The following is a 144179-nucleotide window of genomic DNA, read 5'->3' on the forward strand; positions in this document are numbered from 1 at the left end:
TCTTCCATAACTAATCCATTAATCCTGGACTATAAACTGTAGGCTCTTAATTACTAATGCTCAGACTTTATGCCACTGATGTGTTTGAATGCTATGAGTCTCTACTTTGTCACCCAGATTCATCCCATCTTGTCAAAATTTACACCCCATGTTCCCATTTCGCCTTCCTCCATTCTCTCCTGGGAATATTTTCCTTACTCTTCAGCAATTCCAAGTGTCAGTTACATGGCCCTCTCTGCCTCCCTCCCTCCTAGCATCCGCCTTGGAAGTTGAGTATAAATCATACTTATTCTTCAATACTTCTTTCAAAACATCACTGCAACATGAAATCTTAACAACTAAAGTAGAAAATATTTAAATGGCACAGATATTACTATGGTATCTTACTATGCTGTAGAAATGAATATTTTTGTCTCGGATTAACATTGCACAAAATTATTTGTGAAATAATCTGCATAATACCAAATGATAACATAATCTTAGGAAGCCGTCTTAAAATTAGAAAGAGATATTCAAAACTACAAAGATACTCTATAATATCAGTGATTGTCAAAAAGAAGGCCAAATGAGAAATTTTCGTTTCCTGCGTTTGGGTTCCTCAATGAATTTGTACCCAAAGTAAGCTTCAGGAGGGATAGTGGCTCCTTTTATTAGTAGTAAAAATGTTTCAATAATACTGATGTCCCAATCAAATACCAAGGAATTTAAGTCTAAAGAATAAATGGTTCCCAAATTAAGGATCAGTTTAAAATGTATGGTCTCTTGGAAGTCTAATAGGCAAATTTTGATAAAATGCAGAAGGTAAATTGGAAAAGTAGATAAGATTTATGTATCTGTAAAACTGATTATGGAAATAAGCTCACAGGATTCTATTAAGAAGCAACACCTGCTTTGTTTAAGTTCTGTTCTACAAGAAAATCAATTTAATCTACTAATCTTATAACATGAATTTGTATGAAATATAATTCTATAAATGTGTTGACTGTGAAATTCTCATTTTTTGTATTTCTTCTAGAAGTGAATGTATTCTTCGTATAATATTCAACAAAATAATTTTATAAAGTTTTATTAAAAATTAGAGTTACTATCTATCTTTGTTTTTATTTTGAAAAATAGTTTAAATTAAAACATGGAGTTATTTTTTAATGACAATTTACAAAATTGCATGCCACATAAATGGAAAAAGGACTCAGTGCAAAGGCTCATGGGCACCAGTTCATATTCCAGCTGCTCGCTTTCTATCAGTTCTCCTGTTTGTGGTGAAAAAGCAGTAGCAGATGGATCAAAGCTTCGGAACACTGTGGATCTTGTCTTTGGTTTGGCTCAGCTGTGGCCACTGTGGTCACTTGGGAAGCAAGCCATTGGACTGAAGATCTTTGTCTCTTCTTCTCTCTGTAAATCTGTTTTTCCAATAAAAATAAATGAACTGAAAAAACAGTAACAGTAAAAAGAAGGTGGGCATGCTGTGCAGCAGTTTTGCAATGCAGGAGGAGCATGTGTATCAGATGTCAGAATGTAGGGATTTGAGTCCCAGTGCAATCTCCAATTCCAGATTCCTGATAGTACACACCAAAGCAGCCCACGATGACTCACATAGTTGGTGCCCACCACCATTGTGGAAGATTGCCATCGGATTTTGTGCTCTCCAAATGTTGCAGGCAATTGCTGAATAAAGCCGAAGATGAAAGATCTTTCTCCTGTTCTGTGTGGGCTTTCAAACAAATAAAAATACATTTTTATGTATTATGAAAGAATAAAGCAAAAGCATCCAAAAATTTAGTTTATAAGTCTGATTTTTTAGCCATAAAAGGAACTGATTCTACCTAAATTAATATAAGCAGATTGGTATGATTTGAACAAGTCGCATTAGAAAGTCAAGTGTTGTAAACCAGATGGAAGTGAGAGGTGACCAGGAGAAGGGAGTTCCTGCTTTCTGAGCATGAGCTGGTTGGTGGTGTGATAAACCAGCTGAGGGCAAAGAACTTTGCCATTAGCCTTTTCACTCTCTGCACCTTCAGCACCACAGTGACTCAGCATTCTCAGCACTGGAGCTGTCCTTTGCCAAGCAGAGATTCCTCTAATCAGCATCTTCACCATGTGCTTTACAAACCTTGAAACTTTAGAAATACATTTCTGCATTTTATAAAATTGCTAGTCTATGGTATTTTCCTTATAAGAGCACATTTTGGACTACAACACTGATAGAGCTATGGGTAAAACCTATATACGCTAAGAAAAAAACTGTGATTCTGGGAAACAGAAAATTATGCTGCTTACAGAATTTTAAGAACTAAAGGAGAACTTGTTTTGGTGTGTGTTGGAATGTATTTACTACATAAAGGCATGCAAGTGTAGTACTGCCTTTTGATTTAGTAACTTTTACAAAGTAACACATTGTAATATTCTATAAAAATAGATGCCATTTTGGAAAGTAATTATCTTCATCACAAATGTGCTTTTAAAGGTAGAATAAAATATTAGGCTTAATCTTTAATCAAGTTCTTCTGATGACAATTTGTCATATTGCTTCATTTACAATATGACAAAGCACATTTTTATAAGATTTATTTAAATTGAAATGGCAGATTTACAGAGATGAGTGACAAAGAAAAGAAACTTCTATCATCTGGCCACTCCCCAAGTGCCTGCATCACCAACGCTGAACTGAGCCAAAGCTAGGAGCCAGGAGCTTCTTCTAGGTCTTCCAACTGGATACAGGGTCCCGTGGCTTTGAGCCATCCTCCTCTAGCTTCTCAGGCCACAATTGGAGAGCTGAATGAGAAGTGGAGCATTCAGGGGAATGAACCGGCACCCATAGGAGGTGCTGGAGCTCACAGGCAGAAGAATCGCCAAATGAGATACAGTATCAGCCTCACATACATATTCTTAATACCCAAACATATATGTTAAGGAACAATTACAGTGAATTTCCTGCAGTCACAACCCAATGCTGCTATTTGGCATGCGTTGCAATAGGTGATCCTTAAACCGCTCACCCATGTCAATGTAAGCTCTGGCTGTATTTGATGAGTTATTTATTGTGAATTATATTTAGGAGGTAAAATTTCTATTCCAGTTCTGAGGTAAAGTTTAGAACACAAAAAGATAAAACCTTTGGCGGGGGGGGAGGAGGAGAATCCCAAATAAAATAAAATTAAGAAAGAAAGACAAAGCATACACCTCGCTAGCTCCTACAGCATCTAAAGTGAAAATAGCCGAATCCCTTTTCTCACACCAGGTGGCCAAACACTTGACGAAAGAGCTCTGTTTGCATGTGTGCAGTACAACCATCCCTTAGTACCAGGGCCAGGGCCATGACATACTAGGCTAATCCTGCACCTGAGGTGCAGTGTTCCAGGTTTCCAGTTCATATCCTAGCTGCTCCACTTTCTGATTCAGCTCTGTGTTTATGGTCTAGGAAAGCAGCAGAGGATAGTGCATCTCCTTGGGCCATTAACCCATGTAGGAGCTCAAGAACAGGCTCCAAAACTCTGGCTTCGGAGGCTCTGGCAATCGAAGCCATTTCAGGAGTGAACCAGCAGACGGAAGATCTGTCTTATTTATATATTATCTTCTTTATATTTTGTTTTACATTTAACGACAATATAATCATTTTTCTATATTAAGTAAAATGTTTACTTAACATACATAATAAATGGGAATTTTCTCTTGCTTGAATTTGTGCCATTTTAATTTTGTTTTCCTAGCATCGTTTATTAAATCTGTTTTGTTGTCACTGTTTTACTTTCAAACAGGGATAGAAATTTGCATTGCAGTTGAAACATTGCTTAGGACTTGAACCCAAGCCAGAGGTCCCGTGCCTTGGTTCAGTCTCAGGCTGAGTACTAGCGTCCCGGCAAGGCTTGGAAAGCAGCCGATCACAGTTATGTAATGAGGCCCATCACGGATAAGGACTGGGATGTGTTCCCACCTGCTGCCTCGGGCTGGCTTTGTACAAGCTCTTCTAGTCATTTGGGGAGGTGAGCTTGTGATGAAAGATTCCATGCCTGTATCACCCCAAGTCCTCTCCCTGCATCTGTACCCCTCCTCTTGTTCTGACCCCCACTGTACCTCTTTTCCTCATTTCTCTCCCCTCTCCCTCCCTCTCTCTCTCTGTCACAGCCTCTCTCACTCTTTCAGTCTATATTATCATGTCTTTATCCTTTATTATGGCTCTCTGAATTTAAGTGGATAAAACAGATGAATGAGTACTTTTAAAGTACAAAAGTAACTTCAGGCCATCTCGGAGCAAGTTTAGATGTTCTAAATAAGCAGTGATTTCCCTTAAAATTTCAAAAGAAAATGCACAATAGGTGATCAATATTGTTCAATATTGCTATTTCTGATGGGTTTCATGATTAATAAAGCAAAATCATGAAGTGGTATGACTGAATATTCTGGATTTAGGCATATGGTGCTCCACGGAGCAATTAACTAAACTGAATTGAGTTGAGTAGCTTAATATGGGGTAACTCCTTGTAACTCCCTAAGTGTTTCTTCTGAGTGAGAAAATATTATTCAATAAGACAAACATGCATGTGAAAGAAAATGTTTTCTTATCTAGTGACACGATGTTTAATATTTACCCTTCAAATGTGTATAAGATGTATAGACAAAACTGTTGAAAGGGATAGAGTTAAATTAGATTTATTTGTCAAAGACACTAAAGTTTCAATATTTTGGTGTTATCAGAAGGTAAGGATGATTCCTGTTTTAGCCGGTGCTGAAGTGCCTATGATTGAGATCTGCAGTCATGATGATATATGGCTTAACTCAAGCAGAATAAAAGTGCTTGAATGGATTATTATAGCTTTAGCATTAAAAATACAGAAATAGTTAAATCAAAGGAAACAGAATTGTATTTCAGGACCTGGTAGGATAGCCTAATAGTTATATCTTCACTTTGCATCCATTGAGATCCCAAATGTGTGTTTGTGTCTTGGTTGCTCCACTTCCATCCAGCTTCCCCTTGTGGCCTGGGAAAGCAAGGGGAGCCTTAGGATCCTGCACCTACACGGGAAACCCCAGAGATACTCCTGGCTCCTGGCTCTCGATCCTCTCAGCCCCGGCTGTTTCAGCCATTTGGGAAAAGAAACAATGGACAGAAGATTATCATGTATTCTCTCTCTCTCTCTCTTACTCTCTCTCGCTCTATATATCTGCCTTTCCAATCAAACTAAATAAATACATCTTTAAAAAAGTATTTCAGCACTTGAGATTCAAAACAAAAGTTTTCATTCCTACAAGAAGTTATTATAACTGCTAAATAACTCTGTGTGTTTCACATGTTATTAAGTATTTACATGGATAGCTGTGCATTTAATAAAGTCTTATGAGGTGGTGATTATTAGTCCACGATATCAATGACAAATTTGGAGAATGAAGTGCATTAACTTGATCCAAAGTCACAAGGCTCAACTCTTCTCTTTCTGCAATCCAGGATTCTAACACTAAGGCAAAGCGCAGGAGAAACAAGCTTGCATTTGTGTGTGTTTTGTGTTGAATGATTTAGCAGATCTTGATGAGTTGTCAACATAGTTTTAGCAAATATTCTACTTGCAATATTTTTACCTTTGGCCAAGAGAAAAGGTACAAAACTCATTTAAAAAAAAAAAAGGAAATGAGGTTTTTCTTGATACCTACTTGAGCTGTCTTTGCTTAAAAATTTAAGATGTTATTTAACGAAAGGACAACACTTCAGTTTTATTTCTTATGTATTTAGATTTAATAAAGGAAACTTGATTTTTATTGTATACATTAGTCATGCGAACTTACAGTCATTATTTTTCCTTAACCTGATTACCCTTGTTCATAGGCTTTACAAGGAAATGATGTTAAATCAAAGCCTTAACAAGTTGGAACATTTTTGCCATTAAAGCCTTGACGTTGCACATTTATACTTGCTTGCAAAACTCAGGGGACAAGTATGATTTTCATATTTTTTTGCATTTAGCTTATAATACAATGCAAAATATATTTTGTAGGAAAAAAAACTACTATACAGTGAAATTGATGCTTTTATAATTTCTGTTAATGCTGTCTTCAAAATTTTCATGATGTGAAGAATACTAGCAAATAAGAAAAAGATGTAAGAACAACCCCAGGGAAAGGAAGAAATCAAAAACTAACTTCCATATTTATCTCTAAATGATGACTAAACTATTGTATTCTCTTGCTTGTGACAAAAGGAGAGGCCATTTTGTACACATCTTCTGACAGAATGAGGACAATCATGCTATCCCTGATTAGCTGAATAATGTCCCTTGGCATTTTCTGCACTGTTGCAACCCAGCGCCCACAGCCTTGTTCGCTGTTCATCCTGACCTTGCTTTCCTTTTCTTACTGGAACACTCTTCTCTCACAAACAGACTTAAAGTGATCACTGTAATTGAAGCTCTTAAAATGAAGCACAACTATTTCCTGATAAATCAGGGAAGGGTGACATAATGCCCATTGCATTTCTGCTTACATTTCATCTTTAACTGCCCCATTTCTGTGAGGAAGGGAATATGGAGAGAGAGAAAAGGAAGGGAGAAGAAAGATTCCCTAAAGCTACAAAACTCTAGCATGGAAAGTAATACTTTTAAAGATCTATATTTGAAAAGTTACTGCTTTTATAAAATTAATTATTGAAGAATGAGTTTCAACTGTGAAATTTAACTTGTCTGTTTTTGAAAGATGTGCTAATTTGTTTCAAGGGTAGCATTACAGAGAAAGAAAGGGAGGGACAGAGAGGGAGAGAGAGAGGATCTCCCATCTGCTGGGTCACTCACCTGATGGCTGTAAAAGTTGGAGTTCAGTTGATCTGAAGTCAAGAAAATTGTGGTTTTCTCAAGTTTCCCACATAGGTGCAAGCACCCAAGGAGTTAAGGTGTCCTCTGATACTTTGCCATTAGCAAGGAATTGGATTAGAAGTTGACCAGCAGGAAATCCAGCTGCTGCCCACATGGGATGCTGCCACCTCAAGAATAAGGCTATACCAACCAAGTCACAGCACTAGCTCCTTTGATCTAATTTTAATGTAATGTTTACAATATTGATATATTTTGGTTATACTGTCATCCACTTTTTTAAAAGAGAATTCTTCCATTTGTTCCTCCCAGATGCCTTGTCTTCAGCAGGAACTGGGTAGGTTCAACAAGCCAGGAACTGCTTCTGGGATTCCCATATGGGCACAGGGCCCAAGGACTTGTCTATCTTTTGCTTCTTTACAACATTCAAAATCTAGAGCTGGATCAGAAGTGTAGCAAAGGGGACTTGAACCTAAACCTTTATGGAAAACTGAAACTACATCTGGCTGCTTCCAAGCTTCACCACTCCAGTTATCTTTTATTTTTAATTTTTTATAAAGATTTATTTATTTTTATTACAAAGTCAGATATACAGAGAGGAGAGATAGACAGGAAGATCTTCCATCCGAAGATTCACTCCTGAAGTGAATGCAATGGCTGGTGCTATGCCAATCCGAAGCCAGGAGCCAGGAACCTCCTCCAGGTCTTCCACACGGATGCTGGATCACAAAGAATTGGGCTGTTCTCGACTGCTTTCCCAGGCCACAAGCAGGGAGCTGGACGGGAAGAGGAGCTTCCAAGATTGGAACCGGCACCCATATGGGATCCTGGTGCATTCAAGGTGAGGACTTTAGCCTCTAGGCCACAGCGCAGGCCCTCCAATTATCTTTCAATTTAACATTTTATTTTTCTTTGCTTTATCATTGTATTTAGACAAGAATTCTTGTTGCCCCCATATAACTGGATCTTCAATTATACCCAACTGATCATCTCTACTTTTAATTGGATTTTTCTTTTGCATCTAATATTAATATTGTTACGGTTGGTGTAAGTCTCCTGCCTTACTATTTTATGGTATATGCCATTTATAATTTGTTAAGTTGCTAAATAAAATATAGACAACTAAAATAGCACAATAAACAGAAGAATTTATGATCATTTAATCAGTTGAAGGCCAAATAATTTATAGTCAGTATAACAAGACTATCAGGAAACAATAGCTAGTTTTTATTAATGTTAGTTATCTGGTCTATGATAACCTCACAAAAGATGAGAAATAAGAAGTTGACTTTGCATTGTAATATTGATATTAGGAACAAAACCCAAATATTTAGACACTTACTATTAAGGAATATAAGCTAGATGTTTTCTATATTTATCATATGTAACATGCTACATGAAATATTTCACTTTGTCATTCATAAGAGCACTTGTGTTTTCGATTGCCCAGTAGAACATAGACTACAATTCGTACATTAAGCCTGGATTAGTTAGGGTAATATGATTTTATTAGCCTTTATTGAACTTTGAGGCCATTTCACATTGAATTCTCATTTTTATCTCAAAATTTAATTTTCTGTATTGTCTTTCTACTGTATATAAGATAAATTTTAGCTGAGACATTAAATTTCTTTAAAGTCCCAGTGTTATAGTTAGCATTTTACAAGCCTGGGTATTGACAGAAATATTTAAAAAGCTGTGCATACGAATTTGAAAGAACTTCACATTGTATCCTTCAGTTGTAAAAACCCTGGAGGCAATAATGGAAGTTACTGTTGCTGATATGTGCAAGCCACATAGTAAGATGTTTCCCCATGTGTGCCCATGACTGTACAACAGTGACATTGGGAAGAAGAATAGCTAACACTAAGCTGCAAATTAGGGACTGACAATGTGCTTTCTTAGTATTTTGATTGTTATTATCATTTTCCATTATATAGTTTTGTAGGTATAGATTCCACTGTCTACCATCTCTTTTTTCTCTCCTCATTATGCCAGCGTAACTATTTTCTCGCATATTATTACATACTATAGTCCTTCAGTAATGTAACAGTTCGTCACTCTGCTATTTAAAGATATCATGGCATTGTATGCATAAGCAATGGAAGAAAGTCCAGCACCTGTTGTCAACATGTATGTAACAATTTCATTGGGAGTCCTCCTTTCATTCAGATATCAGGATGAATACTAAAATGTATCTTCACTTCCCAGTATGTTCCTCTTCATGTTACAGTTTATATATCAAAAAATGATACATGTTTGCCCATGTGTTCATTTGTTTTCTATTTTGCATGGATTTTTGCCTTATATCAGAGAGAAAAAAAGATAGTTGTCCTTTTTATAAAAAAAAATTTTATTGGAAAGGCGAATATACAGAGAGGAGAGAGAGAGGAAGATCTTCTGTCTGATGATTCACTCCCCAAGTGAGCGCAACGGCTGGTGCTATGCCAATCCAAAGTCAGGAGCCTCTTCCAGGTCTCCCACATAGGTCCAGGGTCCCAAAGCTTTGGGCCGTCCTTGACTGCTTTCCCAGGGCACAAGCAGGGAGCTGGATGGAAAGCGGGACTGCCAGGATTAGAACTGGTGCCCATATGGGATCCCGGGCATGCAAGGCGAGGACCTTAACCACTGAGCCATCATGCCGGGCCCAAGATAGTTGTCCTTTTAAGATTGACTTATTTCTCTGACCATACTGGTCTCCAATTAAAACCAATTTTTGAAAGTGATAGAATCTCATCCTTTTTAATGGCTGGGTATTATTCCTTAGAAAAGACATACTGCTGCTTCTTTATCCATTCCTCTTTTGACAGGAATTCTTAGAATTCATTTTTTTTTAACTGTCAGTTGTATCCATGTTAATTGTTTGCTTCTAGGTCCACTATTTTAAATGATTTATTTTATTGAATGTAAATTTTACAGAGAGAAAGACAGAAGGAGAGATCTTCATTTGCTTGTTCACTCACCAAATGGCCACATGGAACAGAACTGTGTCAATCTGAAGCCAGGAGCCCAGAGATTTCTCCAGAACTTCCACGTGGGTATTGGGTCCCAAGGAGCTGAACAATTCTCCAATTCTTTCCCAGGCCACGAGGGAGAGATGACTAAGAATTGGAGCAGCTGGGACACGGACCAAAGTCCATACAGAATGCTGGCACTTACAAGTAGAAGAGTAGCTAGTTAAAACACTTTGCTGGCCCTTGGTACCTTGGTATCTAAAGTCCTAACCTTGCATATGCCAGGATGCCATATGGGCACCTGTTCATTTCCTGGCTATTACATTTCCCATCCACTTCTTTGCTTTTGGTCTGGGAAAAAGAAACAGCCCAAAGCCATGGGATGCTGTACCTTCATGGGAGACCTGGAAGAAGCTCCCGCCTCCTGGCTTCAGATCTGCTCAGCACTAGCTGTTGTGGATACTTGGAGAGTGAATCAGCGGACTGAAGATCTTTCTCTTTCTCCTTCTCTCTGTGAATCTGTCTTTACAAAAATAAATAAATAAATAAATCTTTAAAAACATGTATGCCAATTATAATTTTTATAATATATATGCATGGGCGCTATCTAAATATAATATAGGTATGTGAATATCATTTTGATGTGTGAAACTATAATCTATTAATGAAAGAATGAAATTTCACAGTGGGATGAAACAAGGAAACAAATTTGCTGTCGTTCCTGTCATATGAAACAGTTTTTAGTTGCAAAAATGTATTTACACATTTTTTATCACAATGAAGCTTTATTTGCTCTGTAGTACAGCAAGTTGGCCTGGATTGTTCTTCATGTGACAGTTGGATAAGTTTATATAAAAGAAATTAATCTCCCACGTGGGATGGAAGAAGCCCACACCTTGCCTTGCAGGATCCAAGGTCATTGGAACAACCAGGAGCACTGAGAGGTCCATAGAAACAGAACAGTAAACTTCCTTCGGGACTAGGGGCAGGAGCTTTCTCTAGTTCTTGCCTGGTTCCAACTTTGGGTCCCCACTCTCTCTTTCGTAATGACCATCAGGATCGCTCCAGAAACCCCTCAAAACAAACTAACAAATAAACAAGCAAAAATACCTAGAATAGAATAGATAGAGAACAGCAAGGAAAGCTTAGAAACAGGAAACGGGCAATGGGGAGGCACATATAACTCACTGGGTGGGACACAAAGATTACTTACTCCTCACTAGGGTATTGAAGATTTCTCTGCACACCCCTCCTAAAACTGTTCACCTAAACTGTTGACATATGTCTTGTTAGAGTTATAGAATTAGACTACCCAAAAAACAGCCAGGTTCTGCAAAATTATGCTTCAATGCTATAAACTGCTAAATATTAAAATGAAACTAGACATGAGACAGCTGAATAGTAATCTATAGACATTTTAAGGAGTATACAACCCAGTTGTATATAAACTAATAATTGAAATGTCAATGTAGACGTCATAGGATGTGGTTCAGAACTTGCACTCTTTACTTTTTTTTTCCTCTCTCTTTGAAATGCTGGTTACACATTACCATGTCAACTAATTCCATTACATTATAAATTGTTACTGATGTAATGTCAAGGCTTTTAATTGATTGGGATGATACTCTGTCGGCTCTACCTTCAGACCAGAGATGGTCTCCCCAAGAAACCATTGAACTTATCTGGACAATAAGATGCTGGACTCTGTGCTTTGTAGATGCTTGCAAGGAAAGAATCTCAACTGAATTTGAACTGTGGTAATGCAACAATGTGGAGGAATCCAACATGGGGGGAGGTGGGTTTTGGGGAGGGGAGGGGGGAATCCCTGTGCCTATAAAACTTTGTCACATAATGCGATGTAATCAATTAAAAAAAAAGAAAAAACTGAAAATTATAAAAATAATAATAATAAAGAAATTCATGGACCTATATGTTTTCTTAAAATATATTTCTAGCTTTACTAGAATAATAACTGAGTGAAGACCCATGATATACTAAGAACCTACGTGTATGTGTTCTACTTTTTTTCAATGTATTTTTTTAATTTTATCTGCAAGGGAAACAGAATAAGTAATACAGAGATCTATATGGAGAAAAATCTTCCATCCACCACCTGCTGGTCAAATGCTCACTCCAGCCAGTGTCTGGCCAGGCTGAAGTCAGAAGGCTGAAACTGGGTCCAGTCTCTCCCCTGTGAGAGCAGACCCAGGTTTTCAGGCCTCCCCCACGGCATCCCAGTGCGTGTATCAGCAGGACAGTGGCAGGTGCACCAGCATTGCAACTCTGCTTGAAGACCTCTCCGGCAGCAGCGTAACTGATGCACCAAACACCCAACCCTGAATTCTCACTATTTGTTATTTTCATCTTGTGGATGTATGCGTACATGCATCTATTTTCAGATTTCATTTAAAATATGCAAGTAGAGGAAACTGAATCAAATAACATTCTTCATATCACCAACATGTTTTTGTGAGTAGCGTATCTGGAGAGAAATGTTGAGACTGTGGGCAAAGGCTGATTTGCTGTCTTATATGCTGAAAAAAGGTTAAAGCTTAAACAACAAAAAACACACAATAAAATTTTATAGTGTTTTTAGGTTTATTATATTTATTTAAGAGGTCAACTTACAGAGAGAATAGGTAAAGAAAAAATTTTCAGGCCCTGTGCAGTGGTTTAGCAGCTAAAATCCTCACCTTGCGTGTGCCGGGATCCCATATGGGCACCAGTTCAAATCCCAGCAGCCCAGCTTCCCATCCAGCTTCCGGCAGTTACTTGGGGAGTGAATCTATGCACAGAAAATCTTCCTCTCTGTCTTTCCTCCTATCTGTATATCTGAATTTCCAGTAAAAATAAAATAAATCTTTAAAAAAATATTTCATTCATTGGTTTATTCCTGAAATGGCCCCAACAGCTAGGGGTGGGGAAGGCCAAAGTGAGGAGCCATAAGTTTCTTCCAGGTTTCTTGTTAGTGTGCAGGAACCCAAGGACATAGCGGATAACAAGAAGCTGGAATACAAATGGTAATGAGGACACGGACTGACTGACATCCATATCGGATGCTAAAACCACGTACACTACAACACCAGCTCCAGTATAATGGAATGCTGTAGGTCTTAAGCTACATGTTTTTATAAAACAGTTACAAAATGAAAGCTTGTGCTGAGGCTTTCTGTAAGTGAAAGGTAACTAATTATGCACAACAGAAAGCTTTTTTAAAGCTATGTGTGCACTGTTAACAGTGGGGGACAGTAACAGCCTTAGCCTTCACACTGACCTCCCGGTGACTCACTTTCTCACTCAAAGCAGCTACCACAGCTGCTAGCTCCACCCAAGGCCCAGATAGCTGCATGTGTCTTTCCTTTGTTTTGTGTTTCTTTCATCATCTAGAAACACAGATGTTTTACTTGTATCTGCCTACAATATTTGTTACAGAAAGACTCTAAATGTGTGTGTATTATTATTATTAGTAGTAGTAGTATTACTATTATTATTGTCTAATAGCAACAAGCAATATCACACAGTCCAGGAGTGAAACAGGCTTTACCAGTAGATTTGCATAAATGTACCTCATGACACACACACAGGACAGTCACCTCATTAAGAAGCTTAACTTTACAAATTGCAAACTGGATCTGTAAAGAAGTTATGCACGTACAGAGAAGATATCAAAAGGCAGAGAGGATATAGGGCAAAGTCATGTTTGCGTTTGCTCTTTGGTCTTTCAGGTCTTTCAGGTCTTTGGTCTTTTCTGGGACAGAAAAAACAATTCTCATATCGTAATGTTTTCTGGCAAAAGAATAGAAGACAAAATTTGGGTAAACATAACCCATTGGTAACGAGTCCTCGGGTTCTGGAATGAAAAATCGAATATGTGAAGAATACAAAACAGCCTACATTTCCCTGAGTCAAGACGAATGGTGTTAGTGCTTTAATTGTAGTCCATTGATTGCACCATAGAAGCAAGTATTAATGAGGCCCACTGTCACACTTTGTTTTGTACAATTGATCACTCCTAACTTTTGTTTATTTACTTTAAAATGAATACATTAGTCATTATATAGGCTATTCTTTATTTTTGAAAAAATATTGATCTATCGGAACCCACATTTTTCATTTCTATTCATTTACAGTTCCTAGGCATATGCACCAGGGCCCAAATGTAACTGGTACGTATGTGTATTTCTTTACTAAGTCTAACCACAATGCACAACGCAGTGGGTCTAAAGCAACTAAGACGAAGATCTGAAGATAGCGCATTCTGTTATCCATGAGGCTGACAGCAGAGTGAAGATGGATGGAGGGTGTCACTCCTATTTCAGAAGGGTCCCCTTCTGAAACGCCTGCTGTATCCGAGAATGCACTGGCTCGAAGCTGGGAGCCGGAGGTTCAATCCAGGTATATCATTTCTGTCACAGACATTCCTGCAGGCTCTGCACCAGCAGGTAGCTACATTTGGAGCAGAGTTAAGAACTAAACTCAGTTACTCCAAGCTGAGTTGTAGTTATGTTAATCAATGCTTTTAATCACTTAGGCCCACCCGGATACATTCATTTTAAGCATAAGAAGTGTAGTGACAATGGAAGTTGAGTGTTACATGAATAAAATCCTGTAAATTCAAATGACTGCTATTAAAGTATACATTCTGATCACAACAGGTTTGGATATTAAAAATTAATAAGCACCGATCAAAGTGGGCATCCACTTCCAGATCTTACTGGAAAAGCTCTAAAAGTCTCAGTATGATTCTTGGATTGACATATCCCCAGGGCAAAGTGTTGAGAAATCAGTGGCACATAAAATAGAAGCTGAAGAAACCCTGTGGAAATGAAATTTAGTCTTTTTCATTTTTTACTTATGGAATAGGAACAAATTCCATGTTTTTCACATAGGCAGCTTTAGGAGGACATACCTGTCCTCCCTCCCTCCCTCCCTGTCTTTCGCACTTCCTGTCCCTTTTTCATTTTTGTCTTTACATTTGTATACTTTTGATTTTCTTTATAAATCAAAGATCACTCCTCCACTAAAGAAGAGTTCAACAAGTAGTGGGAAAAACAAACAAACAAAAACTAACACTCAAGAGAGTAGACCTGGGTTATAAACAATAACCAAATCTCAAAATGTCAATTTCATTTAGAGTGCATAAAACTTTTAAATACATTTTGCCCTTACTAATGTAACACATAGGAATTGAAAACATGAAGATAAATGAAACTAGTGCTCAAAGAGCTTCAATGATTTGTTACCATTTTTATCTTGGAGGTTTCACCTCTTTCAGGGAATGGACTCTCAAATGTATGTGGTTGCTCTGGGCAGAAAACAAATTTCTGTGACATTCCTGAAACGTTTGGAATTCTAACCACAGGCATGTTCCTTCATGAAGGCTTAGCATTCAGTGGCTGTTGCTGTCTGTTGCAGTAACTAATGCTGACAACCAGCTGTTCTTTTCTTATAGCAAACTGCTTAAGGTACCTTAGTTGGCTTAAAACCACACACTTTGTTTATGCCATTCAAACAAGTAAAATATTCAACTACACATAATCATAATGTAAGTTGCGAGTACTATGATGTGCTCCATTGAATGGAGAATTACATTTTTTTTACAAAATCCATTCTTTTTATTTGGAAGTGAAAATTGTATGGAAATTTTATATCACCATTAAACTTCATTTTTAACATTAAACTATGGTAAAAAGGATTAATTTTCTTTCCTCTTATGATAAATCATTATTTTCGGAACTTTTTCAGCTATAGTTATTGATTTCCCACATACACTGCACACGCATTTTAGATGTTAAAATGGAATCGGTCTTTTTCCTAATTGAATAATGGTATTATCCATTTTGAATTTGATGAAGGCAGCATCAAATTATATCTTCCACTGATGGCAGATTTCAACATTCTTAAATTCCCCAAAGGTGTGTGCATATTTGACATGGGTATCAGCAGATAACAAATGGAGCCATGAGCCAAAATAAAATTAGAACTACTGCTGTGACATTTAAAGCAAAACTACTAGGCTTTATTACATAATATAACAAAAACAACATCAATTTTGAATTTGTATTTTTGTGACTTTTATGCTAAAAAAAAATGTTTCTGGATTGAGTGTCTTTCAATCTTAGAGCAGCAAATCACTTGTATATGACTTGCAGAAATGGAGTTGACACTCTGGCCTGCAACTTCTTCCACACTTTCCAGGCTGTCAAGGCCTTTCAGGGAAAGAATAGGCAAATGGAACTCTCCATGATGATCTCTCATTCCCTGCCTTTTGGGTTTTAAAAAGTCAGCTTTCACAAAGAGTTTCAAATCAGCTATTTCAAATTCACAAATGCATTTCCTTTTTAATAAAGACACATCCTTCAGTGTTAGGTGTTAAGACCATTATAATATTTCCACATCTACCCTCCTACTTTATTTTATTTTTCGTTTAATTTTTACAATGTCATACTACAAAAACCTTATATACTAGAGATAGCTAAGATCTTCGACATGCTAGAAGATTCACATGAAAAGATAATTAATTAAAATAGATGCAAAATATTTGGTGCTGTAAATTTCTCAGAAAAGTAAGCTTGAAGTATAACAAAATTTCATTTTCAAAGATTTATTTATATAAGATAAGTCTAGATACATTGATTTACTAGGTTTATTTTCTACGTCTCTACCTTGGAGATGGATGAGATCCAACCGTTTTAAAAACCAATATATTGTCTTCTTCAACTATTTTGATTTAAATAGAATTTTGAATTTAATACAATAGTAATGAAATATTAAATCATAAGGAAAGACATGGCAACAAAGTACATTAAATGCACGTTATTGATCTTAAGTATCTCATTAATAAATAATTTATTGAGTAGAGAGAGGGAGAATTAGTCAAAAGAAGGATCAGTAACAACTACTGGACCTGAATGGGGAGAGTAAGAAAACGTAAAGATAATTAAACATTCAGGGCTCCATGGGACAATATCAAATGACTCACCAGTATTTTCGCTGCACTGTAGCGCTCCAGAGGTGCTTATTTCCAAGAAGGGAAAAGCTTTAGAGACAAATAAGTCTCCAAATATGGTAATGGACAATGCTTCCTTTCATTATTAAAATGTAAGGACTGGTAGACAGAAGTTTTGGATTTTACCTTACACTATTCTAGGTGTGTTTTGGAATATGAGACAAATGTTAGTTCATCACATGGATCCAGATACTTAGCTGCTGACAACTGAGGATGATGCTTGCGCCATGTTTTGTTACATCTATGGCTGGTCTTACACGTCATTATTCCTAGTTTGTTAGAAGTTTCTGTCAAACTTAATCCAGGGCTTTTCATTTATAGAAATGAATAGTTATGGAGTACTGGCGACTACCATATCTAGATGGGGAAGTACAATGCAACATGCATCCCAGCCTCCAAACAAAAGATGGATTCCCAATGAAACTCTTGGAAGTGTGAAGACAACTGGATGCTGGACTGTCTGACATTGTCTGTACCAGCAATGTCAGGGCACACTTAAATAAGAGACTGATGGAATTATGACTCCTTATAAAGGATTATACTATTTTAGCAACATGGGGAAAATCTGTTGGGAGTGGGTGTTTGTATTACCATGAAGTATAGGGTTAAATAATCTCAAACAATGTACAATGCAAATTTTATCACTAGCAATTGAATTTTTGGAACATAGATTTAGTATGTTTTTAAAGACTTATGTATTTTTATTTTTTAGAACTGACTTACAGAAAAGGAGAGTGCACTGTAAGAAAGCGAGAATAAGAGAGTCTTCCATCCTCTGGTTCATTCCTCAAAAGGCCATAACGACTGCAACTGAGATTGTCTGAATCCCTGGAGGAGTCTGGAGCTTTCTCTGGGTCTGGTATGTGGGTGCAGAAGTAGCCCAAGGATTGGAGCCATCTTCCCCTGTTTTCTCATGTGCATTGCTGGGAGCTGAATAGGAAGTGGAACAGCAAGGACTCAAACTAGCACCCATACGGGATTCCAGCACTGGAGGCAGCATCTTAAACTACTACTCCACAGTGCTGGCCCCAATTTAGTATTTTAATTTTCACATGACTGTTTTCTGGATGTAACTGTTGACCTATCAGTTTTACTGGTGTACAATTTTACTTAAACAATGCATTACTTTCTTATTTCAGTGCCACAAATATTTATTAGCATGTGGCAAACATTATCAAACTGGTGAGTAGATCCATAGCCCATTAGTTTACTGAATTCATCAACAGCCCCACAAGTGACTGGTTTCCTCGATCCATTTACATTTCTTCCTTACCCGTGATTGCTTTCTCTTTAGTACCAGCAGATTGTACATTTTATAGGCCAACTAGATATTTGACAGCTCTGAGAAAAAGAATAGCATTTTCATTTGCAAAGTATTTCTGACAGAAAATAATGTTCTGCATGCTCCTCGGGGGCCAGCTTGTCATCAGATTTTATCATGCATTATTCACAAAAAAATAGTGTAGAAGCTGTGTGATCATCCATTTTACTCACTCTAACAATGTCAAAAACTTAAGACATTTTTTCACATGATATACATTTACAGTTCTTAGAACATAAAATGTCTTGCTTTTCTCAGCATTTCCCAGTCGGCTGTTGCACATGCCTGGATTTACTGTCCTTACCTGAACTGACTTCATGCAGATGGAAATGATTGCTTCTCCCATCACCAATCAGATGACAGCCCAACTGTCAGAGGTGCAAAATTGTGCCTTTCCTCTTCTACCATTTGCCAATAAAAATAGCTCATCTGGTTTATACTATGATAGAATAAAAACTCATTGTACATTGGCAACCTGCCATGCAAACTTCACAAAGAAATGGAAAACAGAAAGAAGCACTCCGAGTGAAATCATTCAAATATGTTGTCTGTATGTTGATGCTTTGTATCCTTTGGACATACGGTGCATCACCATAGAAACAAGAGTATAGACTAACTCTTGACTTCACAGAATTCATGAGACCCACTCTGGTTAAGGCACATCCTACAAATTATATTTAATATGCTATCTGTTATTTGAACTGTCATGGAAAGTATATTAAAAATAATTATAATAAATACACATAACCTGGGAGAAACTAAGAGGAAAAGAAACAGATCAGGATAAGGGGCCCTTAAGAAAGAAGTAGGCAATTTACGATCTGTAAAGATTGCTTAATAACTTGATGATTTTTTGTCTCATTGGGAATAAGCACACACAGAGCTCACTTTGGTAACATCTGGTGAACTTGGATTAAACAATTCTTTTATGGGACATTTCAAATATAAAATTTGGTCCTTCAGGCTACTGTTTAGTTGTTTGAGATTTGTTACTATCTGAGCCATAATCTTTACTGCAATTTAGATTTATCATAAATTCATATGTTAATTGAGTTGGAGCTACTTAATAAAAAGAATGAAAAGTAATCACAATCAATGTCTTAAAATCTAAGAAATACACATGTATACACTATATATACATATACTGTAATAACACATTTTATTATAATCAGAGGTTTAGGGAATCGACTGCTTGGAAGGAATAATAATTAAATAGCAAAATATATAGTATGCATACCAGGAAGTTTACTTGATTTCATTTTTTACATTTCATTTCATTTTTCGTGAGGAAAAATGGACAACAATGATTTTACAAGCTTCATAAAGAATATGTGCATTCAAATGCTATCAATGCACAAAAGGATTAAGTAGCAAAATATTATCTGGGCCAAGAGAAAGCACAGTAAAGGGTAGTGAGAAAATATGGAAATATTCTGATTGATACAACTGCCCAAAGTGTGCAGGATAAAACCTAACCAAGATCAGCTGTCGTCAGAGTTCTCCAGTGTACACTAAGTTCTCGATTTCCTGCACAGATTTTTCAAACCAGTGTGGTAGAATATTCCAAGTAATCTGGGAAGTAGCTAGAGTCAATGTATTTGAAGTACCATCTACCCATGGAAGTAAATGGGAAAATATAGTTTTGCTATGCCACAAATTACAAGGTCTTTATCACTGAACAGTGAACATTAGCTATCAATGGTACTAAAGAAAATTCGGGAAAGTTTATAAAAGCATGAATTCATGGGAACCGATACATGCTCACTAATGCAAGGCCAAAAGGAAAGCCAGTCTGCGCCGGGCACTGGCCTAAAACCCAACGGCATGTATGAGAATTAGGTCTGGGAGGGGATAAAAGGGAGAAACTTGGGACACTCCCCTGGTGAGTCATAGCTCCCATGGTGAACAAGAGGTCCAGACCTGGGGGTCGGAAAAGCTGGGCAAAGTAGCTCCAACTGCTCGTCAGTGTATGGAAAAGTGATGGATCGGGAGCACCGGGCAGTACTGAGCAAACCTAAGCCACAAGTTAAATCAGAAACCACAAGACATGCCCAGCGAGGTTCTTACACCAAGTGGTCTGTGTGAGCCAAGGACGATGAGCCACAGTGTCTCAGGCAGGGGTAGCGACAGGCGACGGTCTGTGCCGAGCTGAGCCAGAGCAACCTCTGGCACGCTTAACACTATCTGGGAACAGGCCCAGTTGGGGAGCTGGGGGGAGACCATGGCTAGATGGAGGTTACCACTAAGAGGAGCACGGACTGGGATGAGGCTGCATTCTGGTCGGGATACAGTTGTAGCCTCCCTTAGCACAAGCGTTGCCTGGGATTTGACACACTGGGCCAGGTCAAACTGCAACACCTTCTGGTATTCTGAAGGACCAGGGTAGATGTGGGACGAACTAGGCTGGATTTCAACCCCAACTGAGCAATGTTTGACGTATATGTGGGTATGGACGAGCCATGGCTGGGCTGAAACTTCCAACAGCAAGAACCAGAATGCATTGAAGACCAGTTAAGAAAAGCCACTACTCCTGCTAGGACAGAAGGTGAACTGAGTAGTACTGGCCCGTGGACCCACTGGTATGCACAAAACCTGGCACCAGGAGGGGTTCTGATGGAGGAGCTTGAGCAACTCCTCTGACAGGACACAGACCCTACAAATAAGCGCAAGAAGCATGGAAGGAAACAGCCCAGAAGAAGTTATGGAAAATATCCCACTGGCATACATGTGGCATGAGTTGGGGGCAGACCAGGCTGAATCAGTTCACGTCATCCAGTGGCAAATCCAAATGCTGGAGCAGAGTGTGGATCAAGCCAGGTTTGGTCGCGACAAAAGCAGTACACAACACAGAATGCGAAGGTGAGGCTGCCTGTGCCAAATGCAACCACTGTACCCAACCAGCACACATGAGAATCAGGAAGAGAGGGGCAGAGCCAGCAGGGGAATAAAATGTGGTTCCCTTGCTGGATAGCTACTCCCACTGGAGTAGCTAGAGCAGGGATGGGGATAGACCAGACTAGGCAGGGCTACAGCACCTGTGTGCCTCATGTGGACCAGATTAGGGAAGTGCCAGGATGGATGGACTATTCCTACTGGTGCAAACAAAATTAAAGTGGGTAGAGTTTTAGGGGCTTACCAATAGCAGAATCTGGCACTAGGGCCATTACTGTCAAGTCTAATCATAGAACCACCTGGAGCATACATAACCCAGGAATGAGAGAGACATGGGAGGGAAATAGTGGGCTCCTCCCTCTTGGGGTACCACTCCCATGGGAGGGCACAAATTAACTAGCACAGGGGCTGAGGTGGCTAGACAGAGAGGCACTCAATAACATCCATGAGGGTTGGATAGCTGAGTTGGTTAGATGGAACTAAGCTTCAATATCCTTCGACATTTATGAGAGCCAGATGGGATATGAGGCAGACTGGACTAGTCTGTTACACATACTGGCAAACCAGAGTAGGTGCAGGTCTGGTGGGGGTTATTGTGGGTCGCTCTGACTGGGCTGCAGCTTCCACTGGTTTATGTGAGGGCCGAGTATGTGATGGGCAGAACCAGGATGGACTGCAATACTCATTGGTTCCAGTGGAGGTCGGGGTTGAGAACAGAACCAACCTAGCAGTTGCAACCACCAGTTGATTGGGGTGATGGACTGTGGCGGGCCCTGTGCTTGCTAGTATATATAGGAATCTGGTCTGGGAACACCTCAAAGTTTCTTTCGGGATTCCCTCAATCGAAATGGTGGACTCAGAACCTTAACCAAGAAAAGACGGAAGATAGAACAGGTCAATCAACCACCTCAGCTATATGTTGGCAGCAAAATACTGGACAAAGGGAGACTCTATGGTAGACTATGTCAATCAATGGATTCTTCAACAGCCTCATCGTGCCTGGAGTGGCGAGACTGGCAGTGATTCATAACTGATGAACTATCAGAGCCACTTGAGCAAGGATCTCAGAGCATGCCCCACATCCTGGACCTGGGGTGGGTGGGAGACTGGGTGGGCCTTATCCCTCAGTACTCCCTTTACTTCAGATATTTGAAGGAAAAAATAGGGAAATAGTGGTCTTACCCACTTTCTTATAGTCCTTGTACCTTTTTACCTTAATTAATAATGTAAAGATTGCCAAAATATAATAATAATAATAAACGAATTCATTGGAACCAGTATGTTATCACACAAAAAAATGCCAATATATTTTGGGCATAGTTTACATTATTTAAAAAAAATCATGAATATTTTTAACCAAAAAATATTACATTCTTTTCTAGGAACCAATTCACTTCATTAAAATTTCCAAATCATGTAGTATTTAAAGTCTAAATTCATAAGGGTGATATTTAGTAAATTGCTAATCAAGTTAATAAGTATTGACTTAAATACTTACTCAAAAAGTATTAATTTCATATCCCCACAATATTTAATGCTTTATTGCTTTATAACAGATGTAAAGGAAAAACTGAAATCTTATCAAGTTTAGCTATAAGATAAATTTATTTGAGCTAATTACAGTGTCTGTTTCTTACAATAGGAAAACCTCAGTTTTATGCAGGCAAACTAACCGGCATTTAGGGATAGAGAATGAGAACATATAAGCTATTATTTTAAGTCTAGATACTCTTTATATCATTGACTCATGTTCTCTGTTTAGTTCTGATATTGACTATATTTAAGCATATTTTATGTGAAACTGATTATTTTGTAGTTATTTATCTCTTCCTTCATGGTAATTACCTCTGATATTCAGGCAGAAGAAATGAAACCCTACAATTGGTTTTAGGCATTCAGTGGTGAGAATAATCTCCACAATGCATATTGAAATGTTTTCCAGGTTTATTTGTGCATGTATCTATTTTTATCCACAGAAATTCATAGACTAACTGCCACAGTGTAATAAAGGATACAGCCATTTTAAAATGAGACAAGTTAATAATGTCATCAAAGATGAATAGCAGTGATGACCAAATGTCATGCTTTACACCCTGAGTTAAAGAGTGATTCATAATGACAACCTTTTGGCAAACAATCTGAAATAGATACCACAGTCATACACAATAAGCATATCACAAAAGTCAGAAATGTATATTATTTATCAAATTAGCCTAGTTGGTTAGACATTATTATTCCTTATTGATATCTATGAAGCATATTTATATAACTTTTGTTTCCATATTTAAAAGGCAGAAAGAAACAGAACTAAAGGGATTTTTCATTTGCTTACTACTAAGTGATCACAGAACACAGAGTTGGTCTGGCTGAAGAGAGGAAGTTGGAACTTGATGTGGGGTCCCTTGGAGGAGCCAGTGCCTCAGACATGTGACTTCTCACTTGCTGTCTGTGAGGTTGTGAATTAGCAAGATGCTGGGCTTCAAGTGGAGGAGATGGAACTCAAGTTAGAAACTTTACCTCGGCACTGCAATATGGAAAGTGAAGCATCCCAAAGTTATCTTAACAGCTGTACCATAATCACAAACCTTATCAAACCAAATGTTGTCCTTAAACATTGGATGCTTTTGTCACTTTCTTTTCAAGTCTCGCAAATGACTCATTTCTAGTAGAATTACTTAGGAACTCAATGTTTGTTAAAATGCAAGTAACAAATGCATTTTCCTTAGATCACACCTAAAATTTGCAGAAAAAAACAACAGTCAAAAGTCAAACACAAAACACTAATCTGGAGAAAACTTAAAACTTAGAATATTTCTTTAGTAAGAGTTTCATACATTGTGTCATGCTTTTTATGACACCGGAATTTTTTGACTGTCTTTTCCAAGAGAAGCAACATGAGATAAGTCTTTTATACTCTTCAGAAAAGAAATGATATGATTACAAATTAGTTTTGTAAGTCCTTATGTGTATCTTTTTTTAAAATCATATGTATCAGGCACCATTAGTAAACCATAGCTTATAAAAATCCCATTTTAGCAGGTGCTATTGTCTCTGGAATTGCTTTTGTTCATTTATGCTACCAAAGTTTCTTAGAAGGCAGATTAATTACAGGCTTTAATATGCACCTGTGTGAGAGCTAACTTGTAAGCAGCCTTTAAATTAAATTACAATTATTATCACTATGCAAAAACTGCATAAATGACTTTAAATGAAATTCTAATGCAACATTTGCTAAAACCACATCTGATATCCTGCATTAACTATAGTATTTTCTAATTTTAAAAATAATAATGTAGAAAATCTCCCATTATTGATTCATAGATCTCTTTTATAAGTTTTGATGTTCAAGATAATTGGGCTGACAGGTTTCAAATATTAACAAATATTGACAGAATATTTGCTACTTAAATTTGAACTTAAATATTTTGAAATATGATTTATTACTGGGAGTTTAATACTATTAATACAGGCATGGCACTGTAGCCTTGCAGCTAAAGTCCTTGTCTTACACATGCCAGGATCCCATATGGGTGCCGGTTTGTATCCCAGTGGCCCCACTTTCCATCCCAGATCCCTGCTTTGTGGCCTGGGACAGGAGTTTGGGATGCCCCAAAGCCTTGGGATCCTGCACCCAAATGGGAGACCCGGAAGAGGCTCCAGGCTCCTGGTTTCAGATTGCCTCAGCTTCATGGCAGCTTGGGGATTAAATCAATGTACGGAAGATCTTCCTCTCTGTTTCTCCCCCTCTGTGTATATTTGACTTTGCAATAAAAACACATAAATGTTTTAAAAATAACATTAATAGAAGATATGCAAATAAAGGCTAATACAATTTTATAAGTTGTGAATCTATCTAATAGTACTTTCACAGAAAAATAAGAATGCAATGTACTTTTTAAAAATAAAAAAATTATTTTATGTTCCTGTGTTAAGAAGTGATATTTCTTAAACTGAATTCTGTGCATGTAGCCTCTCCATGGGAGAACATGAGTCAGAGAACGGAGGCTGTTTAACACAGAAACTCTATTGAAAAGTGAGACACAGGTGATGAGCCTGATACACAAGTGATTCAGTTACAAGGAAGAGACTCCGTGCTATGCAAGGAAACAGGTCACAGTGCAGCCTGGCATTCGGTTCTTCCTTTTGTTTGGTTTCTTTTTCTCCCTGTCCACATGCTTTTGGTAAAAAAACAGTGAGATAAAATTTACTATTTTTGAAAAAAAATTATTCATGTATTTATCTATTTGAGCAGAATACAGAGAGAAGGAGAGACAAGGAGAGAATCTTTGAGCAGTTATTTCACTCTACGAACTGTTACAGTGGCCAAAGGTCGGCTTTGCCAGAATGAAGAGCCATGAGCAGCACCCTAGTCTCCCACAAAGGCCAAAGCCCAAATATGTCAGTATGAGCCTTTTCAATGACATTAGCAGCAAGTTGGATCTGAAACTGCTGGATCCCATGCCAGCACTCCAGTATAGGAAGCTGGTGGACAAGCAGGAATGACTCGCTGCGTCATGACACAAGATCCAGGATGAAGCATTTCAAACCAGCGTATATGTACTTTCACTATCAGAGCAAGACCCATTCCCCACCCTAGGGAAGTCTCCCTTCCGTAGTTTTATCCACTCGGAAGTTCTCTGAGCTGGTTTATCCACAAGTGAACAGCTTATAGCAAACACACCAACGCAGAACATCGTTTGTGATTATGTCATTGAACATGAGTCTGAGTCTATGCGTTTCTCTGAAGAAGTATAACCACACATGGTGTATTTTTCATTGTTAGATCTGTATTTTATTTTGCTTAATTTTGGTGAATGGTAATGTTAAAAATATGATAGACAGGGAAACCAAAGAAATTACAAAACAAAAATGATCGTAGGGAAGAGTAATTATGCGAATCAGACTCAAGATTCCACAATTTTTAAACAAGTAAGTGCAAGTTGAGATAACACCATTAACCTTGTATATCTCTCATGGTTTAAGGATTAAAGGAATGAAATACATATAAAACTCATAAATGCATATATTTGAATTGACTCAGGTCTTATAAAGTTTTATTTTAAATTTTAATATTTAACATTGCCCTCCTTTCTAATTAAAGTATTTGGAATATTCCAATAGGCTTTAATTGCTGTTTAGAAATGAAATGATTTGTATATTGCAATACAACTTTTCATTTAATCTTAGTTCAAAGTTTGCAGTCTCCTACAGAGAAAGGAAAGGGTTGGAATTTTTGAGTGCTCAGTGTGTTGGCAAGTTTGATTTTAATTGTGTGTCGTTAGGCACAGTTATTAATCAATACCTTTAAAGAACCTTTGATCATTTTCCAATTATGAAATCAGCAACAGTAAAAATAAAACAAAAATCCCAGAAAGCACCAGAAAATAATTGGAGGCCAATGTATATTTCTAAACAGCAACAACAACAAAGTGGGGGTGATTTCATCAGAAGCATGTGCTTGCATGTGCCTGTGATATCAGTAAGTGTAAGGCAGCTTTCAGGCATGTAGAAGAGTAGTCACTGCTCTAAATGGCCCGTTTTAAAGTAGACATGTTCAAAGGGCTCTCTAACTTAAAGTTTAGTTCAGTAACTAAATGAGAAAACAGGTGGAATTTTCATTATGACTAAAGTTGTTTTCACTCCCTCCTAAATGTGCAAACTCCTCAAAAGTAAGTGATTCAATAATTGCCCTTTTCTGTCTCATCACATGTGTGTTGCTATTCCATTTACATACCCAACAATGCACTGGGCATGAAATCTAGAAAGTGTAATAAATCTGCATAGCAATGCTATCTGGTTTCTATGTGTGACGACAGGATTAAACTCCTTTCCCAAACCATGTGACTTCTTGCCTCTCTCTATGCAGCTCTTGTCAGAGATTCATATATTTCTCATGGAATTTGATACGAACTGAATCTGACAACAGAACTGAATTATGGTTTTTATAACTCACTGGTGTCTCTAACCCTTACTCGAGATAAATGTCACTTTCTTAAATGTCACATACAAAATAAGTTTATAACTTAAGAATGTAAGTATTCTATTTGCAGGGGAGAAATATGAACCTTTGATCGATTCTCATGCCATATGTGATTTTAGGCCACAGTGTCTTTACCACAGCACTTTTACAACTAATAGTATGTACATACATATGTTTACTACATCTAAGTTTTTCATTAATAGTTGTTTTGTTTTCTATGTTATCTACTTATGGCATCCTAATCAAATGATGACATCTGAAACTCACAATGTTTGTTTTAACTTAATATTTTAATGTTCAGTGTTCTAAATTGACTCTAACAATTTCCTTCCGCTACTGCACCAGACACACACACACACAGTATATGTGTGTGTATATATATATATATATTACATATATATATATAATCGGTGTTGTGTTCAATGCAGTTTCAAAAAAAAAAAAAGAGCAACACCCCATAAGCTGAAATTCATTTGCCTGGATATGTGCCAAAGGAACACATAATTGAATGTGTGAGATTATTTGATCTGTTAATTTGCCAGCCTCTGCTTCCAACATCTACCCCTGGGCCCTGAAGCCAGGAGCTTAGAACTCAGTTTGATCTCCCAAGGCTGGCCAAGACCCGAAGACTTAAGCCGTTCCCTGATACCGCCAGAATGTACATTAGACTAAAGCTAAAAAGTAACAAGAAGGAGCATTTGAACATGAGTAACCTGATACAGGATAGAACGTTCTGTTGACCACCAGGCTAAACACTGGCATTCTAAAATGTAAAAATTACCTAAAAAATGTTTGCATTATAAATGTTCAGAATTCAAATATGCATTCTTTTTTACCCATTCTATATAATCCACTTGAATATATATATATTTCAAGATAGGAGCATTTTATATATAATAAGTATACATTTGAAATAGACAAAACATATTTTATCCAAAAAGTTAAAAAATGTTACTGAAATATTTGTTTATAATTTCATAATGGTAGTTGTGAATATTATTTGTGATAAATACGACAAATGAGTTATTAAAAATATTTTGTTTTAAGTTGGTAAAATTTTCACAAGAAATTGAACTAACAACAAGGCAAAACATTTCCAAATAGAATATTGAGCAATAAAGAAGAAGATATTATCAAAAGAATGAGTGAAATTCAAGTGCTTTAAATGTCACAACTTATATTGAGTTCTAATATATTGTCTTAAGAAAATGTAGTTATGAAATATAAAATTTGAAAATGTTATTCAAGAATCTACCTATTATAAATACATTCAAATGCTGTTTCCATTAATGATACTGTTAATTTCTATTTTTCATTACTTCATGTGAATTTCTGCAAGTTCTAATGTTCTGTATCTTTACTCAGCAAAATAATTGTTAATTATAAATTACTGGAACAATTATAATTGTTAATTATAAATTATAAATTACAATTAGCTAATTTTAACAATCTTTGATTTGATTAATTATAGGTTGTCTTTTTCTGATTTAATATCATTGATTTTCTTACAATATGAATGGAATTATTGCCGATTTCCTATGAAATGAACTGAATTTCTTCAGATAAAGTTGATGTTTCTTCTTTGCCCACAGAGACATCTGGATGCTCATCAGAAGTGTGAAAACTCCCACTAAAAACAGCAAACAAACAAAAAGAAACCAGAAAGTGTTTTTATTTTATCTTTCTTACTTATTTATGGTGCACATTTAAGTTAAAAATAACCAGCAACCATATAGTTCAACTAGTATTTCACACATTGTTAAATATGAAATAATATATGGTTAGTTTAAATGAAATGTATGTTTCTATATCATACTGTCACTATATATTTCAAAAGAATGTTTCAGTCTTTGAACTTTTTCACATGTCTCTCGCACTCCTCACACAGTAGGTCAGCTATTTAAATTACCGTTTACAGTTTTTCTTTCAAGAATAAGGAACGGATGGAATGACTTATATCTCTTTTGCTACACATGACTGTACCAGTCAAATTTCTGGAAGGTGATAAAATGTCAGTATTGCAGCTGAACTTTGCCATCTGCCAGCCCTTGGCAGGCCCTCCTGCACTGTGGGCTGCAGGCAAAGCAAGGTTCAGGGGCTGTGTGTCGTTGCTACATTACTGTCTTAGCCAAACGCTGCTGCTCACTACAGATGGTGGAACTCATGGTTAACTTGGTTAAGAAGCAGTGACATAAAGAAAAATATACATGGGAGTTTAATAAATGTTAATATTAAAAGATCAACCCGATTCTTAAAATGAAAGAATATATTTTTATCAGCACGTAAATGATGGTGTTGAGGTAACTTATTCTGATACACTATTTCACCTACAGGAATACTTACTGTAATTATCAAGAAAACTAGGTCTTACCTGGCAATGTTTGTGTCATGACTGTGAAACTAATCCATGATCCAATCTGTTATATTAAAACATAAGTGAACAGACAAGGTTGATCTACTGAAGAGATAGGCATGCATCAATTGCCAAGAAATAATTCTGTGTTTGTATTTGACTCTAAAATAAGCAACCTCAAGGTAACATCATATTGATAATGAAATGGAGGATATTGTTCTAATAACTCTGATATAATTAAAATTTTGAAATATTTCAAAATATTTTCTCTGAAGACTTCAAACCATTTTAAAATTCAGATTGGTTATACATAAATATTCCATTTTCATAACATTTGGTCGGAATGACCCATTTTCCTATGCCATAAGCCTTGATTAAATATGTGTATGTGCATATATATGAGCATATACACAAAATATAAGTCATTTTGTGTTTGTAGTTTAATTTTTCAGTGTTTTAATTTTTCATGATGCAGTCCCTTAGGCTGAGGGATTTCCCTTCCCACCCACCTCACCCATTATTTGACTCCACACTATCAGAGCAGTATAGTGCCTCAGCAACAGCCACAAGTGCAGCATTCTGCTCTTTACGTGTGACATTGGCATTGTAGGCAAAAACAATGGTAGAAAGTCCAGCATTCAATTGTCAATATATATTTAACAGCTTCACTGGGAGTCCCTCTTTTATTCAGAGGTAGAGATCAATAGGCACATAGATAAACATGTGCATACATATATTTATCTGGAAGAACTATTGAATGGAAATAAGTATACAGTGCAGAGGAACTATATCACAATATATGTTTATTGTTTATGCCTAACACTTAGGTGTATTATCATACCTACCAATTTGTTTTGCGTGTATACATATTTTGTAGGTGATCTAATAACTTTTCAATAAGTTGCAACAAAGTAGTGTACCTCATAAGTGTAGTTAGGACATGAAACCAGGAAAAACATCCATGTCAAGGGGTTATAATTCGGACTTGGGAAAGCAGCGTTATTTCCTTTAAGAAAGGAGAAGAAAATGTCAATGATGCTACACATTGCAAATTTGATCCAATGCTTATTATCTAATACTAAATTCCTAAGAACATTATATACCACATGAAATGTCATAGAACATTTATAGCAACCTATTTCACAAATTACTAGGAGGAAACCCAATTTCAAATGCTATGACCTTTGGACTCAATAGAGTAGCTGTCATTTTCTTACGGCATCTATAGTTATGCTGCCATAAAATTGAAAAATACAGAAATAAAATCAATTTGTAAGATCTTAAATAAAGCTATATACACATATTATAGTGTATCATAATAATTGCAGAAGTAATGAAATTATAAAATGCATTGTAACAATATCATACTTCTTGATATTTTCCCTTAATATCGAAAACTTACGCACTTGATGCAGGTTATTAAGTATCTCAAATCTCCTTTTGTATTACTTTAGTGCAAGTCTTAAGGGAATTTTACAAGGATATCATTTACATAAGAAAAGTGTTAAAGTATCTCATAAGAGGATTACACTGAACATGCATGAATTAATTCTGCCTCACAATCAGGTTTGTTATTTACAGCTTTCAAAATTCTTGGCATATTGTCATATGAATTTTGTTCATTATTTTTACCTTCCAAATTTTTTTCATTAGCCATTTTGGAAAATAAATGTTTAACAATCTCAAGCTGAACTTTGTGCTATGACATTTGGAAAAGTACACATGAACTGTTTCATTCTCCATAGCAAGATTTAATCAGATAACAAATCAACTAATTTCTTTCCATTATAACTCTAAAGTTATAACAAAATGTCAACTTTCTGTTTTTCACAGTTCTCTTGTTGAAATACCAAAATAAAAAGTATGTGAAGTATCATGCCAATTGTACGTCCTATTTTTTTTTCAAATGGGGATAGAAACATACGTTGTCAATATTACTGATCATATCAGTACACATATGTGAGTGCATGCATGCAGTGTCCACCTTACTGCAATCACTACTATGCAGATGTGGAAGATGCACGCAAGTGTTCTGTGCTAACTGAATCTTGTGAATGTTCAAGCCCTATAATGGTAGAAAGCAAAGACTCACAAATCCACATCTCTTCCAGATGCAAGCTCTAGACTAAACAACACAAATATCTTGTGTTGCCAAATTGTATAGAGGTACTGAATTAAATATATGTAGTTGCTACTAGCGGTAATGAGATAGACCCTGAGATGTTAGCAACTTGCTAGTTGTATTGCCCATGGTACATTTTCTCAACCTATTCTCAGGCTGAGACAATCCTGTTTAAGATCTTTCCCAACAATTCTCCTGGTATCTATGTAAACATTTGCATTACAACATAATTTATTTGAGGTTGCCTGTACCTGATAAAGGAAGTCAGATACTATATCCCAAAGGGGTATCACAAAACAGAACAACAAAACAATAAAGTATAGGAAAATTCACATCTGATTGGATTCTTAGTGTTCTTGGTAAGAATGGCAAAATGCCTTGTCCATGTTGTGGGGACAGTTTTGTTAGATAGCACACTAACAAATCCACTAACTAATCCAGTCAGATGTGAATTCTCCCATCATTTGTTGCTTCATGCTCTCAAGGACCTATGACACTTTTTGGGTGTAATCCTTGACTTCCTTTATCAGGTAAAGGAAGTTCCAGAAAGTGTAAAAAGCAAGAATTGTGGTGAGCTAGGCAGCTAGTTTAGGCTCACAAGCTTGGAAGTCACTCCCCTATCACCTGGGTGTTCCATCCTGCCCACTGTGACTCTCAACTATCACCTGTGAGGGGGCAATATTGCATTGTTGTGTAACCACTCTGCTTCACAAGCCCCTATAAAAGCTTATGTAAGAAAGGGGTCGTTCTCTTGGTGGTGTGCTTCTGTTGCTCTGGCACTCCAACTCTCGCCTCCCCATTACCCCTGAGAACAGGTATACCCTGAGCATGGCCCTTGTGTGTCTGTATTCCTCATCCTCGGTTCACTGCTTGGGTGGGGCATTGATGACAGCAATGCTAAGAAGCTTTGTATTTCTGGTTTGTGTGCTATCAGGAGTTCCAGGTGAGGTGAGGCCTAGCAGTGATGGAATGTGGGCAGAGAAGCCAGGGAAAGAAGAACGCCTGCAGCTTTGTAAGTGTGTCCAGGTTATTTGTTGCATGTCTCTTAGGATAACATATTGTTGGGGAAACTGGGACATAGGTCTTCAGCTTAACAGATGGACTTCAGGGTAATGACCATTTGTTCCTTTTGGGGTTACAGTTGATTGGATTGCCATATGGATTTGTGATTTCTAGTGAGGTCTGTTCTTAAGCTTGGTTAATAAAGTCTCCTTCATAAACCTTAGACATGCCTAGTGTGATCTCACTCATACCCCACAAAAGGATCATTTTTTTAAGTAAAAGATAATCTTTTGGAAAGATTTACAATGCCAGAACCTGAGAAAGAACACGGGGATACAGAACAAGGAGAGGAAGTCAGTGAAAGAGGCACTGTCTTCACCAGATTGCTTTTTTCTGTCCAGTGGAGCAGGTAGACAGTGAGTGGTGTCCCCTCAGGGGGAGGTGACTAGTAGCAATTGGAATCCATGGTTTCCTTTTCTTCATCAGGCTGAAGACAGTAGCAGGTACAGCATTTTATTGTCTTAAGCTGTAATCAGTGGCAAATTTGGAGGAAATTGAATGCAAGTCATGCAACAGTTAAATCTTAAGAGATCCAATCATTATCAAATCTTCCTCCAAAACAACTGCAACAAAATGTGTTGCAATTTGACTTGGATTAGAGGTAAACATAATGTCTGGTAGGGCTGCTGTTGTCAGAGAAGCATCTTATCATGCAGTTTGGAAATTTGCTTTAGGCCTTATAATTATGAATAAAAAGCCCAAACATTCAGAGCTCAAGGTACAAATTTCCAGTGGACTCAAATCTTAGTAGAAAATTTGGACCTTATAATCAAGTGGATTATAAATACTATAACTGTCATGGGGTAAAAAAGAAAAAAAAAAAGAAAGAAAAGAAAAAATGGTAGCATTATAGCAAGTCCCAAAGAACAGTCGCAGTATTGAATGCTGCATGGTTCATGCCATTTCTGGTGGAGAATTATTTCTCTTTTGAAAAAGTATATTCACAATGGCTCAGCTGGGTAATCTTTATCCTGCAAGTGCTGGGAACCTATATGGGTGCCATTTGTGTCCTGGCTACTCCACAACCCATCCAGCTCCTTGCTTGTGGCCTGGAAAAGCAATGGAGGAAAGCACCCAAGTGGGAGACTTGGATGAAGCTCTTAGCTCCTCACTTCATATCACTTCAACTCTATTTGTTGTGGCGATTTGGAAAGAGACCCAGTGGATGGACGATATTTCTCCCTGTATCTTCTCTTTGCTAACCTTGCTTTCCAATAAAAAAAAATAAATAAATAAATCTTTTAAAAAATGAAGTGAAAGTATCAAATTCTATTGAAGAACAGAAACCAGCTCTGGGGCTATCAACTGACCACGTTGATGCTGTATATTCAGTTGAGTTAAATTGGTTGTAGCAAACCTAAAACTTTAGGTGAAGAATTCACATTGTGGTATAGTGAGTAGAGCCATTGTCCTTGTCTTTGGCATCCCATGTGGGTTCACCTCATGTACCAGTTGCTCTGCCTTCACTCCAGTTCACATACCATAACTTGGGAAGACAATGGCCAATGTAATAGGGTCCCTGCCATCTGTGTGGGAGACCTGGATACGCTTTGTGGCTCCTGGAGCAACCTATTGGGTGAACCAATGAATGATCCATTGTGAAATGAAAGTGCTATATTGGGAGTCAAATATAAATTTGACAATAATCTTTAAGCAAACTGTATTAGCACTAATCCCATACACTCACGCCATGCACCAGCATGAAACCAGTGTGTTTCCTTTTGCTCAACATATCTGATCAACTTTTTTGAAGGCCAACTGACAAGGAAGGAAAAGCCATAGCTTGATTAAAGTGTGAGTTGTATACTGTGTAGATCCAGCTAAATGTGCTTGATGGCTGTATTGTGATGACATTAGAGATTTACACTCCTGAGTAATTATAATAAGTAGGGTAATATCTTAATGGCTAGTTTCTAGAGCTAAAAACCATTGTGTCTGAAGTCAAAATGTACGTAAAATAAAAGACATGGGTAAATGAACCAAAACAAACAAGGTGACTTTCTTGGTTTTAAGTGTGGCCATGAATATATGAGTAAATATAATGAATGAATATATTCCTGTTCCACATTGATGCTCAAAATCAAGCATGTGTAACAGAAACAGCAATAAACGTAATTTGATTTCATCAGCTTTACTTCTTATTCATTAGTTTATTCTTTCATCTTTTAAAGGAGTGCTTGGGATTTGTGTGGAGAGTGTGCACATGTATGCTTGCATTATTACAGAGAACTGATTATCCAGGAATATAATTTAGTTTAAGCATTTTTTACTTTACATGGAAAAATGTATGGTATACAACCTTACATGTTCTTGAATATTGAATAATCCCTATAAAAACTGTTGATGTTAGGTTTTTTAAACTGTATGTTTGCATTATTCATTTTAGAGAAGAAAAAGAGGCAAAGGAACCAACCTGTGTGATTTGGATGAGCCAACATTACATTGATGAAATGATTTCCAGCTTCACAAATCTGCAAAATATTTTGACATTTTTTATTATATCTGCATCCCTCAAAATATGTTCTTGAAAAATATAAAATGCAAATAATATGTTGATTATGAAGACCCAATGTACATTTTTACTCTAGTTATGAGGAGACAAAATTAGCAATGATGTATTTAGGATATACAGTAAATCAAATAATTAGTCTCATAATAATTTTACTCCATTTCATAATGAGATTCAATTTACCTGGTTAGGTAGTATTCATCATCTGAATTGCATTTGTTCCCATGGGCAACTTTTCTGGTCATAGAGAAAAACTTAAGGCTTTTCAGGGCAGACTTGCTTTTCAGAGTGTTAGATATAGAAAACACTAATTGCACTGAAACATATTTGGAGCTTCAGAAACTAGGCCATTATGACTTTTACAGAAAAATAATTATACTCAGAAATTATGAAACATGTTTCCAGTACAGAGATGCAAAATTTACTATCAATTTAATAGTCTCCTAATGAATTTTGAAATGTGGGTAAGACTAGTTATAACTCCCATCCGAAACACTGGTTTAGAACTCTGAGTGGATTCAATAAAGGTCTCCATACAACTGACTTAGGTAACTTCTCTGAATCAAGGCCGAAATTAGAAAATATCAGTTCATAAAGTTCAACATATGATTCTGCCACTGGTTCAACCTTAGAATTACACTTCTTGTTATGCACTGAAGTGTTTCTCCGCATAAAATGAACCTTTTTCCTAGATTGATTCTTGTGAAAATTGAATGCTTTTATTTGGCTTCTCAAAAGTTAGTAACACCACTTAATAAAATTAAGTTTAAGATAGTGGTTAGCACTCGGCTTAGTTTTATACTGCAGCTTTCATGTGACCCATTAGTAAAAAAAATGACCGGAACACCATACACAAGTGTACAGAAGGAACACAGCAAAAATCTTAAAAAAGAAACCATAGTTTCAATGTATTAAGAAAGAAATCATATCTAAAGCTGCAAAGAAGTGGTGGCACCATTTTTGTCATTACAATATTGCAACAAATAAATTTTAAAATGTCTGTCTAATACTCAAAAAAAAAACTTCAGCAATTCTAATTTTTCATGCAGCTTAACTGAAAAACACCCATCTTTCTAAACACACACAGACACACACACACACACACACACACACACATTAAGTAACCCACAGTCATTGTCTAAACTGCTTTTGTTTCTAGAACCAGAAAGCCTTAGGCCGGTTCTAACTCAGTGGGTGAAGCCAGCATTTCCATCTTGTTTGCAGTCAAGATAGTTGGGAAAGAAGCACACTATGTCTCTTGTCTTATGATGCTCCCAGCTGTGCTTGTTGTGGCTTTTTGGGGACTGAACCAGTGGATGCAAGACCTCTCTCACTTTTTCCTGTTTATTCCTTTCTTTCTGTAACTGTGACTTTCAAACAAAATAGATGTTAAAACAACAACAAAAAGAACAAGATGGCCTAGATTTTAAAAATAACATGTAGTAATTGAAAAACAATATAAATGTATTTAACATAGTAAATTGAACATTTAAAAATTCAACATGTGCACCATGGGATGGCAGAATTGACTAGTCCTCCCCTTGCAAGCACAGGGCTCCCATCAGGGTGTCAGTTCATGTCCTGGCTGCTCCACATTCTAACCAGCCCCTTGCTTGTGGCGGAGGAGAATGATCCAAAGTTTGTGACCCTGTACTTACATGGGAAATCTGGAAAAAGCTCCTGGCTCCTGGTTTCTAATCAGCTCTAGCCTTTGCAACCAATAGATGGATAATCTGTCTCTCCTCTCTCTAAATCTGAACTTCCAATAAAAATTTAAAAATTTTTAATAAGAAATTCAGCATATAAAAATAATGTTTTGTGTTTAATCACCACAATTAGAAGAATCGTTAGGTACAATCCTTTTGAATAAATATGAATAGGGGATAATGGGCTTTCAATTTATTCATTTGTATTTGGAGATTTTTATGTGGCATCAGGTAAATTAAAATATTCATTTGTGTTTATTTCATGGCATCAGGTACAAGCTTTATTACTCATTGTTACTAACATCCATTTGAATAATAACACAATTTTAATGATTCAATCGTTTATTCAGTTATTATGTGGACAAATGTGAAGTATTTAATTGCCTAGCAAAATAGTTCAAAAAAGAAAATTGCTCTTATATTTGTAATCAGCATTGTTACACATTTAACAATACACTGTGGGTGTGTGTGTCATGTTAATAAACCACAAGAACACTGACTAATCTATTTAACAGTCACACCAGGAACAGCATTCGCTGTTACACCTTTTATCAAATGTTACACATTTTTATCAAAGTTTCTTCCTTAAGTCTCAGGGTACCCAAACTGAAAGACATGACTGGATTAAGTAGGATTGGTTTTAGTCCTTAAAGACACTCGGTGTTCACAGCTAGGAGTTTTACACCAGGCAGTGTACAGTTATCCTGGGCATATACCAAAATTCAGTGATGAACAATTAAGTATCAGCCGGTGATGCACAACCACACACTCTCATTATTTGAACATTGCTCTTCTTCACAAAATATGTCATGTCAACCATCTCCTCCATAAATAATGAAATTAATGAGATTAACAAAACATGTGAGATTTGTAGGTATAGTCAGGCTATATCAATTTCTTTTAGAAACAGTTTAGATTTCCATAGTAGCAGCCATTTAATCCTTATTGTATGGTCTGAAATTTGTACAGGAATGAAAACTATCTCTACATATAACTGTTCTCACAGTTCCATGTACATGTTTGTTACAATCATCATTACGAACTTTTTGCAGATGCAATATCTTCTGAGAAATGAGCAAGAAATGAGGAATCGTGATTGAATTAAATATAAAATCTAATAAAATAATTCTGAGCCTCATACTTTGTTTTGAGTTTCAGCTAGTTTTATTTCTCTGTTTATTTTAATAATAGCAAATAACAAGATCAGTGATAGAAACATTGGTATAGCATCCAATGTGAGCCACAAATAATAAATTTACCAATTATGTGTTTTACATACATAAACACATACACGTATATGCATGTGCATACACAACCAATTTTATACGATAGTACTTCAAATGTCATAAGATACTTTGAAAAAAATAGACATTTTGTTGTGAAAAACATTTTTTGGAAACTATGTGTACCTATTCTGTAATTGAACCAGTTTCCTGTAGCTAACATCCCAATGTTTATCTTGGAAAGTGTAATGTATCTTGTTAATATTGACCATTATTAAGAAGTAAATACAAAATTTATGCCAAAGTAGTCTTTGGACATTTTTCCCTTAGAGGTTTTCATGATGGTATTGGTGTGGATAATAGGGAAGATTCGCTGAGAATAAATTTTCAAGTATTTACCATACTTCAATAAATTCTAGTCAGCCTTTATATATGACTATAGTATTTTGCTTGCTTAGAAGCAAAAAGATAATAACTTGATTATATGAAGCTAGTTTTTTCCATTTATAGCACAATGTGCTTTTATACCAAAATAGATATGTATTCAAATTCAATCAGATTTATATTCTTAAAAAAAAAGAAAAAAAGATTTATATTCTTATGTTCAAAACTGGAGAACAAATAATGTGCTTACTATGATACATACCAGAAAGTTGATAGCAGAAACTGCTATTTGCCTGTTTCCAAATGCTAGAGAATAAAGTAAGATGTTAAACCAAACCCCACACACAGGATTATCACACGACATATAAAACAAAGAATAGTTTCTGACAGTTGAATGGAATTTAGTAGTTTCTGAGAATTCATATAGTTCAAAGTAATGTATAAACGTATAGCTGTTAGAACCTTCTTCATAGAGCAACACTTTATGGTAAATGGTGAACAATGTCACTGGAATATATCTTTGTATGCATCTTTCAATAAAATTTTACTTTAGGGGGCAAGGCACAGTATTCTAGTGACTAAAGTCCTCGCCTTGAACGCTCTGAGATCTCATATGGGCACTGGTTCTAATCCCAGCAACCGTACTTCCCATCCAGCTTCCTGCTTGTGGCCTGGAAAACACTGGAGGATGGCCCAAAACCTTGGGACTCTGCACCCACGTGGGACACCCTAAAGAAATTCCGGGCTCCTGGCTTCAGATTGGAGCAGTACCAGAGGTTGCAGTCACTTGGGGAGTGAATCAGTGCAGAGAAGATCTTCCTTCCTGTGTCTCCTTTCTGTTTATCGGACTTTGCAATAAAAAATTCTAAAAAATACATCTTAAAAAAGAAATAAAGTACAACAAATGAAATCTTATGATATATGCGTTAGGCACACTTATCTGAGGCCTTTTTTTCTTTCTAAATTTGAGGGTAAAAAATACAGTTTGTAACATTCCTGATTTGTGGATAAGGTGCCACTTATGACCCATTTTTGCACAATGAAGTAACAAATGTGTGGGGTTCTAGACAGGAGCCATAAAGCACAGAAAGATGCTCTGTACATGATTTAGAAATTATTACAACACGGGATGACGTGCCTTCTAACAAGGCATTTTAAAAGAATGACATTCTTTTGTAATGTAAAGCCTAATAATCGGTTTAAACTATCATAATTCAAAGAGAGCTTTTTTTTGTTAATCCTGCTACTAAACAAGATGCCTACATTACGATCTAAACAAAAGCTAACTCATAAGGGATCAAGTAACTCAACCCAAGAACTGAAATTATGAAATAACTAGATGACAACATAGGGTAAATGCTGCAAGACATTGATTCTGGCAAAGAATTCTTGGGTTATACAGCACATATTCATGGGGTACATGTACGCATGTGTTAACGTCCAACCAGGTTAATTGCAATTATCGTTCCTTGCAGGTAGCACTGCCTTGAAGTGAAAGCTTACAACAAGCAAACTTTCAGGATTTTTTAAAATAAGGAATATACAGTATATTAACATTATTTATAGTAAGAACCCCATAAATTGTTACTCAGATCCACCTGTAACTTGGTACTCGTCAATCATTTATTATTTGTTTTGTGATTTGGCCCCATACCGTCTGGTAACTACCTTGAAAATTTCGATTTTGATTAAATCGTCTATTTGTTCGATTCCACACACAAGTGAGATAATGTGTAGCTTTTTTCATACTGCTTAATGGCCTCCAATTGCACCTGTAGTATTTCAAATCACAAGATTATTTGGTTTTTGTTGCTGAATATTATTTTGTTTAGTACATGATGGTTGCAACGGTGACCAGAGGAGAGAGAAGTCGGCTTCGAGCCGGATGTGTCACTCTGACCACAGGCTACAACCCGGAAGGGACAGCGGAATTCTGGGGCAAGCCTCAGACAACGGGGTCACTGCTATACCAACGACGGACACGTCCATTTTCCTCAACAAGTAAGGGCTGAAGCAACCCTCACTTCAGCTTCCGTGTCAAGGGGTTTAGAATTCCTTTGCATGTCTCGTCCTGGCTCTTCTTCCTCTGAAGCTCCCCGCATCCTGTCTTTCTGCTGCCCAGGGAAGGGAAGCCCATGACCACAATTCCCTGGAATAAAGGCCATCTAAATTATTTTCCATATGTGGCTGATATGTTCCTTCCCTGATGGCCAGCAAATCTTATTGTACATATACAAATTATTTTCTTAATGCTGTTACCATTTCTGGATGGCTGTGAGTACGCTTGCAATATCTTGGGGAGGATGGGATGGCTATCTGTCATTTATTTTCCAACCTACAAGGATCCAGTTGCTTCTTTCTCCATATCTAAGCCAGCAGTTGTGATTTTCTGCTTCTGGCAACAGTCAAGTTTAACTGAATAGGGAATATCACAGAGTGTTTTTGACTTGCATTTACCTAATCATTATGAATGTCAAGATTTTTTTTTCATGAATTGCTGGCCTTTTGTATCTTTCAAAAATAATACCTGTTAAGACATACCCCTCAGTGCTGATTGGATTAGTTGTGGTGACGTCATTTGAATTTCCAGCATATTTTGGGTATTTACACCTCTTTAAAAGCGGAGTTTCTCCATTTGTTGCTGCGTTGTGTAGACTGTCTGTTCAGACTCTTTATTGACTGGGTACGTGAATGTTGTTTAATTTGATGCAATCTTACCACATCCTGATTTCCTGTGATTTGGGGTTTTGAATCAGAAAATGTTTGCTGTTCCCAATACCCGGAAGCATTGTTCTTATGTAATCACCTAGTAAGTTCAAAGGTTCAGATACCTACAACATTAGGATAGTCAATGTGCTTGAAATTATATTCCATACATTGAGAAATATGTTAGTTTATTTCATCTGTATTTACATATGTAGTTTTTATTTCTAACATCATTATGCATATGCAGCGATTTTTTAGAAAAAAAAAGACTAAAATCACTATTCTTTACCCAAGTATACATTTAGCACCTTTGGTACCACTAATTTGCTGCAGATGTACATCGTTATTTCAAGGGCTTCTGTTCCCTTCTGTTGGTTTCTGCACTTGCTTTAGTGTTAACAGCACATTGTTTTAATTACTGTAATACTGCAATCTATTTTTAAAGTCATGTAGTGTAATATCTCTTGATTCACACTTTATGCTCAATCTACTTGAGTTTAGGCTATCTTGTGATTCATCACAAATTATAGCAGTTTTTGTTTTGTGCTATTTTTTTTAATTCTGTGAAAAATATGCTTAGCATTATAAACTTATGAACTTATAAACATTTTTGGGAGCTATGTACATTTTAATGATATTGATTTTTCCAACCCATGATCAGGGGATGTACTTCTATTTAATTTTTGTTATCCTTAATTTCTTCCATCAATAATTTACAATTCTTATTGCAAAGATAATGCATTTCTTTGGTGAGATGTATTCAAGGTTTTATTTTTGTTGCTACTGGGAGTTGTGTTCTTAATCTAGCATTCAGATGATTTACTGCTGGTGAATAGCGTTATTACTGATTTGTATATATTTACGCTGTAAATTACAACCCACTGAATTTATTACTTATAATAGCTTTTTCTTAGAGTCTTTGGGGTTTTCTGTTTAAATGTATGCTACCTTCAAACAATGATAACTTGATTTCCTTCTTTCCAGATGAGATGCCGTTTACTGCTTTCTCTCGCTGGGTATTTCCCAGTGGGCTTCCCGGTGTTTTATCGAATGAAAATGCTGATAGTTGTCATTCTTGTTTCATGCCAGAAAACACTTAAAATTTCTCTCACATCATATGAGACAAGCTATTGGTTTGCTCTATGGAGTCTTTGCTGTATTAAAATATATTCTTTCCACACAATAATTTCTTCTGAGTTTTTAATCATGCAAGAATATTTAATTTCATCAAATATTTTCAGCTACAATGTTAAATAATTATATAATCATTTTCAACATCATTCTATTGATGATGTGTGTTTGAGTCATCGAGTTGCATGTAAGTTGCACATTAAGTCATTCTTAAATTCCAACTGATTATGTGGGTTGATATTTTTAAAGTGTTGTTTAATCTAAATTGCTCATATTTTGTTAGGGTTTGTCTTCTTGTAAGTTCCTCGAAGACAACGGTCTGTAATTTTCTCCATTGTTGCTGGGTTATGGTCTTGTTTTGGTATCAAAACAATGCTGGTCTCAATTAATTAAATTGTATGCATCCCTTCTCATTCTATACTCTGGAAAAAAAAATGGATGTTCAGTCTGTAGTTTTGCTTACATGTTTGGAAAATTTAGCGGTTAAGCTACCTGTTTCTAGGCATCTTTAGCCACTATGTGCTTCACAAACAGAGATGAAGAGCTCATTGTAATTTTAGACTTGCTGCAACTACAATTAACATAGCCTAGCAACCAAAATTTCAACCATGGTATCCAGAGCTGGTATTTTTATATTCAATTAAAATAACTAAAATCTTTATGCATCAATCATGCAAATCAATGTTGTCTATGCAAAAAAAAAATCAAAGTTAACATTATATGCTCCGTACACTTTCAAGGAAATTTTTTTTTGTTTGAAAAATCTATTTTTATTGGAACAAATGACTTGCAGAGAGAAAAAGAGGCAGGGTTGAAGGAGAGATCACCCATCTGCTCTCTTCTCAAATGTCCACAAGGGCCTGTCAGGGCTGAGCAGATCTGAAGCCAGGAGCCAGGAGTTTTGCTCTGAGTGTCTTATGTGGGGGTATTGTCCCAAGGCTTTGGACCATTCTCTGTTGCTTTCCCAAGCCCTAAGTAGGGAACTGCATTGGAAGTCGAGTACCTGCACTTCATGGTATGTCAGTGTTCTGAGAGGAATTTGCAGTTGAGCCCACCTAACTGACCCAGGAATTTTGTTTCTACTTCAACCATTTTCGTTTTAAAGGTCTTGATCACATTGCCATTTTTAGAGTCTGATTTTTTTAAAATCCAATTTTCAAACGTCTGATCAATTGACAATGTTATTTCTCATAAAAGAAAGCATGGGTTTTCAGTTTGATAATTGCTATGCTTAGAGTAAGTGTTGCTTATATACTAACAAAATCACGCCCCAATTTTATTATGCACACAAATGTCAGTATAGCTTTTTCCATAAACTTCTCTTCCCGAGAAGAGAAAATGTATGCCACTTAATGTTGTAAAGTTGGTAAAAACATTTTACAGTACAATATTTTTCTGAAACAGAGAAATTTCTGTTCAAGCAGTTAGTTGTCACTACTGAGTAAACATTCTGGACTCTTTAAGTTTGGAAGAAGCATTGTTTTGAAAATTAATTCCTTAGTTCATTGACCAAATGAAATCCTTGACTTACCTCAATCCAGAGCTGCAAAATTGTAGTTCTATCATGGCAAATTAAACAAATTTATTCCTAAAGACTTGACCAAAAGCTTGAATGAACTTTTCAATCCCATCAATCTTAAATTTTAAAGAGCCAGAAATCACCATGAAAACAGTTTTAACTGATTTGAAAGAGAAAAAAGCACCTTCATTATCTTGTGCAATGTCTGATTTGTGGGCTGCAGTAAAACTGAGAATGAGAGCAGCCACGTGAAATGAAGCAGTACCCCAGACTGATTAGGCTTTCTGACTCAAGGTTAGAGTCTGGATAGTTATTATTTCCACGCAACTGCTCATTTGAGTGAAGCAGGACTAAGACATTTAGTAAATCAATTTACAATTGAAACGGATACATCATGGAAGCAAAGGAGTTTCTATTTTTCATTGAATAGTACCTGACAGTATTACTGTTTATTATCTGTTTGCTAACTCTACGGTCCTTGTTTGTAATGATTATATAGCTATACCGCCTAGAACTTATCCTTTCTAATCTTACCATGTGACCATTTTAAAGTTTTCATCAGGTAATATTTTTCCTGGAATTTCTGTTCAGAAAAAATGAATCAAAATTTCTAAATCACAGTTAGTCTTTTAAGTATGCACAACAATTTCTTAGAGAAAACTACAAAAAAAGTTTAAAGTTATTTTTATATATTTATTAATTTAAATATGGTGTCTATCATTCCTGTATGGTTGACAACACATCTGATGTTCTTAATTAGATCTGAGTTAGAAAGGAAAAATTCCTACTTACATGGTGGTGTATATCGTGGGTGATTTATGTAGTATGCAATCCAAGATGTGAATCCCCAATAAAATGCACAGCCCTCCAGATAAAACAAAACACACAAAAAATGGGAAATGGCAATACAAATAACAATTTTATTTACTGTGGCGTTTTCTATGAAAACTTGTATAAGTTGTCTAAGATAGATAGGCAGAATCCTTCTAGAAAAGTGGCATTTTAAAGGGCTCTTTTCAGATCATTAGTGAGACGCATTTGATCTTTGCAATATAAGTCAAATATAATAACATATCTTAGAGAATTTTGTAAACGATGATTTTTTTTCTATGAAATAGAACTGAAATAGTAAAATAATAAACCCACTAATGTGCAAATACAGTATTAACACTTTTCTTGTCAGTAAAGAGAGTTATGGATTATTTCAGCACTATGAGTAGCAAAACCCAGCCTTGGATCTCAGCTCTGGTGGTGTAGCTAGTTAGGGTAGTAAACAAGTGGCTAAAAACTTTTCTGCCTTTATTCTCTTTGCAAAATCTACATTTCATACAAAAATAAATGAATCCTCCTTTTAAATCACATGTCCTGAGTTTTACTGTCTTAAACTACCATGCTGTGCTTGCTCCAGCAGTACATACACTAAACTATGATGACTCTGTACTAAGTAATACATTTTACTATTTCTTTCCAAAAAAAAGAATGTCTGAATGATCTTGTAACTTAGTATTCTAAAGTTTGCTGTTTTTTTAAATCAAACTTACAATAATAAAATAACTGTCATGTAGACATTTTTAGAAAATAGGTATTTCCCAAAACAAGGGAATGGTTTATAAGAACATAACTTCTTTTGACAATGAATCTTAAAAAGAAAACAAAATGAATTAAATTTAAAATTACATTTTTAAAAATGAAATGTGATGCTGCCATTTATAGATGTGCTTGATTGTTGTGTGATGTTGGATAATGTTTACATTCACCATTGCGAATAACCAACACAATGACTGAATAAACCAAGACTTGGTGCTTTGGGGTACAAGCGAGATCGTGCCAGAAATGTCTACGGTTTATTAAGGAGTCTTTATTAACCAAGCTTAGTGATAATAGAGCATACTAGAAATAGCAATTCACAAGTCCATATGGCAATCCAACCAATCATAATCCAACCAAACATAATCCAAAAAGGAACAAATGGTCATTATCCTTAAGTCCATCCATTAAGCTGAAGACCTATGTCCCAGCTTCCTCAACAATATGTTATCCTAAGAGACATGCAATGAATAACCTGGACACACTTACAAAGCTGCAGACATTCACCATTCCCTGGCTTCTCTGCCAACATTCCACTACTGCTAGGCCTCACCTCTCCTGGACCTCTTGATAGTACACAAACCAGATACAACATTACTATATCTATTGTCCAATCTGAGCAGAACATAGGGACCATGCTCAGGGGATTACCTGTCCTGGGTCATCAGAGAGTCAAGGTGCCAGAGTAACAGAAACACCTGACTAGAAAGAGAGAGAGCCCCTGCTTCACGGGCCTTTTAAAGGGGCTTGTGAGGGGAGTCGCTACACAATGATGCAATACCGTACTGTCTTATTTGATAGGTGAGTCACAGGTGGGCAGGAGCGAATACCTTGTGTTGTGGGCTAAGGAATTGATTAGTGCTCATCGGGATGGGCAGGAGCAGAAACTGGGCTTATAGCTAAAACCCCCTAGACTTATTGGACTCATCTGGTTAAATTAGGACGTGGGAGGTTTGGTTGAGGATGGAATTAACATTCCATTGCTGTTAGGACCCACCTTCAGGACAGAGGGTAGGGGACACAGCTAAATTTCATTTGCCAACTGTAAATAGGTGCTGACTGTCACTGACTGCACCCTATAACATTAGAAATCTTTTTATTATTTTTTTAATTTAATGAAAGATTTTAATCATACACAGATGATTGCACGTTGCAATGCCCATTTGTGAAATGCTTCCTTTTAATGTGGAAATTAGGAATATGGATTAAGAAGACCTATCCCTCAAATCAAGAATTTCCTAGAACTGGCAAGGTTGTCCTCATACCTTTGATTATCATAAAGAGTTCTGTTGGTTAAAGGCAGTTTCAGTGAGATAATTTACCAAGAAAAAAGAAATTCAGAAGCAAATTTTTATGATATACTGGTTCAGTGGAATTAAAAAGAAATCCAAGATTGAGGGGACACATATTGAATGTCTTCAAAATGTTGCAACATATGCAATGTTTCAAAAGGTGAAATACAACAATTCCTACCTTTATCAAGTTTTTCAAAGGTGTATGTCCTGCAGATACTTTGTGAACAAATAAAGTTTCCAAAAGATACCGGATATAGTGTATACAATGGCAGAAACAAGCCAGGCTGGAACAACAATAGCAAAAACACACATAAGAAACACTTTTTCAAATTTCAGCCTGGTTTCGGTACAAGACAGTGACGATACCTCCGGTATACTGTACTTCTATTAATTTGGAAGCGTTTCCAGGGCCCAAATACTCTCTACTAGATATTTTCTAAATTTACTTAATAATAAATGCGATTGTGATGACAGACTACGCAAATTTACTTTTGATGATTACTAGCGATGTTGCATACGGCCAGTCATAAACAGGTTCATATCACCCCAGAAGCAGCTAAAGATATAATCATTACAAATGTGCTCATATCCAATTGCTGCAACATTTCAGTAGACAATTTATGAGTTGAAGCATCACCGAAACCTGCCTGGAATGTGTTTGACATTTTGTGATAATCACAATAACTTTCTTAATTGTCTAGTTGTCCTTTAGCGAATAATAAAATTGAGAAAGTTTGCATTTCATTTTCTATGAGGTAATGCAGCTTTCAGTGGGTTGTTGTTGCTTTATTTGTTTAGTTTCCGCCTACGCGATAGATACTTTTTAATCTTGTTGGTGTGTTCTGACTTAGTATCCATTTTAATATGTTTGGATAACGAGGGCTCTGTGAACTTCATTATGCATAACACTTACTGTACAACAGGGTGGCGAGCTCGCCTAGAACTCTCCTTCATGTCGTATATGTAGGATAGCCTCAGATAAAAGAGGAGGTAGAGGAGTAGAGGGCCTGTGTATTCCACCAAAAACACCTGAAAAGAAGGAGGTGATTTAGAATAAAACAGAATGTGGCATTTTTTTTTTAAAGTTTTCTTCATGAGTGAGCCCACAGCAGGGATTAGTGAAATGAGCAGCGAATATCTGTAGGTGCTGAAACAAACCATACATCTTCCTGCAGCAGTCAGGGAGAAAAGCAAGTATATGCGCATTCATCAAGAAGAGAAAAAAAATACTGAATATAGTGACTGTAGTGTCACTGCAGGGTAACTCAGACTCTGTTGGATTAAACACATAAGACTGTTTTTATGTTTCCCACCACAATACATAGTTTGTATTTTATGCAAATTCTCCCTATCACTGAGTTAAATGAACCCGAGCACCTGCTTCTCCATTGTCTCATCCTGTTTCTTTTTTTTCCTTTCCTTGACTCTCTGATTTTGAACTCTCTTAACTTCTATGTGATTTAAACTGAAATAATTCAATCTTTTTTTTTTTTTACTAGAATCATGTCCTTTCCTTCTAATGAATCTCGCAGTGCCACTAGAAAAATTCACTTTTGAATACTAGACTCAGGCTCAACCATCCGAGAGGAGAGGGAGATCGGATCTGCAGAGTGAATGAAAAGATTGGAAAGATAATTGCTAACATGATCATATGATTACAGAAAGATAAATTATCTGACTGAATTCCTATTAGTTTTTATATAAGTGTCCCTATTTGCTTTATTTTCATGTGAATGCCAGAGGAAAGTTACATTGGAATATTCAGACAGAAAAGGATAAAACTTACTTCTGAAGGATCAAAAAGAAAACACAATGAGAAGACAGATTAATTTGACAGTCATTAACTATTTAGCTTTGTCTTAACCTGCTTTCATTATATTTTGAATCAGGAACCTTAACCCTTTATGTGTTCTCAAGTATGTATTACATATTATCAATATATATTGATTAGAAATCATGTTTGCATTTCTAGTAATAAGGTTGTATAACTAAAGGGCTAAAATATTTGACCCATATGCTTGATTTTGCACATATGTATGTAAATATATGTATTTATATACACAGAATATGATATATATGGGCTCTTTAGAAATTCTGCCTTTGAGTAATATATTTTCTCTCGTTAGCAAGGACATCCTTTCTATGGAAGTAAGAATCATACTGCATTTGATCATTTAAATATAAAAGCATGCTACTATGAAGGATATAGAATCTACTATATGCCTAAGTATTCAGAATAAAGCAGAGTGTTTTTCACTTTGGAATATTCAATGTTATAGCCTACTTGACACTCGGAGAAATGCAGTGAATAATTACTTCAGTAGAATAACAGTTTAAAAGAATTATTCTAGGCCATATGACCTCATGGAGTCATATTTGAGCAAATCATTTGGAAATATTTCCAGAGTGAAAAAATGTAGGGAATAGCTAGCTTAAACCTGTGTTACCATTTATTAATCTAATAAAAGTTTACCACCAATATGAAGGTACTTTGGGTCAGAGGCCATTAAGTTGCACTCATGTGTATCATCACTAATGATTGTGAACAGTCCACTAGCATGTAGACTGTATGTAGCGTGTATCTTATCACAACTCTTGTTCATGCTGAAACACAGAAGTGAAAACAGCGTTAAGACGTAAAGGATATATTTTTAAAGCCCTGGAGAATGACATACATTTGGACAACACGCCTATCAAAAGAAATGCACTTTCATGTGGATAGAAGAAATGGAGAAGGCATTTCATGAAACTTAAAGCCTGATTACAAAATAGTTCCAGAGTAAGACAAACAAGATTTGCATGGATGAGCATTAATAAGTCTAAATGAAGCAATGTTATGTTTAATATTTTAGGATACAATATTTTTGAGAAAACTGATAAAGTCTTACCTTTGATCTTGTTAAAGACTATAAAGTAGTCTTCAAAATACTCATAGTAGGTGTACATTTTAGTAATAATTTTTAAATTCTAAGAATATTATGCATGATGAGTATTAATTTAGTTGCAAAACTCCATTATAAAATGAGTTTAATTGCAATATAATGTGTATCTTTTTAGCATTTGTTAGGACCGACTCATTTTAACTATGGAATGGGTGAAACATACAGTTGATTTAAAAATACCCAGGCAATTTTCATCATGCTTTTTGTCACATACATGACTTTTCCTACCAAATAAGCTGTAATTTTCCAGTACAATTGTCATAGAATTCCAGCATAGCACTTTTTCCTCCTGGTTCTTATCCAAGTGATGCAGCTGGAATTTCTAATGAACTCACAGTTACTGCAATTCACTCTGAAATAATTTCTAGAAACAGAACACTCTTTTCATCAAAAATGCAGACTAGGACCTTTGAATACTTAACCTCTGAGGATCAAATAATCTGTATAAAATCTCTTTTAGAGAGATCTATACTTAGACCATATTACCAACATTAGGTAGGTTGATGTGTTAGATACATCAATACGTTGTTTTCTGAGAATCTTAATTTACTTTAGCAAATTCCAAGCTGAGTCAATGCTTATTACATCAAGCTAGACCAGGAAGCCTCATGATTTTTACAGACTATGTAAGGAAAGAAACACTAAAGCAGAATTAAGTATTTAAAAATATGAAGCATTATGTTTCAAAAGGAGAGCCTGTGTTGGGTTCCTGCCTGGAATGAAAGATGTCCACCTAGCGAGCAACAGCCCCCACTGGACCACCTGGCTCTGAGTCCCAATTCACTGCAGACTCAGGCCTCAAGTTCCTGTGCAGCCTGGGAAGCAGGTGGTGGTTCAGTAGCTGAGATCCTGGTATGTGCACAGTTTGTTCCCCGCTTTAGACTCAAGCACGATCATGGTGTGTATTTGCAGACTGAACCAACTGAAGGACACAATCTCAGAATCCCTCCGCTTTAGTAGAAAAAAAAGCATAAGTAGGAAAATATAGTTATAATGCTCTTAGACTAATTAATAATCCAAATACAATTTTTCTTTTGGAGAATAAAACAATGTATAAATTAGCTTTTATGTGTATTATTTTAATTCAGTAAGTATAAAATAAATACTTGAATCCCTGAGTGATAATATTTACTGCTACTCCATTCAAAGATAAAAAATGTTCTGAAAAGGAACTATCAGGTATAGGATAAATGTAATAAAGAAATAAAATGATATTTTCGTGGATTTAATAACACCTGTATTAATATAAGGAATTCAGGTCAATTGAAAAAGTAAAATGCACTTTTCTTTGTGTATTAATGTGTAAATCACTTACAGTTATAATTATTCAATTTATTTAGTATCTAATTCATGGTCAGTGTTAAGATTTGCAAGATAATGTAAGTATTTTTGCTTTTTTAATGTTGTATGTTTTTAAAGATGTATACCTTATTTTTCCAAACCCTTGAAACTCCTATGCATTTGTAAAGCAAAAAGCAAAACAAAAACAAAAGTTTAAAAATTCCACTAGCTGAAAGAATTCTTTAGTTTCAGCATTTTGGGTATATCCTTCTCCTCTCTCTCTGTCTGTGTCTGTCTCTGTTTTTTAAATCGATTATTCTATGCTCCCTCTTTTCAGGTTAAGAGTGTTATTAATCTATCTTTACAATGCCAGAAGGAAAGAATCTGAGAAGCAATAATGGAAAAATGCTGGAGTCCCAGTCACAGCCAGAACTCACATAAAACTGTGACCTGTGGATTTTGTAGCTCCCGTTCAGTTCTTGAATAGAACTCTTTCCATTGAGCATAGTAAGATAAAAATGAATATTTAAAGCACAATTCAGAACAATATTTTGTTTCACTGCTTTTTATTTCATGAACATAGAGTGTAGGAAGGCAAATTATTAAAAGAAAAAATGAGATATGCATATTGAATTTCAAATTGAGACTTACAGTTGTCCATCTGACTTGTTGACCTAGATCGGTAAAATACAATGTGACGATAGAGGAGGCTGCAACACTTTCAATGGTGACATAGTCCTTCAAGAATGGTCCACCTACCATAAGAGCAGTAAGAAAACACTCTTTTAATGCCATTAAGGCATGATGACAAAGAACTTCTTAACATTAAATCAGTGAAATCAAAGTTTTATGTTTTACCACATGTGCAATTGTCCATCAGTATAAAATAAGAAAAGTGAAAAATCTACTCAGTGACTATTTAATTAGACAATGATGCTCAGTGCTATGTACTTGAAGTTCTGGCTACTGTACATACTACTGTTCCTGGGACAAATGTACAGGTATTCACACCTTGAAATTTTGGGCTATTAAAATGTATGTACTATGATAGTAGTATTTACAACTATGACTAATGGAGCATGCAGAAGGTACCCACACTATATGTTTTTTATATATAATCTGACATAACACTAGAAATGATTTATTTTTGCTTGGTCTCCCTTTCCAGCGTAACACTATCGCTTATGGGGAGGAAATTAAAATCAAATTTAATTAAAATGACCACTTTTAATACCAAACTCTGTTTTCTCTCACTAAGGAAAATAAATTGGTTTTCAAACCCATCATCATCTTTATATCAAAGCTTACCCAAAACTCTACTGTACTCACAATACACCTAAGTTACATCAGTTAAGTAAGTATGAGGAACAAATGAGATTGCATCTTCACTAATAAACCTGAACCTATGGAGAGGACAGCCATTTCTCGCCCTCTTATGGTGACTTTCATCAAGAAGTTACACTTGACTTTAATGCCTGTAGCATTCTGAATCTTTGTATAAGAGTTGAGTTTACAAATAACGCCAATGTACTCTTGTGTCATGTAGGTCAGTCCTTGAGGGGAGAACATTTTGGTGCTTGACATGCACTAAGTCCCGTAGCAGTAAAATCATATGACAATGATTTTGCTTCTTGAAATTATAGTCAGATGGGAAATTTTCTTGAACACTTGATAAGTCGGAAATCATCAGAAAAGTATGTTGTCTAGGAGTGCCAAGGAATTCTATGAGACAAGCACAATATTTTCAAGAGCATTACAGAAATTATTCTGTCAAACGCTGTATGCTATATGTGAGAAAGGATAGTCTAGCAGCAGAAGCACTTCATTTTGGAGGAAATGCATTGATTGCAAACCCTTAACAGGTACGTCTTCAAGACTTGCTGCTTATGACTTTAATCTTGAAATTCTCACTCCATGCAAAATGTATATTCTACTATAGTGTGAATCAAAGGTCAGCATTGCTTTGATTAAGTGTATCAAATCAGAGTAACAATAATTTTTTGATAAAATTTATTTTCAAAATTATTTTTAATCAGCTTTGAAATTAAAAAATAAGCTTAATCATCAATATGATATTTCATGTACAGATTCACTAATATGTCTCCAAACACCCATTCTGCTTTACAGGAATAAAAAATGAAAGAAATAAAAAGGTATTACTTCAGATCATTTACTCAACACTCACATATATGACCCTTTTTGAACAAAATCCTCCTCTATAAAATTGCAGCAATAATTTGTTGGCAGGATCAATTTAGATAATTATCAATATTTACACATTTATGTATGAGCATATACTGAGTATACATTGATTGATAGCAGAGGAGGAATTTTATATTAAACACAGAGCTAACAAAATTGGTGCTTACCACATTCTAGCTGCAGGCCGACACGAGAAGGGCACCATTGTGGACCTATGCAAAGGAAATTAACATTTCATTGCCAGGAAAAATGTAAAATTAGTTCACAAATTTAATAATTCCAATTGTAGGACAGATTTGAATTATAGAGTAAGCAAAATGACAGCATAGTATCCAGCATAATAGCTAACTTAGGTTAGCTTTACCATTGAGCAGCTGTGGTGAAGAATAAAAGAAAATATGCTTTGACAATCACAATTTTATGCTTTTCTCAGGGTTTGATGTTGTGATAGAGTGGGTTAGTTTATCACCTGGTACTTGAATAAAAAAAAAATCGCAACTGAAAATCAGAAGGCCCTTGCCTTATCAAAAAAAACTTAATGATATCAACACTACAGTAAACTTGAAGTAAGGTCATAAAATCCTATAAAAGAAACATTTCATTTAAAAGAGAAAAACTCTAGCTCACAGAATCAACTCCATTTAATCAAAAATGACTTTCTAGAATGACCCCCAAATAACTTCATTGAAAAACAATTATGGGCATTATAGTAAGTACATTTTTAAGGTCAAATTATGAGCATGACAGTAAGTACATTTTAAGGCCATCCATGCACTAATTCAATGAACAAGACTGTAATGTGAGCAAATTAAGAGAACTACATGCATGAAATAAAATAAAGGAATTGATTTCCTGGAAAATAATGATAATAGAATCTTTGTCCTTAAAGAAACCAGATCAAAGTTTCATCAATACATTTAGTCTCAAAAATTTAAAGCAAAGATAACACACAAGAGGACAATCACAGAAAATGTCAAATATCATTTTTCTTAAAACCTTGTTTTTCATGTAATCACTCTGAAACATTGTAGCTTTAAAAAAAGAGATTTAAGAGATAATGAAAATGATTTCCAAAGACCTGAAAAAATGCTGAGAGGAATCTACACAGGATTATTCCAAAGTGTAGCCTCAGGGCTAATTGGTTGGAAGAAGATCTTTTGTACAGTGAAAATCCCATTAAAATTAAAAATAGAAAATAATTGGTTGCATCTAATGCATGTGTGTAAAGTGCATATTAAAAGGATAATGGAGCATAGATTCCCATATTGATGAAAGATGAACTCAAACTTTAAGGACACATGTCCTTTACAAAAAGTATCCTAGATTGTCTGATAAATATTACCTTTATTTCTCTAGTCTTAATAATATCTATTTAATCATTGACTAAAGTATCTTAAATTGAAAAAAATGGCTGATGGGATTAGCATGCGCAAACATGCTTTTATGTATAGAATATTTATATCTAAATAAAATATGTACAGGAGTATTCATATATTTTACCAAAGGAAAATAATCGTTTTGCAATTTTGCTTCGTACAAACTGCTAACTGTGCCTCCACATGCCTTCTCAGAATTCTCCAGCTGACCTCTTTGCACCATTGGTGTGTCATCTCCAAAAACTTCCTGAGCATAAAAGTGCATTTCAAAAAAGCCCTTTGATGTCTAACTTTAATATAAACTCGTTTATCTCAAAATATATTCTTGCAACTATCCTTTTACTCATTTCTTCAGATATTATGTGGAGAATGATGTCTTGTCAATTCAATACTCGTGTTTGAAAACTTCAAAGGACATTTCATTGAAAAGCTTTATAATTTCAGATAAACCAGTTTGTCGGGAGATATGCCTCAGCTACCACCTTTGTTCTTTCTTTGGTTTTTAATGCTTTTGTTCATATGAAGATAACAGATTTTATACATTCCATAGATGTGATTCCAAGGAGACAATCATGGATTCCTCACACTCCTGCTCCCTGTAATTCTCTTCCTGCTGTCTTCTCCTCCTTAGTTTTTGCAGACATAATGCTAATCCACTCTGTATTAAAAATAAATTTCTCTATTAGTCCCAATATTCAACAAGTGAAGACTAGAAAAATTACAGTTTCACAATAGTATGAATAAGGGCTACAGAAATATTCATATCCACAAATTAATATTTCATTCTATGCATCTTTCTTACTCTATTCTTACCACCATGTATCAGAAATAGCATATGGCATTTGTCCATTGAAGCTAGCCTATGTCTTGAAAGTTAATGGTTTCCAGTTGCATATATCTTGTTCCAAAGGTGTAGATTATTTTCTTGACTACATAGTATTCCACAGCAGATCCATACCACATTATCTTTACCCAGCCATCCACTGATAGACATCTGAGTTGATTTCTTATCTTGGGTGTAGGTAATAAAGACACAACAAGCCCAGATTCTTTCAGAGGCGAGTTCATCACTTCAAAACATGAGGAAAGCTTTCTCCCTCTTAAAAGTATCAGAAAAATCGACATATACATTTTAAAGGGTAAATTTAGTCTTAAAGGAAAACAATTTACAGAACTCTGAGAATATATATGTTACAAACAATGGGGGGCATTTCTTTTCCTCATTTGTCATAGACATATCCAAATTAGCATCTTAAAAGTGACTGTTTCAGATCACTTCAGTAGCTTCTCCTTTGGTCCTTCTCTTTGCTTCCTCAAAATCAGTGTTAAGTGTGGAACACACAGATGTTTAATGACTGTTCACTTTTCAACTAGGAAAGAGAGAGCTATCAGAAAACAAGATGTATCTTCATTGTATTTTTATAAATGAGGTGTAAAAAAACTATTTAGGCAACAAAATTGCAATAAAATATTTAGATTTTGAATGTGGAGAAAGTTACAATTTTAGCATTTATTTCTTTCAAACTGTATAGATTATCCAAAAGTATTTCATATTTATTTTAAAATAGAAAAGTGATCACAACTCTAATAGAGTAAGGTTACAAATTAACACAAGCAACAAAGTCAACCAGTAACAAAACACAAAATTATAGTTAAGCATAGCAATAAATTCTTAAAATTTTCCCTGTTATTTTCCTAGAACATTTCAAAGTTCTCCCAAGGTTAGAAGAGTGCTTTAGAAATTCTCCCCAGTTATTTTTAATAGAATCTTTCCCAAAACTGAGAAGCCTAAATTACTTAAATGGTGAATCATTCACACATGTCAGGATTCAGAAACAAGCCAGAAAAAATGTTGAGCATTACACATAATGCATAAATTACAATGAACTTTTTGCAAGAACCAGAAGATTTTTTGTGAAATGTATTTAGCTCTGTAAACAGAACTATCTTTTGAAGACAGAAAAAGAAAGAAAAAAAAAGAGAGAGAGAGAGACAGAGTGTATTTTAACACAAGTAGGATGTTACTGTAATTGATTTGATACATGCTTTGCCTATAAATAGGTAGCTAAGATACTTGCAAGTTTTTATCTTACTACACATACTACTCCTTTCAGTAGTATTTTATTATTACCACTAGGTGTAGACATTGCAAGTAGATGAGAAGTACCTTCTTATGGTCTGGCTACCTCTCATTTCATCAAGTATCCTGTTGATGAAGAAAATAGCAGCAAAAATAACCTGTATCTTATCTCTCCATTGATACAAACAACTCCATACCACAGATGTATTATGTATGATGTTTCCTTTCAGAATAGATGTTCAGATGCAGGTGGCAAATTAAAGATCTTTGTGTGTTTCACAATTCATTAAATTTCAAAATTTATATGTGTAATATTTTTACATGAGCACAAATTATCTAGCATATAAATATAAACAATGCATGACTGCTTATCTTAAGGAAATCGAAGTGTAACAGTAAGGAGAGCTCCTAAGATGCGATTGAAAAATAATAAGAAACAGAGAAAAAGAAAAAAAGAAAAATAATATGAAAGTGCTTAGATAGTACTAAGTCAAAATTAATCTGAATATAATTAATATAACAAGATCAACAAAATTTAGATAGGTCTATACTTCAGTTTGATACCTAAGATAGCAATGATTGGATAAGATGTAAGAATACATCAGTGGGAAAATACTTCAGTTTGTGAAAAATGAAACCTAAAGTAAGCTAATTATGATGCAAAAATTTGCAATGCATGCATCAATAAATATTTTAAAAGTTCATGTAGATGTTTGTTATAAGAAAGATATGGAGCATGGATATAGAAAAACCATAGTGCAGTAAGATGCTCCAGAGATCAATTCCTTGCAGAGGTGTCGATTTTTATAATAACTCACACCATACACAAACCATCTTTTCAAGGGCTAAGGAATCCAGGAGAAAAGGTGTAGTGTGTGACTTTAGTAGACTACAGGAAAATGCAGGGAGGAAATGTCTGTGTCATTCTCTCAGAATTTCGAAAATGTAGCTCTGTAATTGCCACGTAAAGAAGCAAGAGGGATTTAAACCTAAATTTTAGACTTGAAAAGCTGCTATTTTCATACAGTGCTCTCAGAAGATGCCTGTAGCCAATTCTTTCTGAAATATCAACTGCACATTTGGGAGACATACAGTATTTTTAATCTTTTATTTTTTATTATTTTTATTATCATTTTATGATACAGTTCCATAGGCTCCTGGCATTTCCTTTATCTCCTCCCCAATTTCCTCCCACCCCGAGTTCCCCTGTATCATTATTATAGTTCTTCATACACAGTCATATGTCCATCATTGCAGACATGGACAATGACAAGCAGTCCAGCATCCTATTCTCAAGATAGAGTGAACAGTTTCATTGTAAGTCCATCTTTGTCTGGAAGTAGAGAAGCATACTGCATTGCATCCTCACATCTGGAAATGTTTAATCTCCATTTCACAGTTATTGTACATTCCCTTAAACAAAAAGCCACAATATAAAATCAACAATAGGAGGAAAAATAGAAATTTACAATACCCTGAAGTTAAATAACGTGTTACTATATATGAGAGTGTCCATTACACAGCTACTGTACATCCCCTTAAATGAAAAGCCACAAAGCAAAATCAAAAACAGGAAGAGAAAAGAAATTAACACCATGAAGTTAAATAACATGCTACTGAATGACTAATATGTCACTGAAGAACTGCAGAAGAAAATCAAGAACCTGTGAGTTTAATTGGCATTCCTTTATATGTCAATTGATTTTTTTTTCACGTGCACATTTAAAGATCCTTTTCTTATGCTCGATTGAAGAGAGCTTGATGATAATGTGTCTTGGTGAAAATTGCTTTTGGTCAAGCCTGTTGGGAATTCTGTGCCCCTCCTGGGTATTGTTTCCCAATTCTTTCTCTAGACTAGGGAAATTTTCCATTATTATTTCATTAAATATATCTATTTAACCAGTTTCTCTTCTGCACCTTCTAGGACTCCCATAACTCTTATATTTGGCCTCTTAATAGTGTCTTTTAATTCTTGAATACTTTTTTTGGCCTGATCCAGCTCTGCTTCCAGCTTTTTGTTTGCTTCCCCCTGGTGACAGAAAATATCTTCTAATTGTCAGATTCTTTCTTCTGCTTGCTTCATTTCTACTTTGGAGACTCTCCACTGTACTTTTAACTTGCTCCACTGTATTCTTCATGTGTAATGTATCAGCTTTCATTTGATTCATTTTCAGTGTGACATATTCCTTAAGTTCCTTGAATGCCTGCTTTACGTGCTTCTCATTGTTGATAATAAGCTTTATAATAAGTGTTTTGAATTCTGTATCTCCCATTTGCTAGATGTCTTCTTCAGTTAACTCTGAAGTTGGCATAGGGTTTTGCTCCTTTGCAAGGGAGTCTTCAGTAATATTCATTTTGCCTTTTTCTCTTCTTTTGCTCTTGGTTATTGTACTTCTGGTTAGTAAAGTCTCTTTAGGGCAGGTTTCTAAGCTGTGTCACCCACAGGTCGACAGTTCGATTTTACTTACTACAATTAGTACATGGCTCTTTGTTTGCGGTCACTTGTGCCACTGCTTCCAACAAGTCCCTGGTCTGGGTCCTTATGTTAGGTTTACACCATGGTCTCCATAGCCCCAGCTCCTGGCTATCAAGTCTCCACCACCTGTGAAATCATGCTGAGGCTGCACTACTGTCTCTGAAACCTTTCTCCCACTTCTGGTTGGAGCAGATCCCAAGATCAGGGAAGCACCAGGTGTCCTATACAGCTAGGTTGTTAGTGGGGCTGATCTTGCCAGAAACTGTTGACCATTAGATCTGAGAGCTTCAAGGAACTATTTTGTCCCATACGATGCCATAGTCGGGATTATTTTCCTGTGGGACCAGTACAATCCACTGACATATATTATTAATATGGTCTCCTGGGCCAAAACAATACCACATTGAGTATACACATTGAGATGAGTTCCATCTATAGAGGAAATTTTGCCTATAAAGGACATAAGCAAAAGAAAACAGGCAAATTATGCTATACAGTTTCTGGAATGAAAGAAAGCTGGATTAAATCATTGAGAGTATTAAAAAAAAGTTTTATCCAATAAATATAATAAAGTTTCAAAAAGTGATCAGGCACCAGATGTAGGTATCAAACTAAGCATCATTAAAAATGTAAGGTAGATTTAAAAATCTAAAGTGGACCATAGCAGCCAATGGATTCTGTAGAGATTTCATCATGATTGGAGTGGCAGGATCAAGAGCATTTCAGGACTGTTAAACTATCAAAACCTCTTGAGAACTTCCTGGCCTTGTACATTTCTATTTTTTTTTCCTATTGTTGATTTTGTATTTTGTTTTTTTCCTTTACAGCGATGTATATATAATGACTGTGTATTTGAGACTATCATGTCCAGATGTGAGAATAGAAAGCAGTAGGCATCTCTATTTCCAGACCAAAGATAGACTCCCAAAGAAAGTGTTAACTATATCATGACAATAGGATGCTGGACTCTGTACCATTGTCCATGCCCACAATGATGGACATACGACTGTTTATAAAAAACTATACTTTAGTAATAATATAGGGGAACTCGGTGGGGAGAAGGGGTTTGGGGTATGGGTAAAGGAAAACCCAAGGCCTCTGGTACTGTATCATAAAATTATAATAATAAAAACTGTAAACAAAAATCTAAATCACTTTAGGAAAACAGTTACTGGAACTCCAGAGGGATTGGAGAAGGATAAATTGAGGGAAATCGTATCATATTCAATTAGAAATTTTTTCTAATCCTAGAAAAAGAAAGAACTACTTAGATGCTGTAAGACTGCATGTCATCATCAGATTCATCTAAAATGTCTTCAAGGAAAGATACATGGGGGAACAGGCAGGGGGAGGGGAAATCCCAAACACTACAGAATTGTGCCATAGAATAAAAATAGAGGAAAACTTTTAAAAAGAATAGACTTAAAGACATTATTTTCATAGCCCAATGATTAAAGAAACAAATAACTAATACGGGTGTCCCAAATCCCATGATTTCAAATTTCCCAGCTGAAAACTTAAAGGGCAGGAGATGAAAGAAGAATTTTACAGTATAGAAAACTTAAGTAAAATGACAATCAAAAATGCTATATTATTGTGTCCAGCAAAAAAAAAAAGCTTAATTACGTTTGAATAAGTGTTAAAGCCATTATCAAAAATAAGTTGACATGATTGAGAGGGTTTTTTTCTTTTTTTTTAAATAACTGTGGATCTTTATTTGAAGAGCAAAAGTACAGAGAGAAGGCAAGAGACAGTGAGAAAGAGAGAGAGGTCTTCCATCCACTGCTTTACTCCACAAATGGCCACTGCTGGGTCTGAAACCAAGGACCTGGACCTTTTTCCACGCTTCTCATACGGTCTCTCACACAGGCCCAAGATCCAAAGAACTTGAGCCAAGCTCCTCTGCATTCTCAGCCCTTACCAGCATATTCCCAGGTTAAACATATGTAATACAAATAACATGGTATTTATTGCTGAATAAAAATGCAGTGTATGCACACACAAGCCATATTTTTGCTCTCCAATAAGATAATCCATTCTGTTCTTAGTTATTCTGAATAGTGTCCAATAAATATGAAAATATAAGTAACTTGAGTCCACATGATCTATGAAATATATGAAAGTAATAAATAGTGTCAAGAATTTCTACCCAGGGCCCAGCGCGGTGGCGCAGTGGTTAAGGTCCTCGCCTTGCACGCCCGGGATCCCATATGGGCGCCGGTTCTAATGCCGGCGGACCCTCTTCCCAGCCAGCTCCCTGCCTGTGGCCTGGGAAAGCAGCAGAGGACGGCCCAAAGCTTTGGGACCCTGCACCCGCGTGGGAGACCCGGAAGAGGCTCCTGGCTTCGGATCAGCATAGTATCAGCGGTTGCACTCACTTGGGGAGTGAATCATGGGACGGAAGATCTTCCTCTCTGTCTCTCCTCTCTGTATATCCAACTTTCCAATAAAAAAAATAATAATAATACAAATAAATCTTTTTTTAAAAAAAGAATTTCTACCCATAGATATGATAATGGTTTGGAGACATAAAAATAATAGCCATTCTATTTATCACCACACATTTTGTGTGTGTGAATGTGTATAATATCAGCAGCAACCCGCAAATTTATTCAATTATTATGGCTAAATAAAAGCATTTCAACTGGTTGATAAAATTGAGCAAAGGAGGAATTTTAAAGAATATGTGTTATGCTGGATCCTAGAAACAGTGATACCAAAAACTGAAGCATTAAGCATGCGAGCTACTCAAACAGCTATGCGAACGTTTAAATATGTTTGCATTTGATTGTGTCTAATGCTAAGATTAACACTGTTGATAAGGAACTGATAATGTGAAGTGGACATTCCATTCTAGGAAAAAAAATTGTTTCTGTGTTAGTGTTTTTCATAAATTACTTTTTTAAATGTAGGAAACAATTTTTAACAAAGCTGGGGCTGATAATGAAGGAGAGAATGGTATAGTAGATTCCGGAAACTTAAAGAAAATTAAAAAGATTACAAAAGAAATAATAAAGAAGAATAAAAGGCATTATGCTAGAGTGACATAGACCTCACTGCAGGTGTAATTTTCGTATTATGGGAAATGAAAGATAAATGAAGACTGTCAGAATATATGAAGATTTCACTTGAAAAGCAATATGAACCTCAAGACATTTCTATAAAATTTACTATCTATAATATTTCCTCTCCATAAATTCCTTTGCTCTTTAGATCATTTTTACATCATTGACATTAGAAATAATCAACATATAACTTCGACTTATATTGTATGAGAATACTAAGTTTTATCCTTGGGGCTAACGTTCTTGGCGCAAACTTCTTTTGGTGCCAGCATTGCATGTTAAGGCACTGGATGGAGTCCTGGCTGCTGCACTAGTCATCCAGCTGTGGAGCAACAAAAGGCCCAGTTCTCCATGTGAGCACTGAACATGCGGTTCTTGTCTGATGACTTTTCGTGGACCCAGATCAGGTTGTCCAGGCATTTGGGGTGTGAAGAAGCCAATGGAAGGTCTCTCTCTTTCAGTTTTCTCTCTCCTCCCTTTCCTTTCTTTCACCCTCCGTCTTTCTAATAAATAATTTAAATAAATCATAAAATGGAAAGTTCTTTCATTAACATTACAAAATGTTAGTATCTATAAAATATTACGTGTTTCATGACTGTTTAAATTTGTTGCGTTAAAAAGAGTTTCTTTTTAAAGACAAAATTCATTGACTTTTTAAAGATTTATTCTATTTATTTGAAAGGCAGAAGTACAGGTGCGGTGATGAGAATCTGATCTTCTGTTCACTGACTCCCTCCAAAATGGCAATGGTCAGGAACAGCCCGGAAGCTTTAGGAGCCGAGATACTCAACAACAAGCTGGATTGAAAGTGGAGTATCCAGGCCTGGAACGGGGACTCCAGTGTGATACCACAGTGTCTTGTGTGGTAGAAATGAATTAACTTGATGCTCAAAGCACAACACATTACATTATTTTGTACAAGGTAATTAACTGATGCATCATCTTGCCAACTTATGGTAAGAATATAACAATCCGGCTTATTTATTTTAAAACATACAATACATTATTTTAATTATAGTGTGCTTAAGCGCAGTAGACATCTAAATTCATTCTTCCACTTAATTGAAACGTTTTACCCTTTATTCAGTATTTTCTCTTTTTTCATCTATCAGCCTCCACCAGTCACCATTCCACTCTATTTACTTGGTTTATTTCATTAAATGTAATTCCTCCAGTTTCAACCACATTGTCACAAACGACCATCTTAACGTATCAAGTTATTCCATTTTGTACACACACCACTTCTTGAGTTCTGTATCTCTATTCTGTTCCCTAGGTCTCAATAGCATTTATACAAATAACCAAATTTATGACAGACAATTTCCTGCAGTAGGGAAATACCATGAGCAATGCACTTACAACTATGTTCTCATTTTTCAAGTCAGTTTAGATAGCATTCTATAGTGTTGTATTTCATTAGTTTCCAATTCTTTTCTTAACAAGAAAATTCCTAAGGAGAAGAGAATACTACAGTACATCACTGCAAGTTTCCATAGCTCACTTTGTTTTCCATTGCCCCTCACACAATCCTTCCATAATCCTGACATCAATGTAGGTGCCAAATGAAAAGGGGTGGGCGTTTAACTGCAGCCTGTTATCTCTTACTTTGGCACCAATACTCCTGATGCTTTATCTTGAAAGTTGGATTCCTATCAGCAAGATCATCCTGTTATGAATATAATGAATGTGAAGTTACTTTTCATGTTCTGTTGACTACTTCTCAGGGAATTCTAGTTATCATCCTACTGCCCCATATTCAAATATAAATAGAAAATAAATGATTTTTAGTAAAAATAGATTGGCAGCTACCATTTCCTGCATCTATAATTTCAGCACTTATTTAAGCTCAAATATCATGAGTGCAACCATCTAGATTTTTAGTGATGACAAAATTTCTCCAAGGTGCATCAGCATTTCATGAAGTATGAATAAGAATAAACTTGACATTACACAACAAAGTTTTAATGTTCTGTCATAATGAGAAACAAAATTCTGCACAAAGAGAACCAACTTCACTCCTTGCCACAATTATTATTTATGACAGTCTTATTACATCAATTTTGACAGGAACAATGGTCACACCTTTAACTATTTGATATCCCATTCATTTGTAACCAATCCTTTGTTATACACATAAATAAATTTCTGAACTCGTGCCAATATCCAATGACATGAGCAGACACAGTGTGAAGAGGTTTACTCTAAGAACCTGGGAGAGTTATATGCATTATTTAATTTTATTTTTGTTTATATTGAATCTACAAGAAAATACAAGTTTAAGTGAGAATTACAATTGCAGTAAAGGCCTTTCATTGAGACATAAAAGAGAACACAGGACAAAATTTAATTACATATAATTTAACTGCATTTCAAATTAGGAAGCATTAAAGATACAGTATAAGAAATTTTTAGGGGGCAAGCATGCAGCATACCGTTGCCTATGAAGTCAACATATTTGGGCACTGGCTTTTACCCTGGCTGCTCCGCTTAAGATTCATCTTCTTGCTAAACCACAGAAAACAGCACAAAATAATCCATGTTTAGGCCCCTGTATCCAAAATGGTGATCCTCACAGAATTGTGGGCTCCTGGATTTGACCAGATTCAACCTTAGCCACCGGGGAATCAAGGAAAACATACAAAGTGTTCCCTCTCTGTTTTTCTCACTCTCTCATTCGTGTTCCCTCTGTGTCATTCCATACAGATAACACTGACTTTTCAGTAAGTTTTTAAGAGAAACAATATTTAATAAAATACTAATTTGAGATTAAATGTGTATAGTTCCCTGAGGGATGAGATAAGTTTGAAATGTTTTTTTCTCAAAATTTTACTTTTTATTTTCAGTTATTAGTTTTACTCTGGTAGTAATACACACTTCAGCTTTTTGTCTTTTTTTTTTTGTATTTACTTTGTAAAACCTACAAAATAAGCACAAAACACCTATATGAACTATACAACAGTACTGCAATAATATGTTATGCTTTGATTGAATGATATCATGTGAAAGAGATAATTTTGAAAAAGAAAAACCTAAGGGAGTCAGTTAAAATTAAAACAGTATATTACTGTTTAAGTAAATGATTACTGAAAATAAATCATTGAGTCTTCATACGGTTACTAAAACTAACAATATTACTGTCATATATTAAAGAATCAGTGAATCCCAGGAAAAATAGACATGACATCCTCTCAGATCTAGACAAAATGGGACTATAATTCTTGTATAAAAACAGGAGAGCCTAAATAACTAAAACAGTAAGTACATTAGCAGCAAAGCCAGGATAACATGGCACCAGACTTGAGGCTGTACTACAGAGCAGTTGTAATTAAAATAGCCAGGTCCTTGCAAGAATCAGACCTGAAGATCAATACAACAAGCCAGAAATCCACAAACTGAATTGACACACCTACAACCATACAATTTTTTGCCAACTCAACTTTAATCAATCCTGGGAGAAATGATAGTATCTTCAACAAATGGTGCTGGGAAAAGTGAATCTCCATGTGCAAAATTATGAAACAAGACCCTTACCTTACAACTGAGACAAAAATCAACTAACAATAGATGAATCAAGGATCTAAAGCTATGATGGGAAACCGTAAAATTACTGCAGGAAAATATCCCAAGGACACAAGTGATGAAACAAAAATGAACAAGTAGATTACAGTTATCAAAAGAACAAACTCAAATGACTAAGGAATATATGAAAAAAAAAAAAACCTGGACATTCCTAGACATAAGTGACATGAAGTTAAAAGCCATGATTTAGGTAACAGCTGGTCCATGTCAGAATGGCAATTGCCCAGAGGAGCAAAAGGAACAAATGCCGATTTGAGGAAGAGGAGAAAGGGGGATGTTATAGACGGTTGGCAGGGATACAAAGGAGCACAGCTGCTGTGGAAAACGGCATACAGATCCCTTCACAACTGGACGTAGACTCGAACTGTATCCCGTAAGACACGAGCACTCCGTGAGACACACCTGCTTCGGTGTGTTCCTAACAGTCAAAACACAGAGTCATTAGGGCGTCCATCATCAGATGAATGCGTAGAAAAAATAGAAAATGGTTTGTAGTATTTACACATAATAGAATTTTTTTCAGCTATGACAATAATGCACTTCTACAATTTACATCAAAATAGAGATGACTGGAAGCCAATAATCCAGACACAGAAAGACAAACACCACATGTAATGAAAGGAGGTAAGATTTAAATAAATACACGCATATTTATGCATGAGAACATTTAAAATCCTATCTTTTTCTTTTCCTTAAAGATAAAATACAATGTACCAGGCTCACTCGGTTTAGCCACACAATACTTAACATGATTCTCCCATATCGAACTCTAGTTGAGGTCTACGGGCCTTCTCCCTCACATACTGACAAGGGCCGTCTTTTTAATGTCAGTTCTTAACAATCAATATCCAATGATCATATTATAAAACATGGCTACTATAAACACAAATAAGTCCTGACATTCGCAGCAAAACAAACCTGGGATTTGTTAAATTAAGTAATGTGTACATAGAAAGACATACAGGCTCGTTCTCTCTTCTACAGGAAACTTAAAAAAAAAAAAAGTTGGTCTAAACTGGACAAAAGGAAATGGTTGATCTGGAGAAAAGGAAATGATGCATGGACTAATGGCTACCAAAATGTAGTGAGTTCGAATTGTCAAGTTCTGGGACTCACAATACAGTGTGTTGAGTAGCATTCACAAACATTTGTTACATACGCTGTAAAGACCTGGAAGCCGGGGCCAGTGGACTTCAAAGGCATTGACACACACAGGGAAGCAGATGCAGGGCCTCATTGCCTGCACTGCTCATTCACTTCTTTATTCATGTGCTGCAATGGTTGCATCACACCCACAAAAAGGCACAACTGCCACATGAAAGTCAAAACTTTGTTTACATAGTTTAAAAAATAGAAAAAGAAGTATTGACTTTAAGTATGCCATACAGTAATGCTGCTAAATAAATCATAAGATAATTATTGATGAGCTGAATTCAGCTTTTAATAAAATTAAATATTCTGAATATTCAATTTCTATGTGAGACAAATCTGACCAGTACAAACATTTGTAAGTTAATTTTTGCTTGATATTTTGCTTAAACATGTTCACAGACTTTATATCAGTTAATGTCTTTGATTCATAGCAAGTTTTAGTATGAAAGGAAGGAAGTCCAAATATGACTAGAAACAGATTCATCAAAATGTGTAAAACTATTTTAAATAAAGAATCAATTACAGTTACATGAAAATATGATTAATAGTGTTTCTGAGGTAATGAATAAAACATTGGTCTCATACAATTATTCCAACATATTAAACTCATTATTAGAGCAAAAGTCACTTTCAAGCTTCCCGTAAACAAAAAAATTGTAAATACAGGTAAAACTTACATGCTTTGTGAAATTTTTGCTTAACATCGTGAATAGTGGCTGCTTGCGTCACCTGAAATAGAAAGAAATCAGGAGAGTGTCAATTTGTTTTTCCATGCTTGCTTTACATGCTTTAATATATTTAAGGCACAGATTGTTAGAAAGTAATAATCCCTCTATCACTTCCCTTCTCTGATTTTCACAAACCTCAAGTTTATGGAAATCATCAGCATTGTAAAATTTGTTATTGCGTTTAGTGGTAGTTGTGTTACGGGGTGAGTTCATGCAAATTTCATATCTAATTTGTGGTTTTGACCTATATACAAATATCTTATTCTGTTTTCAAAATGCATGAGTCTTTCAATTAATATAACTAAGTGCACAAGAAATTAAGATAAACAAACATGCTAGGAATGTATAATGGATTGATATATGCAATAGTAAGAAACATTTACTACACAAAATATTAGACAAAAATTATATAAAATATCCAAAATAATGTCAAATATCAAATATTAAAATACACTAATATGTATGTGAGGTTTTGTTTTATATTATTTAATGTATAATGCTTTGACAAAATAATTGATCCGATTCAAAATTATGTTTCAAGAAAGAATTTAAGAAGCTTTTATGTATTTAAACAGGACAATTGTTTTTAAAGATTTATTTTATTTTTATTGCAAAGTCAGATATAAACAGAGAGGAGGAGAGACAGAGAGGAAGATCTTCCATCTTTTGATTCACTCCCCAAGTGGCCACAACGGCCAGAGCCAACATGATCCAAAGCCAGCAGCCAGGAACTTCTTCCAGGTCTCCCACGCGGGTGCAGGGTCCCAAGGCTTTGGGCCGTCCTCAACTGCTTTCCCAGGCCACAGGCAGGGAGCTGGAAGGGAAGCGGGGCTGCCGGGACTAGAAGCAGTGCCCATATGGGACCCCGGCGTGTTTAAGGTGAGGATTTTAGTCACTAGGCCATTGTACCAAGCCCTAATCAGGACAATTATTTAGTCTACTACTTCTATTTAGGCATATGAAGTCAAATTTTAAACTTTTTTGTTTGTCTGTTTTATGTCGCATTAAAGAGAAACAGTGACAGAGCGATATTATATACCCTGGTTCACTCCCCAAATGTCCTTATCAGCTGGGGCTAGGTCAACTTAAACCAGGACCCTAGAATTCCCACTCTATGGCAGAGCCCCAAATATTCCAGCCTCCTTCTGTTGCTTCCCAAGACACACTAGCAAAAGGAGCTGGGTTGTAAATGGAACAGCATGAGGTGAACCTGTCTTCTTATAGGAATGTTAGCTTCCTGTGGAACAAGTGCTGGCTTCCCATCGCAGCATATTTTGATATCTTACTCTGTTCCTATTAAATCAATATTACCACTGAAATCCAATGTATGGGCCCAGCGCTACAGCCTAGTTTCTAATCCTCTGCTTGCCTGTGCAAGGATCCCATATGTCCTGGGATCATATCCAGTTCCCTGCCTGGGGCTTGGGAAAGCAGTGGAGAACAACCTAAAGCACTGGGACCCTGTGGGAGACCCAGAGGAGTCTCCTGGCTGCTGGCTCTGCATTGCGACCACTTGGGGACTGAATCAGCACACAGAAGATCTCTCTGTTTCTCCTTCTCTCTGTAAATCTACCTTTCCAATAAAAATTAATAAATTAAAAAAACACTTGTTTTACTTCTGAGTCCCTTCACTGGCTTCTGAAAATTCAAACATCATTCAAAACGCATGTTATTATTAAAAAAAATAGTCATTTTCTTTGTATATACATTGGGTATCGATAAAGTATTATAAGCTAAATACACATATGCATGCACATTTGATATTAAAATTTCTCTCTGGCTATTTTACAGGTGTTAAGTAAAAATGCACAAAAGGTCCACAAGTGATGATCACTTGGGTAGTTCTTCTTACTACTACTGTCGTGTTTAATACTCATTATCAAAACATGATAGCAATATATATGCATACATACTTTACTAGATTCTACCTCCCGATCCACAGCACCATGACCCAAGTGTACAGCGCTATTCAGATATTTTTTTTTTATTTCTTTTATACAGACTGCTTATGTTTGGGAAGGCTCTAAGGTCTTAGTTCATTAATATTAATTCCCACTTGAGTTATGCTGCAACTAATGAAGTAATCATTGAGTATTCTGTGTGCATAAAGTCTTCGCACATTTCAGAGCGTTTCTCTTCTCTGAAATGTAAGTGAAAAATGACTTAGACAAGGGTTAGGTTTTAACACACTTGCACTTATCTTTTCATTCTGATTTTGACTAATGATCTTGATATTTCAATTACATTTTAACACCGTGCCTTTAAAAATACTGCTCACGGTTTAATCTCAATACTTAATTCAGGATTTCGCTTTACTGCTTCTTCTCAATGACATGATCTAAAAACCTGGATGCATTTGCCCAAAAAAATAAACATTTGTGAGGGATCTGTCAGTGATGAGACAATAATTTTGAACCTTCAGGTGTGATTTGGCATTTATGAAAACTATCTTGTGTATAAGCACTGAATGCTGAATTGGTGAGTGTCCCAAGGATATAATGTAACATTCCTTTGGATTAGTTTCAAAATGTTGTATGTAGCATAGCATATAATAAATTTCAAATTAAATTTTGTACTAGTCAAAAATAAAACTAAGAGGAAAAATCTTGCATGAAAAGTCACAGAGATTGAAGCCGATTAATCTCATGAGCAAAATCTTCAACAAGCACATTTTTATGGAAATCTGTATGTTTTTCTACAGACTAGAAAAATTTAAGTGGCATATGCATTTTTTCCTGAAATATTGTCTTACAAGACTAAAATGATGCTAATCCATTCAATTTTATTTGTTTAAAAATCATTTTTTTATCTCCAAAAATTTCTCTTTCTGAAGTAATATTTGGAAAAACTTCAGAAGAAAGAGTTAAGCTCTAAATTATTTTGACGTTTGATCAATTAGCCCTGAGATTCTGTTTGCTCTACTCTTTCTGTGCTTTTCCTGCACTTGGAAAGCAGCGGGGGAAAGAGGGCAGCCAAGCTTGGCCGTGGGGTGGCTCAGTGGCCTTAACTGGGAGCTTGCCAAGCTGTGTGCAGAACTGAATCCTGAGGGTCTTACTACATAATGTAAGGAACATGTCAGCATTTCAGCAATCATTCATTTTCCTAAATCACAAATAAGTTTGCACATGTTAAACCCCCAAGTCCTCTTCATTATATACTGTTCACTTTTGAGGAAATTAATCTTGGAGTAACCCAGTAGACAAGGCAAATGATGCTCGTTAGTTGAACCAAAATTCACTTCTGAAATTTAACTGATTGCAATGCATATTGATTCATTGTTATTCTACCACACTATGTTTAAGATGACAGACACAGAAAGTTCTTCTACATCAAGGCAAATCATTACAGATTTGACTGAGTTCAGCACTAGGAATGTGTGTTTCACAAGAGAGAAAGACATGTTTCTAAAATTGTTGCATTTTCAATGTGTCCTTAAGCCCCTTAGGAACTCTTAAAAATGGCAGCTGCATGCAAAGTACTGTTGATCCCTCTTGGCAACATGAAAATTAAACATTGAGGAAAAGCAATAAATACTGTGAAGGAAAGAAGTCTGTCGAAATGTAAAAATGTAGAGAGAAATATAAAAGTTAAACTGGACACGTGATTGGAAAACAGAGGCATAAACAAACACATTTTTGCATCTACATACGCTAAAACACAATCCCCTCTAGACTTTGTGTCATTGGCAAAAGCTGTAATTCTCTTGCTAATATTCCGCACATGAGAAGCGGCTTAGAGAATGTAATTAAAGGATTCTAATTCATAAAAATAGAAAAGCAACCTCTGAGCAATTTCATTGTTAAGTTTTATATTTAATTATATAGTTTAAATGTTTATTCTTAATAAAGGCGCCTTCTGAGAACGCAAGCATTCTTTTACCAATAAGTGATTCTATACTGTATCTAAAATACAAGTATAAGCAAGAAAACAACTCATGCAATACAACTTTTTTGAAGTTTACATTTATTTGACATTAACTTTCCCTATTAATAACATTAACACAACCCTATAGATGCAGAGCGTCAGTTTTATGAAGGTCTAAATTTGAATTTAAAACTGGTTTTATTTATGTGTACAGTAAGGCATTGATTTTATTTACCCATGTATACACATACACAGATAACACACACACGCAGTTTCAAAATCTGGAAATGAATAGATCGCTTATGATTAAAAAATTGCTTAAAATCATGCACTGATTTTTCACAATGTGCATTTCTATGAACTTTTTGAAGATTTATTTATTTATGTGCTTATTTATTTATTTATTTATTTATTGGAAAGCCAGAATTATAGAAAAACGAGAGATGGAGAGAAAGAATCATGCGTCTGCTGGTGCTGAGCTGAGCTGAGCTGAACTGAAGCCAGGAGTGAGGGGCCAGGCGATTTTCCTGGGTCTCCCACGTGGATGCAGGGTCCCATCCTCTATTGCTTTCCCAGGCCACAAGCAGGGAGCTGGTTGAGAAGCGAGGCCACCGGCATTTGAACTGGAGCCCATATGTGATCCTTACGCGTGCAAAGTGAGCACTTTAGACACTAGGCTACCACACCAAGCCCTCCACGAACTTTTTGAAGAGCTTATATATGTGCTTCTGTACTGCAAAGTGCCAAGTAAATATGAAAACTGATGAATACTGAGTGTGTAAGTTGAACATTTGCAGTTTATTTTTGCCTATAAAAGAATTTGTCCTTTATTATCTGTTCAAAACTTATATGCTTTTTCCGGAGATCAGCACTGATGCTAATTTCAAGACTAATTTCAAGTGACCATTTTGATACCAAATTAAAATAAAGGTCAGTTGAGTGACTCAGACCATGTAGGATGGAAAGCTTCAACTTAATTCTACAACAGAATGTTTCTGTTTTGTTTTGTCTTGTTTTTAGGAACAATTCCAAGTTTGTAGCTGTAGTAAACAGAAAGTGCAATGATATTCATTGTTCTCTAACACAGGTTCCTCCAGTATCAACATTTGTCTTGCCAAGGGTGAGTCTATTACACTTGCAGCTGCACTGACTTATCACAACATCCAGCCCTCACGGTTTATATCAAAATCCATCTTGGTGTCATCCATGCTGAGTTTCAACACATTTATGATGAAATGTGCTCATCCATAGAGTATCGCAGAGTTCTTTGACTCTTAGAAATTGCCTTCTCTCCATCTGCTCCTTGGTCCACTTAAAGTATCTCTCTCAGAATTGTATACATGCAGAGTTACAAACTAGGTTGCCTTTTTCAGAGTGTTCCCCTGCCTTTGAAGAGATTCAATTGAATCCATAGATCTGGGTAGCTACCGGGACAAAGCCGTAACCCACATGGGATCCCTGAGATTCGAGAAGATTTATTCGCTAACCCACAGCATATGTAAATATATCTATGCAAGGTCACAGATTTAAATATTTCTGCAAACATCCTCCTTAATTTATGTATAATTTAGAAGTGTGCTCTTTAAGGATTAAGTATTTTGTTTCTAATTTAAGCCGTTAATTTAATTTCACTGTTGTGTGAAAAGAGACAAAAAATGTTTTCTATCTTTTCAACTATATTAACATGTGTAATATGGTCAAGATGATGTTCCTGTTTTTGAAATTTATATTATGCTTACAAATGTGGGATTGTTAATTCTGTGGTATAATGAATGTTTTCTCCTGCTAGAATTTATAAAAATTTCTGGATGAATGTTAAAATATAATCATATGTGATAAGTTGCACACAATTTGAAAATGTGCATGTTGCCACTGAGATTAAAAGTCTGTGCATGAGCTGTTAATCCTGTCAATAAAAGCAACAGTAAAGATATCTGTGTATCTTATCAAAGAACGTGGAGTTGGCACTCGGCTTGAGCTCTGGTACCCTTCCTGCTAGTATCAAGTCAGGGAGGGCACAGCAGTTATGGCGAGTTAGGGCGAGTAACTGCCTGCTTCGCACCATGCTGAAGGCTTGAATTGGGTTCTCAACTTGGAACTATTGTGAGCATTAGAGGAGGGAACCAGTGGATGCAAATGATCTATTAATCTGCTTGTCCCTTTTTTCCCCTCTCAAATAAGTAACTAAATCACAAATGCAATGCAATATTGTGAAATCTATTTAAAGCTGTTTTCTTCACAGATATTTGACATCGACATTCAAAATACTTCCTCTGAAATCAATCATCAGATATTTTAGTGTATCCAGCATGTGTACTCTTGGAATGGTTCTTGGACACTGAATTATATGGCAAATTCTTGTAGCAGATCATTTTTTCTCATGATTGCCTTTTTAGGTGATGGTGGTTGAAATTAGACTTTTTTTTTTAATGGTTTGGTATTTCCAAAACAAGTGAAAAAAAGTGTGCTACTTCAAACCTGAAGTTTTGCAAGCTGCAAGTTTTCATTAGTCTTTTGGAAGTTACTGATTTCTACCATGATGTATTTATATTTTTCAAGCTGCTACAGTGTATTTCTCAGACCTCTCCACTTTCCCATTCCAGGGGACACATAACTAAACACTTCAGATTATTTAACTATGGAAATATGATAATAGATGTTCAATGAGATGTTGGGTCTCCTATGGTTAAACTGAATGAACACTAGCAGATGAAGTTTAAATTTTTTAAATCAAAACCAGCCTATGCCACTGTCAAAATGTATAATTATTCGAATTCCTGCTGTTTCTCCATGGGAATGCCTTTCAGTTGTGACAGTTCATGTTTCTCATGTTGATGCCAGATGTGGTCCTGTGGTCTGCTCGTCCTGTAGGGTGTGAGAGGAAGCTGCACCTAGAGCATCCCAGTAGAAGCTTCAAGAATCATAATGCAGTTCATCATCTTACTATAGACTTTCCTTGGAAACTAACGGCAATAAAGGCAGGAGCTGTCCAGTGATTCCTTTGCAGAACAAGCAGTAAGGATTCTTCCACACCGAGCATACTGAGAGTGTCTTCATGCTTGTATTGTGCATAATTGATGACTTGACATCATTATATAGTTTAGGCTAAAACATATTTGTCCTGTTGCATACATGTGCATATGTAAAAAAGTGTTATATTATTTTTACTCACTGCATCAAAGTTATCGATATGAAGGAATCACATACTTTAAGCACTGGTAGCAATTTCAAGCATATTTTAAAAATTAGGCAGTCATTTTAAACTTAGAATAATGTATTTATAATGTGCAAAACCTACTTCTAGTCTTATGTGACGCTATTTAACATATAAAACATGCAAAATGCGTTTCAATGAGAAATAATTAGTGAGAAAAACCAAGTGTGAAAAGCTCCTGTTACTCATGGGTTGACATCAAACCACAGAGGCAGAGACTGCAATTATTTCTGCATCGTTAATTCCCTGACCTCCTAAGTGCTCCCTCATACTGCAGCTCACTAAAAGTGATGGCTTTACTTTTCATATTTAACTGTGCATGTTGCATGCTTGCAGAAAGATTTATTCTTGCAAATTAGGTAAGTTTATAATACATTTCATCTTAGAGAAAATGTCATCTTTAAGGTGTCTGATTCTGTAAAAGACTTGGTCATGAAAAAATTTATAAATCACAAACAAATACATTGCATTACTTTGGGAATCCTGTGTAAAAAGTAAAGAATTATCCATCTAGGAAGCTGATCTCATTCAGTGCAATAACGTTATGTTTCCTACTTTTATACCCTGAAAGTTGTATGCACAGATCCCCATTTCCATACAATTTTCTTTTTTATATTTTATTTTATTTTTATTGCAAAATCAGATACAAAGAGAGAAGGAGAGATAACGATCTCCCTCCGATGATTCACTCTGCAGGTGATCGAATCAGCCAGAGCTGAGCCAATCTGAAGCCAGGAGACAGGAGCTCCCTCTGCGTCTCCCACATGGGTGCAGGTTCCCAAGGCCTTCGACCATTCCCAACTGTCTTCCCAGGTCTGTAGCACAGAGGCGGATGGGAAGTGGGGCATTTAGGACCATAACCAGCACCCATATGGGATCCTGGAGCATGCAAGGCAAGGACCCCAGACGCTAGACCATTGTGCCGGAACTTCCACACAATATTTAAAACACCTTCTTAATACTACAACACCAATTTTGATAGCTAAAATCTTACATACCACTGAATGTTTAAAATATCAACATAGATAAGTGCCAGGAATCTTACCTTTAATTATTCAGAATTGAGTTCTGCATGTATCATGCAGAAAATTGTTTTGACTTTGTCAATGACATGTTGAAAACAGCTATATTATGACCAGATAATATTTAAGAAATCTCTTGGCTTACCACAAAATCTCTTGGCTTACCACAACAGCATAGTACCAAAAGTGTCTCCATGCATCATCTGGATGTCGATTAATGTCCAGACTGTTACACTTCACATTCACTTTTGTGGCAATAGAGGATGATGGCTCAAACCTCGGGACCCTGCACCAACACTGGGGACCTGGAAGATGCTTCTGGCTCCTGGCTTTGGGTTGGCTTAGTTCCTGTTGTTGTTGCCACTTGAGGAGTGAATCAGCAAATGGAAAATCTTTCTCTGTGTATGTCCTTTGCTCTATAAAACTTCCTTTCCAACAAAAATAAATCTTTAAAAAAAAGGCCTCTCAATTCAATTAATTCTTTTTCAAATGAATTTATGTACTATGTGCCCACGATGGTCCTTTTATATTCAACATCACATACCATAAATCCTGACACTTATGTACTATATTAATACATAGTGAGAGTCTTACCATTTTGAGGTATCAATGGCATTTTTATTCAACAAACTGGCCTTATTGCCTTATAAAAAATATTACATCAATTACTCATAATTGTGAATTATTATATTCCTCCCATCACCAACAAAACCTGCTTTACGTATTGACCATAAGATAATCATTTGTTTTTTATTTTTTCCAATTATTTTATTTTTATTGCAAAGTCAGATATACAGAGAGGAAGAGAGAGAGAAAGATCTTCTGTCCAATGATTCACTGTATAAGTAACTGCAATGGCTGGAGGTGTGCCAATCCAGAGCCTGGAGCCAGGAAACTCTTCTGGTCTCCCAAATGGGTATAGAGTCCCAACGCTTCAGCGTGTCCTCAACTGCTTTCCCAGGCCATAAACAGGGAGCTGGATGGGAAGTGGGGCTGCCAAGATTATAACTGGTGCCCATATGGGATCTGATTACATTCAAGAACTTTAGTTCCTTGGCCACCACACCAGGCCCAAATCATCATCATCATCATCATCATTATTATTTATATTCAAGTCCTTGACTCAGGGAGCCTAACCTCTGTTCCTGATGGCACAGGATAAGTAACAATCATTAATGATAACAGAATTATTCCATTTTCTACAACTTTTTCTAAGAATTTAAATAGTCTCTTTTGGAATTAGAAGTATTAATCTTCAGCAGTTATAACATAGGATTAAAAATAAATAATCATTTAATTTTTATTAACTCTATATACTTCATTGCAAAAGAAGAAATCAGTAAGTATACCAAGAAATGTTAAAAAATATATATATATATACTGATATGGAACTTTATGTCTGTTCTTGTAGTCAAACTGCATCCAAACATAACCATTATACACTATTAGGCAACTGAATGTTGTACAACTTTTAACAGAAAACCCCATGTTTGGCACGTATTACGGATTGTTTTCCATTGCTTCAATAAAGATCCAAGTTTTTAATGAGAGAAATGAGTTTGCTAGCTAGTTTGAGTCATAATTAAAATACTTATCTCACGTTGTTTTAAATGAATGTGTGATAAAACAGCTTTATGGAATATTAATAATAATGTTAGCAGTAATACCTAATACCATTAAGTATTGAATGAGTCCAGAGCTACTGCAGAATCTTTACGCTTTTTTTAGTAATTAAATCTGCACATCATCTAGATGGCTTAAGACATGTTATTAGCCTCTTTTACAGATAAAAGTATAATGATTTATCTTATGAAATAGTTTGTCAATGTCGCACAACTAACACATTTAGAAATAGGGTTGGAACAGAAAGATCTTCATGCCAAAGCATATACCTGTCCTCCCAGCTACTCTCGATGGATGGAATGTAATGAATAAAGGAGATCTACCCAATGCTTACTATATATCAGGCAATGCTTTAGAATCTGTGCAAATAAATGCTTATTCAAGATAAACACCATTGTATAAAATGTAGCATTTGCTTGTTTGAAGATATGAAGGAACGAAAATCACAGAATATGACATTTGTCCCAAATTTACAAGAATTTAGATTTATAAACATCCTCACATTTTAGTCATATTTCATTTAATAGTCAAGGAATGACACACCAATTTTTTTAAGATACAGAAACTGTTTACCAACAATTTCTTTAGAAGACATTATGTTTGATAAATTTCAGAAACACTAATTGAAAACTAAAAGCAAATGGCTCATGTCTCATTTGTATAAACACAAAGAAAATGTAGTGGACTTATATCTTCACTTTTAAATGAAGTGTATTTTATTTAGCACCCTGTAGCTCTCACTGTGACCGTTCCTACAGTTAATGTTCCTATCCAAACAAAAATAGCTTGTAAGATAAAGAGAGTTTATCAAGAATTCTAGAGTCAGAGGTGTTAGAATGCTAACATCCGCAAAATACAGAGAGTGGCAACCCAGCCGCTTACTGCCTCAGGACATTGCACTAAAGTCCTGATTGAATTGAAGTTGGATTATAACAGATTTTTCTCAAATGAGATTTCTAAGAAGCAAATAATGCATCCTTATCCAATGGCATGTAGACCAGTATTGACAAATAAAACTTTCATTTAAAAAGCCAGTAATACATCAAGTATTTTGCTACAAAAATTTAGTAATTATATCAGTGCTTGATTTGGAAAAAGTCAATCAATAATTACATTCAGAAACACCCAAACCTAAAGTAATATGAAATGTTGATTGTAGGGGCACTAAAAATGGAATACGAAAATTAAAAAGTCATTTTTTAAAAAGACAGTTTACCAATTAATGCAACATGTTTTTAAAAAATCATGTGAAATGATGAGTTTGAAATAAAACAGAGGTGAGATGCCTCTGATTTTGGAGTAATGTCAATTTTCAAACGTGATATGTATGATCTAGGGTGAACAGGCACTTTAAAAAACATTTGCCTAAACGAAATGCAAGCTCTGATAGGAAAATGGGTGTGTTTCCATAGGTATTTCATGCCATAGACAGGTCGGCTCAGGTTATTCATGTAAATTTCAGTGAGTAAACAGGGATTGACAATTATTTGTGACTGTCAGTTTAAAAACCTGGCAATAAAACAAAACACAGTGATGGTGTGGAATCTGACATGCTTGCAACTTTGCATCTCTTCCATGGATTCAGATTTCACCTTGCCCATACTTTCTAACTCCCCAGAGGTGTTCCGGAGCAACGTGCCTCCAGGTAAATCATGAAAGGTCAGGGATGTAAAGCGTTTAGGAGAGATAATTTCTAATTTAAGAGATTGCCCTTTACTGTTAGAGATAGCCCCAAGATGATCCTTCAGTCTGCTGAGACTGTGCAGCTGAAAAAGGTTTCCAAAGTAAGAAAGAAAATGGCCATTCCCTTAGCACCATATTTTAATTTGCATTTCATTATTTTATATAGGAAATATTGCAAGTGATGTTTTTTTCATTGTAACTCTACAAGCCTCTAAATGGAAAAAAAAAAAAAAGAGACCTTTGGTTGGTTTGTTTTTCCTGTTGGAGTCCACAAGGTCTATTACACTGCAGAACCCCTGGGAGATTTCCAAGGCACACTGAAATAAAAAACATAGAAACCCCAGAAAGAGAATGACAGGATGGGGAGGAGTTTGGAAGAGAAAGAAATGGCATTCTAGGATTACAGCCCTGGAAACGTCTTTTATGGGTATTGGCTGATCAACTGAATGTATTACAGAAATAATGTAACCAAGAAATGCTTCCCAATGTAGCTTGTGTCCTGAATATGTATATTTACAGATGGTAGAGTTTCCACAGAAAGAAGGATGGTGAAATGGGAATGAATACACATGTTAGATTCCCCCATATTTATATCAAACTTAAGTTTGGATGCAACTTTGACGTTTTCACTATAAAATATGGGAAAAAATACATATTTGCCCATTCTTGTTTTCTAATAATGTAAATTTAAGGTATCAAAAGGTACAAATTTGTGGCCAGAAACACATATCATGAATAAATGAAGGTCATATTCTCCTTTAAAGATATGTTCACTAACTACTTTTTTCCCCTTAAGAAGACCTTTTTCTTTCCCTCTGAATATTTAAAGCTATATAAAATATGAATTAGTGAAACATTATTTATTTCTCAACATGGTCTTAAATTATTAACATTTGTTGAATGCTGATTTTACCATGAACAATTACAACTGGGAAAGCTGCCTTCACATTACATGGAGAAGAAAGGGTATGAATAGGAACATTACAAAGCAATGTGGTATTTAAGCATGCAGTTACATGGCAGGGGCAAGTTAGCTAATATTGTTGGTAGTCCTCTGTCAAGCTTCCAGAAGCACTTGTAAAGCAACAGCCTGCAAAGGAATTATTTCATGTGATTTTCATTTGATTTCTAAATTTGGAAATCAAAGTGCAAAAATGGGGTAATGATTAGAACACAGGCTATATGTTGTTTTTGCTTATGCTGTTCCATCATGAAAGAGCTAAAGATTTTTTGAAGCAATGGCATAAACAAACAAACAAGCAAATAAATAAGAGGACCTGGATTGATGGCTCAGTGGCTAAAGCCACACCATGCAAGAATTGACAGATTCCCATATGGTGCAAGTTCTTATCTTAGATGCTGAACTTCCCATCCAGCTCCCTGCTTATGGCCTGGGAAAGTAGTAAGAGTATGGTCCAAAGCCTTAGAACCCTGAACCAATGTGGGGGATTATAAGAAGTTCCTGGCTCCAGGCTTTGGATCAGCTCAACTCCAGCTGATGCAGCCATTTGGGGAGCGAACCAATGGACACAAGATCTGTTACTCCTTCTCTCTGTATAACCAACCATACCAATAAAAATAAATAAATCTTTTTTGGTGGTTGTTTTTGTTCTTGCTTTTTCACATTTTATGATTATTGCTATCATTTTATGATACAGTTCCATATTCCCTTATCCTCTCCCCAATTCCCTCCCCCCACCCCAGTTCCTTTATATCATTACTAACATATAGTTCTTCATAATCAGTCATATGTTCATCATTGTGGGCATGGACAATGGCAGAGAGTCCAGAATCCTATTGTCAAAATATAATATAAACAGTTTCACTGTAAGTCCATCTTTGGAAACAGAAATGCATACCACACTGCAATTTCACATCTGGTTGTTAGTCTCCATTACATAACTACTGTACATTCTCTTAAATGAAAAGTCATGAAACAAACTCAACAATAGAAAGAAAAATAGAAATTTACAATGCCATGAAGTTAAATGACATGTTACTAGATATGACAGTCTCCATTACACAACTACTTTACCTTCCCTTAAATGAAGAGCCACAAAACAAAATCAACATCAGGAAGAAAAAAGAAATTAACAACACCAAGAACTTAAACAACATGCTATTAAATGTCTAACATGTAGCTGAAGAAGTGAAAATCAAGAACCTTCTTGAAGAAAATGATGCCACTGTATGATCTATGAGTCATTGAATGATTTAATCAGAAGAAAGTGTTTTAAAGAGATGAAACCAACAGAAAAAAAAAAAAACACCCATGTGATAGAGTTTCCACTGATCTTAGTTGGAGTGTGTCTCGTCCAGACAATAAACAGATGGGCTTTGTTTTTTAATCCAGTCTACTAATTTATGATGTTTGATTGAGCTTAAGCAATTTACACTCAGAGTTAAATATACATAGGTGGTACTTTGGTCCTGTCATTTTAGGAAGGGGTTGTTCATTGATTTATTCTTCTGTTGTCATTTTACTGGGATGTTCTTCCCGTTTGCCTTTAGTTTTGGTAGGTGCTATTCCTCTTCTCTGTGAAGAGACCATCTTAAAGAATCATTTATAGGGCAGGTTTGGAAGAGGCAAATTCTTTTAGCTTTTCTTTACTATAGAAGAATTTTATTTCATTTTCAAAGATGAAACAAAGCTTTGCAGGGTATGTTATCCTAGGCCGACAATTTTTTTCTTTTAGAATCTGGAATATGTCACTCCATTCTCTTCTTGCCTGTAGAGTTTCCTGTGAGAAATCTCCTGTGAGCTTAATTGGCATTCCTTTATATGTCAATTGATGTTTTTCATGTGCACATTTAAGGATCTTTTCCTTATGTTCAATTGAAGAGAGTTTGATAATCATATGTCTTGGTGAAGATCGCCTTTGATCAAGCCTGTTGGGAGTTCTGTGTCCCTCCTGGATCTTGTTTCCCAATTCTTTCTCCAGATTAGGGAAAATTTCCTTTATTATTTCATTAAATACAATTGCAAACTCAGCTTCTCTTTCTGCACCTTCTGGGACTCCCATAACTCTTATATTTGGCCTCTTAATGGTGTCTTTTAATTCTTGAATACTTTTTTTGGCCTGATACAGCTCTGCTTCCAGCTTTTTGTTTGTTCCCCCCTGGTGACAGGAGATATCTGCCAATTATGAGATTTTTTCTTCTGCTTGCTTCATTTCTATTTTGGAGACTCTCTACTGTACTTATAATTTGCTCTACTGATATGCCAGCCTTGATTTGCTTTACTGCTTCCTTAAATTCTTTGAACTCTTGCAGGAGCTTCTCATTTTTGACCAGAATCTTCAAAATGAGTCTTATGGATTCTGTGTCCCCCATAGGGTAAGGACACGTTTAATCAGATGGAGAAACAATTAATCAGGATGAAGCAGAGAGGACATATTTCAGCAAATAGGAAAGGACAGAACAACAGCAGAGGGGTACCTGGAGACTGACGAACACAGGAAAGCAGCGGGCACAGCAGTGTGGTGTTGCAGTGAATGATACTCCAGCAAGGTGATCTGAACTCCAACAGCAGACGGAACTCCACCAACAACCAGGTGGGAAGGGACTTTCACTGGGAGCTTGGGAGGTGAACCCAGACAAAGTACTGTCCGTCCTGCTGGTCCCTTTGATTTGAACAGGAGCAGAGACAGAGCAGCAAATCTCAGGCAGTGAGAGAACAGAGTGAATTTCATAGCCCAGTCAGCCCACTAGAGCTTAATTTGGCGCCATTTTGGTAAGGAGAAAAGTGCAAGGGAAGGACTGAGCATGCTCTGAGCAGGGAGTGAGCTCATTTCTGACTCGGCAAACTGTAACGACGTGGCATTTTACAGGTTCCATCCGGGGCATGTCTGGGTAGCCCTCGGATCTGACAGCCAGCAGGTCAAGAACTGTTGTGGTAGCACGTCGGGCTCCATTTTGTGCACTGTGGCAATAGCTTTGGGACTGCAGGGGACAACAGAGAGCTGCATATGTGCTGAGCTTGTGAGAGCTTGCTGAGGTCCCACAGGAAAATATACCGACTGTGACATTGTACCGGTCAAAATAGGTCCATGTGGTACCCAGACCTAACATCCAACAGGTTCCAGCACGATCAGTGCCACCAACAACCTAAGTAGATAGGACACCTGGCGTCTCTTTAATCCTGGAACCCACTCCAACTGGAAGAGGGAGACAGGTTGCAGAGACAATGGTGCAGCCTCAGCACAGTATCACAGGAGGAGAGTGGTGAGCCAAGAGCTGGGGCTGTGGAGACCACGGTGGATATCTGACATAAGAACCCAGACCGGGAACTCACTGGAGGTTGTGGCACAAGTGGCTGCAAGCAAAAAGTTGTGTGCCAGCTGCAATAAGTAAAATCGCATTGTAGACGTGTGGGTGACACAGCTTAGAAACCTGTCCCAAGGAGAAAATTCTGCTAACCAGAAGTACAATGGTCAAGAGCAAAAGAAGAGACAAAGGCACAATGAATATTACTGAGCACTTCCCTGCAAAGGAGTAAAACCCTATGCCAACCTCAGAGTTAACTGAGGAAAATAAATAAATCTTAAAACTAAGAACACTTTCATCAAGCTTATTTTGAAAATTTTTTTGATGGGTATATTTTCAGGTTTACATGTAAGGATACATTTAAACATATGGAGAAACATTAGCCAGTGTGAAGCACAGAGGGCACATTCCAGAAAGCGGGCGAGGACAGAATGACAGCATAGGGGCTTGGAAACTGACAGACACAGGAAAACAGCAGTCACAATGGTGTGGTGTGGCAGTGACCAGATACCCCAGCATCATTCAGTGAGCAGCGATCTGAATTCTACTGGCAGCCAGAACTCTACCAGCAAGGAGGTGGGAAGAGTTCACCAGGAGCTCAGGAAGTTAACACAAAGAACTCCATATTCCGCTGGTTTGTTTAATTTTATCAGGAGCAGAGACATGGAGCTGGTTGGGAAGTGGAACTGCTGGGATTAGAATCAGCACCTGTATGGGATCCTGGTGTGTGCAACGCGAGAACTTTAGTTGCTAGGATGCTCTTGACTGCTTTCCCAGACCACAAGTAGGAAGCTAGATGGGATGCGGGCCTCCCATAAGTGTTTTATTGTGGGAATTTCTCATAAAAAGTAGCATTTATCCAGTTCTTACAATAACATCATTTATGTCAATCAAATACAAGAGAAAATGAATAAGTGTGTTGTCAGTTGCCAAAGCTGGTTAACTGTGAGTGTGACTAAGCCTCTTCAAAGCCTGGGCAGATGTCACAATATCATGTTACTCTCCCATGTGGAAATCCTGAGCAAGGTCATCCAAGATTAGCAGCAGTATCTCCCTATTCTTAGAATGCTTTCCCAACTAAACCTGGTGACCAGATAAAACTCTCTGGAAACAGAATGGAAAAAATGAGAACAAAATCCTTCCCTGATCTGAGGGAACTTAGCCTACTTGCTTCCACAAGACATAGAGCCCTTCTCATTCACTGTAAGCACACTGTTGTGTTCAGCCTGCTCCTGTTCTGTTCCATCCCATCACACAATTTTGCGCACGGTCAAGAGCCTTCTTTACAGATGTAGCTTTTTGTTCTTTGACAAGACAATGACACATCCGGGGATGCTCTTTATGCCCTACCCAGGCTAATGCATTGCTCTGGTTGCCAAATTTTCTAGTGCTCCTTTTAACTGAATAATTATTTGATTCTCATCTTCTTACCTAAAGTTTTAATTAGTGAAATCTTCCTCCAAACTCAGCATTATTTGTGATTAACTCTTGTATGTTGTTTTCCATACATGTTCATTTTATCTACAATGCAATTGATCTTGTCAATTAGGCTCATGAATTTTAAGGTGAGTTACTACATTTCATATTAAATCCTATGCATTCTGAAGTATGTTAGTCACCCCAAAATGAGCTGTTGTTTAAACTATGTAACTAAGATGCCATAATCTACTCATATTGACAAATCATGGATATATTTATCACTTCACTTTTGGTTCCTGAACACAGAAATTTTATCTATGTCTTACTTTTTAAGTGAGCATTCCCTTCTCTTCACCATCTTTGCTGAACTTTATTTGACACTGGACACCTTATTTAACTGAATAATATAATCCACCTAATTTTGTTATTTAAACTGAGTATTTTCATGACATACATCCAGATCTACTTACGAAGATAACTTACCAAGAAAACTCAATTTACTCAGTTTTCATTGGTCTAAAACTTAGCATCCTGCTTTAAACCATTTTATATAATTACAAATCATTCAAAATTATTTTGCCTTTCCAGCAAGAAAACAAACTGGAGAATAGGATGGATTGAAGGAACTGAATAAGACATGTTCGGCTTCCTAATTTACAATACATTCATGGAGACAGGAATTTAGTTCAGCAGTTGGAATCCTGCCACATCTCATGTCAGAAGGACCAGATTCAAACACAAACTCTGCTTGTCATGCCTGCTTCCCACAAAAGCTTACTCAAGGTGTTGATTATGGTCCATGCAAAAAACACGGAAGCCTCCTGTCAGCAGTTTGGCCCAGCAACAGACCTTATGAGCATTCTTTGGAGCCTGCCTGTGGCCTGGCAAAGCAGCAGAGGACATCCTAAAGCCTTGGGATCCTGAACTCATGTGGGAGACTCAGGAAAAGCTCCTGGCTCCAGGTTTTAGATTAGCTCAGCTTCTGCCATTGTGTCCAGTAGGGGGGTGAACCAGTGGACTGAAGATCTTTGCCTCTCCTTCTAAGTCTGCCTTTCCAATTATGAAAATAAGGAAGGAAACGAATAAGTAAATAAAAAATACATAAATATATTTTAAAAACAACAACATAAAGAGCCCAAGAATCTAGGTCATCAAATATTGATGCATCAAGTATGTTAGAGCGACCTGGATCACATGTGAAGTAGCCAAGCCTCACATGAGCCCTCACATGAGACGACAGAACCACAGTTGACAACTTAGTCTGCTGTGTCACAGTGCAGCCCCATCAGTACTAATTTATATGTGATGATGTATTTGTAAAACATGATTAAAATACTTTACTAGAACAGCGTAAAACCAATCCTCCAAGCTGCTGTGCTAATTCACATTTTTTCCTGCTGTTGCATTATATAAAGGGTGCAATATATACTTACACAGCTTTTAGTAGATAATTAATGAATGCTTGTAGGAAATGATGACTCCCACACAAGAGATTGTTTTCCGAATTGAACCCACAACACAAACTCGCTTTGAACATACTGTGAGCAGAAGACACTGCTGACACAGGAGTCAAATTTGTATCAAACTCAAAGAATGGATATTGGAAAACAGATTGCAGGGTTGGTGGCTAGGGCAGAGTATGAAAGCTGGAACACAGGAGGAAAGCAGTCCTAAGAATGTGCATTGGGATTGGCAACTTCACGGCCTGTGATGTCCCATCCTGTGTCAGAGAGTTTTGGCTTGACCCAACCACTCAAGGTTTCCACTTTCTGCTAACATATACTCTGGAAGGCAACAGGTGGTGCTTCCATCCATGCCTGCCAAGCACAGGGCAAAGCCCAGAGCAGCAGTCAGTCTTCTTGTTTCCAGTGGCCTAGCCCCTGCTGTTCTAGCCATTTGAGAAGTGAATTAGTACCTAGGTATTATCGTCTTATCTTTCTTTACCTTTATTTCACAAAAAGTACAGCAAATAAAATAACCAAACATTTTGTAAAGAACATGAATTGAATTATTTGGCAGGTATTTAATAGACTGAAGATCAAAAAAATTTGGACAATTTCTTTTCCTAAATTCTGTTATCTAAAACACAATACCACACACAGATAACATTGAAAGAAACTCAAATTTGCCATCTCAAATTGTTGTTCATATCCTAAGACATACTAGATCTGCACTTGCCTCTTGCAGATATCTCTGCCTAAAGTAGAATAAATTCTGCAATCAACACCATAACAGTTAATACAAAGCATGATTAAGCAATGTTTATACTTCTCAACTATACTTAACACCACCAATCATCCTTCTCATTTAAATCATATTGCTTAAGCTTGTGTGATGTGACATTGTTCCAATTTCTTCTTTTCCCAGGCATATTCTTCTTATTTTCGTCTTTGTTTTTTATCAATTAAATTTTAAGAAAATCCGTTTGATATTTTGAAGTTTCATCGCCCTCATTGTTGTATATTTTCTTTTTGTTTTCAGCACTTCAATCTGTATAAGCAATATCTTTTTCCGCTCAGTGTTTACAAAAGCCATCAGTTACCACTCTCCTTCCCTTTTCTTTTGGCCACCAACCAATAGATCTTATTGTTTTACCACAGGGCAATTGATGAAATGATCATATTCTCTTTTTCTATTCACGTAATTCCTTACCCAGAAAATGAAAAAACCATTATTTCTGAGTGAAAATCTTTCTGATTCCATGGAATGAGTTATTTATTCCCCTATTACTTCGTTACTATTTAAATCTATAAATAACTTTGTATTTAATTTTCTTCTGTGCTTGATTTCTGCCAAAAAAAATTTGTGAAAGCAATGAGAATAGGTACTACCTTTCTTTTAGTTGTTATGTTGCTCCAAACACATAACAGCATTAGGAAAATATAACAGTATATTAGTACATAATTGCAATATTCTAAAACACCAATGGAGAGAGCTGGGAAACCAATGAAACTGAAATATACAGACTGCTTTGTAGATAATCCCATCTTCTAAAAATACATTCACTTATTTAGACATAACAGATAGAGTACTACTGAATCTAGGAAAAAATGATACCTTGTTGGCATCTAAGCCAAAATAGCTCTTACATAATGACAACTATATTCTCACAAATTATTTCCATGCATTCCACATATTTATTTGAAAGGGTGAGAGCAAGAGAGGGAGCTGATGCATATATAAATTTACATCTCCCACAAAGGTACAAGAGACCCAGGCACTCAAACCATTGACTTGCATTTGCCCTGGAACGTTAGAAACAAACTGAATTGAAAGCAGAGCAGTGTGGTCACAAATCCAAGTGGTACCACGTCAAATAACTGATGTTAATTGCTACATCAAAAACTCAGGTGAGATTTAAATGGAAAATAGAGCCTTGGTTTAATTGAACGCAAATAATGGTCTGTATTTGTGGGTTTTAAAATTATATTTAGTTTTATTTGAACAAGAGAAGGTTCCCAGTTCTGTATTACCCTGGCAGTACTTAAGCAAAAAGTCATAATCAAGAACCATCCCAGGCAATGGAGTGTAAAAGCAAACCATCCCAACCAATGGTTTGAAAACTGTATTAAATATTAGTCCTTACATTGCTTGTTAAAATATTTTAAAATTTTTAATTGAAAGGCAAGTTTATAGACAAAGGAGACACACACATATATGTACAGATAGAGAGAAAGAAAGGGACAGATTGAATCTTCCTTCCATCTGTTAATTTATCTCTCTCTCTTTCTCTCTCTCTCTCTCTCTCTCTCTCTCTCTCTCTTTCCAAATGGCCACAACATCTGGAGCTGGGCTAGTTTGAAGCCAGGATCCTGGTGCTTCTCTGAGGTCTCCCATGTGGATGCACAGACCCAAGGATTTGGACCACTCTCCATTGTTTTCTCATGTACAGTAACAGTATGAAGTATCTGAAGTAGAGCAGCTGAGTCTTGAACACATGTTCATAGGGGACGCTGGAACTGCAGGTGGAACCTTAACCTACTATGCCAACAGCACTGGCCCATTTATATTGCTTTTGAAAATGATATTTGTGCTTTTTTGTAGTATATCTATTTTATTTCTTCCATTGCACTGATGTGCAGTGGTTAAATCTTCATTTACATTACACTATTTAATAAACAGATTGTAACTGCACTCTTGTCAAACATCAGTTCAGTGTGAAATATGCTAGGCTAAGCTATGTGACAGTGTTTGTATCAGCACCATGTTGTTCTTATTACTGTAGTCTTAAAGTATGCTCTAAAGTCAGGTGTTATGGTGACTCCAGGTTAATTTTTAGTTTCTCAGAATGACTTTAGGTATCGTGGTTCTTTTGTGACTACATGTGAACTCTAGAATCGCTAATTCCTATTTCTGCAAAATGATTGGTATTTTATAGAAATTTATCAAATCTGTAGATTGCTTTAGGCAACATAGACATTTTGTTGGTGTTTATCAGAATCGCAAAACTTAGAGTTTGGTCAATCTTTGATAATACTATTAAAAATATTATAAACTAATAGTTTTAATGAACCATAACTATTTTTTCCCAAGTTTTTTGGATACTAATTAAATTGGTATTTTTATTTTATTATTGCTCATAAGACTTGCTATATTCCTGCTGAAATATGGTCTTTTCACTTTTTCATTCTCAAACTCTTTATTTAGCAGAAGATTGACCTTTAAATTATTACATTAATAAAAATAAGTTGTCTTTTTAAAAAGGGAGAGATAGAAGCAATAGAAAGAAAATGCTGGAGTGAGAACAAGAAACACCATTATATTCTGATAATTGTATCTAAGAATACCAGTAAATCTGACCAGAACAGTTAATTGCAAGCTTTAGTATCTATATAACATTTTGCCAAATATTTATAGTTGATAAAAACCATGGACCAAGTATGAGTCTTGGGGATCAACACTTCAATAACTTTTCCAAACCAAATACGCATAGCTCCAGAGTATATGGTATTTTGGTTATCCTGCTTTAAAGCACAGTAAATCTCAAAAGTATTTTTAATAGTCTGGATATATTCAATACATTTAACGTAACTTCATTCTGCATGCACTAATTTGCTTTAAGACAGTGTCATCAGCAACATGAGTATTTTCTGTGTTTCTGTATTTGAAGCCCTAGGAAGGAATCTTGAAGCAAAAACTTTAACTGTATCCAGAAGATTTTTCCTCCCATCTAATCACTAGGAAATATTTTAGAGAGTTATAAAATAAAAATAAGATTTAAAAAAATCTGAATCTACTGACAAGTTAGAAATCTGGACACATCAAATTGTACCTCATCTACTCTTGACCAGGCTGAGCTGTGAGTTATAAAAAGAATCCAGAGTTAATCCCCTGATTAGCCTACTGAATTTCTGTAAAATTGCCACTTGACATGCAAATACCAGGACTCTCTCAGCTTACATGTGAAATTTATAACAACAATCTTTATCTCTAAACACGATGGCTTTCCAAATTATTTGGCAATATTAATTAGCACCAACAAATGAAAAAAAAACTGTCTTACCACCAAGTAAAATCTCAAAAGCAGACACTTTAAATGTGTGAGAGAGATGATTGAGATTAATTTCTGATTGCTTAACTTTGCTTTCCAATCATGGCCTTGTCTGCCCTGATGTAATTGCACTTCTATACATCTAAACTTTTGAGAATTAGTTATACAAGTAACTTTTGGAAGAGAAAGCTTATCTGTCTTATTTATATCTATTTTTTAAAAAAGTTCCAAAATTTTACTGATATTCTTAATAAAAACAAAGTGTACCATTCATCCGGTTGATATATCAACATCTCTTTTACATGCCTCATATTCACCATTTCGTTATTGTCCCAGTGAGCCAGAGGAATGCATATGCTTTAAGTTGCATGCTTGTGATTTTGGGTCATGTAAGAGCTATCATTCAGCTTCATGAACGTTAAAATTGTAATATTGCTTAAACTGTTCAAGCAACAGACCACACGTGGTGTAACAGGCACTAAATACAAGCTATCTACAATGCTTTGTAATTAAAGGAAATTTCCACTTTCATCCACTTTATACTTATTTTAGGTCATTGATTAGATTAAATTTCAAAACAATAGCACACAGCTTATTAAACATTACTGGATCGCAAAGTAAATGAAGAAATATGTCATTTCATTAAATTTTAAAATCTTTCTTATGGATGTGTTTGGGAAGTGGTAAAAACTGGAAATATTTGGAAAATGATTCATGCATTTCAGGCATGTGTATCTAAATTACACACACTGTTCACGGTTTGCTTTTCTAACCAGTGAATTATGTCTCTTATTTTTCCGTAAACGTAAGTAAAGCTGAATACACACAGGCAGCATATTCAACGTAGCACACTCATCAGCAACTTTGTTATGCTTTTATAACAAACTTTTTAGAAAAAGTGAGACAGTCATTTTTAAATCAACTAAACCAGGTCAAAAGACCACATGTTAAATTTGTCAGATTGTGTCACATGTAGTAAGAATTACTATTATCAATATTTATGGGTAATGATTTCTATTTAATATAAGCCTATTAAACTCTTTGATAATTTGCCTATGTATCAAATATTGAAGGGAAAAACTTAATTTATTTTTCACGTAGGATGGAAAAGTGAGCACTGAAAATTTCACTTAAGAGCAATGGAAAAAGTCAACACCCAAACAACACTATTTTATGAGTATCCCGGGTTTTAGTCTAAATATTGAATTATTTCTCCTCAAGTAATGTATAAGGCATCTACGCTGTAAATCATAAAATTAATGCTATTAGGAGTATATTCTGATAGTCGTTAAACACTCAAACAAATGAAAGTTATCCTTAACAAATAAATGATACTCACCTTATCCACAATGCATATCTGTGTTCTTGTCTGAGCGTCAAGTATTTCTATTTCGAAGTGAGTACTTTTTGAATGTTTGACTGCACGAGTTGACCTCAGAGGGCCTGCCGACAGTATGAGTTGAGACAAGGAGTGAAAATCTCTCTCATCACTCTTCAGGATGGACCGCGTAACTCCTTGGAAAAACAGTTGCCTCTTGCGTTCTGAAGCAAAGGATCTGTTCATTTTCAACAGCGTGCAAATGAGCAAGTGTGTTCCACCGTCACCAGTTAAATACTGCCTGCGGAGCCCACGGAGGTCAAGTGGCATGCCGTTCTCAGAGTTCGGTTTTATTTAGCAGGCTCACACACAATGATGGATCTTATTTCTATATATAAAACTTTATCATGGGGGATTTCTGATATTTAGACGATTCACACTCATTTAAACTATTTGCTGCATTCTCCCTTTATCTCAGCTTCTGCTTGTTAATATAAACATTCTTATCTGACATTCCAAAGCTGTGAAAGGGCAGGAGAGTGCTTTTTTTAATCTCTGAATTCTGGATATGCTGTTCATCCGTATCTAGACACATTTAACTTAAGCATATTCTTACCTAATAATCAATAATAAGAAGGAAAAGACCTAGGACGTGACACATGTTAAAATGTTCTCTAGGAACTCCATTGCGGTATAATGACTAAACGACAGCATGCAATGCTGAATTCAATATGAGTGCAGGTTTGTGTCCTAGCTGCTGTGCTTCCACCCAACTCTTTGCTAATGATCTGGGGAAAGCGAGTGGAAGAGAACACACGTGACAGGACCCCTCTTGTCCACAGGGGATACCTGGAAGGAGCACTTGTCTCTGAGCATCGACCTGCCCAGTTCTGCCGCTGCAACCATCTGGGTGTGAACTCATGCTTAGGATATCTCTATCTCTATTTTTGCTAAACTTTCTCTCTTGCTTTGACTTTCAAATAAATAGACTAATGTTTAAAAAAGGAAAAACAATCTCTCAAGTAAGTATTGATTGCATATGCATTTTCATATATGTATTTATATGTATATTTATTTAAAGAATCCTAAAACAAGAAATATTTTATCACTATTAATTCAACATTCAAGATACCTTAGTAATTGGACAATACAAAACAGTAAATTCTTCACCTCTTATAGGAAATAAAAATTGGGCAAACTTTGAGGGCATAACATGTAGAAAACAATGTGAAACTGCAAAAACATAATTTAAAGATTATTTAACATTTTAGTGTATTACATATTTTAGAAAAAGAGTTGAATTGGCTCCTAAAATTAGTGTTAAAGATTGTTTTCCTTTCACACTAAGCTATTAAAATACAAATAATCTTAGGAGGGAGAGTAAGGTGATCAGTAACCGAGAAAATGAGCTTTTCAGAGAAATTTCAGACTGAGATTTATACTCATGATGAAGAAATAGCTGGAAAAATAGCAAAATATTTTGCCACTGATTTAAAATGAAATTAAAGGAAAATTCTATAGTTACTGGGTTTCATACAAACCTGAAAAGAAAATTGATGACAATTTTACAAAGAAACACCCATATGGTCTTTAAGAAGCTACTCTTTATATCAATAAAGAAATGTTAATTTTGGGCCCGGCGCGGTGGCGCAGTGGTTAAGGTCCTCACCTTGCACGCCCGGGATCCCATATAGGCGCCAGTTCTATCCCAGCAGCCCCGCTTCCCTTCCAGCTCCCTGCCTGTGGCCTGGGAAGGCAGTCCAGGACGGCCCAAAGCTTTGGGACCCTGCACCCGCGTGGGAGACTTGAGCTCACTTGGGAGTGAATCATGGGATGGAAGATCTTCCTCTCTGTCTCTCCTCTCTGTATATCCGCCTTTTCAATGAAAAAATAATAAAAAAAATTTTAAAAAGAAATGTTAATTTTTATAAATTTATGAAGAAATCTAGAATGTATTTTCTTCACCTTTTGCACTCGAGATACATTTACACATGGCTCAGCTGCCATTTCCGTATTGTGAACTCTCATTATATTCCATTATTAGTATTGTTCCAAACTAAAATGTAGAGACGTATGTGTGCTTGTGTGTGTGTGTTTGTGTGTGTGTGTCTGTGTGTGACTGTGTGTGTCTGTGTGTGTCTGTGTTTGTGTGTGTGTTTGTGTATGTGTGTCTGTGTGTGTCTGTGTGTCTGTGTTTGTCTTTGTGTGTCTGTGTGAGGTGCAAGCAGTTGAGTGTGCATATCTGTTGTGAAACCCTAGCACCGAGCTGTTTAGAGCTCTCAGTATGGAATCATTTTTAATTTCCATTCTTCCTCATCCCACTCCGAAGCCATCACAATTCCAGAAGACAATTTGCTCACCATTCCTTCCCAAACATGGGTCCCGATTTTATAACCTTTTCAAATGCTCATCTCCCTGGCCCAGCATTACCTTACCTATATTTTTTTAATGGTGGATAGAATGATCTGTATTCAAGAATTTAATTATCACGAATTGAGACAAAGGATTGAAATTTTAGGATATCATTGCTCTTACCATTGTCTTTGATATCATTGGCAAAATGTATTTGCTATTTGCTTCTGTTTATACTCCAACTGAGATGTTACTTCTGCTTAGTCAATATAAAAATTAAGGAACTTGTTCTAAAGGAAACTTACACATAAAAATTCAGCATAAAGAACATATTTTTCATTTATTTTGCAGTACTACTAGCATACAATTGTCTATGTTATTAACATCTTGCATAATGTGGTATATTTTCTTTACAAGTGAAAGGTAGATTTGTATTTTTTTATTTTAAAGATTTATTTTTATTATTTTTTTTTATTGGAAAGGCGGATATACAGAGAGGAGAGACAGAGAGGAAGATCTTCCATCCGATGATTCACTCCCCAAGTGACCACAACTTCCGGTATTTGCCAATCCGGAGCCAGGATCCGGGATCTCCTCCAGGTCTCCCATACAGGTGTAGGGTCCCAAGGCTTTGGGTCATCCTTGACTGCTTTCCCAGGCCACAAGGAGGGAGCTGGATGGGAAGTCGGGTCACCGGGATTAAAACCGGCATTCATATGGGATCCCAGCATGTGCAAGGCAAAGCCCTTAACCATTACACTATCGCGCCAGGCCCAGGTTTGTATTTCTTTTTAAACAAAGAAATACTGATCTTGAAGGTCAGCCGTTCAATGCATACTTTTGAATTTTGACAAATGCACAATGCCTTACAGGCATCTTGGCAACTTTATACAGAAGTTTCAATTACCTAATTATGCCCCATGTTCTGTCTTCATCTCTCTGAGCCTCAGGGACTGACCCATATTTTTATTATCCTTGTTTCTTTGGTGTCCAGAATGACACTGGCTGATATAAAATGTTGTTTAGACTGCCTTCTTTTACTTTCCCAAGTATGTTTAAATCTCTGTGTTTCAGCAAATCCTGAGAACCTATTGAATGTTTCATTGCTGAATGAAACTCCATATAGCACATGGTTCATATAAATTTTATCCATTGCCTTGCTGAAGGATAAGTTGGCTATTACCATAAAGATTCACACGCAGTTTATCTAACTAAAATTGTCCATGTATTTGGGTAAGTGAGAAGCATTCTTACTGTTCCACACACTCACCACCGGTTGGAGTTGTCATCATTTTAAATTTTAGCCATTCTAAGCTTTTTGTCTTGGTTTGTCAGTCTTTTCACATGATATTACTTTAGGATTTGCAAGGCTGAGTATATTTTAATATGTATTTATGCCACTAATCTAGTTTCTATTCAATTAACAACATATTTTCTTTACAACTAACGCTTACGGAAAGTGCATGTGGAGACTGGGCAGCTGTAACTTTTATTTATTTGTTTATTTATTTATTTATTTTTAACATTTTGTTAGTGAATCAGAGTCCTTTGCTTATTAGTTCATTTTGTTTTTAATGGATACTACATGTGTTTCTCAAATCGCACTGTAGATTTACTAATAGTTTTTCAAATGTAAAACTAGCTGCATTCCTATCATTACATAAGTGTTTCTTAGATTCACCATGGGATAACAACACATGGATAACAACACAATTTTCTAGACATATTTTTCATCAACTGCTTAGTCAATTAATGGAATGTGTGATCATCTATAAAGGCGTAGAACATTTAATCGATGACTGTCTCATCAACTGGATCATAAATTTCCTAAAGCAGAGGTCAGCTCTAATCTCACCATCACTCTATATTTAAGGCAGAGTACAATTCCTGGCATGCCTCAACAGGACTTGATGAATGAATGAATCATCACCCGATTCAATTTTCCACTCAAGTTGAGAAACTTATTATTGACATCACCAAAGGATAGTAGCACAAGTTTAAGAGCGCATGAGGGCCTCATGATAAAAACAAAACAAACGAAACACACCTGCTTTTACTCTGTGCAAGGTGCCAGTCAAGTCGGTGTTGGAACATATTGAACCTTGGGCTGGGTGAATGAAGGACTGAGAAAAGACCAGATTCAAACTTAGTGTCGTAGATACTTTGTGCCAATGCTGAGATAAAAGATACTTTAGTAATAGGTAAAAGTAGATTCCATAAAATGAGGAATTAGTGGTCTACCAAGTGCTTTTGTTCGTGGATTTAGGAGACAGCATCATTTAATGGAGAAAGTCTTGTTCTTGATCATTCTGCGATCTTATACTTTGTTTTCTCTGTCAGAGTTTATAAAGTTAAGAAATTATAAGAATTTTTCCTAAATGATAAACAATTCATATAAAGCAAATAGAAAGTTTCTGAGAAAAACAGCAGAAAAATTTAACCTATGCATTCAATTAATTTATCAGTTTTGATATGAAAATAGTATCAATTGAACTGTTTTATTCCATAACACAGAACTATTCAAATAATTTCTTCTTGTTATCTTCCTAAACATGAGAGTTTAAATTATTACATAACAAGGAAAGTACCATTGATATATGAAATGGGCTCTGCAAATGTCTCCAGGAAAATAACTAAAAGGAAAACAGATGCTACTGCTCCAATGAAAATCAACCTTAATGTTTTTGTGCAATAGATCTGGATCATATCTGAAATAATTATCCATAGGAATTAATACAGAATTAATCTCTTATTATACACATTGGCTACCGCACTAGAAAATCAGGGTAGCTCTTATGTAGAAGCAAAAGCTTGAAAATTAACATCCAGAGGAAGAGATTCTTGTTGACTTCTGCCTTTGTGTGCTTTACTATGTTGGATAAGTTGACTAATATCCCTGAACATTAACTGGCTAGCTCATTAAAGGACAAGATTTCCAACTTGATCTCTAAAGATCCATTTAGCTACAACTATCAGTTTGATGTTTACCAGTTTACTTATTGTTTAAGATCACTGATCAGAAATGAAGTAGAAATAATATACATTAATTCTTCAGGAGTTGATTAAAGTATGCATTTTTAATGCACTGTGAAATCCTATCACCTGATCACTAATTAATAAATCCTACTAGGGTAGTATGTTCTTTATGACACCAAGATGGTAGTAAAATTGAATTTTCTTAAAGTTGAGCCATTGGGCTGAGATTTAATATTTTTGGTAAAACTTATGTATGTATGTGTTTCTGCTTGTTTGTGTGTTTCAGAGACACGTACATAGAAAAGGAGAAAAACAGGCTGAGGAAGATCTACTCACTGATATATTTCTCCCAAGCAGTCAATTTCAGCCAAACTGGAAGCAAGAGTTTGGAACAAATTTGGGTCTCCAAGATGGACAGCAGGAACTCAGCTGCCTTGAACCTTCACCTGCATCCTCCAAGGTCCGCATTAGCAGGAACCTGGGATCAGAAGTGGGTCTGCACAGGCACTTTAATAGTTGCCTGTTAATTAAATCAAAGCACTTCCTATTTTTTTAGACTACTGAAGAATACTGTCTTGTATTGTGTGCTTGAATGTTAAGTTTACTGACAAACATCAGTAGAAGATTTAGGTATATAGATCAGAGACAAAACCTTCTTTATCGTTTGGAGCAGGTTACAAGCAACAGCCATTCCTTAAGTCTGTGGATCGTCAGAAACACAGCTCAATGTCTTAGACACCACTAGGGAAATTCGATCCCAAACAAGGAGGACCAGGACTCCAGTCTTGCTCCACTATCAGCTTCCTGATTCTGAACACCACGAAAGGCAGCAATTGAATCTTCACCTGTACAACCCAGAGTTAGTATTCTCTGGAATTCCTAACTGGAAGCTTCAGCAAGGACTCAAACTCAGGCACACTAGCGTTGGGCATAAGCATCCTGTTCATGGAACCCAATATTTGTCCTGCACTGTAGTTGTATTAATTTTTTATCTTTGTGTTGCATCTTCCTAAGACTGGCATACTGCTTTCACATTAGCTTTACTTTGTGGCATAAGATTTGTGTTAACACAGATGTTTAAGCAGCACAACTGCACAGCAGCGATGTGTAGCCCGCATATTCATAGTCAAGGTTTATGTGAGGCTTACTGTGGCGGAGACGACAACTTTAGTTTTTAATTCACTTAACGGCTGTTTAATGTAATTATCATTCCAGACTCAGAAAGAAATCGCAAAGAGTTTAAGCAATTTAACCAAGGCAGCACAGTCAAAAAGCAATGTGACTGGTCATAGACCAGGCCCAATGATTCACTTGGCAGCATGACCTTTCAAATCTGTACACATACACATAACTGTAATACACAAGGGAGGTTTCAAAAGATCATGGAAAATTTGTAGTATATTTCGCTATCTAGTTCCGTGACCTTCTTGGAGCATCTTGTACATGGCTGTCTACTGTTATCATCAAAGCTGAAAATCATAATGCAACACAGAAGTGTGCATACGTGACGACAATGTCATAAAAGTTGCAAAATCACGAAGATCTGTCTCCACATTTGTAAATAACACTCTTGCCAGGAATGCTTCACACACAATAGCAGCCGCGGGTGAGTATGTGTGTGGGGGTGAGTGAGTGTGTGTCTCCTTGTGAGGCATTAGAGAGTGAGAGTAAACAGTGCCATTTGGGGGTAACCACACAATGAAATTGTGAAACCTGATTCTTATGGATGTGAATGTAGACTTTTGCGTACCTGGATCTAATCCACTCTTAAGTTGCTCTATGGGTCAATTTCCCCGCCATTCCTCCACTGCAAGAACTGGGGGTTTCCTATGAGCCATTGTTACATGTCACACTCAAAAGTATCTCATTTTCTGAGGCACTTGACAGTACCATTAGATCGTTGCGTTTACTGAATAAGGACATTAAACTCTCCTCCACTGAAGAGTGATTTGGTATAGAATTTTATTTTACCATTTGGTAGCGTGCAGCACTATGCACGCTAAAGCTGTACTAACACTGTACTTTTTGATCTTGACATTTATTTTAGCTAAGGTATTTTAAAAATAGCAAACTACAACACCTAGTACAAAGTATGACACACATTCAGGAAAGTTCAGTGAATAAGTTGTGAAGTGATGATACAAAAAATATGTTCAAAAAATAAAAAGATGTGGACAAAACGAAACACTATGTTAATAAATCTACACCGCAGTGTTTGGTTAGAACGTGTGCAGGTTCAGAATGTGTGTTTGGTTTGCGGGAACTAGAGCACCAGTGTTGAATAGTCAACCCCGTTCTGTACTCTCTCTACCTCCTGACGATTCACTGACAAGGATCATGGATTTGGAAGGTATAAAATTCAGATATTCTCTCATCTCTGTCATCTTCACCAAATTGCACCAACAATGAAGAACAAGAAGACATTCTTTCAGCAGAAGGCAAACTAATACAAAATATTATTATCATAAGAACAACATTTTGGTCCCGGCCTGGTAACCTAGTGGCTAAGGTCCTTGCTTTGCATGCGCCAGGATCCAAATGGGTGCTAGTCCATGTACCAGTAGCCCCTCTTCTCTTCCATTCCCCCCTACCTGTGACCTGAGATAGCAGGGAAGTATGGCCCAAAGCCTTGGGATCCTACACTTGTGTAGGAGACCCAGAAGAGGCTCTGGGCTCCTGGCTTTTGATCGGTGCAGCTCTGGTCATTGCGGCCATATGAGGAATGAATCAGTGAATGAAAGATCTTCCTCTCTGTCTCTCCTCCTCTCTGTTTATATACCTTTGCGATAAAAATAAAGGAATCTTAAAAAAAAAAGATAACTTTTTTTGCCATGTTATATAGACTTTTTCAAACCAGATTTTTCAATGATTCACAGGATAAGATTTAACGTAGTTCACATATTTCTCCTGACAATTTAATTGGTAACAATAGAAGAAAAATAGCAATATTGCATTAGAGAAATTTGGGAACCACCACTGTATCTAAACGGCATGCATTAGTAGCAATATAAAAATGATTCTCTGATATCTTATATCTCTACAATATGATTGATTGTTTCATAATATTAAATCTGAGGAATTTCTGCAAAATAATTACTAAAAAGACACTTGTTGAAAGATTTTTTTTAAGTTATAATATAAAGACTAAATAGCTAAAGTAAATAGCTATGCAGATTGAGGGGTAATAATCTTTCTATAAATTACTTTATTTACCCAGTGTAAGCATGTCCTGTAGCTCACGTGTACAGATTCAGGGGCATCCTGGTCCCACCCTGAGCTCCCTCCTGCCTGGGTACCCTCCCTCCTCATTTATTTATTTTTTCTTTCTTTTAATTGTTTTTAATAACATGTTTATGGTGTAATTGCAAGCTTCATCGCACACTAATGTAAAAAAAAGTCAAGAGAATATAGGTAGAAGAAATGGTGCAAAAGGTAATTATATCTCAAAATATTAATATTTCTCATATATATATATATTACGTTTTTGTACTTGACATGTTAATTTCCCCACATCAGACATAACATTTGACTTTTGGGTATTGTCTTATTCACTACGCATAATGGTTTTCAATTGCAAACATTTTGTTGCAAAAATATTTCATTCTTATGACTGGCTAGTATTCCAAATTGTATACATGCCACATTTGCATTATTCAGGCATTAACATCTGGGCTCAACGTACATTTTCGAAATTGAGAACTGAGCTGCAAGAATTGTCGGAATAAAAATAACTTTTATTTGTTGATTTCCTTTTGTTTGGGTAAATTTCCAAGAATGGGATTGTTGACTCATACTGCGGGCTATTTTCAGGGCATAAACTTCTTAGGAAATAATTGTTGACCCAAACAGAGGGATGGAACCATTACATCTATAACTAACACACATTTTTTAAAGTAACATATCCATACATATCCCAAAATGGAAAGTTTGGGTTAAGGTTGTCCTTCAACTTGTGATTGTAACTTCATGTTTAGTTTGTAAATAATTAAAAACTATAAATATCTATGTTCCAGAGTTCATGCAAATAATACTGAAGTAGCTAAGGATAAAACAATGAAGAGGTAAAGATGTGAACTTTTTTTTTTAAAGATTTATTTTTATTATTTTTTGATTGGAAAGGCGGATATACAGAGAGGAGACACAGAGAGGAAGATCTCCCGTCCGATGATTCACTCCCCAAGTGAGCGCAACGGTCGATGCTATGCCGATCCGAAGCCAGGAGCCTCTTCCGGGGCTCCCACGCGAGTGCAGGGTCTCAAAGCTTTGGGCTGTTCTCGACTGCTTTCCCGGGCCACAGGCAGGGAGCTGGAAGGGAAGCGGGGCTGCCGGGATTAGAACCGGCGCCCATATGGGATCCCGGGCGTGCAAGGTGAGGACCTTAACCACTTGCGCCACCGCGCCGGGCCCAAGATGTGAACTTTTAACAGAAAATGCATTACCATGTTTAGCAGTGAAATAACAGCCTAAAAAATCATCAGAGCTTTTCTTCCAGGTCCACGAAAATGTCTTAGGTGTGATCAATTCTTAGCCATAGTAATATCGTTACTTCCTTTCCAGTCGTCTAAGCAGTGAGTCAGCTGTCAGTACATTGAATGATGTGACAACTATGTTAAAACAGAGTGTACAGTCACCAAAGTTAACACAAATAATTGTCAAAATTTACTATGAAATTCATTTTTCACAAACTATTAGAAGTGAAATCAATGAGATGATGCCGACAAAGATAACCCTAATTATACCTTTAGTTTTACATTTCTCATGACTCTCCTTTTCTGTAAACATGTGAAGCTGCTGGGTGGATTCATGGTCCTATTATTGATTGCAGATAGCATCTGGGTCATTCATCAATGATAAATATTTATTTTCAAAATGACAAAATAAAATTCAATATATAATTATAAATGTGTGTGCCTCCTTTAGTATTACTAAACTCTACTCAATCTTTACTTATAAATCAGAACTTTATCTGTTCACTATTTCTCTTATTATTACTGTTATAACTTTTTGTCTTAAAAACTCAATCAAAACTATCAAATGCCAAAAATAGTTAAGTGTGTGCTCTATAAAATAATTAAATTTATCATCACATCTTTTGATATAAAATTGATTTATAGAAATAAAAGTGAAAGGAAACTTGTTATGTACAATAATAAAATCATTTGTCTTCTGCAAACATGGACAGGAAGAAACAGCCTGCTGTTTTGGAAAGGGCAGGCCTCACCCAGTCCCACATGCCTCTGTTCTGGCTCCAGTGCAATGTGTGGTTGGTCGATGCCCAGTTCTTTTAGTGAAATCACTCGTGATGATCATTTGAGCAGAGCAAACTTCAAATTTCCATCTTTAGTTTTTGAATTTAGCCCACAAGAGTTAAGCTTTTCGGTCACACTGTCCAGAAGAGTCTTTTCTGTTGCCCTGGGTTTCCACCTCTCTCCTCTCTCTCTTCCATCACTTCCTTCACCTCCTCAATATGGTATTCAGATTTCAGCCTGAACTTGTAGATGCTCATATTTCTCTTTAAGATTAATAAAAAAATAAATGTTTTCTCCACCCTTGACCACTTTTTAAATCAATTTTACCCTGTGTTATTATTTTATTTTGGTGCCTAAGTATGTATTATGCACCTGTTATATATGAGGGGCTATGCTGAGTGGAAGAGACTTATTAAATAATAAATTAATATTCTGTCCTTTGCTATGTGCATTGTGTTGAACAGAGAAGATACACCGTGTCAAACATTTTATAATATATCAGCAGTGAATGTTTTAAAAGGTTTATTCATTTATTTAGTTGAAAGGAAGAGAGACAGAAAAGAAGAAAAATTCCATTCACTGATTCACTTGCCCAGTAGTCACAAAAGCCAAGGCTGGTCTAAGCCAAAGGCAGCGTCCTGGAGCTCTGTGCACGTCTCCATTGCATCTTTCATTCAGGAAGCAGAGAATGTAGTAATGGGGCCATTCCCTGTGCCTCTTGTTCACTTTAGCAGAGACCTGAAGCTACAACTCCAACCAGTGGTCCAATCCGGAATACTGGGATTGCTGATCACAGCTTCTCTCAGTGCACCATGTTGGCCCAAGTAAGATGTCAGGGAGAAAAGTAAATGAGTCCTAGAAAAGTCACTGCAGTTTGCATTAGATTTGATGTGGAAGAAAATGCATGGTTGATGCATTGGTAACAGCATGAAGAAAGTATAGTAGTGGGCAACAAATTCTCAAGAAGTAATGTGAATTTAAATATAGTTTCTGCATTGGAGTAAAAAAAAAGTCATTAACTCTAACTATAAAATCACATCTCATACTTATCTAAAGACACCTCACTTGGATAACCAACACAAGAGGCATCTCAAAAGTAACACATAAAAAGAAAGTAAGGAAAATTGATTTCTTCTAATATTCTTGTATGTTTTTATTCACATTTCCTTTCTTGCACATGTGTTTTCATTAAGTGCCACTTTGCTTTTCATTTTTCTTGCCAAGATTCCTAACACTTTCTTAGTGTCTCTTCTTTCTTCTGCCTCTCAGCACAGCCAGATGTGGGCGGTATTAGCTCTCTGTACTGGTTAGACGTGACAGAGTCGATGTTCCAGTAACACCTGCAGAATGAAGGGACTGAGACTCACAGCACCTACATCTTTCATCTGAAAATGTCAATAAGCTCCAAACCGTTCGCCTTCCATGTCATCATGCATTTCAAAAGCCACTTCCTCCCTAACAGATTGCTTTACTTTAGCAAGTAAACACAAAGGTAGCACACCCAAGACTGTCCCTGCAGCAGCCCTGAACTCACGCTTTGCCCACTCTTGTCCCTCTGTCTGCCACATCACGCTGCCCTTGTTGCATCGAGGACAACATTCTAAGCATCTCTTCTCTCAAGTTGGTGCTTTCATTCACCCTTCTTGCAGTGCACTCCGTTTCTGCAAATTGTATTCTTTCTCATTACTTTTGGCATCTCTATGTAAATGTCACATATCAAGCCACACATACATTGCAGTCTCATCTCCATGAGCGCATTTTCACAAGCTGTGTCATTCTTTCCTTTATTTTTTTACTACATAACATTACTTGACACATTGTGGTGGACGATATTTCACAGAATAGTGCACAGATGAAATGAAAATTTGTTCATTTTGGTACAATTGCTTGCATTCTATGTACTCCTTTGTTAAGATGTGCCGTCTATAAACTTTGTGAAGACCTTGTGCATGTTGAAGGCTTTACAATAAAGTTATCCATAATATCCCGTTTTGAATGGTTCTTTGTATAATCAATCTTTATTTCTGTTACTCATTTTCTTGCAGGAAAAGTAGCAGTATTTGGTGTCCTCAAACACAACATTTTCTCTTTTATTTCCAGAAACACTCCTCAGATTTCTCTCCAAGGAACACTCGCTCTTTTTTATCTTCTGTTACATGTGATGATTACACAACTTTGTTGCATTACCCTGTTTAGGCTATCACAGTGTATTGTATATTCATTACCCAATGACACAGCTTGAAAGAAATGATCCTTAGGAGGTCCTTGGGTTATGAGGTTTTTTTTTTTTTTTCCTCTCACAGATTAAAAGGTGTCATGAGTATGCCTCTGTTATACAAATAAGCTTTCCCTGGTACACTTGCTCTATCTCACAGTGAATTCACTGCACCGTGGTATGAGGCAGTAAGGAGGCTTTCACTATGTGCTGACCAGATGTCAACTGAATCATGCTCTGGGACTCCCCAGCCTTAAAACTGTGAGCTCAATGAATCTCTGTTCATGATGGATTTCCATATACCAAAAATCATCAGAGAACAGATCAAAAAGATGCTTATGTAACATGATTAGGCAGTTTGAAAATAACAATACCCTCACCAAGTTAATACATTTTTTCACATTTCAACTGAATATGATCTTCCAAATGGAAACGGCATGAATTATTTTGGGGCTTGATCTATGCGCTGCACTAGGCAGTAAAAGCCTGTCATGATCAGGAGGTATTACAAAGCCCACTCAAGTCGAAGCAGGTCTTTTTCTGATCCAGTTTCCTGCTAACGCACCTGGGAAGGCATCACTGGATGAGTTAATTGTATAACCCATGCCACCCACGCAGCAAACCAGGATGGAGTTCTCTGTCCCAGCCCTTTGCCATTCCAACCATGTAAGGAGTGAACCAGAGAATGGAAGATTCCTCTATTGTTACTTTTGTCTGTCTTCTTCTTTCTCTGTCTCTCTGTTCTTTACATAAATGATTTAAGCTAATACCAACTACTAAGAGTTTTGTAAACTAAGAAACAGACACTACAAAGCTAAACACTTGGAGTTAAATGTCAATTTTCAATCTATGAAATTAGTTTGCATGTGGATTGGATAAGGAAAGGTAAAATAATGTCCCATGTGTTATTTAAAACTTGTTTGTGAGGTTAAACACTTGAACTTTAAAACTTTCCTTTCAATTAATTTCAAATAGTTAATTTAAGTTAATTTCAAATCGTTCTAGGAAAAAATCAAATTAAAGACTAGTATTATTTCAGTGCAAGAAATTCTAAAATCCATACATGCAGAATCTTCACACAGTGCATAGACAATGGTTGTTACCAACAATTATCAGATTATTACTAGATATGGATCTCAAACCTCAAAAAATAAGCCTCCTGTAGTCAATTTTCCAATGAAAAGTTTGAATTTTCTCAATTCTTAATTCTCAATTCTTAATTTTTTCTTAATTTTTCTCAATTCTTAATTTTCTCAATTCACATTCTACAGTATTGTTACTGTAGAATGTGTAAATTGACATTCTACAGTATTCTTACTGTAGAATGTGTACATAATGAAATATCAGCACTGGGAGCAAACTGAAGTCTGCCACTGCTTCTCTTTGTTTTATTTCACTGCTGAGCAGATAAGCAGCTCACTTACTTTTGCTCCCCAGAAGCAAGCTTGACTGCTAACCTCAATGGAATTTACAAATCTTCATACAGGATATGTCGCTTAGGAGAACTATGTGATCCTAGAAAAGCATGATTTCAAATACAAATCCAGGACCAAAACATATTTTTTTTTAAAAGATGTTCACATTCAGCGTCCATTTCTGTAGGAGCCACAGAATTTTAGTAACGTCTGTGAATATACATAAACTGCATTGTGAAGTAACAATCTATGCCAAAAATATTGTCTGGTATCTTTAGTAGCAACACACCTGGAACGTATTGCTAAACTCATAAACCTTTTTGGCATTTCTTTCTAATCATCAGATATTAAAAGATGATGTCAAATAGATTATGCAAGTCAAAGTCGGCTGTATACAAAAGTGGTGAAAGAATTCTTTAAGACACTTTCATTGACTTTCTTATGTTACTGTTTAGCCATGTGAATTTGCACATTTTGTGTGTCATAAATTAAGAATAAAAATCCCAGCAAATGAAACAAAAATAAAGGCCCTTATGGAGCTCACGATCCTCTCAGAGAAATCTGAGCTTTGTGTAATTGTCAACAAAACTATATCACCTACTTGTAAATGATTCTTGCAAGTGCTTCTTGGGTAAAACAAGAAGTGGTTCCTTACACTTCACAGCCCTTTTCCAGAATTCTGTAGAAACACATATTTCCAGATTGTCTCAAGGTGACTGCCTCAACTTCATTTTTTATATAGTTTGCTTGAGTTAATCCCACTACTCTTAGTTTTGATGAATACATGTGGTATTTTCCTACTTTTGTCCTTTATCTATATGACTTATGTAATTGACTTAAAATGAGTTGTACACAAAAATCAATGACGTTTTTATTAGAATATAACAAGGAATTACATTTACAATAAAGCACTGGTTTTCTGCAGATTAGAATTGGAGAAAACTGACTGTATTTTCCCAAAGTGTGCAGAAGTTGAAAACTACTCCACCTAGACCTCGCTGATCCATCAATATGATCCTTCCCAACCAATCAGAAATGGGTGGGGAGTTTTTGGTTTTGTTTTTTTAGTTAAAGAGCTGGACTAGTGTTGATGCCAACACAAGTGTTTATTGCTAAATAAGCTTGACTGTCAGTATCGCCATTTTTCGTCCTTGTGAATTATACAAGGTAATGCTGCTCACACAGTCTCAACCACAGTCATACTAAGAAACTCAGAAACACATCATATGTTAGTGTTCAACCTGGTAGCCATTGTTTAGCAGGCAATAAGTCTTTCATCTTGAAAACTGAGCAAGATCTTGTCTAGGTTAATGCGATTTCAAAAAGCGAAGGTGGATGGAACATTTTAATGAATAACATCTGACTAAAAGAATGAGCTTCTTCATCTTTAAGTCTATGAGAAATTCCATCTCATATCAAATAGAAATTAAAAATATGTATACAGGGCAAAGGGACTTATGTTTCATTTCACTCTCATTGATTAATAGATTTCTCATTTTTGCCACAAGCAAGTAGAAAGGCTACAATCTATGTGAGTAATTAATTGGGTCTACTTGTTATTTTCCTATCTCACAAGAAGGAATAATGACATCTAAGTTTAGATTGGATAAATAGTGTTCTGTTATCATCTTGGTAATACTTTCCCACTATTTTCAGTTCAATTAACATGCAAATGAAAGTAGCCTTTGTCACAGCACTGCAAACAGATTTTATGACAAAACAGCAAAGCAGCATTGAATCCCTGCATTGTTCATGTAATTCTTGCATCTTACAAAAGATAAAGATATTGCTAGATCAGCTTAATGCAGATCTAACAGATCAATAAAAAGTCCTGTTCATTTACAAATGTTGTAATACAGAAATAATCTTATCATTCATAGGATAAATGGAACCTTCTTAAGAAAACAGTTATATTCTTGCAGTACATAAGATAGGAAAAGAATTTACTGAGCTGATTTCAAAGACATGCTTTCTTAAAAAAAGACAACACATTTAGGAGAAGTTTCCACAATAAGTCAGTTACTTACTAACATTTACAAGAGTGGGTCATCACATGAACGTTCAAACATTTTATCCTTAAGGTTATGAAGCTATAAAAACGCTTTTGTAATTAATACTCCTGAACATTAAATATTGCCAATTTTCTAAACCAGAAAAGTAGCTTTCCTAATGTTCTTAAGAATGAAAACAATGCGGGGCCCAAGGCAGCAGCCTAGTGGCTAAAGTCCTAGCCTTAAATGCACCAGGATTCTATTTGGGCACCGGTTCTAAGCTCAGTGGCACCACTTCCCATCCAACTCCCTGCTTGTGGCCTGGGAAAGCAGTAGAGGATGGCCCAAAGCCTTGGGACCCTGCACCCATGTGGGGATCTGAAAAACACTCTGAGCTCCTGGGTCCAGATTGGCTCAGCTCTGGTCATTGCAGCCACGTGGGGTGTAAATCAACAGACAGAAGATCTTCCTCTCTGTCTCTCCTTCTCTTTGTATATCTGCCTTTGTGATAAAATAAACAAATGAATATTAAAAATAAAAGAATGGGACCAGGGTTATGCAGAGAGATAAGCTACAGCTCCTACTCCAGCGTCCAGTAGGAGATCCAGTCAATCTCAGCTGCTCTACCAATACTCCAGTTCCACAGCAACACAGCTGGAAAAGCTGTGAAACGCGGCCCAAGGACCTGGGTTCTGGTCATCTAGGTGGACATCCGGATGCAGTTTCTGGCTCCTAACTTCAACCAGGCACAGCCGTGACTGTTAGGGGCATCTGAGGAATGAGCCAAGTCATCCAGCAGCTAACCCATCTCTCTCTCTCTGTCACTCTACATTTCAATTAAATAAATAAGTGCTTAAAAGGCAAAGACAGAATGAACATGCGTTTCTATTTGTAAAATCCTCCAGGTTACCTGAGATACACAGACAGACACACACTCACTTTCTTACTAGAATGAAGGTCCCCAAGAATGTAATTTCCTTATATTCTTTGGATAAAGGATCCAGTTATAGGAACAAATTACCAGTTATAGGAACAAATACAGAAGTAAACATTGTGATAAATGCTCTTAAATAACAATCGGAATAGGAGAATTCTGGAATGCTTTCATTTCTCATCCATGTTACCAAATTATAAGCCCTCAATACCTGTATTTTAAATACATGAATAAGTAAGCTAATGAACCACTTGTGCCTCCAATCCCGCTACTCACTGAAGCGTTTGAGAAGGCAGCAGAAAATGGCCCATGAATCTGAGTTGCTGTAGCTGAAATTTGTGGAGATCTTAATGAAGATTCAGATTCCTGCCATCAGCAAAAACAAATAATATGGAGGAGGGATGTCAAAGAGTAAGAAAACAAACGAAACTATGCTAATCCAAAAATATGGAATAACTAGAAAGCCATTATTAAACTAGGATTCAAATAATTTGAAATGCTTATAAATATAGCACCAATAAAAACAATATATTAAGATAATTATGTAAGGAAGCCTAGAGATCTACTATTGGCGCCCGTACAATGGTTCAACTGGCTAATCCTCTACCTGCAAGTGCCAGCATCCCATACAGATACTGGGTCATGCACCAGCTGCTTCAGTTTCCATCCAGAACCCCGTTGGTGACCTAAAAAAGCAATGGAGCAGGCACAAAGCATTAGGCCCCTGCCCGCACGTGGGAGACTCAGTAGAAGCTCCTGGCACCTGGCTACAGATCAGATCATCTCCATCTGTTGCTTCCATTTAGGGAATGAACCAGCACTTGGAAGATCTTTCTCTCTGTCTCTTCTTCTCCAAATATATCTGCCTTTCAAAAATAAATAAATAATTTTGGAAAAAATATGAAACAATATGTATATATATATTATAAATATAGCATGAAAATTTACACAATTACATTTGTAACCAATTTGGCATAACCTGATAAAATATTTGCAAAGATCAATGCGCAATTCTACTTTTTGTTAATGTCATGAGGAAATCTTTACATATCCATGTCAGAAGAACTGGCTGTAGATATTGACATTAATTGTGAGTTTGGTATGGAGTGTTTCAAAACAAGAGAATGATAAATGAATTATGGTTAATGTCATGGGATATTACTGAGCCATGAAGCCAAATGAACTGAAACAACCCAAACTGAAAAAGATGAATATTACAGTCATAAGTCCTGTCAAGCCAGAAAAAAATGAAACAGACAAGAACATTTAAACATACAAGGCAATGAAACAGACAAGAACATTTAAACATACAAGGCAATGCATGTTCTTGCATTGTGGGAGATACCCAGGCAGTGAACACAGGATTTGGGGTTTTTATTACAACACTAAATATATTTCAGTTCTAATCATTTTGTTTATACACAGCATTCTTCATTAATTGCATACAATATACTAAATTATAATACTTTTTATGTTTTTACTAGTTTCAATACTACTTTACACATTATATAAACCTACAGACTCACTGAATTACAGAAAATGAAATATTTATTTTATGAATATATTACAGAATCTTTACAAGTTTGAACTTTAGAATGAGTTAGTAGAATATGCTTACCAATAAAGATAAATGGCTTTGGCATTCTGCTGGAGCTTCAAATAATTATTGCAATACCATGCACTTAATTAGAAATTGTAATTAATAAGACATCATGACATTTTCCTGGTTTTCTTGTTAAATCAACACAGGGATAATGGAAAGACAGTTGGCCGTTTGCATCTGTGAATTCCACATTTGTGGATTTAAATGGATATCAAAAACATATGAGCAATAATCACATCTACATTATTCAGGCACAGACCTTTCTCTTATTATTCTCTATGACGTAGTTAAGGGGCCAGCACTGTTGCACAGCAATTTCATCTTCTGCCCGTGTGTCTGTGTCCCATAGAAGCACTAGTCCCTATCTCCTCTGCTTCATTTCTGATCTAACTCGCTGCTAATGTGCCTGAGAAAACAAAAGAGGATGGCCCAGAACCCAAATGAAGCTCCCAAATCTGACTCATGTAGCTTTCTGGAAAGAGAAATTCAAAATAGAATCAACCTCCACACCTCTGCCACTCCCGGCTCCCCACGTGTGTGTGTGTGTGTGTGTGTGTGTGTGTGTGTGTGTGCGCGCGCGCGCACGCGTGCACCCATCTATCACTTAGCCTATCAAATAAATAATATGCAATATGATTTTTTAAATGGTAACTTTTTAGAGAGAAATTCATCAGAAAGCCAGGAGACAAAGAACTACACTACTTATAGAAACAGTGAAAATAAAAAGCTACCGACGTATGAAATAAAGTTTTACAGGCACATGTATTTGTTTTCTCCTATATAATGTTTGTAATAAGATCAGCTTCTCTAGAAAATTCAGATTTGATGCTCATCTATGCTAATTTCACAGTAGGAAACATGTTTTAATTTCCCAGGGAGAAAGACTATTTTATTTTGCTACCCTACCTGAGATGTAACTCTAATTCGGTGCCCTCAAAATAGCCAGTGTAGAATTGAGCACATTAAACTTAAAATATAAAGTGACTGCAGGTAGCATGTGCTATAAAATATCCCATTAATAGTCAATAAAGCTGGCAAGAGTCATTGCTTGCTACCTGAACGCTAGTAGGTTTCAAATTGTAGAATTCATTTGTCACACTCCACTTAGCATATCTATAACTTTCCAGCAAGAAACACCATCTTCAAGCAGTTATTTTAATGGGTGAAAGATTACATGCTAGAATAAGAGGCAATGGAAAGCAAAGTGAAAGGCAATTATATCCTGACTCTTCAGGCAGAAATGGAGATCACCAGGAGGATTTGTGTGTTATGAAATTAGTTTATTTAAGACAAAGCATAAAATAATAGAAAAATAAATAACAATCCAGTAAATGAAAACCCAGTTTATATGTATCTGAGGATTACGACTCTGCAGTGGGAGAGAGTACCTATTACAATTAATCTAATCCATTATGCAGGAAATGAAACAGTGGCTGTGAAGATTAACTGAAGGAAATCTACATTTATACAGAAGAGTAAGTTGCACCACTTGTTTGTGCCAGAAACATGTGCTAATTTAACTCACACATTGAATCAACTACTGTTTATCTTCTTATTCAGAAATAATTGCTACATTTAAGTAATTATTGAGATTATATACAAGTTCTCTTAAAAGACATAAAATTGGGTAGAAAAAAATTATCCTTTAGAGCACAACAAAGTGCAGAAAAAAGAAATTCATAACCACTCTATTTTTTGTTCTGAGGCTAATTGAGAATATTTTCAGGAGACTACTGTAACAAAATGATCACCTAATCAGGAAAAACAAAGCCGAACAATTTGAAAGAGATCAATGTGATACTAGTGTATGCACTGACCTTGAGTGATAAATTTTTAGTCATTTTGAGGCAGTAAACTTTGAAAACATTGCTCAGACTAAAGATAGGTAAATTACTTAAAATAAGTTGCTTGGGTAGATAGGGGAAATTTAATGGGTTATTCATTTTGAATATTAGACCTCCAAATATTCAAGTGTGTAATATTATGTGCCGAAATAGTTTTTGCAGTAAATATATCCAGTTTAATTTCGTTTTTACAAGTTTTTTTTACAACTCTAACTCCTGATTATTTTCATCAATTCCAGACTGGGAGGTTGGCTTTATTTTTTTAATAAAGATTTATTCATTTTTATATGAAAGGTGGTGGTTTTACAGTGAGAGATGGACCTAGCATGAGTTTTTTTCAATCTGCTGATTCACGCCCTGAAAGATTGCAATGGCCCGAGATGAGATCTGAAGCGAGGAGCCAGGCGATAGGTGTGATTCGCCCAGGCAGGTGAAGGGGCGGGGTCCCAGGCGCTCCTGCTGCTTTGCCAGGCAGCTAGCAGGGAGCTGGGCTGGGGACGATGGAGAACTGGAGTAGTGCACAAGAGAAAAGGACTCACAGAGGAACACTGAGATGAAGGAAATAAAGCTTCTGTGCTGCGGTAGGATCGGGAGCTGACACCTCTGGAGGAACACTGCAGCTAGTCGCGCCAAAAGGCAAACCAAACTCGGGATGTTAAAAATTGCATGACAAAATCTCATGCCTTTGCTGCTCTCAGAAGTTACCCCATCACATACTGACAATACAACTCCCCGCTCACATGTTCTAATTATCATGTGAAAACTACTTTTTTAGTTTTTCTGAAATTGTTTTTGTCTTAAGATTTCGGCACTAAGTTGGTGGATTTCAAATTCACAGACTGATCCCTGCTTACTGATAGTGAAATAATAGGTTTAAAATGGTGAAAAGGAGATAACTAGTATTAATTTTTGTCACACATATCTTTAAAAATAAGCTTTATTTACTTAATTTGGAAAGTCATATATATGGAGAGGAGGAAAAACAGAAAGGAAAATCTTCCACCTGCTGGTTCACTCCCCAAGTGGCCGCAATGATCAGAGCTGAGCTGATCTGAAGCCAGGAGCCAGGATCTCCTCTGGGTCTCTAGAATGAGTACAGAATCCCAAAGCCTTGGGTCGTCCTGGACTGTTTTCCCGGGCCACAAGCAGGGAGCTGGATGGGAAGCGGGGTAATCGGGATTAGAACTGGCACCCTTACGGGATTCTGATATTTTCCCTCAAAACACTTACATAATATCACTTTATGCTTTGATTTACTCCTACGCCTGCTGGAAACCCTTAACCTTCACAATGATGCCATGTATGTCCCATTGCAAATACTGGTGCCTTTCTTATAGAGCGAAACACCAAGAACAAAAGTTGAAATAAATGAAGGAGGATCCGGGAAGACAGTGGAGCAATAATAGGCCCAGCTACTGTGCCATGTTAATATGCTGAATCTATGCACAGTTGAGATTATTTGTGGACTAGGAGGCAGTTACTGCTTCACTTCTGTCCTCCAAATCCTACACAGAACTTTCGAATTGTCTCATCTTGAAAGCTAACATTCTCAGAGGAAGTGAAGGTCACCTGAGCAAATTAATTATTGCAAAGCAAGCATAGCCAATTCAAAAGCCATTACTTGCCTTCTAGATATTTCTGTTTTAATCCCAAAGTCAACTATTTTACTAATCTCAGCTTCATTCACTTCAATATTCTATTTGATTTACAGATTGGAATTCATTAAGATGCTTCTGTTGTTGTTTTATGCGGAGCACAGCCAACTTTTTCACTCTGAAACTACTGGATATATCTTGACTAACATTTATTAGGTCAAGATCGGAAGTACAATGTTTAGATAAGCATGAAAAGAATGGTGATCATTGGTTTTCTCGATTGGAGGGAAAAATAAAGAAAACTATCTCCTTTCTGGTACAAAGAACAAAGTTAAATAGAAGAGAATCTGATACGCTAAACTTAATGTGGCAGAAAGGTTATTATTCAGATTTCAAATGATCTATAAAATAATGCCAAAATTATACTGCTTCTGAAATTCATAAGATTCGCTGATTCATTTATGCCGCTTTGATCATCGAAGTTTTTTTTTCAAAAGCAGATAACAAAGAATGCACTTCGCTAATTTTCATTTCCAGGCAATTACCGCATATCATTGGTTCCATGATTTCCAAGTATGTTTTGAAGAAAACATCTGCTATTAACTAAGTAATTAATTTTTTAAAAGTGGATGATAGATATGAAGGTTTCCTACAGAAATAACAATTTTTGGTGCTCCAGTTTTTTGTATGCCTACATTAGAAGAAAAAGAGTAAGTCATGCTTATCATAATCTCTTATTGGAGAATTTTTTTTTCTTTTTCAAAAAGAAAAATTCATAGAATTTTAACAATTTTGACAATCAGATCTGAATATCAGTATCAATGTTGAAAGAGCCACAATTCTTTCTAGGGTATAGAAGATGAAATCATACCCTATAAATGCCAGTTGAAATTTCCAGCATTAATCCGCATTGCAAATTTTCCAGTGTATAATTGGCAATACTGAAAGGGGTTCTAGCGTGAGCTCAGAAAGCAAATTTAGCTTGTGCCTGGGTAATCAGTTGCTACGATTGATTCTATTTTTGTCTTGTCACCTCTTCTCTGACCTCCAGTCCCCTGAGATGTCCTGTCAACACCTAGCCCCATCTCAGTGCTGAGTGCTCCGGATCCATGGAGGTAAAGATGTCCTCTGATGACCTCAACCAGACACAGACTGACATGGGTGTGATAAAGAACCAGACAAACTCTTAGTCTCAGTTACAGAAATTCACGTTTGGCTTTCAAAGAAGTCAGGAAACACATATGTAAGCTACCCAGCAAATATCTGAAATGCAATATAAGTTCCTAAAGTAGGTTTTTATTGTTTTGTAGGAAAAAAATAAGAAACCAACTTCATTAGGAATTCTGTAATTTCCAGGTCGGTGCTACTTCACTCAATAGTTTATATAACACAAACTTTGAAATTCTATAGTCACCACGTTTGGAAATTGATGAAATTCCCCTGCTGTTTCAGTGAAATTATTTTTATATTCCAGTGAAATGTACATAATGAATCATATATTGTAATTGATTGTATATTTCACACAGAAATCAAAATAAGATATTATTGGCAAGTTACATCAAAAGCTATTATTTGAAATATTTTTATGAGGCCTGGCACGATAGCATTGTGTTTAAAGTCCTTGCCTTGAACGCACCAGGATCCCGTATGGTCGCTGTTTCTAATCCCAGAGGTCCCGCTTCCCATCCAGCTCCCTTCCTGTGGTCCCGGAAAGCACTCAAGGACGGCCCAATGCCTTGAAACCCTACACCCATGTGGGAGACCTGGAAGAAGTTCCTTGCTCCTGACTTCAAATTGGTCCAGCTCTAGCTTTGGGGCCGCTTGGGGAGTGAATCATCCAATGGAAGATCTTCCTCTCTGTCTCTTCTCCTTTCTCTCTATATGCCTTTCCAATAGAAATTAATAAATATTTAAAATATTGTTGTGAATATATATGATTAGTAAAATTACAAGAGAATTTATAATGTCTCCTGTATGTATAGTAACATTGTAAATTTTTGATGTTATTCAATTATAGAAATATGTGCTCCTTAAAATCAAATTATCCTCCTCCTCTATAAACAAAGTGGAGTAGCTGCGTGTCTAATGGGATGATAAGGCGAGGGTTGTAATAATAAGAAAAAATCCGTAAATAATAATAATGAACTCAAAGTGCTATGAGCCGTTGTATTTTATCTTTGTTAATGTAGGTTGTCACTTAGGAAAGTAGAAACCAATACTCAGAGTGGTTCTGGAACTTTTCAGGCTTGGAGCTTGAAAACGGAAGGAAAGGGATGCGATTCCACCGTAAAGCACTCTGAATTCTGTGACTTGAACCATTGCAACTTATTGTGTGGTAAATGTGCTTTGCAAGACATTCAAAATGGAACCCAAGAACATCACAAGATGGGACCGGGCTGGAGGAATTGTCCTCTGAGGTTATTCCGGAAGTTCTCTCTAAAAAGTTGTTGTTGAAGGAATAAGTCTGACTCCTCCTTGGCTCTTCTTGTTGTATAAATACCATAGTATTTACCACCCACCATTTCCAATAAAATTCTCACTGGAACTGCACCAATTCAAGTGGCAACTCTTTGAACCCCCCAAACTCAGAAAAATAACCCCATTTTCATCATCAGTTTTCTGTATCGAGCAGTTCATTATAGTAATAGCTAAAGGTATCGACCCATATCTATCCCCTCATGACGTAGTGTGTGCCCTGGGAAACTGTATCCTTAGGCCTATATTCTTGTTGAGCAGTTTCTGACTGGGTTAGGCAACAGACAATGATGACCGAAGATTAGAGGGTAAAATTCAGGAGAGGTTGTCTTCATGCTCGGTCTTGATTATATGCTTTATGTTGATTATTATCAGATGCATTTCTGATTCTGACTGCTTTGACTGCCTTGTTGTAAACACTCTCTTTCCCATTGCTTCATCGGCCCCACCCCTGTGGGAACAGTACCTCAAAATCTCTCCTTCCTGATAGTTGGTTACTGAATCCAGGAGATTGCAACATCAACTATATGAGCCTATCATGCTAAATGAGGTATTTTGCTCTTGAGGAATTCCTGTAGATTGTAAGGTGCTAAGCACATAACTGATCTTTCACTATATCAAGAATAAGCTGTACCACAGGTACACACAGGTACCACACAAATCTATTTAGCCGTGGACAAATATTCTCTGGGAGAGACAGATAGGTCACACGAATTTTCAAGTATTCTTTTATTAGTGCACTTTTATCATATGCATAGGGATTCTCTCTTGGTTGCAGCCTACGACATGGGATTACTGCGTTCTGCATCCCAAACTATTGAATTGGCTGTCCACCTCCTTTAATCCATATTATATCCACAACATTATGCTTTATTACAGTTACATGTTTTGTTCAGAATCATTTAATGAAGATTCCCATTAATTTTAAGGGTGCAACAATATAATCATACTTAATCAAACGGAATATATGAAAGGAAGAAGGATGCCTTGACTCTTAATGTTATATCATTTTCTTGCAGTTATTTCTAACTCCAGGTCTCCATTTCATAGTTAACTGAAGCTGAATACAAATTTTGAACAGACTTCACTGTAAGGAACTCCAAGTGGTTCTTGAGGTACTTAAAATTCTTAATCTGGTATGATTGTTCGCCCAACATTAGTCATTCCAGGAAGATTTCTCTTGATCTTTACCTAAACAGAATGTTACAAAATTCCCCAAGAGAATGGTTAGCAAGTAACCTTTACTTCCATAGTGCACACACAAGTACAGAGCTAAGCTTGTAAGTAGAACAATGAACAGTTAAATGTGCATCAACTCTATGCTACTAGGTTTTGTACCTTTGCCTATACCCATAAAGCCACCATACACTAGAATAACACAAGCCTAAGCTTATAACTGTCAGTAAAGGAGTACTTTATTGTGATAATGTGGGGGAAGGATGGGAGGAGACAAGGGGGAAAGGAAGAATAAGGAGAAGAAGGAATCCCTACATCTACAAAACCGCAAGAATAAAAATGTAAACATCCAGTGTATAAATTTGAGTTTGCAAAGCAAATTAATATTCGTTTAGAAAACATGCATAATAAAGTTTAGCCATATACATATAAAATAAATCACTGTGCCCAATAGCTTTGAGGTCAATAAAGGAACACTAAACGTGAGTATAAATTGCTGTCTTTTAATTTTTGATTTAGATACATACTATTTCATTTTTGGAAATAAATGTACTATCATAAAAAAGATTTTAACATTTAAAGACTTGATACCTGAAAATAGTTTTCATGGTAACGTCCACCATGAGAAGCAATGATGATAAAAATGTATTAGAGATGTACAATGCTGACAACACATGTACTGCTTTACTGAAGTGCAACAAGCCTGCAAATGTAAGTAAAAACATATGTAAATTGATGCCTACAATCAACTGATTTTTGATGAAGGCACTATTAACAATGATTTTAGAGAAGGGACAGCCTTCAAAATGTTTCTGGGAGAACTTGAAATCTGTATGCAGGAGTGTAAAGCTATACTTTTTATCACTATTTTATTTATTTTTTATCACATTTTTATCATTTATTTTATCACTTTTTATTTATATTTTAAGATTAAACTTAAAATATAAGAGGTAAAATTATAAAACCAGGTTAATGGGTGGGGGGTGGAGTACTTAAAGGTAATAAAATGAGTCTACGGCCACACCACCCTCAACGCGCCCGATCTCGTCTGATCTCGGAAGCTAAGCAGGGTCAGGCCTGGTTAATACTTGGATGGGAGATCATAAAATGAGTAAGAATTTATATGATGATATAAAAGCAAAATTACAAAAAAAAAATAGAAACCTAGCAAGCTAAACAGCTTCCATACAGCTAAGTAAAATAATTGATTTACCAGAAGGGTATGAGGGAGCCAGCAAGGACACCATTCCTGCCAGGACAACAGGTCAACAAAGTCAACCTGGGCCAGGGAGGCATAAGTCTATGCAAGATTTGCCATTGGGAGTAGACAGCTTGATGAACTCATTTGTCAGGTTGCCAGTAAGCACAAGAACCAATGGAGCATCCAAAACCAGACCAGGTTATAGTACCTGCCGGCATACATGTGGGTCAGGTCAGGAGACAGACCAGGGTGGGAGTCACATAACTCTTATATTTAGCCTTTTGACAGTGTCTTTCAATTTTTGAAAACTTTTTTTTAGCTTGACCCAGCTCTGCTTCCAGCTTTTTGTTTGTCTCCCCCTGGTGACAGGAAATTTCCTTAATTTTGAAATTCTTCTGCCTTCTTAATTGTATTTTGGAGACTTTCCACTGTACTTATAACTTGCTCCACTATATTATTAATTTCTGACATACCAGCTTTCATTTGATTCATTTCTTGTGTGACATATTCCTTGAATTCCTTGAATGCCTACTTTACATGCTTCTCCTTGCTGATAAGAAACTTTATAACAAGTGTTTTCAATTCCATATCCCCCTCTATCTCAATGTCTTCCTCCGTTAACTCTGAGTTTAGCAAAGCGTTTTGCTCCTTTGCAGGGAACCCTTCAGTAATAGTCCTTGTGCCTTTGTATCTTCTTTTGCTCGTGGTCATTGTACTTCTAGTTAGCAGATTCTTTTCCTTATGGTAGGTTTCTAAGCTGTGTCACCCACACGTCTACAATGATTTTTCTTATTGTGGTTGGTACATGGCTTTCATTCAATTGTGCCACTCCCTCCAACACATTCCAGGTCTGGATTCTTATGTTAGACTTCCACCGTGTTCTCCACAACCCCAGCTCTTGGTTCACCACTCTTCGTGGATGGGCATCCTGTGGGATGGGCAGTTCTTTGTGTGGGTTCACTTCCTGAGTTCCTGTTGAATGCCGCTTCCCACCTTGTTGTTGGTGGAGCTCCAGCTCCTGGTGCAGTTCAGATCACTACTGGCTGAATGCCGCAGGGGTACCAGTCACTGCAACAGCACACCCTTTGTCAACTACTTTCCGTGTCTGTCAGTGTCCAGGTGCCCCTTTGCTGTTGTTCTGTCTGCTGCTATTTCCTGGAAAGTTCCCTCCCTGCTTCACACTGGCTAATGTTTCTCTTTCTAAATGTCCTTACCCTATTCTGACTCTCTGAAATAAAACTCCTTATTTTGTTTTCATATGTTCCAATATCAGAATTTTTTTTTTAGATTTATATTTACTTCCTCCAAAATGTATGGTAAGTTTGCAGTGAAATTGTGAATTTCAAGCAAAGTTTTTCTTGCTGACACTAAAATTGAAAATTAAGCAGAAGGCTGTTTTGATCTTGAACCTAAAAATTTGATGCAATACAATACAGCTTTTTACCAGAAAAAAGTAAAATAAGGTAAAATAAAAGCTTCCATCTTCCTGCCTGTATCAAACTAACAGAACGTAATCAAGACAAGAATGGAAATCTGAAGCTCAAATGAACGCATGAACTGTTGTGAAGTTTAAAGATGAATTTGTACAAATACCAAAAACTAATTAAACAGAACAGGTGATGTTTAACTACTTTGAAACTTCAGAAAAGAAAAAATTGATTTTTGTATTATTGGATTAAATTAAGTTTTCATAGTGATTGAGTTCCTGTCATTTTTCTTACAGACTATGTGAATACATTAACTACTATTTATTCATGAAACTGATTCTCAAAATTTCAGACAATGTTATTCTAGCACTTTATTATTAAGCAAATATTTTGACAGCTGATGATATTTGGTAAAATAAACAGAAATATATGACAAATGACTTTCATGCGGTAATTTAGATCTGAAAAGAAAGGCATCAAAGGACTGGAATTTGTTCACGAGCCCATCTGCTCTACGCCTTACATGGATTAAGATCAATGGAATCAATAAAGCTTAATTACAACTTTGATCATTAATCGTTTTTAGCTATTTCAAAGTGAAGGTGCTAAGTACTTCTATAATTTCAACAATGATTTCATTCCATCTACTCTCTGAAATCATAAAATGATTAAAAATATAAATATATAAGTCTAATAGAACCATTATGCTGTTAGAAATCGATGAAAACTTTTCCAAGAAATAATGATGGAGAAAAGTGAAAATACGGAATCATTTTCCCTAAACCACAGACTACTTTCTCTTCCAACCCATACTTCTCATAGAAAAACACTAGTTCTAAACAATTTGCTTTGTTTTACATTGTGTTTTAGAAACTCAGTAATGTGGTAAAATGTCTAGGGAGTAGGGAGAACTACCAAAATATGCAATAACACTGAAAAAAAAAAAAACTTCTAGATTCTTCTGGATCTAGGCCCTTTTGTGTCATTAGCACTGCATGCATCGGTTGAAAGCATGAAGTTTTGGGCCACAGGACAAAGAATGCCATCTTTTAGGAGATGACAGCAGATTAACAATGGAGCACATTCATAGTAACATTAAAGAAAGACAAACCTCATGAAATTGATTATATTATCATTCTGTTCTACTTAATATAGCATCGTACAGACTAACACTTCACATTTTCTCCTCATGCGTAAGTTTAAGAAATTTGATATTACCAACAAGATCGGTAATTATTTCACCCTTGACTACTTTTCTTTTTTTTTTTTTTATTGTTGCTTACATTGTATTATGTAGTACAGTTTTATAGGCGCTGGGGATCCCCCCCTCCCCTCCCATACCCCTTCCCCCATGGTGGATTCCTCCACCTTGTTGCATAACCATAGTTCAAGTTCAGTTGAGATTCATTCCTTGCAAACACATGCCTAGCATAAAGTTCAGCGTCTTATTGTCCAGATAAGTTCAGTGGCCTCTTGGGGAGAACTTCTCTGGTCTGAAGATAGGTCTAACAGAGTAAAGATCCGGTCAGTTAAAAGCCCCAACAAGGCCTCAGTATCAATATACAACATTATGGAATTAATTGACATATTGTTCTCTAAGATCATCCACAATGACGGTTTATGGTGCAGTGGCACTGCTGTTGTCATGAAGCTGGAGCTATTCCAACTACATCCACAATTCCATCTGCTCACAATGGTCATGCCCTCTATTAATCTTTTTTTAGTCTTCTATTTAAACACATTTCTTTGACTACTCAATATTAAATTTCTTCGTCCACTGTGATATCCGTCCTTTTTTTTTTCACAGTGGCTATCTCTTTTGTAATGTAACATATATATAATACGTGTAGATATATGCACACATATACACACATACATATCATATTTATATAATTATATATTATTATATTAAATACATTCACATATATATGTATTTTTGAGTATTATTATTGTCTATTTTCCCCATAAATGAGTCTGTATCCTCTAGAGGGCACAGAGTCTGCTGTTCTCATCTTTACTAAAATCTGAGGAAAATCGATAAATACTTGTTAAATGAATAAGTAGATCTCCTTATCTACTTATATAACCTTTTTTTAAAAAAAATCAGTAGCTCTAATCTGAGAGAGAGAACAGGAGAGCTCTCATCTGCTGTGCTGTTCACCCATGTCCATAACAATAAGGGCTGGGTCCCCAGGCAGTAACAGGCCATCACTGCTCCCACATCAGGCCTGCACAAACAGGGAGCTGGACTCAGGGCCCAGTGCTACAAATATATGCAAGAACTTGAACTGGGGATGAAGGTGTCCAAACAGCTTGCCTAAATACACATTCCCTCCAGTAAGAACGGCCAACATACAGCCAGTGAGTCAAATAACACCCACAGAATCATTTGTTCTGACCCTGCCAAAGATACTTGGCGCCGGAAATTAAAAGCAATATGGTGCAGCCTAAATTTTTTAAGTTGGTCATTGTGTATGCCCTCAGATTATGCACCAAAAATCGAGATGGCCCATGGTGGGAAAGAGATGCTCTATTCCTGGATCTTGAGGTTCAAGTACACATAAGACAACATCTGTTCATGGTGGTCACAATGGTATTTATGTCTCCATCTCTCTATGCATCGGACTTACCAATAAAAATGTAAAAAACATATATGACAAATATGGTATTTATACAACTGGTCTGTTCCTCTGGGGAAGCAGAGAAGCTTCTCACAAGGCTGTTTAGATCCCTGCCAGAGTGAGGAGAACAGAAAAGAAACTGAAATGCTTCGATTCTTTACTGTTTTAAAATACAATATATAGGAGCCGATGCTGTGGCTCAACAAGCTAATTTAACTTAATAAATTAAATTAAATGCCCTGTAGCACTGGTATCCAATGTGGGCGCTGCTTCACGTCCTGGCTGCTCCACTTTCTGTTCAGTTCTTTGCTTAGGAACTTGGAAAGTCATGGAGAGCGGGAAATGTCCTTGGCTGCTTGGACACACTTGAGAGACACACAGAGGCTCCTGGCATCAGATCAGATCCAATCAGTTTTAAATGTTGCAGCCAATTGGTGAGTGAACCAGGAGATGAAAGAATTTCCATCTCTCTTTCTCTCTGTAAACCTATTTTTCAAATAAGAATAAATAGATCTTTAAAAATATAATAGAGGGTTGGGCCCGATGCAATGGCCCAGGAGCTAAAGTCCTTGCCTTGAGTGCGCCGGGATCCCATATGGGCTCTGGTTCTAATCCTGGCAGCTCTACTTCCCATCCAGTTCCCTGCTTGTGGCCTGAGAAAGCAGTCGAGGACGACCCAAATCCTTGGAAGTCCCTGCACCTGGATGGAGACCTGGAGGAAATTCCTGGCCCCCAGCTTCTGATCGGTGCAGTACCAGCCGTTGCGCTTACTTGGGGAGTGAATCATCTGACAGCAGATCTTCCTCTCTGTCTTTCCTCCTTTCCTTATATCTGACTTTGCAATAAAAATAAATAAATCTTTAAAAAAAATAGATGGTTACAGGAGAAATCCCCAAGCCTGTGTATCTGTATTATGAAAAATAAAAATGATAAAAGCAATATTTATAATATAAAATATACAAATATACTTTGTTTGGCAGAATGTCTGAGTTTGAGTTTGAGTCCCCACTTCCAATTCCATCTTCCTGCTACTATACCCACTAAAAGGCAGCAGGAGATGGCTCAAAGGGGTCGCAGCCACCTACACAAAAGATGCAGAGTGAGTTGTGTCTCTGCTGGCCTGGCCCTGCCCAGGCTTTCACTGAGGTCTCAGTCTGTCAGTGCGTCATTAGTTCTCTCTCTCTCTCTCTCTCTCTCTCTCTGTCACTGCTCATATTTTCTGTCCATAATAATTAGGTAAATCTTTTTCAAAATCTGTGTAAATTGATGATGGTACAAAAATTGAAATTCCTATATCAACCCTTCTAAAAGCAGTTTATAGAGAATGTATGGTATATAACTATATACAAATTTAAAAAATTCTTCCCAATAAACATAGCTACTTCTCTTATTCCATACCCTTTTGAAGAAACTTGGCATAGGTAAACCATGCATAAAAGCCCTTATTTCTCTGAGGATGGACAGCTTTCAGGAGGTCCCTAGCAAATGATGACAGGTAAAAAGGTTAGAGTTGTCTCCCCAACTTCTAAAAACAATTTTTCCGATGCATATGTAAGTCTAGCCCTAATATTTCTACAATTGTAGAAGAGGAAATTTTCTCCTAAAGCTTCAAAGAAACTTGAGGAATTATGTTTCCATCTTCAAGACATAAATATGAAAATCTGGTAGAATGAAATGAGAAAAACTGACAGGAGACATTTGCGTTGAGGCCACAGAAGACTACGTTATCAGAAATACTTCTCAAACAAAACAAAAGTATTTTGTTATCCCAGTCTACTTATCCCGAAATACTAATGTGTTCTAGACACCATAGAAAAAAGGGATTTAGTTCACATGTGGACTTGAAACCCCATGTTGATATATGAATTTTTCTGTTTACAATTATTTCTGCAAACACTTTTAACAAGTTTCACTGCTGATGCTCTGAAAACACATTGAGGAATTGACTGAGAAATGTTACGGACAGTTAAATGTTCTCTCTGTGACAGTAATGTTTTAACTTATATTTGACAAATTAACTAGACTATTAAAAAGTACCCAGTCTGTTATATTCCTGCGACAAATACAGAAATAATAATGCTGACTCACATTAATTAAATTACATTGAAACAAAAATGTAATCTGATAAAGCAAGTTAGATTGTTTTGAATGTTATTTTAGTAAAGGCTGATTAAGAGTATTGGTGGTCAAATTTTCTGGCAATATTTTCCCACTGACAGCTTGTGTCATAGTACAAAATCCTAAAAGATGCTATTGGGCAGTTTAAGCCTGAGATGTTTCACACGATGTGTTACATGGAGCATCCGAATGACGTCACCGGAACACAGTTTCACCTGCTTAATTAGATAATCCCACGCACAGTATCCTATCAGGACAGATACTATTCTGTAGTTGGGACAAACAATTCCTAGCTCAAAGGTTCTTCAAAAAACATTACTGATTCTACATATCCATTATGGCTATTCAATGTGGAGAGGATTCTGTCCCAACTTAATGTAACATAACAAGGATTCCGACCAAGGTTGCTGCCCGAGGTGTTACATTTGTCTAAATTTTGTGCGTTAGAAGTGTTCATGAGGGCTCACATAGCTTTTAGGGAATAAAAAACGTATTCATATTTCGTCACCTCATTGAAACAGAGAGAAAAATCCATGGGGAATATCGCAGTCGTAGAAGCCCAACCTCATGTGCACGAGGGGAGGATGCTCTGTCATTTGTGAGTGCTTAGCAAGTTCCACAAGCTTGGGAAACATGTGCACACTGTGTGAAGTAAGCTTTACCGCTAAGGTGTCAGACAAATGCAGCTTGATGTAAACATGAGTTATTTGCTTAATTCTAGAACTTATTTCAAGCTGCTCATTCCTCTCGCTGGCAGTCACAGGAATATAATGGTCTCTTAATTTTTATGAGCCAAACTAAAATATACCCACGTTGTAGTTCATAAACTTTACCATGTAAAATCAGTAAGCCATGCCACCCTGATAGTTCACTTTGTTTGTAGACCATTTAAACAGATGGGATAAACAAGTGAGGGATAGCCTTATGACACAGTGGGTTAGGCCACCATTTGAGACATCCACAGCTAAGTTGCAGTTCCTTTTAACACCTGTCACACAGGCAGGACACCAGCCTACATTTCCCAGTGAATGAGGCAAACCATGCGTCTGCTGATTCACTACCCAAATGCCTAGCCTAGCAGGGCCTGTGTCAAGTTAGCTAAGGTATTCCAATTAGTTCTTTCATGTGTGTTGTAGGGCCCCAGGTATTTGAGCCAACACCAGAGCCTCTGAGGGAACACATTAACAGGAAGCTGAAACCACGAGGTGAGCTGGGACTTGACCGCAAATGTTCTGAGCATGGTTATCAGAGGGACCACAGCAATCTGAGGATTGCTCCATTCTCTTTGAGACTTTTACATCACTTTTGCAATATTCCCAGGATCTAAAATAAAGAAAAAAGGCATATTTCTCATTTATTCCAAAGTTGAATATTAAATAGATCTACAAAACAATTTAGACTTAATAATAGTCTGTTGTTAAGTTGCTGTCATTTGCAACATAATATAATGAGTCAGCTAATAAGTAAGTTTTAAAAAATGTGAGACGTCTAATGTTAGTCACAATGAGACCTTTGTAGAACTGTCATCCTCTGAAATGACTGGCTGAGGGAAGTGCTGTAAAGCAGCCTCATGTAGACCTCCAGAGGGGATTACACAATTTTGTTACTCGAGGCATTTCTCTCAGTAAAAGAAAAGTCTAACCTAGTGACTTTTTGATTGAGCCATTTGACAATCCAAATGGCAGGTCACAGCTGAAAAGATGGCTGGTGTCAGGCATTGCCTGTCACTCCCTTCACAGAAAATTCTTGTGAGCTTGCCTTGGCAGTCTTCAAGCCCATGCTGGTCAGGCTCTGCACCTAACATCGTATCAGAAATAAAACAGGGTGTTTTCAAGGAGTGCCTCCACAACACATATGGCATATTCTGAGTTAGGCTGTCCGAACTAAGTTTCCATCAATGGCTGACTGGTGCTGCAATCAGTTGAAAAAAATCATGTATTATTTAATACGAATCTGAAGATCATACTGAGGCATCTGATTTGATTGATTTAATCAGCATAACGAATGTCAAATTTCCACCCTGGCTTATTACTTTCCATCAGCAAGTATAGCTCAGTAAATAATGATTTCTGAATTGTAACGATAAGTATACATGTAGTGGAAAAAAGTGAAGCATAAGGCTGTGATAGTATATTTTCACTAAATGTATGGCCATTTCATACTGTGTAGTTTGCTTGGTACCTTTAATTTACTAAATCTGCTGGTTGTCTTTTTAATTAATTTCCTTATGAAGTTTATTTATTTGAAAGAGAGTTACAAAGTGAGAGAGCAAGAGAAAAAGGGAGAGGGAGAGAGAGAGAGAATTTTTCATCTGCTGGCTCACTCCAAAAACGACCACACTGACCAGAACCAGGATCTTCTTCGGGGCCTCCTACACAGGTGACGTGTGACATGAATCCCAGGATGCAGGTCATCCGCTGTTGCTTCCCGAGCACGTCGACCAGTTGGTGTTCAAGTATGCGATGCCTATTTGGGCAGCGGAGTTACGGCAGATATTTTAGGTGCCAACCCACAGAGCTGGTCCTGACTTATTTACTTGTTTACCTTTTTCATAAAGTAAGGAAAGAAATAGAAGATACTTTACAAAACGACACTACAAGTTGCTAGGTGATATCACAATGAGTAGAGGAAGAGTAAGGGTCAGTAGAAGGTACAACCCTGTTTATACAGCAAATTTGAAACAACAATGTTTATTCTCAGTTGCCTTGTTCTATGCTTTATCCAGACTATTGTATTCAATCATAAGAAAAAAGAAAAACAATAAGTGCATTTGTAATTTCAGTTTTAAACTAAAATTTTAAAAAACTACTTTGTGAATTGTCATTCCCTGTCAAAACCACAATAAATATAAAATCTACTACATGCCAGATAGGGGGATGAGTGAAAAAAGTGCATGATGCTTTAGGGAAAAATTTTTATTATTGCATGGCTCATATTTGTTCATCTTTTAATCCATGTATATCAAAACTATCTAACATTGCTTTCACCTCTTATTTTATATAAATGTGCTTTTATCAAAGTTTAGAAAATGCTTAGTGGAAATATTTGTTCCACTCTTCTAAATAAACCATTTACTTAAGTGTGTTCAATAGGCAGTTAATTAAAAACATATGCATCTATAAAGAGAAGTTAATATATTATAATCAGGAGGAGAGAGTTGCATTAATTCCCCCTACCAGGTAATTATATGTACACACTACGCAAGTGAGTCTTAAACTCTTGATTTTACTTACTTTAACAATCTGGCAGAGAAATTAACCAATTTTATCTACATAGTGTAAGGGATGTCTTGAAATGATACACAATAATGAAAATTATTCTTTGGCTGTAACAATCCTTATGTTTCCTTTTTTCTTTATTCTTCCGCTCTCACTGGTTCACAATTAGCTTGTCTCATTTGGCCATGTATGGAGACAGTACTACCCTTGGACAATGTTGGAGAGAATTAGTCTTGGGGTATGAGGAATAAACGTCAAAGCTAATTTGAGCAGAAATGTGCACAGCTTTCATTAATGACATTCTGCCAAATTTTAATTTGATCTGCTTTCCTCCAGGCAAGTTCCACATTGCAGAGGCTCGTGGGACTGCTCAAAGATGTGTTTCCATCTCATTGATCCAATTCCTGCTACTGCTAGAAAATGTAACATCTTTCATCTTCTTTTCATTGACTCCAATGGTTTGGATTGCCAACAAAAGAGAGTGAAACATTTTAATAATAAATGTGATTAGACAACAAATATTTTTTTCCCTTGAACGTCACTGTCCATTGTTCAGACTGTTATTGTTGATGTCTTGTCAGTTTTCCACATATCATATATTCCCTCCCATACTATCATACTCAAATTGAATGAGATAAAAATTAATCTCATAACACTGAACTTAAGCTATTAATGTGGACATAGGAGAGGTGTGATTGAGGCCAGTGCTGTGACCAACCTGCAATTACATGAATAAAGGAAGATTTCTCCCAGCCACTGTGCAGGCATAGCCAGATAATCTGCCTGACACACCAGCACTCCATATGAGTGAAAGTTCCTGTGCTGGATGGCCTAACTCTGAACTAACTCTCAGCTTGCAGCCTGGACAAACAACGGAGAATGGCTCAAGTCCTTGGAGCTCTGCATCCACTTTGGAGACAGAGGACACTTGTGGCTCTGGGATTTGATGGGCCAATCTCCAGAACTAGAGGCCATTTGAGGAGTGAAACAGGGGATGGAAGATCTCTCTCTTTCTCTTCAAATTTAAAGTATATAGTGTTTTCTTTCTTCTTTGCTTCTCTACTCCACCTCCTTCTCTCTCTCTCTCTCTCCCTGTACTCCCCCTTTCTCTCACCCCCCACCTTTGTTTCTTTCTAAATTTATTTGTATTGGGAAGGCAGATCAGATTTAGGAGCGACAAAGAGAATGATCTTCCATCCACTGGTTCACACCCCAAGCAGCCTCAATAGCAGCGCTAACCTCATCTGAAGCCAGGAGCTTCTTCCAGGTCTCCCACATAGCTAGAGTAGCCCAAGGCTTTGGGCCATCTTCTACTGGAGCAGCCAGGACATGAACCGGTAATCACATGGGATCCCGGTGCTTGAAAAATGAGGATTTAGCCATTGAAACATTACACCGATTACAGTAAATAGTATTTTCTTTAAAATCTAGAGGTGAAATTGTTCCTTTTCCTAGCTCAGTGAGACACAGAATGCTGTCTACGCGATAAAAGTTTGATAAGCTCAATATCAAGAATGCAAGCTGAGTCACAATGGCCTGTTGGCTCTGCCATGCAGTGTGGGAGAAATCACTATGAAAAATAGATGTGGAGGGCAGCACAATTCTTCCTGAGAAGGAAAGGTAGGATACAAGTGAGGAAAACATTATGCGTCCTTAACATCACGTGCATAGTCGATGGAGTAGAATGCATTCTAAACGACTGAAGAGGAACGTGGACAATGGAGTGGAAGGATCTTTATTGTGGTGCAAACTGTTTTGAAATCAATGCATAGCGACAATTATTATTGCTGAGGAATGACTGAAATTGTATTCGGTGGCTTTTTTTTTCAAGAGGAACAATGTCATTTTAGATTTAGTTCATAAGAAGAACTACATAAAAGCTGAAATCATAAGCAAGATGTCAGAGGAGCCAGTGTTTCGGCACATCTCTAACCTCGGGCTGCAAGGTGAACTGCACAATCAAACTGAATTCATACTTCCACAAAAGTCATTAACACACTAATTGTTTAAAGATTTACTTGTTTTTATTAGAAAGGCAGAGTTAAAGAAAGAGAGTAGAGACAGAGAGAGGTCTTTCTTTCACAGATTTCATTCCTCAAACGGCAAGAGCTGGACCCATCCAAACCCAGGAGCCACGAGTTTCTTCCAGGTCTTTCACATGGGTGCAGGGCCCACGGATTTGAGCCAGCCTGCACTGTTTTCCCAGCTCATAAGAAGGGAGGAACTGGGACTCTAACCAGAACCTACATGGAACATTGGTGCTTCAGGCAGAGGCCTCATCTACCATGCTAACAGGCTCTTCCATACATACACAATTTTTAGCAGTATTAGGTTTTTGTTGCTCAAAAATTTTCAATTTTATTTACCCATGTAAAAAATGAATTCCTCCCAACCATTTTAAATACTAAACTTCTAAACTCTTTGTAAAGAGTCAATCCATTTCTGAGCCTATCTGTCTTCCGTAACATCTTTCCAAAACAGTCCCTAGCAAGAAGCAGGAGTGATAAAAGGTCTATTTTCTCTATATATATATATTTTTAAAGCTGTCAGGCAGGCAAAATACATTTTTCTACCTCAAATATAAATCTTAGTTCTACCCACTGCTATGTCACTGTACAACATGTATCTATGTTACTGAAGTTTCAGCAACCTGGCACCAAGTACTTAGCTATTTTTACACATTTTAGTTAGCAGACAGACTAGCACCATTGTCTGATACAAAATTCTGCAGTAGTCAGGCTATTCTAAGGTAGGCTGCCATCAGAGATAAACTCATTCTTCCTAGTGGCTTAGCACAATAAAATGTATTGCTCATCCACAACGCTGTCCGAACAAGGACCAGACAGCCTCCTCCTCACACTCCCCAGGCATCATTCAAAAGAGATGTTATAGAGAATCAAGAAGATTTTCTTTCTAAAATCAGAATTTCTTCCCTTTAAATATTGTGACTTAGATATATAAATATACCGTGTATCAGGTGTTCATTACTGCTACTCCAAATTTAGTGGGGTCTTTCTTGGGTGTTTTCTAAATTAACAAAAAATGAGACGTGTATATGATGTAGCTATGTTTTATAACAGAGTTCTGTTGGATCTATTTCGGGGCCAGGTGGATGAAGGCGCTTGCTTAGGGTTTGCTCTGGTACTTTTCATTCAAGACAGACTAAGAGTGAACAGAATCTTCAAATATAATGTCTGAAATAAAACCTTGAGAAATTTGAGGGAATGGCTCAGGGGATTTTTGAATAAACAATAAATAGTTTGCAGTTTTAAACATGACCATTAATTAGGTAGTCACTGATGACTTTTAAAGAACTTCACTATGGTACAATTTAGATTAACGAAATGGGGTGAACTTGAACTGAAAACGCAAAACAGTTGCAGGGTTAGTATATTCCTAATTTTTTGCTTTTAAAATGCAATTTAAAATAAGAAAGCCATTAAGAAAAACATGAATAATGTGCCTGTGATTACTTCTATTCCCTTGGGTACTTGAAACAGGTAAAGGTTTAATTAAAAGCTTGCCTTCCTGTAATTTATACATATAATTCTGTGATTAAAATTTAGAGTTACAATTTTAAGAAACAGGGTTGGTTATTTTTAAACATTAACTATTTCATTAAGGTAGTCTTAAATCTTCTCATTGTGATTTTGTTTTTGCTGTTAATTTCTCCACTTATAACAGTAACTTTGTACAATTCTCTATTAAGTATACAACTTATCAAAAATTAAGGTATTGATTCTGGATTCATTGGAGAATTGTAGGTAATATCTATTCAGCAGGAATCTTGAAATAACATCTCATGAATAAGATCTTGTGAGAAACCTATGCACTCATTTTATCAAGTGAAATTGTTATTATTATGTCTAATACCTTGTATAAAGGTTGCATTATTGAAGATACAAACGTTTAGAAGGATTAACAGCAAAGCAGCCAATTCACATCTTTTTGAAGATAATCAAGCGTTTTTTCCACAACACATGAGACAAAAAAAAAATCGACATTGCTAATCTGTAGCTTTCTTTCTTAAGAGCTCTTTAATGGAAACATTTGATATATGTCAGTGACACTCTGAAAGTTATCAGAGAGGCAGGCAACGCGCCTTCTCCAGCAGAGAATGCTCTGAATTAGTATCACACTGAAGCAAGGTGTCTCGCAACACGTTCCTTGTGCCTTCTCAGCTATCTGGTAGTTGACCAACTAGACAGAAACCTGTCACGAAGTGCTAGTGAAGGAATAATAGTCAAGAGATTCTTAAGAAGACAACCTTTTAAAATAAATGTAAAACTGGCAGTGCACAAAGTTAGAACATCAGTTTAAACAATGAGATAAATGCCTTAAGTAAAAATAAAAACTATGCTCTAGAGACAAAAGCATTCTGTAAAGGAAAGGAACAATACTTCTGACAGATTTCCTAGGATACTGGGCATAACCAAGGAAACAACCTCTGAACTCAAGAAATCATCTATAGCAACTCCAAACACAAAGACAATGGAAAAAATTACTCAAAGAAAATGGAACTTCAAGATCTGCAGAAATAATAGATGTTATTTTATTGAGAATATCAGAAAGAGACACAAATAAAAGAATAAAGATATGAAACCACATCTGCAGAATTCATCCCAATCAAAATAAGAAAACAAAACTAGAATTCAACAACCTCAGAGAACAAGTAGGAAAAAAATAAAACAATGAATTCTACATTTAAACATTACTTTTCAAACTGTGGAAAACCAGTGATAAAATCATGAAAGAATCCAGAGAATTGGGAAATACTAGCGGCCACGAAATCACTCAAGCAAGACAGTGAAACATGTAAACCAGTGACTGATAAAAAGATGTGCCTACATTCACATACACACACACACGTGTGCATCTACAGGTGAAATATACATGCACACACTTTCACTTTTGAAAGTGAATCTTGGTGCGAAGGAGACTTAAATTCAGTAACACGGGAGTCATGCATGAACTTACACAATGCTAACAAACATTCTGTTGCCTTAACTTGTAATTATGATGATAGCAATATAACCATGCAGGCAACTTTGAAATCTATTTTGGAATTGGAGCAACTAGGACTGCTGATTGGTTGACTGATCTGATAGTGAGTGGTGAAAAAAGTGCAAGGATTCTCCTTGATTCCTGCTTGTATCGTGTACATTTAAGTGAATATTATCTCTTTCTTCAGAGTAGATGGCAGCATGTCATGTGCCTTGCACACATTAAAGAAAAAAGAAATTTGACATTGACATTCAGTTAAAAGGTGATTATCTTCCGTGGAGAATCTCTCAATCAAAAGTCTGATAGGAGTAAAGACTGGCCGACTAAGCAACCGTGGGCTACACAGAACAATTTCAGAGTGAAATGTACCTCTACACGTAGATGGATGATTTTTGTCTCAGAACAGGTAACATGCAATAGCCTGTTAAATACTTGGAATAAATGCATCTAAGCATTTATTGATAGCTTAGGCAACAACCAGATCCAAATTGTTTTGAGTAGATCATACTTGTGGTACATATAGTATAGATGACATTTTATATCTTAAGTCCCACTGAAAAGATGGCATGGCAAGGAAAAAAAAGGTTGAAATATGATATACCTATTTTTCTAGTTGACAACTCTTTCTTTCGAGTGTCTGCTTGTACTGCCAACTAAGAGCAAACTAAGGAAACATAGTATGAATTCAAGTGTCATATAAGATTCAAATCTCTGAACTGAGTTCAACTTTTCCCAGATGACAAGGTTATCTGGCTTTGAGGTGTAATGATGTTGAACTTATTGATCAAAGTTTACAAACTTTGCCAATGTCCAAATATCAAAAACATTTAACAGTGATTGCCTAGTCAGAGAGGTGACCTTCAGTCCTATTTATCTTATCGTGGCACTAAATATCAACAACTGTTTTTGGTTCCATTCCTGTTGACAAATCTTTGTACCATCAACCAACGATCCAGAAAGCGTTGTGCAGAATTTGTACTGAAAGTCTGCCAAAGCTGCCATGAAATACTGCCATGAACCACTGGGTGTGTAGAAAAAGCAAATGCTTACTCTGTTAGACCTATCTTCAGACCATAGAAGGTCTCCCCAGGAGGCCACTGAACTTATCTGGACAATAAGACGCTGAACTTTATGCTAGGCATGTGTTTGCAAGCAATGAATCTCAACTGAACTTGAACTATGGTTATGCAACAAGGTGGAGGAATCCACCATGGGGGGAGGGGTATGGGAGGGGTGGGGGGAATTCCCCAGGGCCTATAAAACTGTATTACATAATACAATGTAAGCAACAATAAAAAAAAAAAAAGAAATACTTTCATTATTATTTGTTTATTCAATAGTGCTTCTTTTATCTTCTATCAAACTATTGAGATGTAGACAAGCATTTTCACATGAAAGGGTGGGACTTTAGCAAAAAAAAAAAAGTTTAGCTTTAATGCTGTAATAAATGAGGTATAACTATATTGAGCAATGTTCAGAATACGGAAAAAAAAAATACCTGTGGCCTCGTTCAAAGTATTGCACAACAGTACCTCAATCATATCTTATTTCAAGAATTGGTAGGATTACTTAATTTACCTACACCGCCACAATAAAATTCATTTGATTTTTCCTGGTTCTTCTTTAGCTTTCAGCTTCAAATTCCATCCAATACGGAATCTTGAAGACATTTCAAGCTTTTTCTGTATTAACATGAATTAAACTTATAAACGCCTGGCAACATATTTACATATTTCAAAAAATGAAATAATTTTTTTTTTTTGCTCGTCAAATGTTTGCTGTCCAGCAAGGGACTTGGTGCAGGGAGCCCATAATCATACACATGGAGTACTGACTGATGCTCAATAGCTGAAGTTTATTAATGACATCAGACTTTTCAGACAGTTGGTCAAAAAACCATAAGGGTGGGGGGGTTGAGAACTTTTCGTATCAGTAGCCAGTGGGAATTTACTATTGAAACCAATTGCTCTAGCAGGTGGCTTTCCTTGGTCTGTTAATTCCTGGTCCCCAGTCTGCGAGGGGAAGGGACCTCTTAGAATCGTTATCTAAACCTGAGGATGGCAATTAGTCATCAGTCCACACATGCAAGTCTCCATTGTCCTCTTTTAGTCAATTATCTTGCTACAGATCTAATCAATTTCCTCCTACACATACATATGTTTATGGTCCATTAATTCTGCTGGTCTTATCCTAAGTAGGAAAATGAACTTGCTAATATTGTTTTTCTTTATCATAAGCAAAAGCCAACATTACCTAGAAAAAGCCAAATCAAATGTTTGCCTGCATGGTTTGAATTTGATGGCACTTCTGACTGGTGTATGGAATAAGCAGTGATCTCATGTGGAAAGACTTGGAATTAATCTGAACTCCTTCTGTCTCTTGAACTTGTTTCTCTCCACATATTGGTACTTTCCGGTAGTAAGTTTATATTTATATTGATGGAGAAGCATGCAATTTATATGGGATATGATGGGAAGGGAATAAGGAGGAAGGAAACTTAGCTGTTAACAATCTTTTTATTTAATTATCAAACTGAAAGGATTAGTTCTTCAGGACCTACTTCAAAATGATCCCGAATGAGACGTTCATTCAACTAGCTTGTTTTTGGCACCTTCCAGCTCCCTGTTTGTGACCTGGGAAGGCAATGGAGGATGACCCACAGCCTTGGGACCCTGCACCCACGTGGGAGACCCACAGGAGACTCTGGGCTCCTGGCTTCAGCCGATGTGGCCACATGGGGAGTGAATCACAAGATGGAAGATCTTCCTCTCTGTCTCTTCCTCTGTATATTTGACTTTCAAGAAAAAATGTCATATATATGTGAATATATATGCAATTATCTTATATTATTATCCCATATATCTTACTATTTTATTAATTATATATAATTAGTAATATATATAATGAGGAAGAAACAACGTAATTCCAGATGATGCTAGCTGCTAATGGATGCAGCAAAAAGATGCGGAAAAACAGTTTCTCCACAGAGCAAAATTAGAGTTCCTAGAGAAAGTGATATTGTGACTCTTGTGGCTAACTGAAACATTTTTTTGGCCAGTTGGCACACACAGATGGCTACCAGGAACAAAAAAAAACATATTGATAGGCTCACAGATATTGACCACTTCAAGAGCGAATGAAACAAATCTGTCATTGAAGGAAGGCACTGAGAGAGAAAGGCACTGATTCAGAGCACATTCTCCCAATTATTACTAAATGCTGTGCGTAGATAGTAACTGTTGCCAACATTGCATAATACTCCTAAAATATAAACTGGTGTTATTTGCTTATGTCACACCGCAGATGTGTTTTTTCAGATATCATTTCTTTAAATAATGCAACAATCAAAAGAATGTCCATACCTGCACTTAATCTGCAGTTTCTAAATATATTTGAAGATACTAATTAAAATCAGCAACGTTTTGGGAAAAGGAAGATTATTGCATTTCTCTTTCGTAGGTCAGCGGCATGGAAGCAAGGAGTGAACATGGCTCTGTTTACATAGTCATCCGTGTAGAAGGAGGCAGCAGTGAGGATACAGTCTGCCTGCTTCTTTAACCTTCCCACTAAATCACAACTCCTTAAGTAGAAAAGCCAGTGAGCCACTTAATTACCCAGAATCAGACTGGACTCTGAGACCCATTGCTTTCTGGATTTATTTTGAAAAAGCCCACTTCTGAAAGGTTCAACCAGAATCTGAATGAAGTACAAGAACTTTCTGCTTTTTCATTTGTGGTAAATCTATGCCATTCAGTGTAATGAGGTTCAAGTAATAAACAGAAGACTATTCACACTTGGAGAATATCTGAATGTCTTGAAATGAATCTTCTCAATAAAAAAATACATCAAGCAAAGGCATTCACAAAAGGGAAACTGCTTGGCAAAAAAACAGCAATAAAGGAACATACGAAAAGTTAAATTTTGGATGGTTTTTATACATCTACAACTATGAAAGTTATCTTTTAAATATGACTCATGTTAAGCAAGTACAGCACATATATGTGTCAGTGTTGCACTGATAAGACAGTTGTTTTATTCTTAATCTATAGGTACAATAGAATGCCAGCTCCACGGACTAGAAAATTCAGAGGAAACTGTGACAGAAAGCCGCATTGTTGTATTCAAAATCTGGAAGACATTTGAATCTCAACGATTGGATCGATGTCTCACTCCAAACTCACTGACATATTTAAAATGACCGAGAAGACATTCAAGGGACACTTCTCCCATTTAATTCTTTATGAACATAAAGACTGCTTTTGTTGATATTCAGCTCAATCTATAAAAGGTTTGTTTGCTGGTCTGTCGATGAAGATAGAGTGATTAAAAAGTTTGATATGAGTTCATACCTACTGGCATTGGCCATATACACGATAGTATTATTTATATTTGAGGGATACACAACAGAGAGATAAAGTACGATTTGTTTTTGACATAAACACTGTTTTACACACCAACAAACTGCTAAATGATTTGGTATTGAAATAAAGACATCTGTGTTCAAAACTAGGATCCTTAATTGCTTGTCATCCTGCAAAGTGAGTAGCATCTCTGATTTCATGGAAAACGTTGTGTACGGCTTTGATAACTGACTAAAGGCACAGGTTTCTATTAACTGCTATAAGTCATCTCAGATAGTAGATCCATTATCCTTAATTGTGGTTACATAACTCTTAATCAAATTTCCATGTTCCCAGAAAAAAAAAATACAGTAAGACTACAAATACTTCTAAATGTAGCTATATGTAGTACCTGCTATAAAATGCAGTTTTCACAATATCTAACACCCCCTTGCAAATAAAAATTATAGACATATGACATGTTTTCTTTGCTTTTATTTGAAAGATAGATTTATATAGAGCAAAGGTCTTGGGGGTTGGACTTGAGGTGACAGGGGTGAGCAGTTGCTTCTGATGCCTGCATCTCATATTGGATATCATAGACCAAGCCTGCATGCCTGATGATGGACCTGGGAGGCAGCAGATGCTAATTTATTCCTGAGTTCCAATCACCCCAAGGTTGATGTTGGTGTAATTCTTGGTTACTGAAATCAGCCTGGGCAAGTGCCAAATGTAGCAAGTATTCCACACCCCTCACACACATTCCATTTATGAAATAATTTATAAACAGATAACAAAATTTTTTTAAAAGTTATAGTGCCTTTATTTCTATAACAAGACTTAAATTTCTGCATCTATGCATTCTTAATAACCTTCCTGGAATGCAGCTCTCCACGTTTTGAGTTCTACTTTTGAGTTTACTCCATCTAATTTACCTACTATAATTAGATATTTATAACACTGTTAAATTCGTTAAGCATAATTCTATTTTTACTGCCACTAACTCCATCCTCCAGGCCAACCTCACTTTTTATTTGATTTACAAGGCGTCCTGCAAATATGCATCACCATTAAGGAGTTGGTTCTGTCACGAACCACTTGGGCTGTTCAATGGTGCCTGCTTTCCATTCTTTAATATCTGCTTATCTCAATGAATTATTTTTCAATGTTCATTAAAATTTAATTAATTTTCTCTTTACTGATTGTGTTATAAAGCTGATTCCCAGAGAGATTTCAGAACTCCCAGACTGGGAAACATTTTTAACAATTATAAAGTTCCCATAGCTGAAGATAAATCTAGATACCAAATGACTATGTCAGTTAAATTGTTGGATTTCACAATGTGTCACCCAGAGGTGCCTCTAAGAAAGCTCCTCTGATGTTTGTGTCTGAAAGGAGAAAGAGGCCTGCATTCAAACATGACAGCAGAGTGGTATAACACTCTGAGCTGCAACAACCTTGGAGACAATGCCCTCGATGCCGTTTTCATAGTAAAATTGCCAGACACAAAGTCTACTAAGTGAAAAAGTGATCATCACGAAATAATACTACATTGCTACATTCATACGCATTCACTAATACATTACCAATATATCATGCTGAGTAACATATAAGCATCTCTTGATTTTTCCTGGAAAAAGGTCAGTAATATAATTTACAATAAAATCTGAAACCAACTATGTGAGTTGTATAAAAACACTGAAATTATTTCATGTATAATATTAATTCTTTACTTTATGAAAGTCATAATGAAAATGAAAGTACAAAACAATGATAAAGACAAAAGCAGAAAAAAAAATTCTCTCTAATTACTATTTCCCCAACTATCGTGGAGCTGAGAACTGAATTCAGATCTCCCAACCTTGGGTCAGGAATGGATGTGTGTGTCTGATCACCTGCAGCCCATGGCTGTGAAATCAGGAGAGCTGACACTGCAACCCAAGCCACACACCTCAACACGGGGCATGGATGTTCTACATGGCATGCTAACACCACCACCAATGGCCTAACCCAGGAATAACTGCATTTAAGGTAAAGCTTCCTAGAAGAGGAATCATCGCAGGGAAAACAAATCTAATGACACGATTTCAGACTATATTTTAAGATGTATTTATTTTCGGTGGAAAATCAGATTTCCAGAGAGAAGGCAAGACAAGGACAAAAAACTGCAAGTTCATTGTCCAACTGTCTACAACCTCTGAAGCCGAGCCAATCCGAAGCCAAGAGCAGGGGCTTCTTCCAGGTCTCCCAGGTGGGTGAGGGTCCCAAGGTTTTGGGCTGTTCTCTACTGCTTCACCTAGCCATAAGCAGGGAGCTGGATGGAAAGTGGAGTAGCCGGGACACAAACAGGCGCCCATATAGAATCCCAAAACATGGAAGGTAAGTATTTAGCTACTAGGCTATTGCACCAGGCCCGGGTGTATTTTTCATTTAAGTTTTATACTATAGTCATAATTTGCTTGTCATGTCTACTCTGCTGATGTTTCTATGTATAAATTGTTTTGGTCTGTGAATTATATTTGTAAAGTACTTCCAAGTTCAATTATAGTACTATTATAAACATGTCCATAGCTAATGCTTTTCACTTTTTTAAATATTAAATATTTATTATTAACTAAGAGGCATAATTCTCAAATCTTGTCAAGAATGATATCCCACACCTGTATTCTTCTCGTTATATATTGATGGCTAAAACCAGTGAGGACATTGTCAGTCTGCCCAATGTAGCAGATTAGGCAATTGACCACATATAAATTAACATATGAAAGATCAAAATCAGTTTATGATTAATCTCTTCCTTTCTTCAATATAGCAGTGAGAAGCAGGAAAAACCTTTTTCAAACCAAGGTTATTTAGAAGCCAAAGCCACTAGTCAATAAATGACAGAGAAAAATATTTTATCTTTAAAGCAAGCTGAAAGATCTCCACAGTGATGTTAATTTTTTCAAGTTTAAGAAGGTAAATGCCAGTATCATCAAATTTACTTATTTTTGGATGTCACATTTAGAGACTAAAAAAGTGTATGATTGCGAAAATGAGTTGAACAACCACCCTTTGCAGTTTGGGGAACATTTTTCAGCCATCAATGCAGAGATCTTCGCCAAAAGTAGGCAGTGTTTCCATAGACTCTAAGAATTGTAACGTAAGTGGGTTAAACAAGACTTGTCTCTCTAATAATATTTATTTATTTTATTATTGTCTATTTGAAAATTAGATTTTATAGAGGGCAGGAAAGAGATCTTCCATCCACAAATTCACTCCCCAAATGGCTGCAATGACTACAGCTGAGCTGATCCAAAGCCAGGAGCCAGGAACTTCTAGATTTCCCACCGGGGTACGGCTCCCAGGAAATGTACTGGAAAAAGTTATGGAGGCTGAACCAAGTAATTGGGTCCCTGATACCTGCCTGGAGACCTGGAGGAAATTCTTGCGTCCTGGCCTGGACCTTGCCTGGACCTGACTGGTATGGCCATCAATAAATAAATATAGGGCCCGGCGCGGTGGCGCAAGTGGTTAAGGTCCTCGCCTAGCACGCCCGGGATCCCATATGGGCGCCGGTTCTAATCCCGGCAGCCCCGCTTCCCTTCCGGCTCCCTGCCTGTGGCCCGGGAAAGCAGTCGAGGACGGCCCAAAGCTTTGGGACCCTGCACCCGCGTGGGAGACCCGGAAGAGGCTCCTGGCTTCGGATCGGCATAGTATCGGCCCGTTGTGCTCACTTGGGGAGTGAATCATTGGACGGAAGATCTTCCACTCTGTCTCTCCTCTCTGTATATCCGCCTTTCCAATGAAAAAATAATAAAAATAAATCTTAAAAAAAAATAAATAAATATAAAAATAATCATTATACACCTACAATATTATAGTAATGATAAATATAGGGAATGTTACTATAAGCAACTTTTTCTGCTCTCAAAATGAATGTAAACTCCTGAGGAAGAGAGCAATTAGTCAGGTAGCAAGTGAAAAATGTGATAACAGAAGTATTTGACCAAAGTCATTGTTTTTTTAATATATATATATATATATTTAATTAATTACATTGCATTATGTGACATAGTTTCATAGGCTCTGGGATTCCCCCAACCTCTTTACATACTCTTCCCCCATGATGGATTCCTCCATCTTGGTGCTGTACTATATTTCAAATTAAGTTTGAAGTTCTTAACCACATCCTGTGACTATTTCATTGACATTGCAATTTTAGTTTATACACAGAACTGGCTGCTATCTACCTTAAAATGGCTATAGGGTACTATTCCTCTGTCTTGTGTATTTTCATTTTAGTATTTAGCAGTTTATAGTGCTGAAGCATAATTTTACTGAACTTGGCAGATTTTAGGATAGTCTAAACTGTCTTATAACTCTAGTAAGGCATATGTCAACAGCTGAGGTGCAGAACAGTTTTAGGAGGGGTGTGCAGAGAAATCCTCAACACCTCAGTGAGGAGTAACTAATCTTTGTGTCCTATAGTCAGGTAGGTGTGAGTCCATGCTGTTTCCTGTCTGATTCTAAGCTTTCCTTGTTGTTCTCTGTCTATCTATCACCCAGGAGCCCTGAGTGGTCTGCAGAAACAGAACAGTAAACTTCCTTCGGGACTAGGGAGAGGAGCTTGCTCTGGTCCTTACTTAGTCCCAACTTTGGGTTCCCACCCTCTGTTACAAGGACCATCAGGGTCGCTCTGGAGCACCACCCCCCCCCAAAAAAAAGCAAAAAAAAAAATTAGATACCAAAGTAGTTCTTATGGAACACAACCCTGAGGGAATTGCACCTTTTCAAAAAGTGATTGAATAGACAGTGGTAAAATACAGACTGTCACACACTGGACAGATGACAAAAAAAGCACTCTCCAATCTATCACATTTCATTTTTCTTTTTGTACTATGTAAAATCCTATGTTTTAAGTTAGCCAACCATGATATTTGAATGAATGGTTTTGAAATTTTACATGGAAACATGACAAATCAGCCACTTAATATGTATTTGTATGCAACTGCCCCACTTTAACTCTGCTCATATTGTATTTATACCATATTCCCAGTCCTACTTCAAATGTTCTTGGTGAGATTCTGGGGATGAAAAAGACACAATTTCTACTTACATGAAATATATAGGATAGTTTCACTCATAAATTATTTCCTATAGAGACAGCTATAATTTATGTGTTCTATCTTTGTAGCACTTGTTATAATTTGAATGTTTCAATGTAGTCTGAATTCCCTTGCCAAAAGATTTATAAACAATGTGGTAGGACTTTTTTACAACAGAAAATTTTCAGACTCATAAAACCTAAATCAGAACAGTCTAGATAGAGTAAGCTCTAACTCCAATCTTAGTTCCCTGCTAACACAACCACAAGAATGGAACAGATCCCCTACCATGTACACGAAAAAATACAAATTGTGGTCTGGGGTCTTGGGGCGGTATCTTAGCAGTTAAAGCCCTTGTTTTGTATGTGCCAATTTGTGTCCAGCTGCTCCTCTTTCCATACAGCTCCCTGCTTGTGACCTGGGAAAGCACTTGAGGATGGTTATAACCTTGGGACCCTCACTCTACTGGCAAATTCACACAAGATCCAGATTTGAGATAGCCTCAGAAGAGGTTTCAATGGAGATTCCGGCCCAACTGAATTTCTGGACTCAGAACCCCAACCATGAGGAGAATTGCAGATTTCATGATCTGACCATGGAGTGCATGAGTCAGAGCTGGGTCTCCTCAGTGGCTTAGACACAACAGGGGCAGGATAACCAGGTGCACTTGGAGGATATGGCACTACATTGCAGCCTGCAGAGGACATCAGGTACCACAACAGAGGAGGGAGGACAGAACAAATCGATCAACTTCCTAGTGACGGGTTGGCAGTGAAAATCTAGATAAATGGAAATTATAAGGTGAACTATGTCAATCAGTGGATTCTGGAAAGATTTCATTGTGCTTGGAGTGGTGAGATGAGAAACAATTCAGAACTTTTGGACTATAAACCACTTGCGAAGTGCACTCGGAGCATGCCCCACATTAGGGACCCTGGGATGACTGGGGACTGAGTGTGGCTTCTCTCTTTATACCCCCACCCTTTCCCTAGATACCGAAGAGAGAGAGAGAGAGAGAGAGAGAGAGAGAGAGAGAGAGAGAGAGAGAGAGAGAGAGAGAGAGAGAGAATGTGGAAACAATGGTCTTACCCACTTTCTTTAGTTTCCTTTTCCTTCCCTACACATATTTGGAAGAAAATGCAATCAAATACAAACATATCTGCTACAAGAATCCTGACCCAGCATTAGACAACATAAAGAATATTGTCAGAATACAAATGCAGATGCTAATGCATAGTAATTATTTTTATCAATTTGACACTTTAACATTTTACGCCTAAAATAAAAATTTAAATGTTACCCATATCAACAACTTGCTTTACCTGTTTGTAGCCAAAGTCATTGTCACAATCAATCTACTGGAATAGACTGAGACCTTTGTATCCTTTCCTAAAGTACACAGCTTTCTCAGGAAGGTAGTTACTCCAAGCAGAAAAACAAAACAAAACAAAAAACAAAACACCACACTAGAGGCTCAGTCTTTGATTGTTTTAACTAGATATTATCTCTTAAATTGTTTTATTTTTTATTTGATTTGATTTAAAAGAAAAAGATGCAGATAGGGAAGGAGGAAGGGAGGCAGGAAGGTAAGGGTAGATGGAAGGAAGGAAGGAAGGGAGGGAGGAAGGAAGGGAGGAAGGATGGAAGGAAAGAAGGAAGAAAGGAAGGAAAGAAGGAAGGAAGGAAGGAAGGAAGGAAGGAAGGAAGGAAGGAAGGAAGGAAGGAAGGAAGGAAGGAAGGAAGGAAGGAAGGGGCAAAGATCCTGAATATTCCTGTTCATTCTTCAAACGTCGGTAGTATGTAGTAGGCTAGGCCCAATCCAGGCCGTTAGGTTACCAACTACTTGAGCCATCGTCTGTTGCCTAACAGTGTGTGTTAGTGGAAACTGAGCCAGAAGCGCTAGAACTAGGACTCAAAGTACACACGCTGATGATTCGCAGTTAGTCTAAGCAACAAATGCAACTGCATGAAATGCCGGCTTTAAACCTGTTTTAAAAACCAAGCAGAGCAGAG

General features: G+C 36.5%; 1 protein-coding gene across 1 annotated transcript; it reads right to left on the minus strand.

Annotated features, from left to right (window-relative positions):
* Positions 1–28384: 28384 nt before the first annotated feature.
* TECRL (trans-2,3-enoyl-CoA reductase like) lies at positions 28385–91620 on the minus strand. Its single transcript, XM_040967106.1, has 12 exons — positions 91347–91620; positions 67375–67426; positions 53137–53181; positions 51419–51522; positions 47458–47573; positions 46723–46828; positions 44455–44527; positions 38569–38612; positions 34898–34955; positions 30221–30306; positions 29319–29364; positions 28385–28577 (listed from the first exon to the last, which is right to left on the minus strand). The coding sequence occupies exons 1-12, from the start codon at positions 91569–91571 to the stop codon at positions 28453–28455; spliced, it is 1080 nt and encodes a 359-aa protein (XP_040823040.1). The 5' UTR covers positions 91572–91620; the 3' UTR covers positions 28385–28452.
* Positions 91621–144179: the final 52559 nt, after the last annotated feature.

The sequence above is a fragment of the Ochotona curzoniae genome, unplaced genomic scaffold (assembly GCF_017591425.1).
Source record: "Ochotona curzoniae isolate NIBS_2020 unplaced genomic scaffold, NIBS_Ocur_1.0 scaffold_4506, whole genome shotgun sequence".
Lineage (NCBI taxonomy): Eukaryota > Metazoa > Chordata > Mammalia > Lagomorpha > Ochotonidae > Ochotona > Ochotona curzoniae.

What these genes read in the sequence shown, in the direction of transcription:
- TECRL (XM_040967106.1), bottom strand. Translation starts at nt 91,571, where the DNA reads ATGAACAGATCCTTTGCTTCAGAACGCAAGAGGCAACTGTTTTTCCAA. An exon ending in TTTCTGCTATCAACTTTCTG is followed by an intron (nt 34,956 to 38,568) that starts GTATGTATCATA and finishes AATATTTTGCAG; the next exon opens with ATTTGTGAAGCTGGAAATCA. An exon ending in GTCCTAACTACACTTATGAG is followed by an intron (nt 29,365 to 30,220) that starts GTACACTACTTT and finishes TTAATATAACAG; the next exon opens with ATTGGATCATGGATTAGTTT.